Genomic DNA, 144,179 nt, shown 5'->3' with positions numbered 1-144,179 from the left:
CAGACCACGAGTACAATTTGTCTTTCTCCTGTTTGGTGTTGATGAGTTTCCTCTCATAGTTTGATTTGAAAGCTGCTAATTTGCAAAAGGCTCTTGAAAGGCTGAATAGTTTACAGCTGGATCCTCTTCATCAGGCTGAAAAGCATCAGCTGACAACAAACTGTCTTATCCTATTCTCAGCCGGTTTCATGCGTACGTGCATGCGCCTTTGGGGCTTCTGTTTTGTGCTTGTGCCAGCAACGTGGAATGAATGGAGATGTTAGCAGCTGATAATGCTTATCTCTACAGTTTGAAAAGTTTAGCCTGTTGATTCCTGTACAGCAAACAGCAGTTGAAAGGCAGGAGCTGTTTAGGCAGCTCCAGCGGCTGAAGTTAACTTGCGTGGAGTTCAGGCCTTGTGAATGATGGGTGTGTTGTGTTCTTAAGTATAAGCCAGACCCCCCCCCCCCCCCCCCGTTCCCTCTCTTACCTCTAGCAAACTCGTGGCAGGGCTGGTGCTCAGGAGTTCTGCCTGTGTGTAGCAGATTGTCAGCAGACAACAAAGGCCACTCTAGTTATAGGTATATGTGACTGTTCTACCAAGCTGGCTTTAAATTCATGACTCAAAAGTCCAAGAAAAGTATACATTCTTTTTTTAGGACACCTGAAATATTTGGCAGAATTCATTTATTTCCTGCTGTTCTTCCTTTCTCCTCCACTTGTGTAGCCTGTTCTCATGAAACCCCCTAGCTATGCTTGGAAATTAACAGTTGGCTTTGTTAAACACAGAACTGCCTCCTTGATTCTCGGAAAATATCACCCATGAGCAAATGTCCTTACTTTCCAATAATATTCTGTTCCAAGTAAAAGACATTGAGGCACAAAGAGGCTGGGATGGGCTAAAGCCCGCCGCAGTGTTTGTGGATTAATAAAAATAATCTGAGCAGTTATGCTTTCATAGGAAACACATCCACGTCTCAGAATTATGATTCTGTTTATTATTTATGGGGAAAGAGTCATAAGAATATAGACTGCATTGGTTTGAATTTTTGTTAGGGTCAGTACCTAAAAAGGAAGAGTTAATCTCCCTGTTAATGTTTACAAAACTAATACTAGTTTTGGTTTCCACATTGCAATGCTGAGTCATAATCTGTTTGTAGCCATGTCTATTAGATGTATTAGATGCTTTTCACATGGTATGGTTTTCAAACCATCTGCCACTCTAATGATATTTCTACAGTACTGTGCAGTAAAAAGGCCAAATGTGGTCTTTTTCTTTATATCTTAATAGCAGTTGTAAGAATCCATTCACAGACTGAAAAACATACAGTGCACACATTTTTCTGCAGATGTTATTTCTTCCGCTTGTTTACTTGAAGTGCCTTCACGTGATTCCCCATTAGTTTAACTACTGTTGAAAATTAGTCTAATTTTTTTCCACATCAGCCCTTGTTTCTTGTAGTGCTCTTGAAGGATGTCAAAAACAGCAGTTCCGAATGTTGCAAAATGCACACTTCCTGCTAAATTCATGATTACCATCTTGTTATCAACATATTATTTCTTCTTCATGTACTGTTCTGAATATGGAGGCTCATCAGAGCCAAAAGCCCTCCAGGTTCCCTGTCTCTTTCACCCCCAAATCTGATTTTTTCAACACTTTTCTCAATGTATTTAACCACAGTTGAGCAAGGAATATGCATTTCTCTTTACTTTTATAACATTTTTATTCCTGTTAAGGTTTCATCACTAGTCCTGAAACCAAGTGTAACTTATTCCAGAATCAGAAGGAAACATGGTATATGATAAACTGCATCAAGAGCATATAAAAATTTGGTAAAAATCAGGCAGGCCATTATTTTCTGTCTCCAGTTGCCTTCTTCAAACCACTGTTTATACTTTCATGAAAAACGGGAATTCGAATAGCAAAGAATTCCACCTTCCTCCCATCTTTATTTAGACGTGTCTTCTTCATTAAAGAGGATGCAACATTTTAAGTTGAAAGGACTTTACGAGAAGTAAAGTTTGATTAGGAGACTCTCCAATAAATATTTATTAGAACTATACCCCAAAATTCTACTTACTTCAGTTTTGTTCTAGTTCACAAAAGTGAAAGAAAACAAGCATATTGAGATGAAACATTTATTATTGCCTCTCAGATCTAGCCCAAGAATGATGTAAAACAATCCAGCCAAAATTCAGTTCTTATTTGCACACACCATATAGACAGAATCTTGCCAGACTAAATCTATACTACTTTAATCTTATAGTTATACCCAGAAAATTCTAGACAGTGGCTGCCCTCAATCTCTTCCCATGATCCAGCTCCAGACTACGCCATCTCTTGTTTCACCCTCCTCCTTGGAATAGGCTTCCTCTTTCCTGGGAACCAGATGTTTTATTGAAATCCATCACATCCCCTCCCGCTTTGTAGGCACTTTCCATAATATTGACCCATTTTTTTATCAGCTCTTCTTAAAATTCATCATGGAACATTCTTCACAGAAAAATGATCTGCGCATGCAATTATGTAGTCAATTGTCATTCTAAGACGAAATTAAGACGGAATGTATAAATTCTTGAACAAATTAATCCATAATTCTCACTTGAGGCATCAGGATTGAATTACCCTACTTCAGACGCATCGTGGAAAGATCTCGCTCTCTAGAAAAGGGTCCAGTGCTGGCAAAGGTGAAAGAAAGCAAAGATAACCAGCAATAAAAGTGGGTGAAGTCAGTTGCAAGGACGGTGGGTACATTGATGGAAGGACCCTGAAGGGTCTAGAGATAAATTATCATATGGAGAAAATCTATGTGGTCGCTAGGAGTCAACTCTGACTTAATGGCACAACCCGTGTAGGCCTTACCATCCACCTGTGGACACATCTGGCCAGCCCACAGCTGTTAGATGTCAAGATCCTCTTCAAACACGATGGACAAGCATCAATGGCACATAATCAGCAGTCAAAGTAAGCTCTTACGCTGTTCCAAGGACACTTAAATGTTTTATTTTTAAAGAGCAAATTAAACTTTAAGTAATTCTGCTCACAACCAAGAAATTATTGGGATTTGTTTTTCTTCTGAGACACAACATTGACAATATTTGCTTTTGTATATTCCCATCTTAGATGCTCTTGGACTGATGACGTATGAGTGTCAACCTCGATTGCATCGTATGACATATTGTGATGGATCACGGTGCAGTTTGCCTTTGCGGAGCCCTGCTCCGGCCTGCGGGCTGCCAGTTTGATCCCCCTGATCATGGGGGAATCACTTGTAATTTTCTGGCCAGCAGTAAGGAAGTGGCCTATCATTAACTTTTTCCAATATGTGTTTCTGACTTCTCTTTTCCAGCCTGAGATTTTTCTAATAGTGTCCCATTAAAATGCTAAGGATCAAGCCAGTTTAGCTTTTTCAATCAACCACAGTTGTATAGATGCTGCCATCTGCTTAAACATTTACAAATTTGACCAAAAGGAATCTTCCAAAGCCAGATGACTATTGCAACTGTTCCATTGTTTGTTTAATGTAATTATTAATAAATGTATAAGGAAAACTTGGAAAGGAATATTGGTTGATGATATAAAGGTACATATATTTTTATGGAGTTGATTGTTATTGTTTGAAAGCCTAATAAGTTATAGCTGAGTGTTGGAGAGACAATACTAGGCAATGAAAATTAATACACTAGGGACCAAAATAATTGTGTTACATAGAGGGAAAAAACCAAGTTAATCATTCCAAATTATACATAAATGTTAAAAAAAGAACAAGTAGACAAGTTTTCATACCTCTGTAGAGCTGCGGAAAGGATAAAGACATTTTAAGATGATATAATATTAGAAAATTACATATAATAAGTGATGTGTATAAAAGGATGGTTCTGCTAACTTTATTCTTCAGAAGTAAGAAATGGCTATGTTAAGGGAAGGCGAACTTAGGTTAAATGTAGCAAGAACTGGGTATTTAAGCACTGGGGGTGAGATAAAGCCAAAATGAAGGGGTACAGAATGGAGAGAATGCAAAGGGACCGTCCAGCAGGAAAGAAAGCGGATTGAAGCGGTTTGACCAGAGAGAACAAAGGAGAATCAAATTGCAAAAATAAATAGATGAAAGAAACATAAAGGAGTCAATAGGAAGAGGAAATTCAAAAAAGTTGTGGTTGGGCAAAAGACAATACATGAAAGGGGACAGGATAAAAACAAGATAGATTTCAAAAATAGAAAGGTACAAAGAATGATAGTGAGAAGAGATGAGGTCAACTAGATTGAGATATATTTCCTTTTAAACCTTAGGCCTTTAAATTCTTTGGCTTATAATTTCATTTACTACACCTTTTCCGGTGGTTGTGTTGCTTACAGCACAAAGAATGAGTATCCTTGTATCGTTGTTGCAGGGTGTAATAACTCCTTTAAAAAGTGGGTGAAATGCAGTGGTGGGTTCCTAACCTCTTTACTACCAGTGTGCTGAGTGCTGCGCGCGCATGCGCAATGAAACGAAAATTAGTCAGAAAAAAGGGATCAGCTTTTTTGCCCCGGATCAGCTGGGCTTCGGAAGCTGGAATAAAGATAAGCATAACCCAGGGGTGGGTGGGCAGGTAGGTCCAAAAACAGAGAACCGGTTCACTCTCTGTCTGAAGGCAGCACTACTGGTTCGGGAGAACCAGGCTGAACTGGTAGGAACCCACCTCTGATGCAATGGAATTGGATACAGTCCAGATCTGAATCATAAATGTTATCATTTTTTAGAATGCCATTTTAATAAGGCGGCTCTTTAATCTGTTGGAAGAAACGTCCTTCTGGGTTCGGCTCCAAGTGGGGAAAAAGACACTGGAGCCACGGAGGCTGCTTAGAAAGATGGTTTTAATGGTGGACAGGACCTCATGGCTTGAGGTCCTGGGGAAAAAGGTGATCACCAGATGCTTCCAGGTGCTGGGTGAAGAAGAAGAAGAAGGGTCGAGGGAGGGGCTTGCAGGGCTTTTTATAATCCGTCAGCCCCACATCTCTGTTTCCTGCTCCTGTGCAAGAAATGTATTCTGATTGGTTGCCAGGCTCCCATGGAGTTGCCATGCAGGGGCAACTCTCTAGGCTGCGTTTTGAATCCAGGTTTGGTTGAGTTCTCAGATGCCATGTGGTGAGTTGGGTGAAGGGCCAATATTATCATGCCTTAATCCCATCGCCCTGGAGCTGAAGGGGAGAACTCTTTATTATGTAAAGGGACTAGCTCAGGCTTTAATGGCTCATGGACAAAGTGGGTGCGGGAAAGCCCTTTTCTGTTGTTTTTTTTACTGTTTGGTGGGTGTAACTACAGGTGACTCTCCATAACAGGACTCCATTGGATTCAATTAAGCTGGAGGCCTCCTGGCAGCCTGGTTTCTGATCTGCATCACTTTCTTGTTGATTGTTTAGCCCTTAATTCTTTTCCTTTCCATTTCCCCCAACCATCCGCTCTCAATATGCTCTCGAAATCATCTCAGCCTCTTCCTCCACCCTCACGGCTCTGCTAAGACAGAAAACCAAAAACCAGACTTCCTCTTGGGGACAAAGAAACAACAGCTCCATTCCTCTGCAAGGGGCAATTTGATTATTAATTGAAAAAAACTTGCTTTCCTGCAATCTATTGAAGTTTCCTGGAGGCTCATCATAAAAAACGCCCAGCAATGTGTAAATTAATCAATATATTTCTGGCCACAGCACGGCCTTAATTAAGCCTTTGGGGAAACCTTTCTGGGTGGTGGGAAAGGAAATCTCTGCACTCCACCAGCTGACAGATTTAGGACAGCAATGCCAAACGCAATATCTCTAACCCCATCATCACCGGCAGAAAGAATGGCTCTAAAGTATGACAGTAGGATGGGAATTGTAGTCCAGCCACGAACAGGCCGTGTCTCTGATCTCTGGCTGGAAGAGGAGGCGATTGGTTTGGGCAAAGCTGTTTTATAAGCTCTTCATTTCAACAGCCTTTTATTCTAGTTGCCAGACTTGGCCGGGAGGGCTGAGCACAGAGACTCAGCAGGCACCTTGCAGGGATTAAGGAGGCTGGAGGAAAAAGGGCTCTGAGCAACCTCATTAGCCTGTTACAGAGTCTTAGAACAGGGCAGGCTGGGGGAACAGAGGGAATGTTGAAATGATTTGCAAAACGCTCCGAATGAATTTTTAAAAATCCACGGTTTAATCATCCAACTTCTTTTTTGGTAACGTTACAAACTCCCTGGGGTCAGGACAACCTTGAAATGGGCTGTGGAAACAGTGCAGGAGAGCCAGATGAAGAAGAGGAGACGGTTTCCCTCCACCCCTACCGGGCCAGCAATTTTTCCAAAGATATTTCCCTCACGGTAACCATTTCGGTTCGCAGTCCTGGCAAACTAACTCTGGAACTACACCTAGTGGCCTCCTCTGCATATTGCCATGCCAAAAAAAAAAGACGGCATGATTTTAGGGTCTAATTCCAATGGAATCACCCTCGATCGAGGTCTGGGAATTGATTGTCTGGAGGGTTTCTTCTCCATGTGTGCCATGCCAACTTAGCCCTTACAATATTCATAGGATTGTAGAAGTTTTAGAAAGAAAACTGAAAGTGCCTACAGCACTCAGAACGCTTATATTTGCATTTGCCTACTTGGTGAAGCTACACTGGTATATTTATGATCTGAGCTTTTTTTTTCCCTTTCCTTTTTATGACGCCCTTGAGTCACGTGGACTTCTGGTCATTGCAAGGACTAGTCTCTGGAATTTTATTTGCAAGATTTTGACATTTGCCTGCTTCCTAGAGCTGAAAGCCATCCCAAGGTCACCCAGCTGGCTTTGTACCTCAGGCAGGACTAGAACCCATGATCTAGCTAGCCTGACAGAGATCACTTTCCAGTCTTACCTTAACCACTATTTCCAACTGGCTCTCTTTTGTGAGCTGACCCCCTCTCCCCCCCACTAGATATTTGCAACTCCATCCAGCACAACAGAAGGCAAAAAGGATCCATGTGGGACTTACACACATCGCACAATTTCACAATTCTCTGAATTAAAATATGCCTGATGCTGATCCCAGGATTCCTTAGCTGTCTTACTTCTCCACCAAAAGTGGAAAAGGCCCCTTCAGATAGTTAACATTTTCAACATATTTCGACATACTCTATTTTTATAACTAATTAACTGATAACCTGTCTGGGTATTTATTTATAGGGGGAAAATGTCCGGACCAAACGTAATTTCTAATGATGGATTTTTCCCCCTTACCAGAGGGAGCCCCCTTGTGGAGTACTGTGAAGCCATTACCATGGCAACTCCACTGCGCTGTACAACAGTAGAAGCCATTTGAAGGCACAACAGGCTGTATTGTAACAGAACACACACCCTGAGGGGTGTTAGGGGCAGTGGTGGGATTCAAATAATTTAACAAATGGTTCTCTGCCCTAATGATTTCTTCCAACAATCAGTTCACCAAACTGGTGAGAAAGTTAACAACTAGTTTTCCTGAAGTGGTGCAAACTGGCTGAATCACACACACACACACACACACACACACACACACAGCCTTTTTTATATGTATAGATTCAAGATGGCAAATATATTTCATATTCCCTCCTTCTCCTATTTTCCCTAAAACAACAACCCTGTAAAGTGAGATGTTCATTGTCAGAGAGGACAATGACTTTCCTCAATTCTACAGGCTTCAAGTCAAGAATGAATGATGGTAGAATCACCTTAGTTTCCTTGATAGCTTTTCCCTACACATGTTTAAACTCCAAAGAAAGTCTCAAAGGTGCCAAAGCCGACTAATTACTTTGTCCAGAAAGATGTGTACATTTTAGAGATATTTTCCCTAAATCCCTTTTATTTGGTATTGTTATTTTTTTGGTCAGAATGGTCACATACAGCAAGACAAAAAACAATACAAGAACGAACCATTATAAGGAGAGTGTTTATTGCTAAAGAGGCTTCTGGTTTGCTTTCTCATTGAATGTTCCTTAACGTTCCCAAAACATTTCAAATTCAAATAATCCTCGGCTTACAATCCTTTGCTTAGCAACCAAAGTTACAACAGCACTGAAACGTGTGACTTACAACTCATCCTTGCATGAAGGACTGTTGAAGCAACCTCAGGATCAGATAATTTGGGCACTTGGCAGCAAGCATGTCTTTACGACGGACGTAGCACATCAAGGTCACATGATCACCTCCTAGTAGGAGCCGAGGTGGCGCAGTGGTTAAATGCAGCACTGCAGGCTACTTCAGCTGACTGCTAGTTCTGCAGTTCGGCTGTTCAAATCCCACCGGCTGAGGGTTGACTCAGCCTTCCATCCTTCCAAGGTGGGTGAAATGAGGACCCGGATTGTTGGGGGCGATATGCTGACTCTGTAAACCGCTTAGAGAGAGTTGAAAGCCCTATGCAGGCGGTATATAAGTCTAACTGCTATTGCTATCACCATTGGCAACTTCCAACAAGCAAAGTCAGTGGGGGAAATCTATGATTCAATTAACAATTGCAGTGACTCACTTTACAACAATGGCAAAAGAAGGTTATAAAATCAGGCTGGACCCAATTAACAGCTGCCTTTCTTAGCAACAGAAAATCTGGTTAAGTCAAGGACTACTGGCACCAGTTCTCTGCCAAGTGAAGTTAAAGGTAAAAGCGGGGCGGGGGGGGGGGGGGAGAGAACTATTAAGACTTTTCATTTGATCCAATGCAGCTCCTTGACTTTGAACCACATTTTAATTGTGAAGTCTACAGATGAATGGCTTAGATTGTACTAAGGAAAAGAGAGACAGAAATTCTCGGAAGATGCATGTGAGGAAGTGGAGGTTAACTCAACAGGGGTGGAAGAATTCATACGTTGTTTATTGCTTGTTCATCTTTGCATTGCACTCTGTCAATCAGCAGCTGCTTTTAGGGTAGTTTTGGCACCATCCTAAACAGAGACATCTGGAAATAAACCTCACTGAATTCCAAGGGAACTTCATAAGCATTTCACAAGCATCCGAGTTCTGAGGAAGGGACATAATGGCAGCAAAACAGGTTCCGAGTGAGCTGATTCTGACATTGGAGATAGGCAGGCAATAAGCCACCAATAAACTCATCCATACCTGACGTGTCTTTGATGGAATCATATGTAGAACATCCTAAGTCCCATCTCTTTCTCCATCAGCACCAGGTGACCTCAGAATTCTGCCAGCATAATGGTGACTGCTGTTTCTCCTGTTGCTGTTGAAGAGAATATAAAGCATGTTAATCTTTAACCACTTGACTGCAAAATGCTGCCTGTCTTGATGAGGATGATTGATTTGATGTGTAGCCTGACTTCCAGCTCAAAGGCCGCTCCGCATTGATCAATGACGTTTACATGCGAGCTAATGTTACAGATGAGAAAGTTTGAAAACAGATCATTACATTTCATCCCCTGAGTCATCAACATAAAAATATTTTATAAATGTAAAAGAGGAATTAGGGAAATCTGTGTCTTTTTCAAATACGGCAGATAATATTTTTTCCAGTTACTTTTTGCAGATTGTTTTCAAGTAGCTTCATAGTAGTGAATACCTCCTAACATTATCCAGACCACCAAGAGATGGGAAGCAATTCCTTCCAGGGTCATAAAATCCAGATAATAATCTTTCTTCCAACATTTGAAAGCTCCCCCCACCCTCCAATTTTAATAACTGGAATTCTCCATGACAAAAGTCCTCCACATTCTCCTGCCTAATGTCTGCCCACTTCAGCACGACAAAGGAGCCTGTTTATTTACCTTTCATTCCCAGAAGTTCTGAAGAGGGACTGCTAAATGCTCCTCCCCCACCCCAGGCCTTCATTTTCCTTAGCCCAGGTAAGGTTCATGCTTAAGATAATGATCGCACCTCCATTCATCAAAAAGTGGCTCTGTTGGGTCCAATAGATGGCAGTTATAAGATGCTGGATTTCCACCTCCCTTTTCTGTCTTTCATCCACTCAATCATCATGTAAACCTGAGACGATTGCTAGCAAATTAATGGCTCTGAGTCTAGGATAAGCGGTTGCCTATAATAAATCAGGGCTTCTCTTCTGCGTCTCCCAGCGTCTACCCAGAGTGCACTTCACCCATTCTGCAATACTTGTCATTTTACATCATGCACAAAAATGGCCTGTATTTGTCAATAAGAGCTGTTGTTGTAGCTTGGAGAGGAGGAGGAGGAGGAGGAGGAGGAGCAGCATACAGCCCAGATGTAGGAAATTAGCACCCACCCATCTCCTAGAAGAATGAAATATCCTAGGAAATTTTAAAAAGGCAGAATATTATATTTCTCTGGATGTCAAAATGGAGAAACATGTTTTTAAAGACAAAGTAGCTTCCTCCCTTTGTCAATAAGCCATTAAAGCCTGAGCTAATGTACTCTACATAACAAAGGTAGGATTAACCCTCTACAGAATCTCACCACAAGGCACCTGGGAAAATTACATTAGCAAGCAAGGCAACCAAACTTGGACTCAAAGCACAGCCTACAGAGTTGCCCCTGCATGGCTCCATGGGAGTCAGAATACAAACTCAAGACCAAAGGCCAGAGAGGGCATAAAACCAGGGACTTTCAGCATCTCAGCCTCTTTTCTTTTTTCTGTGATCCTTTTCATCGTTAAAGCGTCTTTCCAAAACAGCCTCCCTGTTTCCAGTGCCTTTCCCCCCACTTGGAACGGAACCCAGAAGGACGTTTCTTCCAACACAGAAAAATAGGAGAGTAGGTGGATTTAATTCTATGATCACAACCCTCATATCCTGAACAATACCCACTAAATTCAATTCAACACGCTCCTAAATAAATGTGCACAGCATTACGCTGCACATGGATGCAAGCAGGATTAAAACATAATGTCTCGTTTTAGGTTATCCAATTATGTGTGCAGAAATTATCTCTATACAAACTGCAGCTATTCAACTGGGTTGTTTATGGGAACATCAGTTGCGCTGGGCCACAGTCCCATCCATTCTCCTTGGTGCAGAACTCAACCTTATCTTTCACACTATGCACGCAACATCATATTACAATGTTGGCAACCATTACTGCTCTGTTTCTGTGGTCTAAACATTATTAGACGAGCCAGCGAAGAAAAAATTACCTTAATATATGAAGTCCCTCTATAAATGAATTGAATAGGCTGAGAGGGTTGTTTTTTAAGAATAATAATTGATTACAGTTTATTAAATTGTCTTTTTATATTCCCTAGCAACAAGTTCATGATGTTTTGAAATTTTTTAAAGCAAGTTTCAGAGGGCTTGCTAAATAATCAAACAATGAAAGGAGGTCTTGAACAGGTATGAAGGAAACCACGTGTTTAGATAAAACCTGGGTTAGGCATATCTGTTAATAAATGTTCAAAAAAAAAAAATCAGTATGAGGATGTAGGAAGTTTTCTCCCCTAGAAAAATGAAATATCCTGGGAAATATTGAAAAGGCAGATTATTATATTTCCCTGGATGTGAAAAGGGAGAAACCTGTTTTTAAAGACAAAGTAGCTCCCTGCAGCGTCCTGCCCCCTCCCTGTCAATGAGTCATTAAAGCCTGGGCTAGCCTACACTACATAACAAAGGTAGGATTAGCCTTCTACAGAAACTCACCACGTGGCATCTGGGAACTCAACCAAGCTTGGGATTCAAAAGACACACAACCTACAGGTTAGCTAAGACCCTCTGCCCCTGGGAGTCTGACAACCAATCAGAATACATTTCTTACATGGGAACAGGAAACAGAGAGGTGGGGCCGAAGAGAGAGTTTAAAAAACCCAGGAACTCTCAGCAAGCCCCCTTTACCCTCTTTTCTTCTTCACCCAACATTGGCAAGCACGTGATCCCCCTTTTCTGTTCAGGAACTCCTGTCCACCATTAAAACCATCTTTCCCAGCAGCCTCCATGTTTCCAGTGTCTTTTCCCCCACTTGGAGCTGAACCCAGAAGGACGTTTCTCCCAACAAGGACAATGATAACATTTCATGAACGGTATCACTTCGACTATTTTCGTTTTTAAAAATCCCATTGAAGTGCAAAATGAAATCAAAAGCTCATGTATCTTAACATACTGCATGGCTTCCTCTAGTTGCCCTGTCTCCAAGCTCAGTTCAAAGTTATTAGTACTCTGGATTCTATTTATATACCGCTTTCCCCTTCTTTTAAAAAAAAAACAGGTTTTTGTTTGTGTTGGGAGCAGCCTTTGCAGCCTTCTTACCTGATCAAATTCACCATATAAAACAGCAGAGACAAAGAAGTTGCTCCGTGGCCTGATAGGGTCACTTGAGGGACCCCCTGACTCCCATAATATCATCTGCCCAGCCAGTTTTATCAGGCAAAGTTGTGGCACTTGGAGCTCCATTAGCTAAAGCAACGTTTCTCAACCTCAGTAACTTTAAGACGTCACCTCTCAGAATTCCCCAGGCAGCCTGTTAAAGTTGGAAAACACTGAGCCACACAATTGTGACGTCTGCCTCATCTGGAGCACGGCTTTCCCTCTAGAATGAAGCCCCCCCCCCCAACAACTTGGTTAGAGCAAACCCCACCTTTTGAGTATCTGAGAGGGGCCTGAAGGAGCTGTGGCTCTTTGTCTGGGATTACGGAGACCCCCTTTCTTTCTCCCTTTCCTTTGTTCTAACAGGGGTTTCTTTTCTCTCTGTTCTTCCTTTTCTATTGCTTTGGGATTGCCCCCCCCCCCTTTTTTTTTAAACTGATCCTTGTTTTAAATGTTTTACTACTTGGTGAACTATGGCAAGTTGGGCAGCATAAGCATTTAAATTATGACGACTGTTTGTCCCACACTCAGCCAGAGGCTTAGACTTGATCTGGCATTTCTATCCACCTACCAAGACCTTTCCAAGCACTTGGGAGAGCCAGATGTTGTCGGCCAAGCTGACTTTTACAATTAACTGGTGCTGATTTTGTCAATGCCGATGGCTTTGTTCAAGTGGTGCTCCAGATGTTTTAGGATTGCACCCAAGGTGCCTATTACTGTTGGTGTTTGCTTTTTTTTGCCACACACTCATTCTGTTATTATGGTTGATTGCACAGTCAGCCAAATTTTTAGACTGGCTTTTATTATTGTTATTGGAAAGTAAGGTGCATATTTAGTTTCCTGCTTCTTTTCCCCTCTAGCAGACTCACAAAAGGGTCTTTTGAGCAGAGTTATCACTGGTAGGAAATAGGGTCACTGATACTTCTATTCAGGGGTGGGTTCCTGCCGGTTCTAAGCTCTTCTACAGAAAAAGGTTCCACAAATCAACCGTGCCGTTTAGAACCGGTTCCAGCTCCCTCCCCTCCGCCTCGTCCTCACATCATCAAGATGAAGAGCGAGAGGAGGAATTCTGGGAGTTGAAGTCCACAAGTCTTAAAGCTGTCAAGTTTGAACACCCCTGGGGTTTTTTTTTCTCTGAAGGGTTAGGGGTGGAAGGGTCTTGTAACTTGACAGCCTTAAGACTTGCGTGCTTCAAATGCCAGAGTTTCTGAGGCAACATTTTGGTTGCTAAGCAAGAGCGTTGTTAAGTGAGTTCCACTACATTTTACAAGTTAGCCACAGCCACCCGGTCACCCACTCCCACAAAGCAGGCCACATCTACAAAAGAGGTTCTAAAAATTTTTGAAACCCACCACTGTTTCCATGGAAGTACTTCTAAAATACTTTTAGAATAGTCACCCCGCCCAAAAAGTCATTTTCTGTGTCTCATGGGATCCAAAATATCACTTGAGAGCAATATTGACTTAAGTCCAACACTCAAGAAGGAATATAAATCCAGTATTAAGCTTCTGCTAATAAGTAATAACTCTGGTTAATAATTGCTGAAGTCTGTGAAAAGATTTTGATCACAAGCACAGGGAGGAGATGACTGCGATTTACCCTTCAGTAAAATTGGTGACTGAGGAGATGGAGTAGAACCAGGACCTTAGGAGGTGAAAAGAGGCAGATCACCAGAGCCATGGCCACCTTTCTGGAGCAACCGCCAGAGATTTCCCTGTCCCCTCTGTGGGGCATTTTTTCTGATGTTCACAGGTTCCATTGTAGTTCAGCCTATCGACATGTAAGTGGAGTAAATAGATAAATAAAAGGTTGAGGATGGGGGGGGGGCGGGGGATGACTGTATTCAGTCGCCTGTATCCAGAGGTAAAAGGGATGGCTTTCAAGGGGTTTTTTTTCTTCCTGAATATCTGCTATGGATGGATGTTCAGGGGAATCTTCTAGAAGTATAATAAGTGTAGGGAGAGGCACCAACTGGGAAAACAAAGCTGCATTGTGTTTTTCTCAGCAAAATTCTCCACTCGATCCACATCTTGGTCCTGTCTACAAACTGAGAAAGAAGCGAAGGAACTTTTGCAGAAGCCGTGAATCTAAACCATAAGCACCATTTGTTTATTGGGTTTCTATTGCATCTTTATTGCTTCATAAATAACTCAACATACCTAATTCTCTTTCCTTCTCCCTTTTGCCCCACAACAACAACCCTGTGAGGTGTGTTCAATTGAGAGCGTGTGACTGGCCCAAAGATACTCGGCCGGCTTTCATGCCTAAGGCAGAACTAGAAGTCCCAGCCACCTGGTTTCTAGGCCAGCACCTTCACCATGAGACCAAACTGGCTCCCTGTTATTCGTGGCAGCGGAAGATCTCCTTGGCTTCTCTCCTTCTTCAACTGATGAAAACTTTATTTGAAGTAAAATGCCCAGCGGTCCAATAACCTCCAGATTTTCTATCCAGGGCACCTGGCCAGAGCGCTGTATAAACTATGTTTTCTACCGGTGTTACTATTTTTAATTGCATGATGATGATTATTTTATCATCTGCATATGAGAGAGAGAGAGGGAGGGAGGACAATGGTAAAAAGACACTGAATGCTGGGCCTGAAATCAACCTGTCATGAGTTCATGTGCAAAGCATTTGTGGTATTTAGTGACATCTAGGGGCCAATGGGTGACACTGCATTCTGAAACAGCATTCTCAGAAGGGAAAGAAATTCAAGTTCCATCTTTGCCATAATGGGACTGGGGAAGGTCAAGATCAAAAATTGTTGGAACCTACTCTGTGGGTGTGGCCTCCTTTGTGGGAGTGGCTTTCCACCCATGTGACCGTATGGGAGTGGCTTGCCGCCCATGTGACCAGATACGAGATTATGAATTAGTACTTAGGTCGGTCCAAGTAGCTATTCAGAAACTCTGGCATTGAAGCATGCAAGTCTTAAAGCTGTCAAGTTACAAGATCCTTGCACCCCTCACCCTTTAGGTAAAAAACCCCAGGGGTCTTCAAACCTGACAGCTTTAAGACTTGTGGACTTCAACTCCCAGAATTCCTCCTCCAGTCCTGTTGCAGCGACCTCATCTGCGTGGATCTGCTCCATCTTCGGTTTTTTCACAGGGGGCAGGGCTGCCACTGAAGAGGCCGACGACACTTGTCAGAACCACCTTAAATTACCTCACACATAGCGCTTGACAGCTATTTAAACGGGCTGTCAAGCAGGGACAGCCAATGAGCGGGCCTACTGCAGCTAGCAACGAATGATGCTGCACCCTAGCCAATCAGGGTGCCTCTAGCAGCTAGCAACAGACGACGCTGTGCTCTAGCCAATCAGGGCGCTGCCTGGCCTGTTGCCAGCCACCAGGTCGTACGTCGAGGACTTTCTGAGTCCTCAACACCCCTTCCCCCCAAGCGAGAGCGCATGCTCAGCGTTGAAGCATGTGTAGTCTGCGAGATAGGCGGGGCGCTGCCTGACCCACCCGGAACGCCTCAATTCTACAGGAGTCGTCGGAGGGGTGAGTCCTGCTCATTGTAGCTCCTCCCCAAAGGGAGTGGAGCGCCGAGGGACACCATCTAGGGACAGCCCAGAAGGCGGGCGCAATTCAGCAGGTAGGCCGGGCCGTGGGGGTGCGGCAACTGGGGAGGAGTCACCGAGCCGGGAGGCGGCGACAAGTGATGTGCAATAGGATCGGCTTGAGGTGGAAGCGGGGACGTTGGCCAGCAGGAGGCATCTGGATAGGTGGGGCCTGCCTGGGAAAAGGCCTGTGTGCGGGAATCTGGGCAGAAAAACTCGGATTGAGGAATGGAATGGGCAGGTGGAAATCCTGCAACATTGGAGTAGGAGAGGCCTGCCTGGGGAAAGGCCTCAAACTGGAATCTTTGGACCGGCTGGCAGGCAGCTGCGTCATGGGCCCCTGGATCAGATGGGATGCCGGTCTCAGTGGGGAGATACTTCCTTAACTGATCCACGTGGTGTCTCCAATCGGATCCATCGGCTAGTCCGTCCCTGTAAGAACAGGGGCCGGTTATGGACAGAATAGAGGCAGCCACCCATTTAGCGTTCCCTGAGAAAGAACGGGCCCAAACCAAATCCCCCACTAGGAAGGAGCCGGGAGGTGGAAACCCCCAGGTTGCACGGCTGCTCCCCTGAATAGAGCAGATGAAGCCTATCCAGGGGGGTCCGCAAGCGCCGAACCAATCAACAGCTCCATGGGGCTTTTGTTGGTTGTTGGGCAGGGGGTGGAGTGTTGGCTTAGCAGGTAAGCCACCACCCTCATCGGCCAATCGCCCCGTTCCATCCGGCCAAGCGCCTCCTTGGCCAAGCGGACCGCACGCTCCACCCAGCCATTGCAGGCCGGATGGTACAGGGCGGTGGGCGTGTGCCAGATGCCCTGCAAGGCCAGGAATTCCTGAAAAGTGGTGGAAACGAATTGGGGCCCGTTGTCTGAGACACGTCCGGCAACCTGTGGGTTGCAAACAACCAGCGTAGGGCCCTGACAGTACTCTCGGCCGTGGTGGAGGTCATGAGGACAAGCTCCACCCAGCGAGAGTAGGCATCCACCACAATCAGGAATGTCTGCCCGAAGGGGCGGAGCCTGGATGCCATGATGAGACAATGCACGATCTCAAAGCTCTGAGATCGCACTTGACACTTTTATTGCTGGGGGGTACTAACGGACCTAAATCATCCCGAAGAGATGGTGAACAGGAAGATTACATCTTGCTGATCTCGGAGATATCGCAAAATCTCCGAGAAAAGCAGGGCTAAAGTCTTCTGCTGGCAGTAAAAATTCAGTCTATGAAGGCTGACAAAGTCAGGGCAATATGGAGAAGTGTTAAGCTGGTGAGAAACTTTTATTGTTTTAAAAAAAACGGACTGCCTATAAAATTTAAAAACTAACTTAAATCAAAGAATAGAAGAATTTAGCGGCGATTTTGATCTTTGTAATGGTTCTGGACAGTGATTATCTTACTTTCTAAATGTTATTTACATGGATTGCAGAGCCTTGAGATACAAAGTCAGTGAGATCAAAAGGAAAAGGGAAAGTGCAAGCCTCCAGCCTCCAAGTGGTAGTATTGCTTCCCCTGCAGAGGAGTGGCTGCAGAAAGCAACGGAGGAAATCACTCCCCTAAGGAACTGAACAATAATGGGATCCTGAAAGGAAAGCAGGCCGTTTTTTTGTAATAGTAAATCATATAAAAACAGAGGATTCAATGGACGTGCTACTTGTAGCTATTAAGAGCCTGACAGAGCCTCACTTCATACTGAGATGGGCAGCATATACATTTAATGAATAATTTTTAAAAATCTCATCACACACAAGGCAACATTGGATTGTCATTCCTAGCTAATGACTCAAGAGCCAGGTGTGGTTCATCTGTGATGTACAATGCTCCTCCTTCTATTTGTGTTCGGAACCCTCATCTGTACGGCTGGTTCTCCTTGATTCTGCAGAATCACCTTTTCCAGTGTGCATTTATATCTCTGGAAGAAGAAGAAGAACATCAGTTTCACCGATGCCTCTGCCTTTCAGCTCTTACCACTATCTATAACCATAGTTGATTGCATGTCCTAATGAGATCCACAAGTAGCCACTCTATCTTGGTGTGCACGCTCACATTTCTCTCCTGCTACAGTGACTTGAGGGAGTTTAGTTCACTGATTATAATATCAGGCCCGTATTACTTGGTTTGATTGTAATCAATACCTTCCAATACTAAATTGGAATGGGGTTCTTGCACTGACAACAAAACTATATTTCACAACCTCCTGCTCATCCAAATCTGTTGTGTAATTGAAAACTTCCAATATCACAGTGCCACTAAAAGTTAGATGTACTGTACAAGGCTAGAGAAACACTAATTCTTTAGAAGTGCAAACTGAGAAGACCTCCTGAATTGAAAATAAAATGACGACACTCAAGAAATTGATTTATCAGTAACAGTTAACCAAACTCACAACCTCTGAGTTCTTAGAAAAGTATTCAATCATTAACAAATGTAGCCATAAATCAAGTTCAAAAAATACCATCAACCTTTTCCATGGAAGAGCTGGGACCTCTTCCATGGAAAGCAGTAACTCCTTTTGATTATTGATGGCAGGCAAAGAGAACATTCTTTGACTGTAAACACAGTCTCTGATTGGTTCCATGATAAGTGCATAATCCTTAGCACTTGCTGTTGATTTTTGTAATCCCCGATAAGAAATATAGTCCAAGGCCTCGTGCTTCACTGAGGCAGGAGCCCACCACTCACATTTCAAAATATAGAATGCCATGCTCTACAGACCAGTTTCAGATACATTGCCTTGGCCATTATTTTCTGATAATTACTATAACTACCTGTTATGTAAATCTTGGAAGCTTTTTGCGAGGGTTTCTTATACGTATGTATCTCCAAACAACCCATCTTCCACACCTTCACCAGACTTGATTCATCTGTGAAAGGATCCTGGACAACGTATTGTTTCTGCTATCTATAGAGATTTTTTCTGAACTCTATTTTCTATTCACCTGATAGCATTGCAATGATAACAGCATACACTGGATGTGAACTGCCGCATTGCCCATTGGTCTTCCAAAAATTGTTTCCACCTCCTTGAAAACCATCTGTATCACTAAACCATCACAATTCTTCCACTTACGTTCTGATGGAAATTCTTTAGTACATAAACTACAGTCAAAAACTCAATTTCTATTTGAGCAGAATTTAGTCCTAATGCATTCAAGACCTTGGGAGCATAAGAAGCAAAGATGACCTCCTGCTTTCCCCACATTTTCTTTGCGGTGGGCGGTCACAAAGGGAGATGAGCTGCCTTGGCTACCAGCCAGGACTGTTGTGAAGAGAATGGAGACCTTGCGTCTAGGAGTGGAGACTAATTTTGTATCTAGGAACTGGAGACATTGGCCAAGCCAAGGAGAATATATAATATCAAGTGCTGGAGTTCCAAGGGAAACTCATCTCAGTTTCTGGGGGAAATGAAGCCAGTTTCATCCATAAAGGAAATATATGGGGATAGAGAGACATGTTGCAGCATCTGAGATCTGAGAAAGAATGTTAGAAGTTGGGAAGTTTGGACACTGGTGAAAACTGTGTCCCCCCCCCACCAGTTCACACAAAAGGAGATGGTTTCTATTTCGCTTCCATGACCATCACTTCAACTTTTTAGGCTCCCCCCCCCTTCAGTTTACTATTCTGAAGCTGAAACCACCTTGAGGCTTCAGTGCTACCACACCTAGAGCTGAGGGATAGGGAGGGAGGATTAGGGACAGCTGCACCTGTGTAGTCAAAATAAAATACTTCCTCTTGGGAACCAAGAACGTTCTCACACCTGGCCGGAGGAAGGAGGAACCACGTCACCAGACCAGCAAATGCTGCCTTGTTTGGGCCGTGGACTGATTGTTAGGGACTTTCACTTTTAATTAGGTGAAAACCGAGGGGCCCATCAGAGTCGGTGTTCACCAGATGTGTGCCTATATGATCTTTTCCAATAAAGCTACTCTTTGAGGAACCTACCTGCCTCGGAGCTTTGCTTGCAAGCGATCTGTTACTCGGAACCCTGACAGTAGTCCTCAATTTATGATCGCAATTGAGCCCCACATTTTTGTTTCTAAATGAGATAGTTGTTAAATGGAGTTTTGCTCCATTTTACAACCTTTCTTGCCACAGTTGTTAAGTGAATTCGTACAGTCACTAAATAAATTGTTGTAAGCCGAGAACCAGCTATATAACAGTTCTTTTCAGGAGAGAACTGTGAAGACAGCAAATCCAGACATCAAGAGCGTCCAGTGCTTCTGCATTTACACAGGATTGTAACTTAGGCAGTTTGTTAAAAGCATCTAGTAATCAAAGATACTTTGGCGAAAAAGATATATGAGTGTTTCAATTAAAACTCCAGTGTGCCAAACTATCACAATCAACAAAAAGAATCACAAAACATTTGCCTTTATGCCACTTCAGAAGTGAGGAGGTTTTAAACATAAACTATATTTATCTTTGTTTAACCAACTGCTATAATGTGTTTACAACTTGACGACTAGAGGTCTTTTCCTCTTAATCTTTCCACTCATAACTCAGAGATCTAGCATGCAGCTTGGTTTTTTTTTTATACTGTGTGCTTATATCTGAAAGCAAAGTCTGTTGATCTGTGTGAAGTTGCTTTTACAATTAATCATGTGTATGGAGGGGAGATGGGGAGAATGATACTTTCAGGAAGCAGGAAACAGAGATATGGAGAAGGCGAAAACCTCCTTTCCTTTGAAAGAGCTTCTTGTATTATGCATTGGTCTTCCCCAAAGTGGCCAATATTGACTCCCAAGGGTTAATGGGATTGATGCTGTGGTTGTTATTATGGTTGGTTGTACAGTCAGCCAGAAGTTTGAGCTGAATTTGGCATTTCTATCCACAGGTCAAATCCTTCCCAAGAAGCTTATGTGAAGTCACAGCTGTCAGTACTTTAGCTGGGGTTGACTTTCATATGCCTTGAGTTCTTCCCAAGAACCTAGGATACTGCAATCTATCAATAGAATAAAATAAAATAAGATAGGATAGGACACAATACAATACAATACAATACAGTACAATACAATACAACACAATGAAGGGAAGGGAAGAGAAGGGAAGGGATGGGATGGGATGGGATGGGAAGAGAAGAGAAGAGAAGAGATGAGATCTTGGAGGTGTTCTAGTCTAACCCCCATTGGTATCGGTATAGAATATGTTGCAGATCCAAGTGGCCCTTTTGCAATTGACAGATGGGAATTTTGTCAATACACAAATTTTCTAAGTTCTATCCAAATATTTTTGTTATGGCACCAAGTGTGTTGATAACCACTGAGCTCCCTCCCAATCAGTTTATTCCATTGTCTCTCCATTTCAATTTTCAGATCTTGATGCTTTGTGAACCCAATTCTACAACTTCAGTTCTACTGTCTCCTGGTACTACCACAATTATTCACACTTTCTTCTTTACAACCACAATTAAGTCTGGTGTTTTATGACACAGGTGTGTTTGTGTGTGTGTGTGTGTGTGTGTGTGTGTGCTAAAAAAACCCTGAAAGAATCATGAAAAAACATGAAAATTTCCAAATGAACAATGATATTGATGTTATTTGAAAACATCAAAACCTCTACATATGGGGAGATAAGATTTCATTAAAAAAAAACACCCCAGCTAGAAAACAGGGTGATATTCTCATACATCTCAGAATATAACTATTCTCTAATTTTTTTTCCAAGCTTCTCCATAAACAGAGATGGCAAGACACCATCTAAGGTTTAATTTGTTCTCCAGAAGCATTTGTGAAAAACAAGTGGCTTCCGAATCCAGATTTCTTCTTCCCCAAACTTCCTACTAATACCGCCATCCCATTCCTCTCATGATTTTCAACACTTTCTATTGCCTTTGCTTGCTGGTATAAAAGTATACACCATGGCAAAACCGTTGGCCCTACTTCTGTTCCCAGCAATATTTCTGCCAGTCAGCCTTGGACTTCTGACTGAGTTTCTGAACATTTTATTGTTAGTTGAGCTGTAGTCTTGGCACTTGACAGACATCTCCTGGAGCACATATTCTCTCTCCTTTCCCCCACCCCATAGATGAACGTGGGACCAGACCCAATATGGACTAAATACTTCCCTGAAGTTAGTATAGTATAAATCATCTATGGAGTCACCCTGTTATTTATTTGTTTATAACATTCTTCTTATGTTAACCTCCAAAAGTTAAGCCTATTTTTATCAGATCTAAGTTTCTCCTAACCTAAGAAATAGAAGGCCAAGTTTCTCCTTGGATGAAATCCACAGGGCAGAGAGGCGTTTTAGCTTTCAGAGGGTGAGTAGACACATTAACCTCAATAGCACAGGCTGCTATTGCAATGCAATCTATTGTAACCCTTGAGGAAAGAAAATTATTTAACACCGAGACACATGCAAACATAAGCCTCTTTTCCACAAACTCTCTTACCTGTTTTTTGAAGTCCAGTAAACCGTGGGTTTAACAAACTAATTGATGGGAAACGTGTCCTTTATTCTTTGAATCTGATTTTTGATGTCTCAGAGTTACCTTGGCTTCGTTGGACCCCATCAGTGGTAGGTTGCCAATTTTTTTACTACTGGTTCGGGCACACGAACCGGTTCAGGCACTCATGCGCAGAAGTGTCTGGGCAGATGGGCGGAGCCTCCCGCTGCCTCTCCTACCGCTTTGCCCGATCTGGGCTGACCCGGGAGCAACTCACCTCTGGACCCCACCCAGACTCTCTTTGGACCAGAGCGGGCAACACGTGTTGCAAAACAAAGTAAATGAAATTAAAAGGATATTATGGAAGGAATGATAGAAGAGAACATATGTAGCTTAAGTTGAACTGTGGAGTCCGTTGTGCTCTCTGAGCATGATTGCTTGCTTGTAGAATTTTCATTAACCGATAAGGTGACACCATCAGGGCTCGTGAAGGTTTGCTCCCCATTTAAATATAGTAGCTTGCCTAGCAATGCTTGTCAAGAAACCAAGGAAACCAACATTGATAGGGCAAGCTGCTATATAGAAGCAAGAGAGCAAACCTTACGCTCACTAACTGAGGACATTTCCTAGTCACTTAACGAAATACCTGCAAATAACCAGGCCTGCAGCCCCAAGGACTTTCTGTAGTAGTGGCACCGTTTACTCATGCACAAAATGGTAAACAACTTCCATCCATTGCATCTAAAGTCCAGTTAATTAAGAGTTTAAGGTATTCACTTTATATATAAAAGAAGCCAAGGACTCTAATGAGAATTGTTCCAATGTGTTCACGCACTCAGCTAGATGGCAGCACCTCATTGACTGTGGCTAATATCAAAAAGGCTAAACAGGATCCCAGCAAAAAAAGACTGAATTGTCGTCTTCTGCCCTTCACAGAATGTCTCACAATGGGAAAATGTTCCCATCATAAACTATCACTTATTGACATATCAATGTAGAGGTCGCATCACACGGAACCAGCAACATTTCACATGGCCGACTGCCAGCCAAGTAAGAACTGGAATTCACTTAATTCTAAAGGTCTTGCCCCTTGCTTGAGTAGAATTTCCTCTATGATCACACCAAAGACAAGTAGATTTATATTTAAAAGGACAGTAAGTTATACAATCAGTTCAAAGAATATGGAATAGGTTCAGACTATTTACAGGGGTTCAGGTTTCCTGAAAACTTCAGTAAGAGGGTGGGGGGAGAGATATAAAGAATACTAGAGAAACAAATAGCCATGTTATTTGACATCATGTGTCATGGTAATGTAGGCTGTATAAGTGCTCATAAAGTTTATTGGATTTATATAGGCCCAGCAAGAGCACTATAATTCACATTTTATTCTATAAATCGAGTATATTTAATGAGACCATGTGCTTTGACTGCAGAAAGTAAGTAATTCTATGGAAATTAGGTGGGGGGAAATCCAGTGCAGAAATTAGCGTTCCTGTTGAAAAACAGTTGGGTACCTGAGTTTACTTTAGGGGTGAGTGTAGAAATCACTTGTACTTTCTTCCTAAATTTAGATTTTGTAAAACGTTGTGGTTTTTTTTGAAGGACATGAAATTGAATTATCTTAACAATGCAGACTGTTGCTGCTGTATCTAATCTGCTCCTCCGAGCACCTCCCACCCCCCACCCCCATGGACTCCTGTCACTTGACCAGAAGTCAAGTGATTAGTCCAAAAATCTCTGGCCTCAGTGCTAATTTGAAACACAACCCATTTTCATCCAACACGCAATGTGAAATGCCAACATAGAGCATGCCTACTTGGTTCGGGCCCCCTATTTGGTTTCATTAGAACATGGTTGCTTATTATCCTATACTATATAAAGTTGTGCATCTCATCCAGTTTGATATCCAAAGTTTACTTGGAAATGTTTCTTTAAAAATTGGGTGGTATGAAGTCTTATTAAACTTTAGTTAGTCATGTGGGAGTCGAAAGGTGGTTGTGAATGTCCTGTCTTTCTCTGTGGAATCGCTTTAATAGTCTTTATACTTCCCAGAATCCTTGACTTCAGCTAAAAATCAGACGAAGAGTTATGAGCAAGGTGACCATATTTCCTTGGAAAACAAAATAAAGGACAAATGTGAAAAGGGGCACATCTGAGAGAGGTACTCAAGGAGAAACAAATTACATAAATAGTTGAGGTTAATAACTTTGCTTTACAAAGGACAATTCAAGAAGAAAACAGGAAAACTTTTACAAAACTGCATATTTTAATAAAAATATCTAAAGGCACATGAAGTTATAGAAAACAGCTGTTAAAAATGATTTCTGCAATCAAACTGCATTAAGCGGTACCATTTGTTTGGTAAAAGTTAAATGACCAAAAGAAAGGACAAAAGTGAATGTTTGAAAAATCCATAAATCTGAAGGAGAGCTTTCTGAAGTAAAGGCCTGTCCTTTATAATCAAAGACATATGTAATGGCAGTGTAATTATGAGGGAATTTCTCCCACTGGGCTTGATTGGAAAGCTAGCATCTGTAGCATGGCACACCAAAATGTATTTTAGTGTCTGAAGATCTGACTGAAGAAACAGGCTGAAGATCCCCAATTAATTATAAAGTTCAAAGGATTTTAGGTCGGTCAGTCTCTCTCAGCTTACTTCGCGTAGCTGTCAGGATAAAAGGAAAGGGATGTCCATGTTGTATTGTTGTAGGAGAAGAGAAGGAAGATCTGGAATGGAGTTAAGCACATCATCAGCTTCGACTCCTTATATTGCCACAAACATTCCAACCTTCTTGAATTTTATTGACTCTTATTTGGTGCCAATTTAGTATTGAACTTTAGTTGACCAGATTCTTTTGTATAGACTTGAGGAATAAACCTTCTGAACTGCAACGTAACAGATGATTCTGATCCTGACAATTATTATATCATAATAGTAAAACTGTAAGCAGTTGAAGAGCCATCGAAAAGTGTGTAACACAAAATAGCACTATCGGCAATAGCAGCTTCCACCAATAAGGTATCCACAATTTTGACATTTGAGACAGGTTTTCAAGCATCCAGAAAATCAGGAACCCCTTTGCAGGAAAGAACTGAGAAATGGCAGGGCATCGTTCAACACACCATGAATTTAGAATGGAATGGAAACAACACAAACTGAAGATGTGCCATTGAGAGTCAGGAAAACTGATTTACACCATTCACCTCCAAACAAGAAAACATCCTTTTTGTGAAAGAAAACTGTTGGGTGAATGTGCAAAATAGTTTACTCAAAGACAAATGGTTCTCGTTCTTCTTTCTGCAAATGTTTAGAAACATAAGCACCAAAGTGATAATTTTTTTAAAAAATGATTCTTTTAATTCAGGATTAGCACATCTATTGCTAACTCTTTTACATGGCACTGTGGAATTGGAAGCTTACTTTTATAGAGCAGTAAATCTACCTTCATTCTCAGGCCAGCATCAGTAGCAGAGTTTAGGGAGAAAGTTTTATCATTTGTATCATTCTTCTTGTAATGTTAATCCAGCTAAATAGTTGACATTTATTCACAATATCTGAATATACCTCTGTCATTTTTTAAAACTAGATAAATGCTACCTTAGGGCCTCCCTCTCCTAAATCTGCAGAACTTTCATGTGTAATATTATCCAAAGCAGAGTGATGCCAGATAACCTTGACAACAAGCAAGGATCTCCTCTTGTGCTCACTGGGGGTTATGCTGGAATAAATACAGTAATCACTTTATAGGAATCTGGATGGTATCCAAAACATTGTTGGTATTGGATTTTGTCACCACACGCTGTAAAATGTGTTTTCTTCCATTGAATCAGCAGCTTAGATGCGAAATACACAGAATCTCAAGAGAAGCAACTAATGATGTGACGAGAATGGGAATCTTCCACTGCAATTATTCTGGTTCTGGGTTTGCAATATCCAGCAGCTTCTTCCGAAATGTCCAATGTTTCAACGTGTAACTGATTAAATCAACCTTTTCTAACCTAGTATATTTTAGATAAATAAAGTTATGGGGACCAGAATTCTCTAAGATGAAGCCTAATGCATTTGGAGAAGACCAGGCTTGAGACGTTTGGCTTAAATGGATCCTTGGCATGTTTCTAATAATGCCAATATTGAACATTCATTTTGGAACAACTTATCTTTTACAGGAAGGGAACTAAATGGCATCTAAAAACTGCTAAGTTAATGCAGAAAAATTGTACATAGTCTCGTTTTGCTACCTGGCAGAATGCCACTACTGGGAATCAGTGGCCATTTTGCTTAGAGAGTGTGGGACTTGTAGCCCTAAAGCTTTATCACATCATCTGCAATGCAGATTGAATAGAAGGTAATTATATAGGCTAATTCAATCCAGATTGACAGATCAAATCCATCTGTATCTGTTAACAAGTAATCATCAGTTTAAATAAGCTTGAAAACCAAGGGCAATTTCCAGCTTTACCGAGTGACCTGAGGTGGACTTTAAAGACTCTGTTTTGGGAAGCTGTTTATTTATTTATTTTCTCTTTTTTTAGCACAGGGCACCTAAACGCCCAGGCAAAGGATGTCCCTATAAATAAAAAGGAATATATAAATTATTGTGCCTTCATAGAATTTAGTATTATTGCACCAAAGTTCTCTGCTATTTATTTCCCTTCTTATTTTCCCACAGTTATTATTTGAAAAAAAGAATATTTTTTCCATTCCCACGTTGTTTCTTTTTAATAAAATATATTTAATTATGAAAATAAAACAAGGCCATGAGGTTGCTTTGAGAATTATGGGTGTTTTGGACAGCTGGGGTTTGTAAGAACTGCCAATTCTCCTATTTTTTGTGGGAATGTAATAACACTGAGATATCTGGTGAAACTGATGCTTGATAAGGCACATGAGGGACTCCAGATTTTTCTAGTGGGTTTCTCCATTTGCATCTCCTAAATGAGGTGTGGTGAGTAGGAACAAAATTGCAAAATGCAGATGGAGAATACATACTTTGAGAAATGAAACATCTTCTACTTTCTTTAATTTCACTGAGAACCAGAGATGAGAACTTAATGAAACCTGATATATGCTGATACACTTTATAAAATGGATATGCTGAGCCTATGGTGAACTCTGGGCACTATAATGACTGCACTACCTAAAGCAGCGGTCACCACAGTGAATAAAAAGTACTTAATCCAGAACTGTTCCAAAGACGCTTTTCTAAAAGGCAACTGGGTTTTTCCTTGAAAACATCTCACTTCTCATCCAAGAAGCTTTGAAGAACTTCTGAACTAAAGAAGAAGCTTCTTGGATGAATAGCAAAACTTTTTCAAGGCAAAAAAGCCAAGAAAGTTCAGTTGCCTTTGGAAAAGCATCTTTGGGACAACCATAATCTAGATGATAGAGAATCTCCAGAGACAGTGATCTCAAAACAGTCAGATGCAACTAATACAGTATGATATAAGAGGAAAAGTATAGCTGGGGCTTTTTGTAAGACGAGTCATCATTTTCCCTGGGATCCGCAATCAGTTTCCAGTTAATATTCCCTTGCCAAGTGAAAGATATCCATCAGTGGGATGAAGGGACAATTACTCATCAGAACATCTCTGCAGTGAATATGAGAGGAAGCATAGCAAATGCATTTGAAATCCCCAATTCCAGGCTTTATATCCTCATTAGGGCCTCTTGAGCCAATTGAAAAAAGTCACTTGTTTTTATCCAAAAAAAATATATATATGAAAAAGCAAGCAAAGCAGTAATGGAGGAAGAGATCAGGTTTTAGTGCAGGGCAGTGAATCTGGGGCTTTTGTCAGGTATTGGAGGAGCAACTACAGTGTGTCATTCCGTCACTCTCATAGACTCTCTAGACGAGAGGAGAGGTGGGGAACTTTCATGACTTGTGGACTTCAACTCCCAGAATTCCTGACCCAGCCAGAAAAGTGATGGCTCATCTGAGAAAAAGCCTTAACTGTACCTTTCCCACTACTGCTATGGACAAAATTACACTTTAATTATAGTGTAAAGCAAAGCCACCAACATTTCCTGTTTTTTCACCGTATTCCTTATTTTTGTTAGGCTTCACGTAGGACAGGCATAATATTTCCTTGGACCTTCGAAGAGGCACAGCCATATGATGAAGCAAGACTTATAATGGCAGATGATGTTTTCACGTAGGACGTTTTGACAGCTTCTACGGTGGTTTTTGGGTTTTCTGCATTGGTCGTCCTCTTCTTGTCTCCCCCTCCTCCTATTTCTCTCGGTTTCTGTGCTAAGGTGGCCTCTATACCGCTTGCCTCCCCCTTTATGCTCTTGAGGGACAGGAAACAATGAAGATTTGGATACTCGGCTTTGCAAAAGGAATGTGCCACTGAATCTGTCCTGGGCTGGGCCAGTGTGCCTCAACCGCAGCCACTTCAGGATGGGTGGACTTCAATTCCCACAATTCCCTAGCCAACAATGCTTAAAGTTCTCTTAAAGTTGCTGAGATTGAGAACATTGGGCGAGGGGATGGGGGTCAAACTTGCAGTGTCACCTTGACATCACGTGATCTATCATGCTTCCCCCTTCATGGAGCTGGGGTGGCGTGGCCTGTCATGTGACGCATCCGGCCTATGGGTCACCAGTTTGACACCCCTGGGCTAGGTGCATGTTAGTATCTGATTTGTCGCATGTTTAACTGGTTTTAGGAGCATGTTGTTCTAAGCTGAGCATCTTGTATCTATGGCAAGTGCAGAAAGCTAAGAGTACAGCAGATTCTGAGGATGAAAGGCACGCAGACGTCTCACACTCGTTCTCATAGTCATTCTGCAATGAAACTCATATCTTCTTATTTAGGTGGAATGTTATGTGTGGCTTTACAGGTTCAGCATATGCTCCTATAATTTGTGGGATAAATTATTTGCTTAAATAAAAACGATTGCACAGAGCAGGGGATACTAATTAAATAGTAAACTTATTTATTGCCACCGAGTCAAAAAGCTGAATTCATACAAAAGGCTTGTTTGACTTTGGATTATCATGTGGTATTAACTGAGATATTGCAAAATGTGATCGATGATGTATCTGTTGCTGCCCATGTAACAAACAGCAGTTAAAGCAAATGATAAAACGGGTGGTAACGTAAGCAGGGCTTTTTCAACCAAGTGGCCATTCTTAACTACATTTTCACTGAAGGAATATTGCATTAGAGGGGGAAGACGCACAACCTACATATCTACGGAAGTCTTCCTACCTGCAAAGAAAAGCCTAGTGTTGAACATTGTGACAAATTGTGTTTGACAGCTCTGTTTATGTTGCAAGGAGTAATGAGTGCTGACAGTCGTGAGGACCACCCACCCGGTTATTTACTTTCAAAGTCAAACCGTGTTTAGATAGTGTTTCAGCTTTTGCATCTGGCCAGCCCACAGATGCTACTTAAATGCAGCATTTCAGTTACCACAATCCACCAGGAGTCTAATCAATAACAAGTGCATGTCAGGTTGTCAAAGCAAGCACTGTTAATATCACACTCTTGAGACTTGTATTAAATATTTTGTTCCCCTAGAGCCCAAGGCAGCTTGTTGGAGAGTTCTTCTTTTGCACACTAAAGGGGGTGGGGGAACCACACTTGTGGAATGGTTTATTAAGAAACAAATATAAGATAATGACGTGGTTGCAAAGAAAATGTTTTAAATGAAAAACAAACAAAACATTTCTTTACAAATATTTAAAATGCCCCGAGAAAAAGGAAACATTCAGATTTGATGCTACAAAGAGAACACAATCAGTAAAATTGTAAAGGATAGCCATTTGGGGTGCCACCACTGAAAAGGCCCTTTATATATATAAAAATGCATACATTAAAACAAAACAAAAAAAGAATTTTACAATACAGTAAAATAGAAAAGATGACAATTAAAATAAGGATGGGGAACTCTGGGGAATTCTGGGAGTTGAAGTCCCACACATCTTAAAGCTGTTAAGGCTGAGAAACATTGCTTTAGCCAGTCAAGTCTTTAAAATTCTAACCTACATCCTGAATTGGGTTAGTAGCAAATAGGTGTAGGAGATGATCAGGTGGATCCCAAAGGAAGCGGCCAAATGTATCATCAATTCGGAATCATTACGTTTCCACAGGAGACCTAAGTCGAGCTTCCCGTGAATCCCACCGACTCTTATCTTGTGCCAACTTGGCTTGACTGTTAGTAGATCCGATTCTTGTGTATAGGTAGCATGAAATAAACTTCTAGTGCTTTCAGCTCTATTTCTGTTTTCTTGTGCTTGACAAGAGGAAAACATTACTTAATATAATTACTTAAGCATTGGAATGAAATGTATCTATTAACAGGAACAAGAACTTAAAATACGTTTAATTGCATTCAAGCCATTTTATTATTGCAAATTGTCCAGAGTGGATCCCTGACGAGATGAGCAACAAATACATTTGACAAAAAAGCCAACCAACCAAATAAATAAATAAAAGTTAATAATAAAGAAGATGACCCAAAATTTTAGCTACCAAAGTTTGAAAAGATTAAAGTTTCCAAATTGTTTAAGGTAAAGTCCAAATTTTACAGCTGGCGCAGTTTGCAGGGTTTACTTCTTTCAGACCAATAATCAACAAAGGTTTTTCTTTTTACCAATTTCGATGAAAAATGTAATTAGTTTGGAAGATAAACCCTAAACTGTGTTTAATGTGATTTTGAAGAGAGATCTTCTCAACAGAAAAAAATGTTGAAAACTGTGTCTGCTCACTGATTTCATGCGGCACATGTACAGTACACTTTTGAATATAGCAGTATACTTTTGTTTTAGCCTCTGAACAGAAAGTGACATATAAATCTAATAAATAAAATATTGACAAATCAACCAATAGCTATGGTTTTTAAAGACTATTATTAGGTTTTTGTGACTTTAAGATCTAACTAAATAAATAACATTAATTAATGTTAATTATTTACATTATAATAAACATTTTATGTTTATTGGCAACCTGGATAATGTTTAAAAAAGATTAGCTCTTATGTTAGATGCATAAAATAGGTTAGGTGATACTTTGTTATGATAAAGGATCACCCTATTCTTTCCATGCTTTGCTTTAATATTCATATTTGCTCTTCAATATTGGAAATACTGGCACCCAGTTTGCAGTCCTGGATCATCAATATGTCTTTGCTTTCTGTTCTGAACTTCAATGGAAAACCTGATCAATACTGTTCTGTGTGGTTAAGGTTGAATGAAGTCTTGTGCTGAATGATTTTCTCTATATGTGTGATACGCACATACTTTTGTCTCTCTTTTCTGCATATTAAAGCAATAAAAATGCAATTTTTAAAGATAAACAGTGTATTAAGTTAATTATTTAATACATACAAATAAAAAGGTATTATAATTTGTCTGACATCTCTTTTTTAATCAACAATTTGGTTCTCAGCCTTATTAGAAAGGGCTGAAAGATGATATGAAATCCAGACTGAGCTAAAAACAATGTTGTTAAAATGGTGACCGAGCTTGAAAGTGAAAAAGATATCAGCTAAATACAAAACAAGCATTATTTCATAAAAACAATGTGCTGGGAATTAAAAAGCTAGATTGATGAACCAAAGTACAGCACGCTGGCAAAGATGAAATATTCAGAGCAGGAGGAACTTAGAAACATAATTAATGAAGGGTCAGTTGCACAACATACCTGACACAAGCTGTTTACTGCCAAAATGAATGGAAATGCCATTCATTACTTTTGAGATATGTGGGTATTTTTTTGTTGTTGTTAACTAATCCAAAGCCAAGAGAAACATCAGTAGATTCACTACATTCTGTTTACAACTCCACACAACGTGTCTAGTGATGCTATATGGACATATGCTGGCCCAAGAGTTGACGTTAATTGAAAGCCCATATACAAAGTGAGTGACCCAGAACACTTCAGCGACCCACAACGCATTTGTTGAATTCTTTTTTTTCATACGTATTTGTCAGAATATGATAGATGTCAAGCAACCAATTAAAACCAGGATGATGGTTTGGTTTATAACTCAGGGTAGGGGGGTAGTTTTAAAAATCTTGAAGGAAGGAAACAGATTAGGTGCTTTAATGCACAAAGAATCTGCCAAAGAGAGTAAGAAGCGATGTGAAACAAGACACCATTTTCAAAATGAACTGCATTTAGTTCTCTAAATAAACTGGTAGTGAAGAATGTGCACAGGGGATTGACATGGAAATCAGTCAATTAAGCAGCATCGGTTTTCAGTATTTGGGACGAAGCACTTCTTGATCCCAATCAGAAATTGTTAACTCCAGTCTTTAGCCATTACAAGAATGTTGCAAGGTTAACAGGCAATAGAAAAATTATACCTATTCCTCCCTCCTGTTTTGAGCCTGAAGGAATATTATGTACAAATGAGCACGCACACAGGTACACAATTACATACACACAAGCTGAACCTTTACACTCATATACTACATTTCCCCCTGCACATTGCTTAAATTCACTCATTGTTTGCAATTTTGAACTTCTCTGCTGGAAGGACATGACAAGCCATGAGACTTGCATTCTCTGCTTCCATGCCCCAGTACCCAGAACTGCAAAGGTTAAATGAGTTGGGCTTCTCAGGGCTCCGTCTTATCTCCAATGTGGCTTATATAGCTATAGAACGACGGTTAAGAGGCATTGGTACGAATTTTTGTTTAGTACCCTAATGACACAAAGAGAGAGAGGAAGCTAGTGATTCTGGTAAAACATGGCCCAGTAAAAATTGAAGCTGAAGCCTGACAAATTAGAGCTACTCCTGAAATCAAGAAGATTGGCTCCATTGAGTGGAACTGTGGTTTTTTTCCCTATGTTTACAGAGTTAATGCTACTAGTGGAGTATTGTAGGCTACTTCTGCTGACTGCTGGCTGACTTCAATTTGGCAGTTCGAATTTCACCAGGCTCAGGGTTGACTCAGCCTTCCATCCTTCCAAGGTGGGTAAAATGAAGACCCCAATTGTTGGGAGCAATAGGCTGACTCTGTAAACCGCTTAGAGAGAGCTGTAAAGCTGTATATAAGTCTAAGTGCTATTGCTATTGCTAGCGAAGGTACAAGGAATGCTTTTTCAAAGGAAATGCTTTTCTCCAATCTCTAGCCATCCTTGTAGAGGCAGCCCACAGTGACCCTGGTAGGCTTGGACTCTTGCAACAAGGTTTATATGTTAGTTGCAGTTCATGCATTAAAGGAGATACAATCCTGACCGCATGCAGTCAAAAAGCTGCACTGGGTGCCAGAATATTAGTGCTTGAACTAAGAAATTTTCCATGTCTTAGGACCTGGATGCTGATGGATCACCTTCTCTCTTGTATAATGGGCCATGGATTCCTACATCTCTAGAGAAAATGCCATCTTGAGGGAGTCAGGCAAGTAGGGAGTGGATCGAAAGCTTTCTCAGTGCTTTGGTCATGACTGCTGAAATGCCTTCCTCCATTTCCCTTCCCAGATCTTACAAGTTGTACAGAAGACTTCTTATTCACGCGTGGCTTCAGCTGAATCTATTGTTGTGTTCCTCTTGCCTGCTATGGATTTGCTGCTATCTTGTCTTTATGGCTTTGAATTAGAATACATAATTTTCCATGCTCTTAGTCAGTTTTGCATTCTTGCTTTGTATGTTAATTAAAAACAGACAACACATTTTACATAAACCAAATAATGAAGCTTGGCCTAAACATCATGAGGAACAACTAAAAGATGCGTCTTGGAGCTTAGCAGAGAAACTGTAATTTCTTACGGGAAATGCTCAGAGAAAGGCTCGGGAATCAAGATCGGATTCAAATGTTTGTCACTACATAGAACAATATAACATAGTTTGATTCTTCTTTTACTCACCGTGATTTATTAGCTTAAATATAAGAAATACAAACAGCAATTTAAACCAATTCAAACCAAATCCAAAGGAATAACATTTACATGCTTAAACACAGTACATAAGATGGAAACGTTCTTTTGTTCAGAAGGAATACAGGAGACCCTTGGGAAAAATAATTTAAGGTTGTATTTTGAATTAGTAATGAGACCATATTAAACATACAATATATTAAATGCAGCACCGGTCATGCAGTTCATTCCAATTAGATCTATGCTTTACTCATTATAGAAAGACATTAAAATTTATGAAAAATATTATTTTTGAATTTATTTTCTAAAAAAGCTTGAAAAATATGGTAGAGTGATCCCGTTAAACAAACATGATCCGTATAAATAGCCCTTATGGATCCCAGTAGGGGCCTCATTTCCTCTGCCAACAGCAGCATGAAACAGAATAGGGGAATTCCATCAACATTTTCTCCATATCCCTCTTCAACTTAAAAAGAGCCGAGGTGGCACAGTGGTTAAATGCAGCACTGCAGGCTACTTCAGCTGACTGCAGTTCTGCAGTTCGGCTGTTCAAATCTCACCGGCTCAAGGTTGACTCAGCCTTCCATCCTTCCGAGGTGGGTGAAATGAGGACCCGGATTGTTGTTGGGGGAAATATGCTGAGTCTGTAAACTGCTTAGAGGGAGCCGAAAGCCCCATGAAGCGGTATATAAGTCTAACTATTGCTATTGCTATTGCTATAATATCTAGCTTTCAAATGGAAGGCTGAATATAGGAGACATACAGTATATGTGCCTTTTCTGACTTTTCTCTTCAATCTCCTTTCTGTAAAATACAGGGCTGCAGTGGAAGACGATGAAAAGAGTCTTCTAATGGATTTTTCCTTCAGGAGCCCACATTCAACTGATTCAGAAAAGTATAAAATGACCAGTCTTATGTTTACTTAAGAAAAGGATACCAATCAAAAGTATAAGGCCATTTTAAAGTAAATACTTTAGTTCAGTGTTACATAATTAGCAGGAAAAATGCCAGTCCTGCCGTGTAAACTTCCTTCCCACCAATCAAATTGGGAATCAGTTTTTGTTGTGACCTTGATTTTGTCTCCAGGGTTAAAAGTCAAATCTCCTGGCTGCTGTCCTTGAAAGGGATATATGGCCGTCACAATTGTAGGATTGAACTTGGAGTTTTCTGGGGGGGAAAAGAAAGAAAGTTAGCTTTGTACAAATTTAGCTGTGTCAAATTTTACCAGGAACAGCTAATTTCACAATCCAGAAACCTAAGACGCCTATGTAAACATCTAAGGAACTGCCTAGAACAGCAAGAAATACAGAAATTCTTAGTCAATGTATCACATTAGTCTTCCTTAACTTTACTTTCTTAAAAGCCCAAATGCTTTTGAAACGGTGCAAAACAGCTAAATTGGCCAAGTTAACCTTTTTGTTGTTGTTGTTTTTCATTCTAACACAGAATTGTTACTTATTTCAGCTGGATTAACTTTAAGAAAGTGATTGACTGGATTGGAAAAGGCCTAAATCTTGAGAAAAAGATGTTCTCAACTCAACTAAAAACACATTTTGAAAATATACTGGTTACTTGCTTCTGCATAAGTAGGCAAGATCATGCAGTACAAGCTTGCTTAATCATTATGTGCATTAAGTTCTTTCAATTGTAACTTTTACGTATAAAGCATTCACAAGATGGTGCTACAGTGCTACCTTAAAAAAATAGATCTAAGTGACCGAGTCATGCTGATCCATTAATCTGTAACTTCTGAATCAAATAGGTTGACTTTATGAGTTATGCTGTTAGTATTTCTACATTAGAATAGGAAACAATAGTACAGAAACAGGTATACACGTCAGCTGAAAGAAGGCACCTCTGGTCAATTCCTCAATGCAAACTTGAAATTTGTTAAAGATCATTTTATGTGTACAGCTTTGATTACTGAACCTGATTCAGATGTGTTGTTGCTCTCGTCTCAGTGATTTCAGAGGAAAGAAGATCAAAATCAACCTATCCCAGAGAGACCTCATTAATCTAGACAGAACTTCCACCTTATTAAAGTTTTTGAATTCCATATAGCACCCTTTACTGGCTCAGATTCGTAAATGAGACATGCCTATATTTTAGAAAAAGAAATAGAATAACAGAGTTGGAAGGGACCTTGGAGGTCTCCTAGTCCAACCCCCTGCCTAGGCAGGAAACCCTACACCATTCCAGACAAATTGCTATCCAACATCTTGTCAGAAAGTTCCAATTTTGGAGCAGTCACCACTTCTGGAGGCAAGTTGTTCCACCGACTAATTTACTATCTACATATTTTGCAAAATAATCAGAAAACACTTGTTATTTATCATTGATCATGATAGCCAATGTTGGTGTGTTGTCAGATTTTGGCAGCAATATTTGCTCTCCTTTTTATGTGTTAGGCAGTGTTTCTCAACCTCCGTGACTTTAAGATACATGGACATCAGTTCCCAGAATCCCCCCCAGCCAGCTAGTTGTAGTCCATACATTTTAAAGATACTGACGTTGAGAAACATTATATTACATCATCCAGGCCAGGTCCAATATCTCCTGTGCAACCGCCACAGAACCTTGAGCCTGGCGTGTCATCTGGCAGATTCTCTCATATGGTTTTTAAGCCCTCTTCTACTAAGAGGTGACCTATAATAAACCAAGTATATTGACAAAGTCTAAGGCCTCTCTTCTCTTCTCGACGTTCTCATGAAGCAGATGTTGGGAAAGTTTAAATATTTAAGCTATTTAAATGGCTATCCAGAATGACCTGACATATCTATGACTATTAATTTGATTTAAATAAAAAAGCTGGTTTTTTTGCTGTCGGTACTGGAAAATACTTGCAGCTTTTGCAATAATATATCTACCATAATCTTCAATCATACTTTTGTCGGAGTTTAATCTTAGTAGAATTCTTGGATCATCTCTCAACGGATAATTACATTGCAAAAGGAAACTGTAGATTGAATGTTTCCCAGATTTCCAAATTCATTTCTGAAAAGTTAATATCTACCTGCTAAAATTGGCATAAAAGTCATTTTGTGGCAATGAAAGAGTAATTGATTATGAAATAAACTTTAACAATGAAGACAAAAAACACTTAGTAGTAATGTTTTTAAAAGCCAAACTATCATCTAATATTCTCAATGAGCACATATGCATATATATATTTCTACAGCAATTTGCAGATATTACTTTGATCCTTTATACTGCTCTGTCCTGGAGAGACCCATGTAGAGCAAGCAATACCCACTTATCTAGTTTTTATTATTAAAACATATATTAATAATAATTGCTGCAGTGCATTGTTTTCACAGTGTCTAAGCTGGACATCATTAAATACAATGAACAAGAGACTCCATGCTACGTTTTGTAAAATATGCAAGATGCTTGTATTCTAGGGGTGTCAAACTCAAGGCTCGGGCTTGGGTTTGGCCCGCGCGGCCGCCCTGGAAACAGCAAAGGGCTGGCCCGGGGTGCCTCTGCCAGCAAAAACAGAGCACGGGAGGGCCGCGTTTTTGCTGGCAGAGGGTTGCAGGAGGCCGTCGCAGCTGAAAATGCAGCTTGGGAGCCTGTTTTCTCTGGCACAGTGCTTAGGCCACCACAGGCGCCCCAACAAGAGGGATGGTGAGCTGGCCACGCCCACCCTGGCCACACCCACTCCAGCTCCCTCAGGTCAAGCACAACCCTCATGCGGCTGTCAATGAAATCGAGTTTGACACCCCTGTTGTATTCGGACAAGATTCCTGAAATGACATAAGGCAAAATAGAAGCAATAGTAATAAATTTGTTTATATAGTAATTGCACTTGTTTATAAATGAATGAGACATATTCATACTCAAAGAGTGAAATTTTAAGAGGAGATACACAAGTCATATGTTTAATTCCCATCCAAATTATCTTTAAAAATCCTTTATTTCAAGTATTTCCACTCTAGGGTCCCAAGTGGTTCCCTTGGTGACTTTGTGTAAGGCTGGGAAAGATTCCCACCTGGAATTCTGGAAAAACATTGTTGGTCAATAGAGACAAGGTTGAACCAACCAGTTTTAACCAGGTATAATACAGCAACTTACTTCCAATATTAGAGCCGAAATAGAAATAAATAAGGCAGATACATAAACAACAGATGAGGCTCCTCCAACAACTACGGACTGTGTGAACTTTAGTAACATTTAAGCTAGTTTTCCAAACTAATGGCTTCAGTTGTGTTACATTACTATGGCCACCACCTTCAACCAGGTAGAGAGAAGGTGATCTTAAAGACTTGCATATCAGCCTTTGGGTACAAAAAATTCAATGGATCCATATTGCCCCTGGAACTGGTATTTACACAAATATAATTTTTTCTATATCTCTGCACTGTTTTAAGTATTGTAACCTTTACTACTTGCCTCAAAACTCTAGCACTGCTAGATGGAGAAGCGTTTTAAAGTTTTAGTGATAATTTCAACGATCTGAATGGCTGAAAAGACCATTGCACGCCGTAAGAATCTATTTCTTTGGCAAAAACAGCAGAAGTACCAAGTTAAGAATGCTAGAAAAATACATGCTTCTAGTGCCTGCCTATTATTCAGTAAGTTTAACATAATGGCATTGGCCCAAAACACACATAAAACAAAGACCTCGGTTTTCTAGTCCTAGCATGCGCTGACCTCAGTTGCTATCTGCCTTTGCAATCAGCTGGCTCGGCAGGAGAATGGATTTTTCAGGGTTTCTTTTTAATCCTTGTTACACTGCAACCTTTTTTGTGTCACTTCAAGAAAGTACACGTCAAAAAAGAGGCTTCCTTCAAAACGATTGTAGAATTGATCACAGCGATGTTTATTGTAGCTGAGTTGTTATAAAATAATCTTAGCAAGATTCCTGTGATTCAGTGGTGGGTTACGGACGGTACGCCCTGGTACGGGCATAGCGGTGCCTCCTGGGAGCACCAGCTACCGTTCTGGTACAGTGCTCTGGAGGGATCGCCCGCCCGCCCGCCCTCCTTACCTGTATTTGACCCAACCGGGCCATTTGCGCACACGCACGGAGCATACAGCACTGCGCAATGCTCCCACGAGCAGCTGGAGCATCACGGGCGGTGGGTGCGCATGTGTGTGCAGCACACGTGCATGTGGTGGACGCCCGGCCCCGTCGCAGCGAACCGGTTGCGACGGGATCCTGAACCCACCACTGCTGTGATTTCCTGCTTCAGGAACAGCATTAAGGAAATTCAGCTTAGTTATAACAGCAAGAGAGATACTATTAAATGCATGCTTATTTTTCTTTAAAATCAGCGGTTAAGTTCCACCAGAGAATCACAAAAATAGACTATGCTCTCATAAATCTCCTTAAAAGGGGAGAGGATTCAGCGTTGCATGTCATGTTTTATAAACCTATATAGATGATACTTTTGCTTATGGATCTTCAGATATACATATCTATCAGTCACCTTGATCTGGCTTGCTACCCTTATAGTTTATAACTAACTATAGGCTATTCCCTTAACATTATTACAAATATATTGGAACCCAGATTATGAGCCTCAGTTCTGATTATCCCAAAGCAGTTCAACACAGTGGCCCCCAACCTTTTGGCCCCCAGGGAACAGTTCCGTGGAGAGAGGTTTCTCTGTGGACTGGAGGAGGTTTTGCATCCTGCCTTCGCCCAACGGATGGGGCTTCACTTGTTTGCATGGCCCGGTGTCGGTCCATGGACCGGGGGTTGGGGTCCCCCAGTTTAACAGAAATATTTTACCTTGCCTCAAAGAGCCATATGCAGTCTGTTCTTATGAGAGGCAAACATTATTATTTAGGTACTTTTTCAATGATATTATGAAAGCTGTTACTCAAGGGTGCAGTTAAATGCAGCTATTAAGGCAAAGCCTGCTAGATGAGCCAGATGTGTTCATCCTGACTAAGTCTGCAACCCAACTCTTTCTGTTTCTATATTACAACTGTAGTGTGGGAGTCACCTTCCTATAAGCCTATTCTGTACAAACTGTGTCTACACTTAGAAACTACAACTACGCTTAGCTATTTGTTATTTGGTCTGAAAAGGGCAAAATATTACTATTTCTATGAAGTAATATAAGGATATTATGCACAACAGTCTGTGAGTATATTACTGTATCATTTAAAACAAGTTGATTTAAATCATGATTTAAATCACTACTAAAAAGGCTTGATTTAAATCAACTCAATTGAAATCATAATTTTTAAAGAGCCGCTGTCATCTCTGTCCTAGAACGGCTCCTCCTCTGACCCGCTACTGACTCACTGACCGTCTCGTTTGCTTTAGTGGGACGGCTGGTGATGCGGCAGTGACACAACAAGGTGAGGGACGCGGCAGGCAGCAGGTGAGTGGATGCCTGCTGACAGGGGCTGCCATGATGGATCTGAAGTGACAGGCGCTCTTTAATGTTACATTTATAAGCTGCTTAGAAGGCTTCAGTCTCTCTCTCTCTCCCTCCCTCTCTCTCTCTCACACACACACACAGACACCTAACTGTTACTTTAAGCTTCTTTTAGCCAGGCACCACATTCCAAGAATCAAATTCTTCTGGATCAGAGAAAGAAAATAATAGCAGTAATGAGAAAAAGAGGTTTTTTGTTTGTACGTATGTTCCAGGATTGGAGAACTTTGGCCAAAAAAGTTTACCAAGCAAGTTTTCTAGAATCAGGATGAATAAGAATATGTAAAATAAGAATGTGTTCCTTCCTATTTACTTTTGAGAAGGAGAATGGAGGACTGATAGGCAAAAAGTGGAAAGGGAATATAAACTGTAGATTTTGCTCTATTTATTTATGCTGGTCCATGACCACAATATAGATTGGATTTGGTCTCTGCATTCTGAAAACAGCCCTGAGCATAGTAGAAAACATACCATCATGTTTTACTTACACTGAAACATTCACTTTCTGATTTTTCCAACGTATTTTCCACTGATCCAATAAGAACCCCCCCCCACCCCCCACCTCCACATTTATAGGTCATGCCTGTGCAGAATGTTGTGAGCCATAGTCCGTATTCAAAGGCTCCCGAAAGAGGAATATGCTTGCATCAAACATCAACCAATCAGAGTAGAGCTGGAAGGAACCTTGGCAGTCTTCTAGTCCCCCCGCCCCCCCCTGCTCAAGCAGGAGACCCTCTACCATTTCAGACTGTCTCCTCTTAAAAACCTCCAGGGATGGAGCACCCACGACTTCTGAAGGCAACTTCTGTTCCACTGGTGAATTGTCCTCACTCTTAGGAAGTTCCTCCTTGGTTCCAGGCTGCTCCTCTCCTTGGTTAGGAGATCCGTTGCTTCTTCTTGTCCTGCCTTCTTTGGTGCTTTGGAAAATAAATTGACTCCTTCTTCTTTGTGGCCGTCCATCAAACACTGGAATGCTGCTATCATATCGTCCTTCTTTTCTCTAGACTAGCCAAACCCAAATCCTTCAACCGTTCTTCATATGTTTTAGTCGTCTTAGCTGCTCTTCTTTGCAATTTTTCCAAAGTCTCCACATCTTTTTTGTAATGTGGTGACCAGAACTGGATGCAGGATTCCAGGTGTGGCTTTACAAAGGCTTTATAAAGCGGTACTAATATTTTATCAGTTTACACAGCTTTCTTTTTCAAGAATACTAGGCTGACTTGCCAGTTCGGGCCAAAGGTTTTGGCTGTTTGGGTCATATGAGCATAAGAAAACCGAAAGTTTGAAGAACTCTGGATTATTGGTATCTCATTTTCTTTCAAAGTAACACCAAAAAGTAACATTCTATAAACCAGTGTTTCTCAACCTTGGTGACTTTTAAGATGTGTGAACTTCACCTTCCGGAATTCCCCAGACAGCGATGTTGACTGGTGAATTCTGGGAGTTGGAAGTCCACACATCTTAAAAGTGGCCAAGAAAATACTGCTATAGACAGTAATTATTTGTTCTACTTGTTCTGTTCTGGTAGACCAAAACTGCTGAAATTCTAAATAACTGTAACCAATCTATGTGTCTATGTGTTGCCCCTTACCAAAAGCCGTATGTTTTTAACAGCTTAATCTTCTCCAATCATATAAATCATATTTAAATTGTAGGCTAGAATAAATTTCTAAATGGGCATCTGTAGGTGGAACAAGCAAGAACAAATGACAAAACAGGCATCGCAACATTGCAACGGGAACGGCATCTCTTATGTATCAGTGTTGTAAGATTCTGTGGCCCTTTCTGAGTTCTATGTGGAGAAGTGGACCAATATCTCAGAAACCTCCATTTACTTCTATTCAAACAACTTCCTGAGTTCTAGAACTCTCTGTGTTGACCATGAAGACTTACAACACTATAAATACTCACCTACTGCAGTGCAGTTCTTGGGAATCTCAGGATAAAGTCTGTTTGATGTTCTTGGAGCTATAGAAGAATTCAGAACATTACTATGTTAGTTAACACATTCTATATGATGGTAACTTCCTGCCCTATTATAAAGCTAAAACTACTGGCCCAAGCCAGTCAGGAACCACAGTATTAAGAAAATAAAGAGAGGAGACTAAATACTAACTTACCACAAGAAGGAATTCATAAAGCAACAGAAGAGAAAGCCCAGTCTTAATAGGTGTTGGTGATTATTTGATGCAGCACATTGTGTCTTCACAAAGCAGAAATTTAAGAAGATTATGGGGAAAATTGAATTTTTCTTTGAAAATATGTAATATAAATAATGGAAAATTGATGAGGGTGAAGTTGGAACATTTAATGTACCAAGAAGAAAATAATCTCCACTATTCTCAACCAAATCAGTGTAAGAAAAATAAAGATTTTCAAATTTAATTCAGTGTATTATAGTATTATAATTTCAACTTGTGAGTTATACTGTATTTACAATGAACTTAATTACATACTCTTAATATTTATTCCTAGTTTTGTAAATCATGTAGTTTATAATTCATAAGTAATTAATGATATATGTAGAACACTATAATCCTCATAACAGTACAGCTCCTTTATTCATTTGTATGTTACTATTTATATTTTATTCTTTTTACACGTTTTCTCTGTTTATACTCTTCCTCTAAAGTCTTTAATCACAAAGTAGAAAACAAAGATAATAATGAAGAAGAAGAATTAGAGCGTTTGTTAAAACATGCTTTAACACGCTTAACTCCTGATGCAAAGACATTACTAAAATAAGCTTAGATTAAAATGAAAAAAAATGCAATGAATGTTCTACTGACTGATTCAAAAGTCCTCTGTTATTCTATTGTACGAATGAGGAAAATCAGTCAGTACTTAAAGATTGTTTTAAACTGTTTTAAACAACCCTTGTGTTAAAGAGGTGAATTTAATTTGTCTTTGTCTGACCACAGGACAAGGAAGAACACTGTCAAATTTTGGAGTTGCTTCCTTTATAACATCATTTCCAGGCTCACTGCCCTGTTTTTTTTTTTAAATGGCTGTTCTTTATCAGGAATTTTTTTATTTTTTTTTAACGGTGCTATGTGTATTTGCATTTTTCTTTCAAAAGGTCTACTGGAAGTTGACTCAACAACAGAATATAATACAACACAATGTCACTTTGAACCAAGGAAAAAGAAGTGAAAACATGACTATGTTCTTAAAGAATGGCAGATCAACCATGAAATGCTGTCATGAAGCATCCTTTTTGTGGCAACATATGATGTGTTCCCATAAAGCTGCAGTTTACACCCCTATCGCTTGGCAAAAGGAATCCCGGTCCCAATTGCCATCATAGCCTGAGGACGACTTGTGCACCAAACTGGCTCTAGATTCCATTTACTGTCTCTTTTATCTCCTGAACCTCCTTGGCCAACTTTTATCTTTGCCATTTTGTCTAAAAGTAGCCCTAGTCACAATACACATATCACTGTTTCAGACATTCACTCTGCATCCATGCATGTGAGAGCAGGGCTTTTCACCGCATATGGAGCAGAGGAGGGTTACCAATTTTCTTACCATTGGTTTGGGCGCACTCCCATGCGCACTTGCGCAGAAGCTTCTGTGCATGCACAGAAGTGTCCAGAGGTGGGCAGAGCCTCCCACCACTGCTACTACCGGTTCGGCCAATCTGGGCCGATACGGCAGCAACCCACCTCTAATACGGAGTCAGATTACTCCAACCCCCCCCCCCCTCAATGTCCAAAAGGATTGATCATTTAAAAAAGAACAGCCAAGGGTCAGAAAGAAGACTGAGAAAGGAAGAGCACTATAATTATTTCCCCTCAGCTTCTGATTAAAGTTTCCTCAGGAAAATGGAAGAACAGGTAACTGGAGCAGGAAAAAAATATATATATTTCTCCTGACTCTTCTGTTTTTGAAGGAATTGTTAAGATGTTTAGGAAGGATGTTGCACTGTAAGATTTGATTTCTGTTTTCTATGTGGCCCCCTCTGCGAAAGCTGGGAACCACAAATATCTTCAGCCGCTATCTATCATTCAGGGTGGCTTCAAACATAGCATGCTTTTCTTACAATCTATTTGTGATTTGTAATAATATGAGAACAGACAGACCAGTACTATCTAGAGCAGTGGTCCCCAACCCCCGGTCCGCGGACCGGTGCCGGGCCGTGGAGTACCTGGCACCGGGCCGCGCAGCGACCGGGGGCCATGATCACTGTTCCCTCTAAGGTGCGCGCCTGCGCGGCCGCGCACATCGCAAAAAAAGCCCGCGCAGCAGATTCTATCTGCCGCGCAGAGTTTTCTGTAAAGCAAACGTGGGGAAGTCCTTTGCAGGTGGCTAGAACTGGCCGCCTGCAAAGGACCTCCCCAGACTTGTTTTGATGAGCCGCCAGTCCTCTTGCTTCTTCTCCTTCACCGGCAAAGCTCCCGCTGGCGCCCTGCCCATGGCAGTGGCAGTGCCTCTCCCTCCAAGCGGAGCACCTGAGCTGGCTCCCGCGTTATCCCTCCCCCTTCCTCCTCTGCCATGCTTTTGAGGCCGCGGGAGCTAGTAGGAAAGCGGCGGAGGTGGAGGCAGGGATAACCCAGAGCCCAGCTGAGGTGCTCCGAGCGGAGGGGGAGGCACCACCGCTGCTGCCATGGGCGGAGCCGCCAGCGGGAGCTTTGCCGGTGAAGGAGAAGAAGCAAGAGGACTGGCGGCTTTGAAATGCAACCCCCTGGTCCCGCCGGCCGCGGATTTGATTCGGCATAAGTGGGGGCCGAACGCATGCTGAGCCGACTTTGCGCAGTGAGGCGGAGTAATTCAACCCCCCCAAAGAACGTGTGTGTGTGTGTGTGTGTGTGTGTGAGAGAGAGAGAGAGAGAGAGAGAATTGGATCAAAATCGGTGGCCAAAGGAATGGAGGGAGGGAAGGAAGGAAGGAAGGGAGGGAGGGAGGAAGGAAGCCCTGCCCCCTGTGAAAAAAACTGAAGATGGAGCAGTGAATGAATAAACCATAAAAGCAACAAACAGTTAATGCATAAGTAAGCTGAGGAGCAAGTTCTCAACTAAGGAAGCAATATAAGAAAGAAATATAAAAAGCTCAATATGCCAAAACACTTATTTTAGTCTTCATTTAATTACTTGTATTGTAGTCTGATGTAACATCTTTTTAAAGTTAACGTTAGTTAGAAAAGATAGGGTACAAAACTTAAATAATAAAAAAATTGTACATTCATTTTGAAAAATAAATGCAATACTTGATTAATTTCATATCTTTATTTAAAATAGTTTTGGCATGGCATATGATTTTACTGACTCAGTTGGAAATGATGTGGATGTTGTATCTGATTCTGAGGTATATATATTCTTAAGTAACATAACATATAGCATATTGGCTCCAGGGAAGTTTAATCAAAACAATCTGATATATAAACAATCAATGTGTCGTCGCGAACAACGCCCCCCACCCCTGCGCGCGCTCAGCGGGCCACGGTAAAATTATCAAAGGCTGACTGGTCCGCGGCGATAAAAAGGTTGGGGACCACTGATCTAGAGGACTAGATTTCTTAATTAAATTGACAGTTATGTGATTTGGATGGCTCTGTAGCAGAACCTCTCCATAAATGAATGTCCACATTTTAATTTCTAGAGTTAAAAGTTAATTTTAATGTTTTATATTTTTCTTTGGGAAAAAAAAGAGTTCGATTTTGTTCATCTCTGAGGTAATTAATCCTCTACCCAAAAGGCAAGAAAGGGCTGGACCTTACACAAAGTAGCACTATTGGGGGCAGAAAAAGCATTTTTCAAGCAATATTTCAAATTGCACATTACCTTCTCTTGGAATGTTCTGTGGTGTCCTACTTGGCTGTTGCTTTACATGATTCTGTCAGGAAACAGCCAAAAGCTTCATCAATATACATTATAAACAGTTTCCTGATACCTTATAAACATACTGGGTTACAAGTGTCACAATTTCCTAGCCAATATGGTTGTTGGCTAAGTATGTGGGAAAAGGAAGATACGGAATAATTCTTAGAATATGCACACACTTTCTATGAGTAATTATTTTAGTTTGTGATTAGCTAATTCTGCACAAGCCTGACTCCGGCCTGAAAAAGTATACTGTCAAGAGTTTATGGATATTATATTGTTAAATTTGGCTCTTTCTCTGCGGGCCTGGATATCAAGAGCAGCTCTCCATCACTTAATCCTCACATGTCACCTACAATTCCTCAACTGAGATAGCTTACACTTCATTATCCATGCACCAGTAACAAGTCTTTGAGTCCACTGCAACACATCATAGCGATGGGCTGCCTTGTTATTGAAAAACAGAGCAATCGTAGCTACCAGCCGGAATTCAAGTGAGCCTTGGAGTATCTTTATGGTTTTCATGTACTAAGAGTCCCTGCCTCCTATTTTCACATGTTTATCTTCTTTGGGAGATTAAATAGAACAGACCAGGATGTCCCAAAGGTGCTTTTTCTTTTCTTTTTTTAAAAGCTGGCTTATAACATAAAGTAGGAAAATACAAAAGCAAATAGTAGGGAACAAAGGGGACAGAGAAAAAGGGAGGAGAAAGAAGGCATGTGCTTGGGGGGGGGGGGAGTGAAAGGTGTTGGCTTCCCTTGAGGCAGTAGAATAAGACAGCAACATCAAACCTCAACTTTTTAAACTTTTCCATAATAGCATAAACTAGCCATTTCTATAACAACGAATCTATATAATCAGTAAAACCCAAAATCAAACTTTGATTTTTTTAACACTTCAAACACAAAGTCCAGAAGCAGTTTCCAAGTAGAAACCAAAGATGTTCTTTTCTTTCATCAAAGCAGCCAATTCAGCCATCTCTGCCAGCTCCAGCAACGTTTGCAGACATTCGTCCGTTGTGGCAGCCAAAATGTCCTGCCATTTTTGCACCTAAAATAGTCTTGCTGCCGTCAACATATATAACATCAAAGTTCCAAATTGTTTTTCCAAATCTTTTTCCATTAAGCCCAAAAGAAAAGTTTCTGGTTTCATCTTTATATTCACTTTAGGAATTCTTCTGCCTTTTTCAGGGGGCAACTGGACTTTCTTTGTTTTTCCTTGAAGACTTTTTGCTTCTCACCCAAGAACTGAACACCTTCGATGAAAAAGCAAGAAAAAAAGCCCCTTTGGGACCACCGTGACCTGGATGGTTGAGAATCTCCATAGACAACAGAGAAGGATCCGCTTCAGATTGCATGTCGGACAATTTAAAATCTCTGCTAGTTAAGAATGGGGGGGGGGGGGGGGGAGAATGGCAGTTAATTTAAGAAAGCCCTTTCCTTCTTTTATACTTGCAGGTATAAATATGTAAATCTCTTTTCAGGGCTTTTGTCAGGATGCTACTGGCAGGAGGCAGATTTCCTTGCCCTCATTCAACTGAAACAATAAATGGTGAGAGAAAAACATGCACCATAGGAAGGAACTAAGCAGGCGTGAAGCAGGTTAACACAGACCTTTCTTGATTCTTTGGCCACGGGTGGACCACTGCAGCTTCTCCCTTCCTCAACTTCATATTGAAGAGAAAAAGATTCAAGGATATCATAAAGATCTTGTGCCTGCAGAGGAGGAGAAATATCACCAAACAAAATGGCGCTGGCACGAATATCTCGGCCATAGAACCTAAAAACAAACAAAAATCCTTTATGTTAGTCCACAAAGAAAATTTATACGGCTGCCCAACTCACTCTCCGGGACTCCAGGCAGGTTACAAAGTTATGGGCGGGGGGGGGGGGGAACAGGACGGGGCACTACATGTTCCTAATAAACTGAAGTAAACACTTCATGTTCCTAGTAAACTTTCATTGCATGCTAACTAAATATGAAACCTGCATGTTGCAATATGTGGGATCTGGGCTGTGGCACTGAGTGTTCAGGTTTGCGCCATGGCAGCTTTCAGGATGTTCCAATATCTGTGCATTCATGATCTACATTAGTTGGAGTTCCTCACATAAATATACAAAGTCTTGGAAGAATGTACATAAATAAAATCTTCAAACATTTATATGTGTGCCAGAAGCGTACATAAAACAAGATTTTCACGATTAAGTAACCAGGCTTTCTACAAACTATAATCCTTTAGTGATTTCTCCCAGCTAAAGCATTTGATGCTGCATTTTGATTACAAAATGGTTTTATATGTAATAAATATCTCAAAACTGATCATCATTGTCATTTTATCTTGTCATAAATGCAAAGCTACTTTGAATCTATTCCAGTTCTAATCCAATTTAAAGATGCTGATGGCTGAATTTAACATTTCTTCCTGTTATTTCATATAAACCACATGCAGCATTTTCAAGAGATAATTTTTAAAAACAAACACTTTTGTGTATCTATATATATATATATATTACACCAGAGGATGCAAACGTTGAACTAAGCACATTGGGCTGTTCATTTAAACCTACTTGCTGTTGGTTTCTTTTCTTTCAATTAAGCAAGTTCCTTCCAAAGAGACTCCGGCAAATAGTCCTCGAGATTTGCAATAGGTATACACAGCAGCAGAGCTCCGCAGTGCCACATCCCCTTCTAGATTTCTAAGAAAGGTGGAAAACATTTTGAATAGAACAGAACAGAATAAAATAAAATAGATTTTATTGTCACTTTGAATGTAGACTAATCGGCATACATTAAAATGAAATTTTGTTGCATACAGCTCCCAAAGGGTCACCACCTCCACCACTATATATACACTATACAAACATGACAAAATAAATACTAAATTAAATGAATATAGCCTCACATATTAAAGACACAGAGAAACAATACAGTTTAGTTCAGATGGTGTACTTGTACATGGTGAGCAAAATGAATCCTGGAAGTTTACCAGACGGACTGCATAGGGAAGAAAGCTGTTACAGAATCTGCTAATCCTGCTAGAAATTCTTCATATTCCTAGTCAAATTCATATATATTTTCTATACTTGGGGACCAGAGCTTAAACTTCCTTTCACGTTTCCCCACCTGAACTAGATTGCTGGAAAATGACACCAATAGCAATAAATTACTCCCTTGGGAGATGACAGCATCTCGTCAAAGTTGACTCTCTGATCAGCAAGTGGCTGGGACACCAAAAGGCTAGATGAGAAAGTTTAAAAAAAACTTCTAAAAGAAGGCGAGGCAAAACCACTCTCCTACTGCCATTGTGAAATCTGCAGGATGATGGCAATGCATTTATCTGGAACTGAACTCAACTCAAGGAAGGCTTGTTTTTCTAGTAAACTGTTAACTGAATCTTATAATTAGATATAATGGAAGTAGTTAATTGGAAAATCCCTAATTAAAAGCTATCATGGCACTAAACTGCTGAGTCAATAATCCTCTGCTCCTCCAGCAAATGTTAAAAGCTGAACTGTTTCAGAGAAGCTTGACTTAAATTTACATCTGCTTTCTTGCCGTTTTCTGTGTTTTTCTATGGGTTTTGACATGATTATTTATTGTTGCTATCATTATTCAGATTGGACTGAAGCTAATGGTGGCTATTTTAAAATCTCAATGGGTCACTGAGAAACTGCAACAGAGCAGATGTATGATTAATAAATAAAATAAACATTCTCCTCACTAATGTGAACATATTCATTAAACCGTACTGAACTTTTAATTTCACTGTTGCTCAGCTTTGACTTATGTGCCAATTATGCCCTTTCCTGGTCAGAGAGACTCTCCGCTAGGCCTCGTGCTGGGGCCATCTGCGGTCTGGAGCACTGTAATGTGCTCTACGTGGTGGGGCTACCCTTGGAAAGTATCCAGAAGCCTCGGCCGTGTGGGCAATTTTAAGCACCCAAAGGATGACACATGTAAAATCTCTGTCAAACTTGTCATTGCTTCAAGAAAGGTGGTACGTGAGGCAAACATGCGAGTGTTTTGCAGAATTCTTAGTCCTGGAAGATTTGCCTTCAGTGAAATTCTATCCAAGTCATGTTATCATTCCAAAATAAACCTTGCTACATCTCTTACTTCCTTTTAGGCTCCTTCTTAAAATATTTTGCGGTTTCAAGACATATCACAGTCGTCTATTAAAAGAAATACTTCCAAAGATCTGAAAAAAACCAACAACCTTGAACTACTGTTTGATAACCAAGTCCAGAACTTGTAGAAAGTAAGCAAAAAGAAGTTAACCTACATTTTTTATTCATTAGACTTTTATCCCTCCTTTATTATTTTATAAGTAACTCAAGGGAAATAACATAGGTAATATTCCTCCCTCCTCCTATTTTCCTCAGAACAACAGGATTGTTGAGGGCTGAGAGCGACTGGATCAAACCAGTCAGCTTCCACGTTTAGGGCAAGAGTAGAACATGCAGTCAGCTAGTTTCTAGCCTGGTGCCTCAACCACCACCCCAAATTGACTCTTTTCATGCTTTCTTTTCAAAAAGTAAAGAAAAAAAGAAAAAAGAAGGGGAAGAGGAGAGAAATATTAGTAACATGTACTTGATGGGCCTTCGGGTAGTCATTAGTGTGTGGTTTGAGTCCAGAGCCCGAAAGGTTGTAACTGCCTTATTCTGCACCCTTTGGCACGCAAATGTTCTGACAGGGAGAAACATTAATTCAGGTGAATTCCCTCAGGCGCCGGGAATTGGAGCAGGAGCCAGGGAAGTGGTATTACATGTTTTGCCCGAATGACTCTCCAAGCATAAGATGAACAGTACAATTTTCAATTTTCAAGAAAGAATTAAATAAGGAGCACAGAAAGAGTTTCAGGCTCTCTGACTTTGCAGGATGATACTTACCTCCCTAAAGGTCCAATTGCCACTGTGAAATTTCCTCCCAGAGTAAGATTTCCACCTTTTGCAAAAGCTTCAACTGCTCTTTCATGGTTCAATATTACTACAAGATCTGATACCTGATGGCAGCAGTTTAGGGGGTGGAATAGGAGAGAGAAAAGGAATTTAATGTTATTCTTCTTCCAGAACCAAACTATGGGTTGTTGAAAAAAAATCTTGGCTTAGGGCAAAGGTAGACTATAAAATGCCTGTCGTTGTTTGTCAAGATACATTACAGGCACACATAAGACTACTGTAGCTATTTTTTTTTATAACGTTAAAAATAGAAGCATTGATGAGATTTCAGCAATCTTGAATTAAATTATTGTGATTTTGTAGTGAAATCTCCTGCAACTTTGGCAGCTGTGACTGATATTCTCTGTTGTCAATCACAACTGGGGCAATAGATGAGGAATCTAGGTCAGACTGATCACCTCCAACTTGGTATAATGTAATAACAAAATCACTGTGTGTGAGAGACAGAGTGGGAGCGATTTCTTGAATTCTTTCTCAGTGTGGTTTGATAATTCCCTAGAATCAATGAAGTAACTTAAGTGGCTATCATCTCAAGGTAAATTAAAGGAAGGCAAACTCTTTATCAGGAACTGAAATATAAACATTCATTCTGAACTTGTCTTCACTTGCCTTGACACAACCAGAATGGAATTAAATGCTATTCCCAAACACTGCTGCAAAAAAGCAGCATTTCTTTGAGTGAAAGGGAGCAATTCGGTTGACTTTGAAAAGAGCAGAAAAAATCTTGGAGGGGGAACAAAAAGGAAGAATGATTAGGCTGAGAAGTATTCTTGAAAATACCTGCTGAAACCATCATTATTTATCAAACCAGAGAAATCATACACCCCATAATGAACTATGTAGGATTTGCCACGTGACTAGTTAGTTGTTGTGAAACTATTACTATAAACTACATGAATGCTTGAAAAGGCCACACACATCATTTCTAGTGGAATACAGCTGAGGGCTCATGTGTCAAAGGCTATTTCCCACCAAGTCAGCCTGGCTAATCTGACAATAGTAATAACTGTGAGAGGGATCTTGGAGTCCTAGTGGACAGTCACTTAAACTATGAGCAAGCATAGTTGTGCTGCAGTTGCCAAAAGAGCCAATGCAATCCTAGGCTGCATTAACAGAGGGATAGAATCAAGATCACGTGAAGTGTTAATACCACTTTATAATGCCTTGGTAAGGCCACACTTGGAAAATTGCATTCAGTTTTGGTCACCACAACATAAAAAAAGATGTTGAGACTCTAGAAAGAGTGCAGAGAAGAGCAATAAAGATGATAAGGGGGATGGAAGCTAAAACATATGAAGAATGGTTGCAGGAATTGAAAAGGACTAGGGGTAAACCGATAGCCGTGTTCCAATATTTGAGGGGCTGCTACAAAGAAGAAGGGTGGGTGTGTATCAACCATATCTCCAAAGCACCAAAGCAGGACAAGAAGCAAGGGATAGAAATTAATCAAGGGGAGAACCAACCAAGAACTAAGGAGAAATTTCCTGACAGAACAATTAATCAGTGGAATGACTTACCTCCAGTTGTGGGTATTCCAACACTACATGTTTTTAAGAAGAGATTGGACAACAATTTGTCTAAAATTGTACAGGTTTTCCTGATTCAGCAGGGGGTTAGACTAGAAGGTCCACTCTCCCTTCCTATTCTGTCATTTTATTAGCGACCTTGGCATCGGTCTTCAACTCAGAAAAACTTCTGACCAAGAAGCTTCACTTTCTAATGTTCTAATTTTAAAATTCACAGAGCTTTTATTTCCTTCCAGAAAACAGTAATAGTGGGATACTGGATGGATAAAGCTAGAGGAATAGTTGTGTCATCCCCACCAATTTACTTCAGTTCACTGCTTGGCTTTGATAATTGACAACTGAAAGACAAATGTGGGCAATACAACTGTTTTGAACCAAAACCCCAGGATCCTGAAGCCAAATCAATTAATCATCATATAGAGGTACCCTGCTCCTCTTTTAATCCACAAACTTTGATACTTTATTTTCTTATTTTCATCTTAGAATATAATTCTTAAATAAAGCAGAATACATCTGCATAACAGGATAAATGAGTTTGGCAAACTACTGGCTACGAAGCTGCTATCCACTGTAAATATTCGTTCTTCCAGGGCATAATGTATATCAGTGCAGAGTAAACTCTGATGGAATTGTTTTGAAAATATAAATAAATATGGAAAGAAAATGAGTGTAAAAGCAAAAATACTGTACTTTTGGCTAAGATCTTATTAACACCGAGAGCTAGTAACTTAAATCACCTCGGCAAAAAAGAAAAAAAAATGGGATTCCAGAAAATATCTCTTAGCATTATTGGATCATATTAAATCTAGTAAATCTAGTTAAATCTAAATTTAGATAAAATCCTCTCCGAAAACAACTGCTCCCTTTGATCATAAAGGACGACTCTCACTTGGCTTACTGTTGGCGTTTTACATATTGCATGACTTTTAAAACATTACCAAATATTTCAGACTGTTGTCTAATTCACTGGACTCACCTTTTTAGTCATTTCTAGAACCATTCAATGTAACATCACAACTCAATACTCACCTCGATACCAATTTCAAATCCACCACCAAGGCCAGCAATTCCTATGGCAGAAGGAGCAGACCAGCCTATAAAGGCAATTTGGAGAAAAACCTTGTGACTATGCGGACTACTTAATTTTGATAACAGTAAAAATTGAAAGATGGTAGAAGCGGTTTTCAAGAAGGATGCAGCAGTGAGGTTCTTGTTCTCTTGAGAACAAGAGAAGAAAGAAACCTTACCTACGTATGAAAAACAGTAGAAAGCAAAGTCACCTCCCCAAAGTCCAAAACTTTGTCCCCTCTGCCCCCTCTGTCTGGTAAACCCACAAGATTTCTTTCACTCGCCATGTACATGTAACCATCCGAACTGGACTGTGTTGTTTCTCTATGTCACATATGGGAGCATATACATAATAATTCTGTATCTATTTAGTCACGTTTATGTAGAGTACATTGGAGGTGGTGACTCTTTGAGAGCTGCATGCAATGAAATTTCATTTTGACGTATGCCAACTAGTGTACATTCAAAGTGTCAATAAAGTTATTCTAAGTCTAACTCCATACCTACAGCAGAAAGAGACTGTTGTGCCAGGAGTATTTCTGATAACGACACAGGAAAGTGTGAAAGTATCAAAAGCAACCAGTTGTGTCCAACAAGGGACATAAAGGTATTAACGTGGCATACTGTGAGAGTAAACGGACACATGGGGATGCAAAGATGTGACCATCCTATTAATGTTCTTAAGAGGAAGGACAAGAGAGGGCAGGTAGTTAAGGTTTGTCTGGCGCACTCAATTAGAAAAGGAAAAAAATTACCTCCATTAGGCAGGCGAGCTAGAACTACCCCACTGCCTCCTCGAGCTGTTACCAAGAATCCTGCTTTGATAACAGACAAGATTGCAAGGCCTTTTGCTTTGGCAATGACGTGGGCTGCAAACAACAATACAAGATTGCATTAGAGGCACTTTTATGGTAAGTTTACATTAACAGAATCTTGCCAAGTCTGAAACTATTTTCCTCCTCCTTTATTTTCCCCTTTACCCCCCAAAACAGGGAGGGTCTCTTCTGAGCCTCTAGCCCTACCCACATTCCTGCTGCTAAAAGGCTTAGCTGCCTTTTATTAGACAGTTGAGCTGGCTGTGTTTCAGCGCCCTGTGTCCCAGTGTCATTCCCACACAGACCATTACAATATGCTGCTACTATGCTAACAACCAGTTGCAGACTTCCTGTTAGCAGTGAAGAGTCCAACCTCTTTGGTTTTTTCATTAGGAAATTGTTAGAGTTAGTCTCCACACCAAGTTGAATTGATTCTAAATTGAAAATAATTTGATTCTAGTAATAGTCTTAATTCCATTCAATCTATCTCAACAACCCTTATTAAACAGAACTCTGAGAGTGCTGGAAGCATGGAGGGATTTTACTTTAAACAGCTACCAAAGTGCCTGAAAAAAGCTATTTTTCTCCCAGGGTCAATGGGGCTGGGAAACCTGTCTTTCTTCTCAACAGTTGCAGGTACAGCCAAGTCTCTTGCCCCGGTCTTCTCTGGAAGGCCACTCTGCCTTCGCATCTAAGGCACTAACACAGCTCTAATAATTACAGCATTCTTGAGAAAGACCCGTCAGCTCAATTGAATGATTCCTTGTCATTTTACACTGATTTGGGTTTTCAGTTTATGTGGAGCTGTCTTGATTATTGTAGCTCTTTAGAAACTAGAGAGACTTGGTTCTGATTTAATTGAAAATATAAGTTTTGGATTCAGATTGATTTATTAGAGTATGCCATTAAATTAGTCATTTATTTGTTTATTTTATATGGCCTAAATCCAATTTAACTCTAAATTTAACTCTAAATTCCCATCCTAAGATGTTGTTACCAAAGTGGAAATTACTACTGTATCAGAATCAAAACTGAAAAGAGAAGATCTCACAACTGTCATGCTTGAAGTCGGTCTTTAAAAGAAATATATTTTCCCCAAGAGACAAAAAAAGTAGTTTTTTATTACCAAAAAATCAAGCAGAAAAGGCAAACTCTAAAGTCCATTTATTTGTAAGTTTTAGTTGATGGTATAAAAATATTACAATACTGCTGATGTGTAAAATTTTCTCTTCTAGATATTTTGAGACAACATTTTGCTTCTTGAACAAGAAGCAATGAGGTACATTATCATTAATATTCTGAATGTCATCTGAATAATGAAGGACAGCCAGGGAAGCAGTTATCTTTTAAACTAGACCTCTAGAACACATTATTTCTAAGGGCAAATGGAATAGGAAAGGAAATATGCCATAAAAATATTATTTCACAATATTATTTCAAAATATTGTTTCAAATATTATTATTATAATTCATCTGAAAGAAAGCACTGTGTGATTACAAAAACATTTCAAAAACCCATCTTGATCTAGTGCTACTGCCATTGGCTACTAACTGCTATCTTAGGTTTTACAGAAAGCAGGCCCCTTAAAATATAACAACATATGCTTTTTACAGGCTCATAACCCATTTCCCAACGTAAATACAGAATCCATGCCTTTACAGAATAATTTTTCAAATAAACGCAGCAGTCAAAGACAAGGCTTTAGAGCAGTGATGTGTGGTGAGGTTTACGGCTGGTGAGGCACTGACACAGTGGCGGGTTTCAAATTTTTTTTAGACTTGTGGACTTCAACTCCCAGAATTCCACAGCCGAGCATGCTCAGTTCAGATTTAAAGTGACAGCATTTGTTTTTCTCCTTTGCGAAAAAGTTTCCTTTATTCTTTTCTTCTCCCTCCTCCTCCTTCCTCCCTCCCTCCCTCCCCCCTCTCTCAAACAGACACACGCACACAGAGAAGTTGGATTGGATTATCTCTCCTACCCCCTTCCCTCTCTCACTCACTCTCTCAAACAAACACAAAAACAGAAGTTGGAGCCGATCCGAGCCTTAGATTGCAGGCGGAGCCACGTTGCCTTTTCAAACTTGTAGTCAGTGAAGCTGGGCTTATAAAGTTTTATCCAGGTGTGTGTGTGTGTGTGTGTGTGTGTTTGAAAAGGCAATGTGGCTCTGCCTGCAATCAAACTACATTTGGGGAGGGATCTACACTTGAGGATGAAATTTGAATTCCTCCCCCTCCCTCTGACCCACACGTACCTTTTCCAGCTGTTTCAGAGAGGATTTCAACTCTGCTCTTGCTTGTCATCATGAAAAGAAAAGGAAATGTAAAAGGAAAAAGGCAAGAGCTGCTGAGGTCAGGCTGAGCTAGTTCCTGCCAGAGTCACCGTGGATGACTCTGCTTAGTGCTTAACTGTTTAAAAAAGCCTTTTAAAAAGCGCCCTCTACAGGAGGAGTCAGGAGAACAACGTGCCTCACCTACGTTAGGAATTTTTAGGTTTTTAACCCTTGCTTAACTCTACTCAAGTGATCATAAAATGCCTAAATTCAGACTAGATGAGGCACGTGGTTCTCCTGCCTCCTCCTGTAGAGGGCGCTTTTTAAAAGGCTTTTTTAAACAGTTAAGCACTAAGCAGCGTCATCCACGGTGACTCTGGCAGCAACTAGCTCAGCCTGACCTCAGCAGCTCTTGCCTTTTTCCTTTTACATTTCCTTTTCTTTTCATGATGACAGTGGTGAGGCTCTGCCTCCCCTGACTGCACGTCCCTGCTTTAGAGGTACTTTGAAAAAGAGAAAGGAAAGCATAACTCAAGGCAAAACAAGGCTTCCATAACATATAGAAATGAAAATCTCTCTCTTTACCAGGTATGAGCTTGTCAGGACCATTCCTGGAGGTTATTTCAGTAAATTCTCTTAAAATTTTAGCTGCCTTTTTGGCTTCCGATTTCAAATTGGAAGGTATGGGATTGTTCACTAGAAGACAAAAAAAATAAATATAAAAGGACATTATAATAGTATAACGTTGACAAGAGAAGCCGAGACCATCTTTCATTTTTTCCAATGGTTTGTAAGACTTGATTGGACCATAACTCTCAACTTAGTCATATTCCGTGATGCTGTTACAATTCCCTTCGATACCTGCATAATAATGGCAGAACTCAGGTGAACCTTGGCCTTTCACGGAATGAGGAACCGGGGGACAATTTCTTTCCAATCACATCCACCGGTCCTTCAGCTCACCTGGGACGGGGATGTTTTGCAACCTGTCAGCTGGGGAATGTTGTCTGGCTGGAAAGAAACGCTCTTTATGCCACGGCTCCCTCCCTTTGGAGCATCATTCCTCAACGGTCAGATCAGCTTCAACTTCCAGGCCTTTGAAGTAGTCCAGAGAGGGAGGCACTAACCATGAACATTGACAGCATGTTTATTGTAAAGTTACAGTAGCAGCATCTTGGGGGGCTGAAAGTTCATCTCCCTCCTCCACCCACCTTTACAGGCCAAGAAGTTAGGGAGGACTCTTTTTTAGGCCTCCGCCACATTGCTTCCGAAAACCCAGGTGCCGTTGCTCTGATTGCTGCCAAGGTCCTTCTCCTCCCGTCTCTCACGGAGATTTTCACAGACCATAAGGCTGACCTTGCTGGCTCCCCACAAGCCCTTGAAATGTGGTTTCACCTTGGAAGTGTGGTAAAGAGAAGCAGTGCGGTCTAGTAGTGAAGGCACCAGGCTAGAAACCAGGAGATGATGAGTTCTAGTCTCGTCTTAGGCACGAGATCGGAGAAGTTGAGCCAGCCACTGCCTCTCTCTCCACCCAGCCCACCTCCTCATAAGGCTGTTGTGGTGAGGAAAATAGGGGGAGGAAGGAGAGTTAGGTACTTCTACTGCCTTAAGCATAAAAAAAAAATAGTAAAGGCGAGATAAAAATTAAATAAATAAATACATACACCCATACATACCACGTACATACATATACCCAGTGCAGTAATTGTACAATTGTTGATGGATATTGGAATACCTCAGCTATAGATTTCGTTATATGGCTTTTCTATTGTTTTTAATTGTTTTTAATCCTTGTTTTCTGTTATTTTTTAAAATGTGATGAGCTGCCCTGAGTCATATATTTGAGGTTGGTAACTATATAGATAGTTATAGATTGAAATAAATAAAGTAAAATCTTAACACAGGAATATTTATTGATATTGAAGTGACGCGTTAGGGATAAATGATAATCTTTTCCCACTACATACCCTCTGAAGTTTATTTTAAAATCAATAAGTGATTGGTCTAATTTAATTCTACCAACTATCAAGAGAAAAATGTAGCAGGAAATAGAAAAGCAGTTGTTCCGTTTCAGCAAGGAAATTTACTATCTGATGATTTTAAAATGCTTACTTCCCAGCTATTAATTTGAGAAAGATGATCATGAACAGGAAACCTTAATGCGGCAAAAGATTTAAAACTTTAAAGAAAACTCAGTTTATAGTTAACAATATAACTAATCACTCACTGTGTTTATTCTGAAAATGCTCTTTTTCTCATAAAACTAACCCTAGTAAAATAAATGAAGTTATGTTGTAAATTGTAATGATCCCATTAAATTCTACAAATATTTAAGGATCTGTTATGATATTTTCAAGAACTTGTACTAATGAATAGACTACTGCAACTTAAGAGAGAAATAACCATTTGAATTGCAATGTATATTTACTTATAAAAGCTACAATTAAATACTGAGTTGTCCCCCCCCTCTGAGAGAGAGAGAGAGAGAGAGAGAGGGAGGGAGGGAGAGAGAGAGAGAGAGAGAGAGAAAGAGAGAGAGAGAGAGAGAGAGAGAGAGAGAGAGAGAGAGAGAGAGAGATTGATTTACATATATGTATATATTATATGTTTTTTCAATTAAACACTGTCAAAATTGTATGACTCCTGGGGGTTTCTAATCGAAAAACAAAATGAAATTTAAATACAACTTGTTCAATTTTTATATTAAACAGATTTAACATCGAAGCATTAAAATAAACATTTGGGTTGTTCACATCAGGCAATATCAATTTCAAAAGCTCCAGTATCTATCATAGCTGTAAGGACTATTTCATAACAAAAGCTTGCAGCCGCCTCATGTGTCAATATTTGATCAGAGGGCAAATATTATTGTGTACTACTCAGTTGCTTTCGGTGACATGAGCTGCCACACAAGTTGGATTAATAAATAAATTATAAAAAATGGAAATAGGGTAGGAGGTGGAAATATTTCAGGAACATTTTCTTATATTATTATCCTTTTACTACAAAAGGCCAGTTTTTGTCTTAATGGGTTTACAATTAGTGTTTGATCCAGAGAGAGGGCTCACATGGGATTAGTCACATTTTCACATACTTAATTCTGATTTACAGTACAGAATGAATACACTGCTTTGGAAAGTATGAGATTTGAGAAACTCTTAAGAAAGAGATGAGAGAGATAAAGGAAGGAGGGAGGGAAAGAGAGAAAGAGATGTCATCTCACAAGAATTTTTGCCTTGCATTATAATTAAACAAATACATGGTGCAAGACATGATTAGAAAAAAGCAATATACCGACAGTATTAAAAATACAAATAAAACTGCTCCTACAAATCGGCATCAAATAAGTTAAATTTACTTCAATAATATATAGAAGATTCAAACTTCTGAATGATGTGGTGGCCTAGTGGGAGCGATGAGGTGGCCTAATGGCAAAGACTTTTGCCTCCTCCTTGGAAGATTGAGAGTTCAATTATAGGCAGTGCCAGATATTTCTCTCCCAGGGGCCAAAGAAAAAAATAGGTGCTGTGATATTGCAAGGTGTCAGGAAGGGTATCCAGCTAGTAAATGTTTAGCTCCGTCCACTTTCTCCGATTCTACGCTGAATTAAGGGATTACAGGGTTGTAAAGCGGGAGCTCAGACCCAACACCCGAGGCACCCCGTGAAATACTGCAATTCACAATGTACTGTCATACATCAAATACAATAGATCCAGGAAATTACAGTGTATAACTATTATATCATTTTCCCCATTGACCATTTGCAATACCTCCACCCAAAATAGACAATCCATGAACCATAAATTGGGAACCATCGTAGTATAAAGTAGTCCTCAAGTTACAACCATTCATTCAGCAATCAGAGTTACACTGACACCGAACAAGTGGAACTTACAACCAACAATTGAGGTTGTGACTCTTGCAGAGTTCCAGCAGTCTTATGATTGCAATTCAGGCTCTTGGCTGACATTCATAAGGGTTGCAGTGTCCCATGGTCACGTGATCACCAGGCGTAACCTTCCATGCCAGTTTATCATAAGCAAAGTCGAAGAGAAACTTCAAAGCAGAAGCTGGTAGCAGGTTTTAAGTTACTCACAATCCTGCTGCTTTTCCTCCTGAGGAGCCCCGTGGGGATCTTACCCACCCATACCCTGTGGTGCCCACACTTTTGGCAGCTACCAATTTGCACCTTGTAGCACCCACAGGCCTGCATGTCTGGGATGAGCTTTCCCAGACTGCATTCATACGAGGTCCTTGCTTAATAACCTGTGGGATCCTTGCTAATGACAATAAGAACCTCCAGGATTGCCATCACTAGTCATGTGGCAGTTCTCTTGCTGTTGTTAATAACATTAATCTCCCTTTTGCAGACGTTTTCAAAAAGACGATGAAACACCAGAAATAACAATAAACACCCCAAAGCTCACATACCCTTTGCATATCTTTCTTTAACGAACAATATCCGTTAACTATTTGTTGATTTAAATGTATAGCCAAAGCAGCACAGCCCTTCTGCACTGTGCAATTCTCTCTACCCACATTCTATTGATAATCCTGTTCCCATTGGTTATAGAAAGAAAATTTGAGAATAGTCTCAGAAACACTCATTCTATTAGCGTATGCTTCTACGGCTTGCTTTCTCTGTGGTCAAAAGACCATGTCCATTTTTTAAAAATTGCAATTCATCCATATATTTACCAACAATGAGGGGGATGCTAGGTTATTTGAGATATTCATAAAGATTTCCTAATATCGAAGATGATTATTAGAATCTGAAAGTTTACTGAATGTATTAATACAATTTATCATCCAATCATAGCTAAATAATTCTGCTCTCAGAAACTAAAAGACTTGGTTTTGTTCATTTCATCTAACCCTGGGCATCTCTCTGGGCAATTGCTATGAAAGAATGAGCATCATCTGAAATAATTGGGATGTAGGATAAAAGGAATCTGCAGAAAATGGGGGGGGGGGGGGAATGACCTTATTCCAGGGCTACAATGCATCGACCAGTTCTTTGCAACAAGTGGTTAACTACTTCCTTATCCAATTCCGCCCCCCCCCCCCATGTTTCAATTTTTATTTTTACTGTGAATGTATTTACATTAATAGATTTGGTCCACATCTGTTGTAATATTCAAGCAGATCAAACAGTAGAGAAAAGGTGAAAACATTTGCACAATTATTGCACCTGTGTGTGAACTACACAAGGTAAAAGGAGCTAGCTGAATGTTTTTTCCTAAGGGGAAAAAATCAATACAACTTTAAAGGAAGATCTACCTTGAAACTTCTTTAACATGTGTGTATATGGGGGGGGGGGGGTATGTGTGTGTTGGGGAATTCCCAGTCAGCCTAAGTAGCTGAAGAAAATCAAAAGATATTACAAGCGCAAAGTATATTCAGGACTTTAATAGTTAAAAGTAGAACAATGATCTTAAACTTTTTGGTCCTAAAATTTAACTGGTAGTTAATGCGGTCGTGTGAAATTAAAAATGATATGCTACTCATAGATATATCCCCTGCTAAAATTATCCACAGAATTGCCACAAAGGTGCTTTTTTTCGAGAGGCAACTGGACTTTCTGCTTTTTCTTTGAAGACGCTTAGCTGAAGAAGCTTCTTGGATGAGAAGTGAAACGTCGTCTTCAAAGAAAAACCAGAAAGTCCAGTTGCCTCTCGAAAAAAAGCACCTTTGGGACAACCAGGACCTGGATGAGACTGAGAATCTCCACAGATATCCACAGAATCATAAAGAACCGAAGCTACCAGCAGCTTCCAAATTAGGAAAAAAAGTTACTTGAACAAAAATAAGTTTTAATAGCTTCCACTAACTCAGAAAGGCATGAGGAAATAGAATTCAAACCCATAAACTTAAAAAGAAGAGCTTTTGCTTCTATGTGTTACAACAGATAAATGTATTGCATACAGATGGCTTCCTGCTTGTCTGCTATAAATTAATGAAATCTTTCCATTGTAGTCATGAGTCTTCTGCTAAGAAGCCAATTCCTAAACAAAGGCTAGGTATCTGGAGAACAGAGTTTTACTCTGCCTAGGCTAAGGCTAATTATATATTAAAATTAAATTTAACTCTTCAACTATCTTCAAGATTAACCTCATGTAGTAATCTAAAAAGACTATAGTCAAAGCATTAAATGATGTAACAGTTTAGTTAAGTTTTGTGGAGTTGGACCCTTCTTCTAGTGTGTGGGTGAAGGGTTATCGCTCTCTCTTGTAATAAACAGTTGCAGCTTAAATTAATAAGATGCCTGGAGCCTATAAATAAGTAACCAACTTGGAAAACTTGGAAGTGTCTTAACATCAACTCCTTGGGTCATGTGACCAGGAAGAATGGAGGAATCTCCAGCAGAGTTTTGAGCCTCTTCTAAAAGGATACATTGGGAGATATCCCCCATCCCCCCCGCAGTACCCTTATCCAGATCCAACCAATTTTTAGATGTAGTTATTCTCTTCCTCTTCTTTTCTTTTCTGAAGCAAAAAAGCTGTACCTTGAATCCTTTATTCTTAATCTTTTTTTAAATATTCAACTACTGGGAAGACTAAAAAAGGGATATTAAGAGATCTTCCAGACCTGCTTTTTGGCAAGGATATATGAAATCCCACCATGCCAAGTTCACCTTAGTTTTGTCTATACAGCAACTTATAATGGAGAATAGTTTATTTAAAGAACTGCATGGCATTTAGAAAAAGCCTGTTCTTGTGGTTTCTATTAGTCTGCCCTCCATTCACTGCCTGAAACAAACACGGAAAGAAAAATTGGAGCAAGGGCTTACTGTCTATCTGGATTTTCAAGTGTCAAGAATACTTTATCCATTTACTAACCATAAGAATGTTTAGGGCTACTTGTAATTACTAGGTAATTAATGTGATGTTTCGTGGTCTCTTCTGAACAGTTTCTACTGCTGATGTGTTTGGGAATTGATAGTTAATATTATAAAGTGAGAAGTTTTCAGTTACTATTGAAAAGTAGTACTTTGGGTACTACTTGGATACTATTTGGGTAATGTTTCTGGCACTACTTTTGCCACAATTTCTGGCAAAAAAAAAAAAAACCCCTCCCATTAGCACAAAGAAGATACTGACCTAGATTACAGTTCAGTTGTAACATTTATTGTAGTAACTCTCGGGTGCTTCCAAAACTATATTTTGATTATAAAATTCCATTCATGGTTCTTCTTTTTAGGTATTCAGGAGAGCAGCGTTAGTTTCCAATATCCCAAAATTAGAGATCTATTAGTATCTTTCCAGACTGCAGACGCTTTCTCCTTTTACATCTGCCTGCCCATAAAACTATTTCCCAACATTTAAAGGAAAAAATCACATAAATCACCAGGGGGAGAAATCGGTCTGCCTGTGCGCCCTTCCGCTGGTCACAACAAGAGTAAACCAAACGTAATTTGGCCTCCGCAGGTGGGCAGCACAGGGTTTGCACTGCCTGGGTTACTCATAGCTCAAGCACGGTTGGGCGCGATTGGTATCTGGATGGGAGAGTATCGGGAAGAACACGGGCTACACAGGCTAAACTAGGAAGTCAGGCAACAAAAACAAAGTCACATCCCCATCCTGAAAAAAAAGCCACATGAAATGACCACATGTGTGTCAAGAGTCATGCTGGCCTCTGTCCTTGAAATATACGTTTGTTGGGTTTTTATCCCTTTATCGTCATTCGAATAAAGAAGCCACGTCTTTAATCTCAAAGGTTATGAAGGAGATGCGTTTCGTTTTAGCTGGCGCAGGTCTACCTTCCCCACACGTTGGTTGCAAGCTCAATGCATCTGTACTGTATAAAAAGCCCATTCATTACAGTCAAATAAGGACGGATTTCTGACCCCCGAGGCGTTCCCCGGAGGGGTCTCTGCAACGCAAGGGAGAAACGCAGGCAGAGCCTCCCGCACTTAACCCCGCAGCCTTTCCCGGAATCCCAGCGGATGAGAAACCCTTCGCAGATCAGCATCCGCATCTACTCACTTCTGCCGGGCGCCCCTGGTTGGAAAAGCTCCCCTCGGCTCAAAGGCTCAGCCGCGCGAGAGGAGCGGCGCGCTCGCATCCCCACCGAAGAAGGAGCCCTTCGGCTGGGCGAGGCGGAGGCGACCGCGGAGGAGGCTCACCTGGAGCAGGTGCATTTGGGAGGGCGGGGGGGGGGGAAATAGCTGTCTTCCCGAGTGCCTGATTTTTAGAGGGGGGGGGGGAAAAGGAGGGAAGGAAACCGGGCGGGCTGACGGGCATTTTGCTAATATCTCGGGGGCTCCTGTTCTGAAATTCTACGCATCCCCTATCCGAAGAGGCCACCAGATGCCTCCGGTTCTGACATCTTAAATTAACATCCAGGCAATGGGCGAAGACGGACCCGGCCGTTGCCGTAAAGCGGCGGGAAGAGGCTTTGCGTCAGTTCGAGAGGAGCGCCGTCGGCTTCCGCTCCGCTCGTGGCCTCGGGGGGGGGGGGGCTTTGGGCGGCCATGGCGGCGGGGCAGGCGGAGTCCGTTTTATTCGTCTGCCTGGGTGAGTGGCTGGGCCGCTTTCCTCGGGGGGGGAAGGGCGGTTGGGGGGGGGGGGGGAAGCGCCTCGGCTGGCAGGGAAAAGAAGGTGTGGGGGGGGGGGCGGCCACTAGCTATCGGCCTTTCCCTTCGTTTTTATCTGTGCCCCCGCGGTGGCCGCCATGAAGCGTCCCTGAGGGGCTCCTGGGTGAACGCATCTCGCCTCTTCATGGCCCCCGAGGGCATCTGCGCCAGAGACCGAGTCCCTCGTGCGCACACAGCCACACTCGGGCCAGGAAAGGACGTTCTATTTAACCCGGGGAATAAACAGGAGAAAGGAAAGAAATTGAAATTGGAAGGATTCTAACTTGCTTCTTCCCCCCTTCCCCCCCACCCCGGCTGCTCCCCAAGGACCGTTGTTTTCCCTTGCCCGCATTCCCTCGTCCCTCGTCTCTTCGCCGCTCCTCCCTCGCGTTCCCCCCCCCCCGAGTTCCTCCATCGCCCCCTTTGCCCGTCGCCCAGCAGCGGAAGGGAGGGCTGCCCTTCCTCAGCCCCGAGGCTCCGTCTGCAGGCCCTGCGGCCCCCGAAGGGGGTGGGGGTGGGGGGAATAGCTGGGAGGGCGGGAGGGGGGGGGGCTCAGCTGTTTATTTTGGCCAGCAAAGTTTTGCACCGTCTCTGCGGAGGTGAGAGACTCTGCTTGTGACTGGAGTGTTTCCTTTGGATGGCTTCCCTACTGGTGAAATCAGACACGTTATTTAGTCCATTGGCTTCATAATTCTACCCACTTCCTATTTTTTAAATCTTACTTTCTCCCCCTTTTCCAGTTAATTTGGGACGCGGTGAATAACAAATAAGCAATATGAAATGACTCTGCTTGCATGCTACGTATACGCTTCTCTCCCCTTTTGCTATTCTTTTTTTTTTTTAAAAAAAAAGCTGGATGATTGATTCCTTAAGGCAGCTATGGCATGTACTGAAGGACACCAGTCATCCATTAATTGAAACAAGTGACTTGGATTTTTTTTTTAAAAAAAAACAGCAAATAGGATTTAATTCATACTATAAACAATTTCTATTTCTTGTTTGGGTTTGTACAAATGGGGCTCCTGTCATTCACAAATGAGGCAGTGAAACATGAGACAGCTGTAAACCGGAACTGTTAAAGAAGATACACCAATCAGTGTTTTAAAGAAAAATTTTAAAATGCCAAATACGTACTGCCTAAAAGCATGTTTACTTATGCCTATATATATGATTACTTTTATAACAAATATATAACTGCTACAAAAAGAAACCTTAATATGCACATAAGTTGACAGAATAAAGGTTCCTCAGTCGATATTTTAACTGATTCTTGGTAATACTAGCAATCATGGTAGATGTTAGTTTAATCATCTTTGCAAATGCCGCTTTGAACCCATTTTAAGTGTCTTAAAATATAACTTCATATACATGGGAAGGTGAAGCAGAGTGGTGAAGCAGAATGCAGAGACATCTGCATTCTGATAATTCTTTAATCCACAACTCAGAATAATGAGCATCTGAAGTGGGGGCATTGGAAACAAGTGATAAAGTGTGCATGATGATATCCTCCTTCAAATGTATATGCATATTTGAATCAGATGCTGGGACCAAAGTATCGCAGCATTTACATGGTGATCCTACCATATACAGTATGTGTCGGTATTTTGACATGATTATGATTTGCTATAGCTACCACTACTCAGAATTACTTTCTGGGGACTTTATTACTATAAATTTCTGATTGTTAGAGTGCAGTTCCGGGACTCAAAAGAATTCACTAGTGACCATTTCAGAAGCCATTGTGTTGCTTGAAATATTTACCTGTACTGTGAAGACTTTATTAAAATGTTTTCTATTCAATTTGTCTTGTTGGTGCACCATGGTTTTGGTGATCTGTTACCCTAATCTGCAGAAAATTAGATACAGATAATCTTATGCAAGATTGATCATGTTAAATTCAGTAGAATTTGCTATCAGAATAGTCTGTAGAGGTTAAGGCTCAAATTTCTGTTATCTCATCATGACAGGAGAGTCGTGACTCATTTAATTTCTGATAATTGCATTAAAGAACATGCAAGTAAGTTTCTATATAGTCACAACTCTATTTAACTTCCCTTTGAATATTTGCAGAACAGAGAATGAGGTAATGCAATGGTTTGGTTTATATTATGTGTAAACTTACTGAATAAGCCCCAGTGGGTTATATTTATATACCAAGTACCATAACATTTAGCAAGCCTAGTATGAGCTTGAATAATTTGTCATAAAACCAGCAAATAACCTATAGTTTAAGGTGCTGTGTGATTCCAGTAAGTGAATTAAATTTGATCAGCACTTTTTTAGTTGCACCTATTCTCTACTAAGTACAACCAGATCTACTAACTAATTTTAAAAGTACTGTCCTAGTAATTTTATAAACTTTTGAAACCAGATAATGTAGGACAGAATACCCTATAGGACACCCTTCCCTCAGTACTTTGTTGAAGCACCTTTGGCAGCAATTACAGCCTCGAATCTTTGGGTATGACGCGACAAGCCTTGCATACCTGGGATGGGGGATATTCTGCCATTCTTCCTTGAAATCCTTTCAAGCTCAGTCAGGTTAGGTGGCGACCTACAGAGATGGTCAATAGGGTTCAGGTCAGCCATTCACAGAGTTGTCCCTAAACTACTCCTGTCTTCTCTTGGCTCTGTGCTTAGGAATGTTGTCATGTTGGAAAGTGAACCTTCAGCCCATTATATAAATATATTTAATAAATAAATTTAATAAATAAATTCTGAGGTCCCGAGTGCTCTGGAACAGGTTTCCATTGAGGATATCCTTGTACTTTGCTCCATTCAGCTTTCTCTCAACCCTGACCAATCACCCAGTCCCTGCTGATGCAAAATACCCCCACAGCCTGATGCTGCCACTGCCACCATGCTTCATGTTGGGGTTATATTGGGCAGGTGATAAGTGGTGCCCGGTTTCTTCCCGACATAATGTTTAGAAATGAGGTCAAACAGTTCAATCTTGGTTTCAACGGACAAAGAATCTTGTTCTTCACAGTGTGAGAGTCCTTCAGGTCTTTTTTTAAAAAGACACCAAGCAGGTTTTCATGTGTCTTGTACTGAGGAGAGGCTCCTGGCTAGTCACTCTGCCACAAAGCCCAGATCAGTGGAGAGCTGCAGTGATCCAGCTGCAGAAGGTTGTCCTTCTGGAACTCTGCCCCATCTCCACACAGAATCTCTAGAGCTCAATCATTTCTCTTGCTAAGGCCCTTCTCCCCTGATTTCTCAATTTGACCGTGCGACCAGCTCTTAGAAGAGTTCTGGTTGCTCCAAATCTCTTCCATTTGAGAATTATGGAGGCCCCTGGGCTCCGAGGAACCTTCATTGCAGCAGAAATTTTATTGTAGCCTTACCCAGATCTGTGCCTTGCAATAATCCTGTCTCCGAGCTCTGCAGGCAGTTCCTTTGATCTCATGGCCGTTGCTGTCCTACAGTATGTCCCTTGTGAGGGCTGCTATAGAGAGGTGCATGCCTTGCCAAATCATGTCTAATCAATTTAATTTACCAAAGGTGGACGCTAATAAAAGTTTAGAAACATGTCAGCAACGATCAAGAGAAATGAGAAGCACCAGAGCTAAATTTCAAATGTTGTTACAAAGGGTATGAATATTTATGCCAGGGTGATATTTCAGCTTTTTAATTTTTAATAAATTTACAGACATTTCTAAAATTCTGTTTTCACTTTGTCATTATGGGATACTAAGGACAGATTATTGGAAAATAATGAATTTCAACAAATTTAGAATCGGGCTGCAGCATAACAAAATTGACAAAAGTGAAGGAGGTCTGAGTACTTTCTGAATGCACTGTATAAATTAATTAAATATTTCCTACATTAGAAAAGGAAGACATAATTGGAAAAGAAGGCCAGGAGAGATTAGATTTGCTTTTAGCCAAAGCCAAAAGGCTAAAAGCCTACATATGTCTCATGATTACTTATGTTTTTTTTAAAAAATATATGTAAAGTTGTATTTTAGAATCACTGGACTGAGTCTTTATTTCTACAGGGAATATTTGCCGGTCTCCCATAGCTGAAGCTGTTTTTAGAAAACTTGTAACTGAAGAAAACCTTGAAAACAAGGTAAACTTGATTTTAATTACTCCAAGCTTTTTTCTGCTAGCATTATTTAAATAAATTGCTTTGTTTTTCTGTAGTGGAGGATAGACAGTGCAGCAACCTCTACGTATGAAATAGGAAATCCTCCAGATTATCGAGGCCAGAATTGCATGAGAAAACATGGCATAAGTATGAATCATATTGCCAGGCAGGTACTGTACCCGTATTCTTTTTAAATGCGTGTCTATCTGTGTTCTTATTGTTTGCAGTGGATGATAGACAGTGGTGCTGTTTCTGACTGGAATGTGGGACACTATCCAGATCCAAGGGCTTTAAACTGTCTGAGAAATCATGAAATTGAAACAGCTCATAAAGCACGACAGGTAGAAAGATGTGTCTATGTGTGTGATTGAGTGCATGTGTTTGCAGAAAACACGGGCATACCTGTATGCCACAACCGTTTTGTGTTCTGTGGAAGGGTGGATAAAGCATTATATACTGAATAACCAGTGCAACATCTTTGTAAAAGTGAAACTATAGATACTGATAACACTGTAACCTGATTCACCTCTCAACATGGGGCTTTGATCCTTACTGGCAATGTCATTGGCCATTGGCCATCTCCTCAGCTTGGACACATCCATGCTTGAGTTTACACATGGTGAATAAGATGGCATACAGGCACAGATTAAAAGTTAATGATTTTAAAAAAATGAATTTCAAAAATTTTAATGGGATTTTTTTTATTAATCAGATTTTAAATTGTATACAATATGTAATCATGAAAACTGAATTATATTCTACTTTATACAAAGTACTTTATAAGGATAGTTCTCAACTTAGGATGGTGCTATATGAAAGGACAGCCACATGAACAAAATTTGGGCACAGGACCTTCAGTTACGATCACAGGAGCTCTGCAACTCCCCCATGATCTCCTCTGCATCTCAGCTGCCTACCTAGTCAACTATTGAGTGCAAACCTGCTACAGCCAGGGAGGCCATGGCTGGCTATGGGATCCACTCGCATGTACAAAGCATCACAACGAACCACTGTTTTTCTTCAGCTGCTGATGCATATGGCCAGCCTATGTGAGGCATAGCCTTCCTACTGAGGCTGCCTCGCGCCATTCTCCAAGCAGCATTAGTTAATACAGGCAGGTAGCCTGTCCTCATGGTTGCATGGCCCTCTGTGCTTCCCCCAAAGGCCACATAGCCAGGTTTTGACCCCTTTGTGGAAGGACAGGAGCATGGGGGTTGGCCCCTGTGAGCAAGGGGCGGGCGCAGTGGCAGAGAAGGCTTTCTTCGTAGACCCCACCGAGACTGCAGCATATCTCCCCTACCTGAGGAGCGGGACGGGCTAATGTAATGGAGCAAAGCTGGTTCTATAGCAAACATCGTGTCATCACACAGATGGCTTTATTTGCATATTGGAAATATATTCGACATGGAGTCCATTCTAACAAAGTCCACTGAATTGAGGTGTCACTGTACTTACCATTAAAGGAGGTTGTCAGATTCTTTTCATAAAGAGCTTGTGATTAGGAGCTGTATGCAGTTATTTGTTGTGGATGTTTGGAGGACGTTATGATATTCGCCAAAAGAACAATAGTTACCGGTTTTTATAAATTGTACTAGAATCTTTGGTTCTTTCTGGCTGGCATTCTTGAGCAAACACAAAACATGGCTTCTTTGTTAAAATAGCAATCAATTGCATTTTTAACTATTCATAAATAACCTTATTTTTTATTTACTTAAATGTTAAAAATATCTTTTGAATTTTAGATTACGAAAGATGATTTCCTGACATTTGATTATATTCTTTGCATGGATGAAAGCAACTTACAGTAAGTGGTAAAAGCTATGATTTTTGCTAATAACTGTTTGCATATCCTAGCATACTCCCTTCACATCACTTAAAGGGAAGCCTTGTGAAATTCAACATTCTTCCTTCTAAATAGACGCATGTAAGATTATTTAAAGTGTACAAACATATTAGAATGGAACAGGAAAGTGTGAAAAACGGGGCTCTTCCTTTACATCCAGAGCACTGAGACACAGTATCTCAGCAGCCCCTTTTCTCTGCGGTGTCTCTCATGTTACCTCCGTCTTGTTGGGAGAGCTTCAAGTGGTCCTCGGATTCCGGTTTTAAGTAGTAGCATTTTCCCCACGAAGCTGGTTGCATACTGGGACAGTTTTACAGTGGGTTCAGTTTCACTGGCAATTCTGCTGGAGTCACAGTCATGTGAAACCTAGCATCTATGAGTCACTTTAGCTGGCACAAGCACGCTCTGTCTCCCTCCCCCCCCCCCCCCCCCAATATTTGAGCAATGTCAGATGTTTTAATTTTGAACAGCAGGGAAGTCCAGTGTATTCACACAGGCTCTCCCCTTTCCCTACCAGTTCTCCAGGCAGAGAGGCCTTGATTAGTTCAAACGAAGTTGACCAATTCCCTCTCTACCACTTTATTATAGGGCGCTGCCCTTCGGCCATGCCTGTCAGCAGTAACTGGTTTGGCGCTCTCTGAGCTTTAAATCCACATCCAGTAGAAGAAAGTCTGTGAACAGACTTGTGCGATGCACAAAGTCAGAGTGGATTTTAACAGATCGCTAAATCCAGCAGCCTGGGCATCTGTTAGAGCTCACTTCCTCCTCGGTCCCCTCCCTCACGAAGGAGTAGTAAATGTTCTCCTCAGAGTTGGTGACGCTTGATGGATCAGGAAGGAAACAAAGCCGGGGGAATCTCCTTGTCCCTTTCCTTAACGTGTGTCGTGCACAGGGCAAAATGAGGTCATAGCCATTTGGTAGAATTACCCCTGTGGTAGGAGAGGTGCAGCCAATACACTAGTCAAAGGTCCTGGGGACAGTGCTTTAACTTGGCTGTGGGGAAAAGTCATCATGCAGCTCCATTGCTTCATCTCCAGAACTTTGATTGCCATTCTATATTTGACAGACAGACTGACATCCCTTAATTGCAACGTCCCTGTACAATTCATGCATTTCCCCTTGCTTTAGGATTCTCTCTCTTACATCAAGCCAAGGGCTGGATCATGAATTGATTAGGGCTTGCCTACTTTAAATGAGCCATTCTGACAATTATCCTTTTTGGATAGTTGCAAGAGGTTAGCCATTTCCTACTGGCAGGTACCCGAAGGAAGATGCAGCAGCGTTGTTCCATGTGATTTTTCATCCCATTTTAGTGGCTGAGAGTAAAACTAAGATATTTGTTGCTTTCCCCTCAATTTTTCTTTCAAAATGAATTACAAACACATTTCCATTTCTACTTTGCAAAATGCTTGAAAGCCATAGAAAGTTCCTCACTGTAGATCTCATTATGAATAGATGCCTTTGTTATTAGCCGAGTCAATTATACCGTTCCAAAAAGCAGATGTTTCTTTTATATACAGCAATACTGATTAAAAATATATGCTTTACTTAATAATAATGAAAAGTTAACTGATCTTTTTAGTGACTTGAGAAGAAAATCCAATCAAATTAAAAATTGCAAAGCTAAAATTGAACTCCTTGGTAGTTATGATCCAGAGAAACAGCTTATTATTGAAGATCCATATTATGTAAGTATTTTCTCATTTAATCTACTTAATTATTTTTATTTGTAAGGAAAAAAATTGTAATTTGGGATTCTATATTTTCTCTCTCTTTTCTTTCCTTTCCAACTCCAGGGAAACGATGAAGATTTTGAAACTGTTTATCAGCAATGTCTCAGATGCTGTAAAGAATTTTTGGAAAAACCTCATTGATGTGGTTATGTTTCTGAACGTAAATAATTCTATGACATTAGTGCAAAATCTCAACATTAAACTATGGTAGTGTGCCTCTAAAATAGATACATTTGTGCATTCTTAATTTTAATTTTTGTAATATACCAAATGGGTATACAGTACATTATTTGAGAATATATATTTTTTAAATTAAATTTGATCTTATCAATTATACGATGAATGAATATTGTGCTGGTATGTAAGGAAAAAAATCCTGTTGGTACTAAACTAAGTGGATAAACATGTCTTATTCCATATACAGATAGTCCTTGACTTGTGACCACAATTGAGCCTGGAAATTAAGTTGTTAATTAAGTTCTTATGTTGTGGTCATTAAGTGGATCACCACATGACCTGACTCAACTTTAGAACCATCATGGCTTTCCCAGGCATGGGTGTTAAGCGACCATGCAGGTTGTTAAGTACGGGATGCCTCAGGAGGTGGGGAGGTCTCTGGGGAGTGCCTGGCACAGGCCACACACAAGTTGTGGGGCTGCTGTGGCATGGCGCAGATGCACGGAGGCCAGGGAAAGAAGCTGTAGTTGGCCGTGCAGTGAAACAGTGCGACACTCAGAAAGAACAAAACATCTGGGAAGCTTCATGGTGAGGCATAAAGCAGCCCTCCCATCATCAACTCTGGATGCTTGGGAAGCTCCAACCCAGCTCCCGTCCCTGCCCTGCCCCGCCCCACCCAGCCCAGCCCATGCCAACTGACCTTCACTAGCCTGGCACTTTATGAAAAAATCAGAAAAATGCTAAAGGCAGCAGCTCAGTGAGAATACCTTAAAATGCCCCTTTCTCCATGCTCCTGGGCATGGCTGAAGCACTGGTGTGTGTATGGGGGGGGGGGGATTTGCCCCATCTTTGTGAACAGAGCACAATTTCCCAAGGCTGTGCAAAGCATCCTCAATTCTAAAAGCAAAAGTTTTGGCAGCCTTTAGCATTTTCCCACCCCCTTTTCCCCCCTGCAAAGAGTCCGACTGGGCATGCCTCATAAATGTAATAATTTTAAGAAGTTTCGGGTTGACTTCTCCTGGATTAAAACCATCGAGCACGCGTTCCTAGAGGAGATCGTCTTCAGTGGAAATGGGTCCGTGGGGTGAGGGGGAGTCTCCTGGGCATTTGGAAGTTCTGATGGGGCAGCTGCTTTGTGTCGCATTGTGGAAGTTTCCAGGGTGTTCGGCGCTGGGGCAGCGGGCTGACTGCTTTGTCCTGCCCCATTCCCTGGCATTTGAAGTCATAGATGGAGGCAGGAGAGGGAGAGAGAGAGAGAGATGGGGAGGTGGAAGGAACTTGAATTTTGATCATGTGACTGCAGTGGCTCTAACTTGAGACACGGGTCATAAGTCGTTTAGCGACCATTTGAAGTTATGGCAGCACTGAAAAAAAGTGACGTATGACTGTTTTTCATACCTATGACCTTGAGCATCTTATGGTCAGGTGATTGGCAATTGCAGCGATTCATTTAACAACTTTGGCAAGAGGTTGTAAAATGGGCCAAAACTCACTTTGGGGCTCAATTGTGGTCATAAGTCGAGGACTGTATGTATTGAAGATACATAAAAAATCTTGGAGTGTAAATGTGTAAATATGGCACAGAGGTCTGTTTCCTGATGCTATTATTAACTAGTGTTTTTTTTTTTCTTTTCCCATGGAAACTTTATAAATTCTTCCCTGTACATTTTTATTTGTCAGTTGCTAGATGCCTGAAAACTACTATATTTTGATATTTTTTTCATCACTATATGTTATACAAAGTATAGATGTGAAGGTAAGCCAGAAGAAAAATAATAAGATAGGAAAGATTTTATGATATTTAACAGCCGTATAGAATGTTGTGATGCAAATATTTGCAGTTCTGCCTTAGCACTGACAAAACAATTCCCCTGGTGGTATAATCTTTTTCAAAAGAATACAAATTACAGTAAATAACTGCTTATTTATTTTTAAACTTAAAAAGAAAATAGCTTTAAAGGCTATTGACATAATGTTTGAAAAAAGTACGATAGCATTCTGAAATAAGATAATGAGAGATTATGTGTTTCAAGTTCTGATCAGTTCCTCTACAGCTCCAGCACTCATAGAAATAGAGAAGACCAGCCATGGAGGGCCTTTTTGGCAATGAGTGCCCAACCGCAGTGTGTGTGTGTGTGTGCGTGTGTCCGTGCGTGCATGCATGCGTGTGTCCGTGCATGCATGCAGATCTGGGCACATGCGTCGGAGCGCTGGAAACCCAAAGACCAGATGCGCGCACCAGCCAGCTTGTGTTTGGGTTTGTGGCGCTCTGACGCATGCACATGCACACCAGACACCTGGCCTTCAGGTATCTAGCATGTGCACATGTGCACCAGCCACCTGGTGTTTGGGTTTGCGGCGCTCTGGCGCACAGAAAGATCAGCTAGCCAGCGCGCATGTGCACATTGGAAACCAAAAGACCAGTTGGTGGCGGCGGATGTGCCCACAAAGCGGGCTCTGCGTGCCACCTCTGGTTCACCATTGCAGGATTAAACTGGTAATCTTCCTTCATTTCCATAATATGAAAAAATTAAAAAAAAATGTTGGGAAAGTATTACATTTTTGTTTGTTACACAAATGTAACCTTTTGGAGCCTGGTATATATTTGTGGAAGGCATAAAATGATTGAGGGAAACACCTGGAGAGTTTGTAGTTTTCCAGTGGAAATAAAACCCCTCCCCTCCCCTCGCATTTCTTCCCTCTTTTTACTGATCTTCCATATGACATCATTGGTTTCTTCCTTTTCTTCCCTCCCTCCTGCTTTTGAAACAACATTGTTTATGGATGCTTCAAGATGAAGCCAAAGAGAAGTTGTTAGACAGAAGCAGGCAGCAAAGTCCATAGTAAGCTGGCAAAGATCTGCTTATTTAAAAATCACATACTGAAGGATGTTGACAGAAACCAGTGATTCTATGTAAATACTGTATCAGTCATTCCTACTGATTATTGTCAGTACATGCAGAGTAATATTGTGTTGTTAATTGTTCAAAATATAACAGAGGATTGTATGCAATTGTTTGCCAAAACTTTCATCTTCTTCTACTCAGAGTATATTTTGTCTGCATTTTGCAATTATTCAGTGTTGCCATAATCCCTTTTTAGCCAAGAGTCCTTATAAACACTGCATGGGGAAGTAGAAGCCAGCACTATTTTCCCCACTTCTCTTTTAGAGTTAGTGTTTGTGTGTCTTCAAATCTTTCCAAAAGTGGGACCCTCATAGGCCTGTAGCGGACTTTGCTGCTTTTCGTGTTACTGGCTGGATTTGTCATTTTTAAGCCATAATTCCTATAAATAAGACACTTTGCTCAAGTTCTATTAAAAATACTCTAGGGACCTGTTCTGCTTTCATGAATATCAGGTTTTATTTCAAGGCCTGTGATTAGTATGTGCAAGTCCAAATAAAATAGTGAAAAAGCTCTCTTTCTATGATATCTGCTGATTTACCACTTAAAAATAAGATACTATTTTTATTCCACATATTAAGGATATTAAAAATGAGTGTTTCGTATATTATCCTTAACTGGAGTTTTTGATAGCAAAATATATTGTTAGCAAGGAACAATACATTTGAACAAGGTTTATCTTATTCTACATAAGTTAATTGAATACAAAGGGATTTTTCAGAAAATTTGACATTTGTGTTTCATAGCCAGCAAATTTAGCTTCACTTTTTAAAAAATTTAGAATGATTTGATCATAAACATTTTTTATTACAATTAATCATTGGGACATATTTTGATGTATTAATGATTTAAAGCAAATTCCACACTTTCGATATATTTAATCAAACATGAGACTATTCAAATATCCTTAAATATTAATGTTTCCTCTGAACAGATTTTAAAAGTTACATTTTCCCAGGTCTTTGGTATTTTTTAAACTGTCTCAATTTGTGGGTAATTGATGCCAGCACTGAGTGTTTGTACACATAGAAAACACTGTTACCTATTGATTTAAGTTTGAAAAAATAAGGCTATTTTAGAAAAGCTTTAATCAGTTATAATTTTACCTGAAACTTTTGTGTGTTTTTAAGGGCAGAAGATCTAAATAATTAGGAAATCAGTTAAAATGTTTATAGCTAATTAAAAATAAACTGATTCCAGTTGTGAAAAATATACAGAAGCTATGTTTGTAGTCTGATGTAGTCTTGTCCAAAATAAGACTGTTAAATTCTTTCTTTTAATCACGTAGTTTTCAAGGATGCTGTGGTAATGACATATTTTGAGCTCAGTAAAGCATTTGACCAAAAACCATTATGGATGGTAATACCTATGAATTGACTCCACAGTGGACCCATGGTGGGTTTAAATGAATTCTCATATAGTGATATCTCTTCAATTTGATGAGATATCTCATCAAATTGAAGGGAGATCTTGTTATTACATTTTTATTAGAATCTTGAGCACATACACATAAAATTCTGACTACTTCCATTCCAAAATAAATAACACCGCTTTCAAGCTACACAGTCTTGGAATTGAAGACGGTGTTTTGGCCAATGATTTCAAACTTGCTCAGTTCACATAAGATTGTGTCATGTGAACTGAATAAGAATTTGGAATCAGTGGCCAAAACACCATCTTCCAATTCCAAGATTCTGTGTAGCTTGAAAGCGGTGTTATCTATTTTGGAATGGAAGTAGGTGAAGCAAATTTGGAGTTAACTGGTCTTATTAACTGGTAGGATGAGAGGGACGAAAGCACGATTGAGCAGACAATAGCGTTTCACTTTGAAAGAGCTATTTGGCAAGTTTAGTGTTTGAAACATGACCTCAATTACACCTGTGGTAACTGACTGCCATCACTTTGCAGTGTCAAGTTACATTAAATTAATTCTTATTAGAACTATTTAAATCCATAGTCCTTATTACCAACCCTCAAGTATTGAGAAGTATTGCTAAAATTGTAGTATTGAGATCCAATAGTACCCTTCAGGTTTATTCAGTTGTAAGCTTTGAAATCCATCCAGAATATACACTGTATAAGTATTATGGGAAGAATAGTAATCCAACATCAGTGGAAGGCCTCAGGTTGCATATCTCTACTTCACAAACATAATTTATTCCAAACTTGAATGTGCAAGGAATAAACACAAAGAACCAGATTATATACAAAACATTTTATTACATATATTTGTGAATTTACAGTATGTACATATTGCACATTTAGCTGGAATGTATATTTCTATTACACAGGAAAGAAGTGACTCCAGAGTGGATACAGAATCTAACCTAAAAACATGTTCATCCCTTGCCTATGTCATGCAGTCTAGTAGACCAGCATTGTAACAGCTTTATGGAAAAGTTTGTAACGTAACATTTTCAGTTGCATAAGCGAGAAAGATGTTGAATAATGCTTCTTCCATAGGCAGGTTTCCTTGACAGTGTGGTGTAATGTCTCTTAACGGGAAACATGTCTATACTTGAAAAGATGGTACTTGTTACTTTTTTGGCAGTACAACACAACTGTTGTAGAGCAACTTTAAAGCATAAAACATGAACAATTAATTAGCCTTTGGGTAGTTTTTCACTAAAAAGAATGCATCTGTAAACAGTGATGATGGGATACAAAACACATTTTTAAAGTTTTATGAGAAGTAGTCCATCAATTTCCAAAAATAAATCTCTGATTCATAATGCCATATGTTACAAAAATGCTAAGTTCAATTTCCCTGTCAGTTTCCAAGGCACTTCTCTTGGTTCTTTTTATATATTTTTCCTTTGATAATAGTAGCATCTAAAGTAAAACAAAAACACAAAAGATTAAACACTACTTTTCCTATATTTCACGTTAATTTTCCATAAATCCTGTTAAATAATAATTCAGATTATTTCCAGTTCCTATTGGAATGTGGGAATTGAGACAAGTGAGAGAAACTTTCCATAGTATAAAAATCTGAATTTGTTAATCCATGTTAAAAGTAGAGTAGAATATTCCCAGGTTCAATTTGCCAATTTGCATCTCTGCTGTACACTTTCTTCTTTCCAAACTTATTAATAACATTCTTTTACACAAGGGTTATCCTGATTGGTATTCTGAAGCACAGCATAGGCAACTTGAACATTGTAAATAGAAGGAATTGTATTAAATTTCTTTTATATCAAATTATTGATTTAGAGAGAAAATAATCCAGTCATTCCCTTGGGGGCATCAATAGTTCCTGGTATTGCTGTGCAATATTGCTGTATTGCTTTACTGTATTGCTAAGCAAGTATAGTAATTCAAATACAAATTGCTACTGAATAAGCAAATAGATTTTAATGCTGTTTCATTCTATGTATAACAAAAGCAACATTTACATACTGAATTATATCATGAATGGTGTACACATATATAATATTAAAAATGTCTTCTTATATCAACAAAAAGGTATCCAGTATAAATAGAAAGGAATAGCAGTTGATTTAATTCCTGAAAAATTAGCTATGCCCAATACACTACTAACTGCACACTACTATGAATAATTCACAGTTGTTTCCTGAGAGTCTGTACTGTATTGCTTTCTAGTAGCGGGTATGTTTTTCTAATGGTAAATATTTTACCAAATGCTTTTGGAAACAAGCATATTTCAGTCCAAAAGATATTCTGCCAATGTTTATGAATTACTCACAGCGGCAGCATGCAATTGTTGCTCTCAATAATCTTACCTTATCCTTCTGTGCACATTGGACTTACTGCCAACCGAGTAAGGAGCCTGGCACATCTTTTATAATCTGTGGTGGGGGGGGGGAAAAGATAAATAGCAGTTTAGAAAGTTCTTATGGGGAGGGTCAGGTTATTATATTTTTCAAATGCAATTTGTATAAGGGAATATAAATGTAACTATTTCATTTTTTTTAAAGATTTTTTTTTAATTGTTTTAGTTAAACAGAAAGAAAAATAAGGGGAAAAAATCATCTTTCGTTACATCTTGTTGAAAGCGTATTGATTGGTTACAAATATATTCCGTGCATTTCTTTCAGTCTTTACATATACTTCATTCAAATCATGTTGTACATTTTAAATCAAGAAAGAAAAATTATATATTTTACTATCTCTGTACCATAATTCTCATTTGGTTACCATTGTTTAAACATGTTTTTATCTAGAATCATTTATATTAGAAGACACAACCACCTACTGGTGTTCATTTGCAATTTCAATAAATCTCCAATACCATTACACCTTTATGATGTGTTCGAAAATTAATTTGGTTAAGTAGGATATCTGAGCATTCCCCCCCCCCGCCTTAACACACCTGTATGTATCATTAAATATTGTCCATTAACATTTCATTGTTGTTATTGCAGTTAACTAAAGGTTATTTACTAATTATCTCACCTCTCCTCTCCAGGCCCACACAATATTATAACTTTATAACCGTCTTTAAACAATGATTTATTAATAAGATTTATAGGACTTTTCCCTCAATCCCAAATTAGTTAATTACGGGCTAAGAAAATAAACATTAGACATCTAAGACAATATAAGAAGTACTAACATTTCTATTTGACAATCACCCAGAATGTATACTAGTATTTCTATGGTCTGGTTATTTATCCTAACTGGGGTTATTATTTCTCTATTAGTATCATAGTAAGTTTATGTTAATGGATAAACATTCAGTGGTAATTTAAAACAGTCTAAAGCTGTTTAATCTCTACTTAATAATCAGTCATTAACTAGCTTTTTCCCATCAATTGGCATTATTAACCAGTATTTTTCCAGTAACAAAATAGCCTTTCATCTCTCGCCAGTTGTGCCAATTCTATGTCCAAAACCTTTCCAGGGTTTAAAACTTCTCTCCGCACATTGAAGCTTAAACGATCTCTCATGTAGTTTTGTTGCCCTTGAGTTGTTATTAATGTAAGCTTAACTTTAGTTGTCAGATTTGTTTCTGAATAGATTTGTCTTATTACCTCCATCTTTTTCACTCTTTCTTTTTCTCCTACTACTTGAAGTTTGGGGTGGAACACCAAATTATCAAAGTCATTTTTCCAGCTTCCCTTCTTTCCACTTTCACTCACGTTTACTCCATTTATAAGTTCATCTAAGTTCTTATCTTTGTTTTCTGTTTTTCCATTCACTTCCTTAATTTCTGGGGCTATAACCCCATCATCTTTTTCTGTAATATCCCATAGTCTGTCCCATTTCTTGTAGAATCTCTCAAATCCTTCTGAGATGTTTTGAAGTCCAGCCAGGATGTTTTGAATTAACAAGTTTTCTTCATCTGAGTATTGCTCCATTTTTTAAAATAAGGAATAATATATGGAAAGAACAAGGAGAGAAGAGGAATTTGGTACAATCTGCCACTCTAGCCTATTACAGATTTTGAAGAATATATCTATTGTTATTTTAGACGAATGTTCTTTTATGGTTTTCAAAGAAGAAGGGTTCTGAAGTTTTTCTTTCCTTTTCCAATTCTTGTCAAAGTGTTTTCCACACACCACTATTTGTTGTTGCGCAGTCGCAGACAATATAGTCAGGTAAGGGTGAACAAAGAAAACGTTACAGCAGCAAGAGAAAAAGAGCTTCAGATTTGGGCTTTCAAGTGGCAGATTCGTTTCATTTAAAATCTCTTTCCTTAAGTATCTCCAGTATAATATTGCAACAAGTAGAGGAAGAAATTTATTGAACTAGAAAGAGTTTTAATGTAAGCCAAAAAAGTTAAAGTAATAAGGGAAAATAAGGAAAAAAGAGATCCCTTCACTTCAAGTGGAAAAAACAGGAGTGTTGCAATCACTCAATCCACAAAAGGTTACAAGCAAGAGCAAAAAACTTTCTAAGACAGTCCGATGGGGATTAAGTACGCCGCTTTGTTCTTGCTTAATGGACTAATTAAGCTTAAGAAAAGAGTTTCTTAGGGCAATCTTCTAAAAGAAAAGAAAAAAGAACCTCACCAGTAGAAACACTTTAGTTTCATTCTCTCTTCCGTGGAGCCGTCTCCAACTATGTCAGCCGGGGGGGGGGGGGGTCTGCCTGTTTGCCACCGGTTGGAAGCTCTCCCCTTGGGCCGATCAGGGACTTTGCGATATCCCTGCGACCAGCAAGGTCCTGTCTTCCCAGCCACCGTCTCTTCAGGACGGTTTAGGTCCTGCTGGGCCGTCCAGGGGCAAAAGTGTCATCGGTGGATTCGGACAGCCAAATCCAACAATGTAGCGTTGCGACGTTGACTCCTCCTATCCTCATAACTATTTCACCTTGAAGCACTGTAGCACTACAGATTTGAATGTGTGTGCTTGAGCTAATTTTAAACATGCTTCTTAGATTTTTAAGAATGGTATATATGGTAAGTTTGCTATCCTATGAAGATTGACGTGGCACAGGGCAGTGTTGAATGAGTGGATATTTCATCATACTAAGATGATGAATATTTACTAATATCCATGAAAAGACTTTCCATTTGCATGTGAAAGAATGGTTTGTATGTTTTTATAGTGAACTATTTATATAACTAGCCATGTCTATAAAGAAAGTTTTTTAAAAATGAGGTTAATCATGGGGCAAGTTAATCAGCATCCACCTATCAATTTACCATGGAATAAGATAGCTGCTAACAGGGCAGTAGCAAGAAAGGAAAGGATGAGTCGGATGCTGAAAACATGTAGAAAAGGAAGAACAGTAAAGATGGTTTAGCATAGCAGCTCTCAATCTTCGGCCTCTTAAAACATATTATTACTTGGTCCATCAAAAACTCATGTCTCATAATAAGATCTACTATTTCAAACAAAGATTTATATATGTTTAGGCTTTCTGTTGCCATAAATATGAGAAGTTTTAAACATTTCAGTGAATTGCCCCGTATCCCATTAAACAACACATTTTATTTATTTATTCAGCATATTTAGGAAGTACTCATGTTCCTCATAGAGTGATTCTTAAATCTTAAATTATGCAACATTGCTTGCACAATGTCAACCTTTAAATGAAGTATATTTTGATGCTCATTAGTTAAATAGTTCCAGAGCACGTTAGTAAAAACACTGGGAGCTAAAACAAGTAATAGAAGCAGTAGCAAAGCATGTAAATTCATTTTCATCTCGTGAACTAATGGCATGTTTTTGTTAATGAGCAGTTTCTATTGTATGCTTGTACCCATGCAGATTTATGCAGAAATGTTGATGCAATAATAAGCGAGAAAAATAAATGTGTCTTACTAAACACTGTACAGTGTTTAGGCTGCCACTTAGTTCTGTAATTCAGTTCCTCGCGTATCCCGTAAATTTACTCTAGCAATCAGGATTGGTTTTAAATCCTGTAAAAAGTAATCCTTAGTGGAAAAATGTTGCTTTAGGGTAACATATGTTGCCCAGGATCTACGGTAGTTTTTCTATTATGTAATAATGTAATTAAATCCCAATTGCCAAGCTTATTTTAAAATATTGATTTATGTTCAGTTAAAATTGTTGGAAAATAAGAAACAGATATACTTTGTTGAATTGCTGACTTTATTTGAGAGGCCTTTAACTAGATTGGATTAAATAATAAATTTGATCATTATGGTGAGGTATAATATGGTTCCTTCATTTTGGCTTAGACTTGTTTAACAAACAAATGTTGGTTTTTTCAGCTACTCTAATAATAGGTATTAACAGACTTTGCACAATGTGTGAGAGGTTTTGTGGTCAATTTGTGAATAGAGGGATAAATTCATAAGCAAAAGTCAATCTACTTGTAGAAATACTACCTCCTGTTTATATCTTAGAAGAAAAAAATGGGCAATTTATGCAAGTTCAAAACCTCTGTACTAAATGACTTATACTTTTCTAGCAACAGTAGTACAAGGATTTTTCAGTGGTGTATTTGTGCTTTAAGCATAAAGCAGGTATAATTTGTAAATTTCTGTTATCTGATGTGATAAGAAATTCGGTTTCTGTACTGAAATCCTAAAACAAAAAGAGTTGGCATATAATGGAAGAGCAGATTGCCTGCCTGCACAAATATGTTTTAAATGATTGTTTATGAAATTATAAATTAGAACCATTAGATCTCCCTGAGGAATTGCAAGAAAGCACTCCTCTATTTCATGGCTTTAACTCTACAAACTCTTGTAATCATGTATACAGCTACATTTATTAGTAATTCTGGTCTTGGATGATAGAACTTACATGCAGGTATGGTACAATCTCTTGTATGGTGATAAAGTCTATGAAAGTGTTTAGTGCATTTTGGGCCAAAGTAAAGGTGACCTGGAAAAGAAGAAAATCAGCAGATTAATTGAATTGCTGCCATGATAAAAAGCATTATAATTAAGGCAATTATTCTGATGTGAAGTTTGGCTTACCTGTTAAATGGTTTAAAAATTTGTCTTTCATTCTTAGGTCTCTAGGAAATATTTCTGTTAAAGAGAATAAAGACACTTCTTTAGAACAGTCAGTATTTATATTCTAGTTCTGTAATTTCCTGGAATGTACAATTCAAGGCAAAATTAAAAATTTTCTGAAAGGACAATGATGTTTTAGAACAGGGCTGTCAAACTTGCGGCCCGCAAATGCATCATGCGCTGGCCACGCCCACGCATGCCGGTTTAGCAAAGGAAAAAAGTCGTCATACGTCACCTGATGCTGCCGTGATGCCGCGAGTTTGACACTCCTGTTTTAGAAGCAAATTATAATCTCTCTCTTTTTTCCATTTATACAGTTGGAACAAAAGTCTTATATAATTAAGATATTCCCATTTAATAAGAGCAGCAAGACTTTGAGTAAAGATGACTAGTATTTGGCTTCAAAGCTATAATCTTGCTAAAAATTCTTGGAAACCAGCAAATTGTAATTATTTTGCTTTATTTCCGTGCTTCATAAGAGACAATATTAGTGACTTAAATTGGTACAATTAAATAATAACTAGGACTGCCTCAGAGGGATTGAAACAGGGAGATACTGCCATGCCACGACCCTCTTCCCTAAAGGGTGTTTCTGGCACTAAGGATTCAGAGAAATACGGTCTCTGATTCTGAACAAGTATCCCGCCACTCTGAGATGATCTGCAATTTGAACATTGATGGGTCCGCTTAGGGCAGGGGTGTCAAACCTGCGACAACACGTCACGTGATGTATCGCAACTTTGTATCGATGTATCGCAACTTTTTTCCCCTTTGCTAAAATGGGAGGTGTGGCCAGTGCGTGACACATCCGTCCTGCTGCCCACGAGTTTCACACCCCTGGCTTAGTGGGACAAGTGGTTACGGTAGCAAAAGAAGGTTTTGCCCAGTCCCACCTTGTGACCTTTCCTGGATCAGAACCCCCTGCTCATCGATAATAGTTATCTAACAGCCCCTTCCAATGTGGACTGTTGCAATACGTCTTACGTGGGATGGCCTGAAGAGCATCAAGAAGCTGTAACTGCTGTGGCCTGAGCACTCATGGGTGTATTTATATGCATATAAAATGAAGTGGCTTGGGCAATCCTAGGCGTACTTTAATCTGTTCTGGTGAGCTCTCTGCTTTGGGATTACAAACTAAAGGGATTCCTCTGGTCCCTTCAACTTCCAGCTTCTCTCTCTGCATCTTTTGGCTTGATGCTGATTTGCTGGCAAAGGTGTCATGGACCTTCTAGTTGTTTTAGCTAAAGCTGCTCTGACGTGAGAGGGAGGAGAAAGGACTGTCGGCTTAAGTCCCGGCAGCTGTGGGCAATACCCTTAAAATGCAAGATCATTCATCTTAAATTATGCAACATTGTTTGCATAAATCACCTTTTAAATGAACTATATTGACATTAATTAGTTAAGTAGTTCCAGAGCGCATCAGTGAAAAACTGAAAGCTAAAGTGAGTAATAGAAGCAATAGTAAAACATATAAATTCATTTTCACCTTGGAACTAAGTATAGCATATTTTTCTTAAGGAGCAGTTTTATATCGTATACTTCTATCCGTGCAGATTTATGCAGAAATGTGGGTGAAAAATAAGGAGCGAGAAAAAGAAACGTGTCTTACTAAATACTGTATTTAGGCTGCCATTTCCTTCTGCGACTCAGTTCCTCAACATCCTTATCCAGGATGGGACAATATTGACACACATTGACAGAGAAATTGATACAATATTATATTTTGAAAGAAATGAAACCATGTTGTTGAACAAAATATGGAGGCAGTGGAAAATACATAAAACTATTTTGTTACTATTTGCTTTCTCATGGCTTATTCAATGGATGGAGATATAACTAGCTTATTGAAATCCTCTTTAGCTTCTTGTGGCCGTCTCTTGGATTTAGTGTCATATTTAATATTGTTATTTACAATTTTGTCATGTGGTCATTTATATTACCATAAATTAATACATAAATGACATTTCCCTTTGTGACTTTAAATCCAACTATATCTGGCAGACTGGGCAGTTAGCTATTTCTCAAAATTCAGCTTTTATTATTATCATTTATATATTTTTATTTTATTTTTATTTTATTATTTACCTATCATATTTTGATTTAATTCTGGCAAGCGCAGCACTAAATGCTTAGGTACATCTCTCAAAAGTTGGCAAGATGAAGGCAATTCTGAAAAGCAGTTCTGGCTAAGTTTCTTCAGAAAAATATTTCTGAAGTTGGCAAGTTTTCATTAGAACATATAGTCTGCCTCTATATAGGCCAATTAAATTCTGCAAATTACACACTGAATTTCAATCTGTTGCTTAAGCAAATTTTGCAGTTGTCTTAAAGTTGTATATTTAAAAAATTGTGAAATGTATGATAGAATATACATCTCAAACTTCTGGTGAATGCGTCTTTGTCATTTTATGGATAATATTGAAGTAGTTTGCATCTTTTGGATATGCTTTTTTTCCCACTTCTCTCTAGCCAACAGTGCTAAGGTTTCTAGCCAGAGTTGAGTTTAGCCAAGGTGAGCTAAATGTTCATCAAATGATGAACACATGAGTTCCATAAGCATTTTCATATAACCAATGTGAGCTCTAGGATAAACAAACCTCTATTAAAAGCACCAAGCATGTTTCATCCATGCATTTTTCTTTTTCCTATAGTGATTAAAACTGTAGCACTAAGCAATCTTAATTAATTGATCCCTGATAGAACTTCTTCCAAAGAAAGATACAAAGCATGTATTTCACTAGGATGAAAGTTACATTAAACAATAGCTAATATGATAGATACAACTGATTTTCCCATAGCAGGATTGTACTTTTTTGCTACATTGAAAGTTCCCTTTCCTCAACAAATTACTAATAAAAAATTAACTATTCTAAGAAAAATCTTTAAATTTGACGTTCTGATTTTTTTTCCAATGAAATGTGTTTGCAGTATTTTGGAGAAAACTTTTATAGTATTTTGCATATGTGGGGAAGCAAAAAGCTAAATCTATGTATCTAGTTTCTGGGGAGTCAAATATTTTTAAAGTATGTTCCATAGTCACTGTTTTCTTTAGACTTAAGACCAGACAATATTTTAACATGAAATTTAGTTCATCAGTTCTGTTGAAACTTTAAGAAGAAACACATTTGTTTCAAAGATTCCAAAGCACCGGCATGAAAGTAAAATAATTTATAAGCCTGCAGGTTTTAAACAAATGCAATCACTTTCAAATCTCATTGGTTTCAATGTGAGAGGTGGGAAAAGAATTATAATTGCTTACAATTGCTCTTTCTATCAACAGCCTTTTGTAAAAGCACAGTAGTCTAATATATGTCATCTGGTCCTTCCTGTAGAGGATCGGGTGAGTAGAGAAGACATTCATCTGATTTAGACATTGCACTGAACCATTTGAAATAGACTATAGCCGGGATGGCGAACCTATGGCACACGTGCCACAGGTGGCACATGGAGCCATTTGTCAGGGCACGCGAGGAGGTTTTTAAAGCCATTTTTTTGCCCTCCCCAGACTCCGGAGGCTTTATAGGAGCTGGGGAGGGCGAAAAGAGCCTCCCCCCACCCCGGAGGCCCTCCGGAGGCTTCATGAGCTTTCCTGAAGACTCCGGAATGCAAAAACCGGCCCTCTGGGCAAACCGGAAGTTCAGAGGGTCTTTTTTTGCCATCCGGAGGTCCCTGAAGCCTCCAGAGGGCCTCGGGGGGGGGGCATGGAGGCTTTTTTCACCCTCCCCAGGCTTCTATAAAGCCTCTGGAGCCTGGGGAGGGCGAAAAAAGGATGCAAAAAATGGAGGGTCACGCCTGTAGTGTGCACATGCGGACTGGGGGGGTCGTGCATTGCATTATGGGTGTGGCACGCCCACGCACGACCCCCCTGCGCTCCCCCCACTTACGGCACGTGAGCCAAAAAAGGTTCGCCATCGCTGGACTATAGCAATAGCACCCAGACTTATACGTAAAGCGGTGCATAAGTCTAAGTGCTATTGTTGTATGCTGCTCTGCCGTGTTCTACAGCCCTTTCTAAGCAGTTTCCAGAGTTGCCCCCACAATCTGAGTCTTCATGGGAGGCTGAGTCAACCTTCAGCCTCATGACATTCGAAGTGCCAAACTGCAGTCAGCCAGCAGTCAGCAGAAGCAGCTGCAATACTGCATTCTGACCACTGCACCACCACAGCTCAATTATCATTAGTTGGGCCGCACAGCATGCTAAGTCAAAAGCAAGCAATCCCGTGTTGGCTGAGGGCAGTAAGTTATTGTACATATATTAAAAGGAAACCTTATTTTGCTGTAACAGCAGAAACTCTGTGTCACTTACGAGATTCACTTTGAAGACATGTTAAAATTAATGAGGCTTTAAAATATTAAAGTATTGACCACTATGCTGTATCACCTTGAATGAATAAAAGGTATGTATCCCATTTTCTCAAAGCCCCAGTTGTAGAGGTGCTAGTTGATGGGCGATGACTTCCCATCTTTTTAATTTTTCCATTAATTTTCCATCAATACCAGTGAACTTAATATAGAATTAATAAACAATAGAGAAGAAGCAGAAAATCTCAGACTCAAATGTGACTCAATAATTTCACAGGATTGGATTCTTGGACAACTGTTTCTGATTCCAAGCAGACAGCAAGCAAAGCGCACTTAGAATATGCAGATGAAGAAATGGGGATTTTACCAGATTCCATGCATATAAGACGGCACCTGCATAGTAGGAATGAGAATCTGAATGATAAGAAATGAAATATTTTATAATGAGTCACGGTGGCGCACTGGTTAGAGTGCAGTACTGTAGGCTACTTCAGCAGTTTGGCAGATCAAATCTCACCAGACTCAAGGCTGACTCAGCCTTCTATCCTTCCCAGGTTGGTAAAGGAGGATCCAGAGTGTTGGGGGCCTGTATGCTGACTCTGTGAAGTGCCTAGAGAGGGCTGGAAAGCCCTGTGAAGAGGCATATAAGTCTAAGTGCTATTGCTGTAACCCCATACACCGTGAATATCCCTGTAAGCAGCTCTGGCAGTCATTGGAAAATTCCCATTACTGTCACTATCATAAGTAACCAACTGATAGCATATTAAACACAGACTGATAACTTTTTGGAATTTCTACATGCGGATCTGATTTTTTGCACCTGATGCCCAGTGAACTAGGGACTTTTAAACCTTTCGTGCATTATAATTTACACCAAAACAATAGTTGATGATATTTTATTTCTGTATCATTTTCCCTCCTAGATGAGCCCTGAGCACTTCCATAAGGAATAAACACAATTTTCAATAGAATAATAAAAATAAGAGAAAAATAATAGATGAAAATGGTTAAATGTCTAATTTTAAGAAAGGATGATAAAATATGATATACTGGGAGCAGTTATCTATTCATGCCTGGATGAAGAACTATTATCTTCAACAGTCATACAAAAAGATCTGAGGCTAGCTATACTTCCCATAATGATGAGTATTCAGAGAAGACTTCCTGGCCAAACCCAAAGGCACATAGAACCTCCTTTGCTGATGTTTGATGCAATATTGTAAGCCTTTGATTCTTAAACTGCTCAGAACTTTATAAGTTAATGGAAACACTTGTGTTGGCCCAAGAATTCGCAGTCTGTGCATCATTTTCAGGATCAATGTTATTTGATTTATCCATTCCACCTAGCAATTGAGCTGCTACATTCTAAATGTGACAGTGCGCAGTGGTAGCCCTTGATTGGGTACATTGTGCTTATCCCATCATGTGATTACTAGGGAATGGTTCACCGAGGCTAGACTAAGTTAATAGCAATAGCAGTTAGACTTATATACCGCTTCATAGGGCTTTCAGCCCTCTCTAAGCGGTTTACAGAGTCAGCATATTGCCCCCAACAACAATCCGGGTCCTCATTTCACCCACCTCAGAAGGATGGAAGGCTGAGTCAACCTTGAGCCGGTGAGATTTGAACAGCCAAACTGCAGAACTGCAGTCAGCTGAAGTAGCCTGCAGTGCTGCACTCTAACCACTGCACCACCTCGGATGCCTGAACAAACTTGGTCATAAGATTTCTTTGTTACTGAACTACCTGTCCCATTAGTTGACAGAATCAAAGAGAGACCCCCATTGTAGGCATCTTTGGGAGTGTTGGCTCATCTAGAACAGGACACTCAGCGCCCAGATCTGAAAATCACTCATCTACAACCATTATATTTGGTTCGGCTTATTGGACCTTCTCCAATTTATCACTGCCTCTAAGCCAAGAGAGTCTGGACTTCAAATGACCACTAGACCTCTATGTGGTCTAGTTCCTTGGCCAAGAACTGCACCATTAGTCTTTTCCATTTCCTAAAGATACCAAAATGTTTAGGAAATAGAAAATTAATAGTATCATGATAGGCCATTAAGTATAAATTTAAAGAAAAACTTTATTGAGGAACATTGATCATGTGGTCGCAATGGGTCGGGCAGGACTTCACAACAACAATAAAAATGCCAGTGACTTTACAACCACTTCACTTTAGCTATCTAGCTGGGAATTTTTTTACTTAAAATAAAAAAAATGTATATTGGATTCCCAGATTGATAACATAATCTAGAAAAGCCAATCTGCTAAAAGCTGTTACCCAAATTTTGCTTTTATTTTTCTGTCTTCCCTCTTTCCATTCTCTTTTGTTTCATGACTTCAAAGAGTCCTTCATTCCTGCCTTCCCTTAGCAGAGAGAGCTCGCTTCTCCACTGGCTTCCCAATTCTTTGCTCAGCAACGAAGCCCCCCCCCCCCGGTAGCAGGACTCCAGGCCCCCTCCCCCACCCAAAAAGACCTGGCTCCTTCCCCCTCATCTCCCTTGGGTAGCCACAGTCTCCCAATGCATCTTCCAAGGGCAAGCCTTATCCTCACTTATTCTGCACGCGCGCGCACACGCACAAACCCCTGGCGTCATCTCAAATAGCACCCTCTAATGAAGACGATACAATGGAACCTCTGGTCACGAATGCTTCTGACCACGACCAAATTGGGTCCTGACCCAAAAAATTAACAATTTTTTTTTCCTGCGGCCAATTTCCCCTTCTGTGCCATTTTTTTTTTTTTTTGTAAGCACCAAATTTCCAAAATTAGGTTCAGGTCACGACCAAATCAGTTTGCAACCAAAGTTATAGAACGAATTATGGTCGTGACCAGATGTTCTATTAGGAAAGAGATTCCAGAAGATGGTGCTACTCAATACGGGAGTTGTTGGGGCACCAAATGTATTGAGCAACCAAACAGACTCATTACTTTTGGAAGATACACTGTGGTGAGGAGACTTGCTGGGCCATTACTGCTGCCACACCACTCCTGGAGCATTCCCTATGGCCCAGGGTGCACATATCCATGGCATTCAGCATCCTAAGCACATCTTTCACTCCCAATGTAATATGGGCCACATAAAACAAATCGGAGCGCTGCATATGATTCATGCCCCTCCCACCCCAAGTATGTGATTCCTTCTCTAAGCAGCTTACTAGTATCAGTGTGATCTACGCTGATTAAGAATTCTCAACACATTCTCTATAAATATCTGCCTGGGCACCTCAGTAGTTGTTGAACAATCAAAAAGAAATAATAGCTTTAGCCCTACAAAGAAATATCTCTCAGCTACTCCGATGGTCACCCTACAAACAGGACTAGAACCCTTGACACAGCTGAGCTGAGCTACTCCAGCCATGCCCTGTGAGCACGGTGGTCGAAGGCCGCCAAGAGATCCAGAAGGAACAACATGGTATCATTTTCTTTCACTGCTGAAAGTAACCAGAGAAATCCATGCTTGAGTCAGCCAAATGATCTACATTTTCATCTTTTTTCAAGCACATTTGGTGACCACCGCCCTTTCTATAAACCTGCTAAAGAAAAGAGGACTTACAGCTGAGTCATAATTATTCTAAATCTTGAGGTTGAGAAAATTACTTCCTCTACAAAAAGTCATGCCTGGGTCCACCTTTTTTGCTAGATCTTTACGGTCAAAATGGACAGTGATGGAGGCTCCTCAAGTTACGTATTCACTTCCTTATCCAGCAATAATTAAAATCGCCCTTGAAATGGCAGCTCCCATATAAGTCAACGTGTTCTATCATGATTGTGGTATCGAACACGGAGTCCATACGAGGAATCTTTCTCTAAAATTGCTTCAAATCACCTATGAAACAGCTCACCTGTGTCGTACACTGAAGATGCAGTGCTGGTGGAGAAATAAAATGCACAGAAAGCACATCCTTGTAGTCTTTCCAAACAATCATATTCATCGTGAGAATTAAACTCACATATTTTCTTACTAGTTAAGAGTCAGGATTTCCTCCTTGCCTAGAGGTCTATACTTCATGGCTCCATATTGAGAGACCATACATGGTGATGATAGACAGAACACTCATTTCATCCCCAAATGACATAAGAAGGCCAGAGGTACAACAGAATTGTCAGATATTCATCTCTGAAGCTGGAGCATCTTAAATGAACCCATGGGAAGCATTTTCAAATTGGAGTTGTTGCGAGATGGGCCATTTTATAAATGAGATTGAGATCTAAGTAAGTTAAATAAACAATGCAGCCATCTCAGATATGGTTCGGGGGCAGCAAGGAAGGCTGTTCTGTCTCTGGATCCCAAGTCAAGTAGAAACTGACTTTGGCAAATGGAATATGTCATCGCCTCTCTATGTTGATGCTAAGCCAAATACCTAATTGGGCAGAACTTGGTCAGATCAGACTTGGTCCTCTCATTTCCTCTAGCTTCAGAGCAGCTGAACCCATTCCTCTATGCAAAAATCAGCCAGGTTATCTTTATAAAAACTTTATAGGATTCTTCAGGGACAACTGGCAGTGCGATGGCACATTTTTCTTTTTAGTAAAGTGGGAGTGGGAAGGATCATATTAAACTGTATTTAATACAATACAATAGACTTACCAACTTTCTGTTCCTCTGTGTAAGTTCCATAGTCCGGCATTTCCCTTTGGTCAAGAGGTGGATAGTCTTGCTTGTACTGCACTCCATTTTCTTCATCCTCTTCTAGGTGGTATTTTTTCAGTTCTTGAATGATCTCCATTATCAGATTTAAGAGGTTCTGTCTTTCCTTCAGCCCCACGCCAGTTTCTGGTTTTTCTTTGCAATGTCCTGCTGAAAGTATCAATGCTATCAGCCCAATCAGCACTGAAGGCCTTAGAAGTTTGCACATTGCACTTGCGGGGACAATCCAGGGAAAGAGAATGTGTCCCACTTACTCCCTGAAAGAGAGAAATTTAAAGGAAAAAATCAGAAAGACTTTGAATAGAATATTTTTCATTGTATGTATGGAACAAGCTACAGAGTTGTTGCTGCTTGCTTTTTATTTCAGTAAAATATTCTTTAGCTAGGAAGACAGTTGGACTTCTAGATGCCTTCGTGTGACCTCGTCCTTCATACTCAAAAGTATCAAGAAATATAATGAAATCGGTGAAGGAGAGAAGATGCCCTACAAAATCAGCTAGGCAAAGAAAAAATCAAAAACAAAATCTTAGAAAACAGCCAACTATAGCAAAGATAATTTTTTTTCATTTATTTGGCGGATCCTAAAAATCTGAATGAAATTTCTGTGTTACGCATCCTGCCTCTTAAGTTAAGAGCAGATAACAAGTTTCAACAAGGAATAACCAAAAATTTGGGGAAGGGGAGAGAAATCAATATTAGTATCTATATGGCTTCTAAGTCCCTGGGAAATTTTTCAGCCTACTCAGATTTGCTTGACTTGATCTTGTTAATTTATTAAAAACTTCATACAATTTTCTGCTGGTGATTACAGAGGCATTGCTCAAATGATAACTTAGCTAAGTATTTAAAAATCTATATGACAATCAGAACGGAATTACTACTTTTATTCTTGGTTTGGTAATGTTTTCACTATTTTCAGTCAATATATTGGGAACTATTTCTAATCTGTACACTGGCCTTCTGTTAAAATTCTCAAAGCAAAGTATCTTTGAATGATTTGCATCTGCCTCCAGTGGGGGTAGGATTCTACAAGGCTGCCAAAATGCTGTTACAGACCATCAATTTCCTAAGTGATTACACACATTGCGCCCCACGATATATGGTCCTACAGCGGAGCCACTTCGGGATGCTCCCAAACCTTCCAAGGAAATCTTCCACACCGTGCAGCTCCAGACCGAATCGGCCTGCCCGGATCCCATGCAACGCTTCCTATTCAAGGCATAAAATCTGAATTTAACGCCCCCATTTGTCTTATCTGCCCAGACATCCGCCGTGCGCCTATTTGGCGGACCTTACTCAGAGCTCGCTTCTTCCACACCGCTTGGGATGCTCAGAGCAGCTTCGCCGCCTTTGGATTCCCAAAGCTAAAAGGGTTGCAGAAAGGAAAGCGCCCAGCCCAGCATGGCGGGGCGCTCTGGGTTTTCACGGGACGGAAGTCCGATTCCATCTAGAGACACCGACGCTACTTAAAGTGACCCGATTCGGACTAGATCTCCCCCTCGGGTCCTGCTCCAGAGGGACCCGCCCTGCCAGCAGATCCCGCTCTCTCTCTCTGCCTTTGCTTCCTACGGAGCAGAATTCTCGACCGCGAAGCGACCCCCGGAGGGGCCTTTGCGTCTCCCTGCACTGACCCCAGCTCCGAAGCAGAACCGGCGCAAGGCAGAAGAGCCCGCTTGCAGCCTAGCAAGAAGGCGCCCCAAATCCGCCCGCGCCCGCACTCGCCCAGCGCCGCCGACCAGAGCGCCCCGAGGGCTGCCCAGGACTCCGCTCCAACTTGGCCGGGAGCGAGCGGCGCTTCCAACTGCAGCCGCCACTCCTGGCAGGCGAGCCGGAGGCGCTGGAGACCGAAGGCGCGTACCTGTCTCCGCTCACCTCGACGGTGCCCTGGGCCGAGCCTCTTCCCGCAGCGAACGCGGAGCCTTCGGCCGCCCTGCTCGGCTTCCCCCGTCTGCTCCCTGGCGCGCCCGCCGCCTCCTCTCCTCCGCCTAGTAGTCCATGGCCGCGCTTTATATCGGCTCCCAAGGAGTTCGCCGGGGGGACGCCGCCGCCGCCGCCGCCGCCGAGTCAGCCTGGCCTCGATGTGCGGGTGGGTGGACGGCCGGTCGCCGCCGCTCTTCCCCCGTTGCTGCCGCCACCGAAGCTCCCCCGGACTCCCCCGCTCTGCCGCCGCGGCTCTGCTCTTATGCTGCTCCCCCCCCTCCCCCCGCAGACGCCGGAGGACCCGTCCCGGAGGAAGGGGGGAGGGGGGCAGCCGCCAAGTTCCTTTCATCGCAGAGCCTCGCCGGTCATTTCCCGCACGCGCGCGCAGCCCCCCCACCCCCCCCTCCGCTTACACACACACACACACACACGCGCCCAGCCCCCGTTTGTGTGGGCCGCCCAATCTCCCCCGGGCTCCCCGTCTTGGGGCTGCATGTTGGGGCAACCGGCGGCTCTGCCCACTGAGCGCGACTTCCAGCAAGTTCTGTGACTGGAGGCGCTTGGAGAGCAAAGGCCGGCCGGGGCGGGGAAGGGCGGGAATGAGGACGGGCGGCGGCGGCGGTTTCATCTTCCCGAGCGAGAAGAAGCGGTGCCCGTCCCGCCGCCTTCCCGGTGAAGGGACGGGGCTGTCCGGAATTCCCTCCCGGCCACCCGGAGAAAGCTTCGGCCGGGCCTCCCCCCGGGATCGCCCCCTCAGCCCGGGACAAAAGTCTCGCCCTCCAATGGGTCTCGGCCAACGAGGAGCTCCGCTGGGGCCCGGGGTGGGAGGGGAGTGGGCCAAGGGCCCCCTCGGTCTCCCCCTATTGCAACCCCCCGAGGAGCTGTGCAGGGGGGGCGACTCTTTGCCAGGCTCTGCCTGAGGCTTTTCTACGCAGCTTCTGCCCCCCCCCGCCCCCCCGCCCCCCAGCACGCAACGCCCGAAGTTGCGGTGGAGAATTCTGCCTGGCGAATGAAGGGCTCCAAGTTGTGGGAAGAAGAAGCGCTCTTCATTTCCAAGCCCTGAATATCCTGCCAGGCTCATTAGACGGAGGAGCCTCTGAGAAGGTTCAGGGGAAACGTGTGGCTTTTTCTTTATTACTTTGTCTTTTCCTGCCTTTCCTACGAGCAGCTCAAGGGGGCCTCCGTGGCTTTCCTTCCTTCCATCCTCACCCCGACTCGGTGGCAGCCGGCACAATAGGTGCCTAAGGGAACCCAGCCAGCAACCCACAACTTTGCCCAGTCAGAGTCTTAGTGGACGAGTCTGACTGAGCAATCAGAGCTCATGTATGAACGGTACACTGAGTAGTAGCAGTCTAAACGATCTCTCACCATTCCTTAGTTTCTGGCATCTGTAACTGCAGCTGTTAAACTGGATATAGAGATTTAATTGCTTTAAATCTGTGGTTGGCCAAGTAAAAGTACATATCAAGAGGGCGCCTTGCTTTTTCTTTTCCCCCATTTATTTATTTGTTTATTACATCTCTAAGGAACCCATCTCACCTACATGACTTATCTAAGTGGTTAAATTTGAAATATATACACTTATAGTAAGGTCAGGACAAAACATTGGCATCAGAAAAAATACAATTAAATTCAACTGTATTAATTAAATAAGACAAGTAGGATTGCTACCCACCCACCCACCCACCCACCCACCCATCTATCTATCTATCTATCTATCTATCTATCTATCTATCTCTCTTATCTATCTATCTCTCTTATCTATCTATCTATCTATCTATCTATCTATCTCTCTTATCTATCTATCTCTCTTATCTATCTATCTATCTATCTATCTATCTATCTATCTATCTATCTATCTATCTATCTATCTATCTATCAAATTAAACATGACCAAATAATTAGAATTTAGTACATAGACTTTAATGATGCACTGTGAGACCATTCAGGCTGATTTATTTTCCTCATTCAAGTGGAATAGAAGTTCTTTCTCTGGCAAAAAATTGCTTTCTCAGGCAATTTTTTTTTGTGATACGGTGTTCCAATTCTCAGAGCAGTGAGAGGCATAACATTCCAAAAACAAAAGACATCTTTTGCTTGTGCTTGCTTGGAAAAATTGGCTTGGAAAGTGGGAAAGAAGAGAGGTGATTAAATTCAGGAATTCATAGATATATCCTCAAATTAGAGTGGGTATCTGGCAAAATCTAAGTAAAGAGGAAGAGGTAAAATTATGTTTGCTGTTAATTCTACACCCGATTATTTCTGAGATTCTCTCTAAGGCATTCCATGTAAACCTATCTTTTTCAAATTTTGTGTTTTTCAGTTTTTCTAATCAGTACAAAGGAAACCTAAGCAGAATATAACAAATTCGCAAAATAAGCACACATATAGTGGAGTCTCCTAACATACCAGCCATGATGACTGGGGAAAAGATTAGATCTTAACAGCCTTGTAGAAAGTCAGGGCTCTCTGAATCCTGGAGCAAGTTGTTCCATAGGACTTTCACTGCAACAGAGAAGCTGTGCCTCCTTGGTCCTGGAACTGGAGGGGACCTGCAGGTTGTTCTCTCCATCAGGTTTGGTGTAAATACCATATAATTTGAAAACTTGCAAATTATATATTTAGTGTAAATGATATTTAGTGTGCTTCATCCTCTCACGACTCCCATGAATTCTGTTTAAAATACTTTAGAAGCCATTAAGCGTACATGGTTTTTGCACATGAGATAATGCGGTCATAGGTCTCCGTATTTTCACAAATGAATCAGAAAGTTCACTGGTTTTCACAGACCCAAAAATTATTGGATGATAATTTCAGAGAGATTATAGTGGTGAGATTCCATTTTTTTTACTACGGGTTCTGTGGGCGTGGCATGGTGGGCGTGGCATGGCTTGGTGGGCGTGGCAGGGGAAGGTTACTGCAAAATCCCCATTTCCTCCCGATCAGCTGGGATTCGGGCGGCAGAGAATAGATGGGGATGGGGCCAGTCAGAGGTGGTATTTACCAATTCTCCGGACTACTCAAAATTTCCGCTACTGGTTCTCCAGAACTGGTCAGAACCTGCTGAATACCCACCTCTGGATTATACATCCAAAAATGTTTGGAGGCTACCACAATCTTAATAGGCATATCACTGGGTTTATGTCCCCATTGGTTTTCAGCTGAGAAGTAAGTTATATTGAAAAGTATTCTACTTTACAGGGAATACAATTATGAAATGTTGAATTAGGACCTGGCACACTTAGGTTCAAATCTAGCCCCAGTCACAGGAATTCAGTGGGCGATTGCAGATAAGTTTGAATCAGGGAGTGCTATCTATTCTGCTTTGAACTTCGGAGAAAAGGCCAGCTATAAGTCTCATAAAACTAATAAAAATAAGGTTCATTCATCATACATTGTATAATTTGCTACTATGCTAATTTAAGCAATCAAGACAGACAGTTTTCAAGGAGAACACCACATAAAGCATATAATAATAAACAATATAATAATAATAATTTTCACCAAGATAAATACTATAGAAATGAATGGATTAAAAACTGCTAAAAGGTTCTGTGTTTCTGATATATGCAAGTGATTAATCATAATAATAAAAAAATGATTATTTTTTAAAAAAATCAGATTTCTTAAATGAAGCACCTTCATTTCTTACAAAGAGCTATCATATCATTGCTAAGCAAGATAATACGGGACTAAACCCCTACTGAAACAGGATACAGCAGAACAATCTTATTTGCTCTAATGGTGTGTACATAAACCGATCCCTTTTCTGCTAATAAAGTAAATAGAAAGTTGGCGTGTTGTCATCATTTCTCAACCGGTATGAAATGGATAGAGGGAAGCACTAGAGGTAATTAAGATGAACTCTGATTGATGTAGATAATCATATTCCTTGTAACATAATTGTTTCAGAGGCAAAGAAAAAGCTGATCCGGTGGGCTGAACATTGTAACTAGGTACCATAGTAAAAGTAGTGACACATAATGGTGCTGATTGGTATTGCTCTGGGGAAACCTTTTAACCAAATAAGTGTAAGAAAGACACAAAAAGTGTTTAATTAAAAGTATTCCTCCAAGAGCATTGGTTCTATGAGTCCTTTGCTACATGCACATTTTAATTCATGCAAGCTATCTCCTGTTCATTACTAAAGTATCATTACATTTCTGTGGCTCAGAGCTATGGGTTTTACCAGTTTCATCCTTTGAGACTTTTACAAACACAGAGAAATGCATCCCATATTATTATTAAAAATGCTTTTGTGCCAGTTAGCAAAGTGAAAGTCCTCATACGTGCCTAGACATGACTGTTTATCTAACTTCATTTTAATCTCCATGATGAAATCAAATCCATTTCAGACAAGGCATGGCAGATATTATCCTAATAAACCGTGTATTATAAAATAATGGGTGTTTCTTGATGGATAGTTCCTAGGCTACCAATCAGAAGACTTAACATCTTTTTAATAACAAGGAAAAGACAAAGGAAGAGTGGGGCATATATGTGAGTTAGAAGCGAGAAGTATCATTGGTTCCTCCTGCCCCTCCCCTCCATCTCATTAAATTTTGAAGAGGAAATCAGGAAATGGCAAAGTAAAGTTTTCAGCTGGAAGACTCTATTTAACAGGGCTGTCAAACGGGCAGCCTGTGGGCCACATGTGTGTCATGCACAGGCCATGCCCACTCCGGCTCCAGAGGGAAAATGCCGAGAAATGTTACATGACGGCAATGTGACACGGTGAGTTTGACACCAGTGCTCTATTATTTTACTTTATTTTTTTATTTATTTGTATCCCGCCTTTATTATTTTTACAAATAAAACAGCAAACATATCCAACGTATCTTCCTCCTCCTATTTTCCCACAACAACCATCCTGTGAGGTAGATTGGCCCAAGGACACCCCAGCTGACCTCCACGGATAAAGCAGGGCTAGATTCTCAGCGTCTCCCAGTTTGTAGCCTGCTGCCTTAACATGGAACCAAACTAACTTAATTGGTACTAAAGCCAATAATATTTACCTACAGCTGTACCTCTACCCTGGGAAAACTTGCACTTAACAAACATAGATGTCTTTCTGTCCCCCACTAGAAATTAATTCCATCCCAGAGCCAAGACTGTTGAAGCAAATGGAGGGGGAAATGCCAATGCCATTCCATTTTATCACATGTGACTTATTACACTTTCAGAATTGCATTCCTTCCTGTCAGAATAAATGTCTTTTCCCCCAATCAAAGACTGTTTTTGAACTCCCACAGTGAAGCAGTTAGTTCCATGTATGGCTTTGCTCTCTGTTTTGTCAGAGGATTGTCTGCACATTTCAGTTGTACATAAAAATGGCATGTTTTCAGAACTACATGCTCAGTCTTCTTGGCCTTCGTGTGGGACAATTTTCAGCTTTCCAACTATGAGGAAATGCTTTACCTCTTTGATACCCCAGTCAATGAATTTGCAACTAAATTTTGCACGTAAGCAAATGTATTTTTCCAGCATGATTATCTGTACATACCTATATAGCATCATTATTGAAAGTTGCATCTCAATTTTTTTTTTAAAAAAATGGGGAAATTAGGTCCAAAGAAGCAGACATTTTTCATTATCCCAGCTAACTTTAAAATGGGATAATATCCAAGTTAATGTATGTGCATTTTTCTGTATGAATTCCCTAAAGCAGATCACAATATTCAAGATTAGTCAAAATCTTTTAATTCAATTAATATATTTCAAAATACATCCTATTGGTTCTGCAGTTATCAAAGGAGACTTGGACTTCTTTTGCTCTAATATAAAATGTCATAACAAATGGCAAAGAATAAGCATAATGCATATTATGAAAAATTGCGAGAGAGACGGGGAAGGGAGTGATATACTCTTCAGAGGAAGAAGGGGCAATGTGATCCTTTGAAAGAAGAATCTGATCCTTTGGATCCCAAGAACCTTTCTTTTCAGGACATTTACATTTTTAACAAAACCGAAACAAGAAGAAACACGGGTAGCAAAAAGTAATAGAAGCATTTCTTTTTCCAAAATACCACTTTAAAATTAAAAGAGATTTTAGACAGTTGGGGTCTGTAGCATTAAATATCTTATTGTAAACATTAATTGTCTTTCACAAAGTTATTCTCTCAAGAAGCTGAAAATATAACATAATCATCCCATACTGTGTACTGAACTCTAAGATCTTGGGAGATTACACGCTTATTTTCTATTTACCTAGCAGTGAGAATAGACACTCTCCTGGTGACTTTTAATTCCAGTCTGTTACACATTATATCTTGATCAAGGAAATTTAATTAGGTCGGCTTTCTGCATTTTTTGAAAAGCCCTCATGAAATCAACATTCATGTAGTTTGATTTCAATCTCTCCAACATATAATGTTATCTCAATTCCAATTTGTAAATCATAATATTTAGAACAATAAATTGTAACTTTAACATTTTAAGTAGAATAACTGACACAAGGAGAGAGTGACAACTCTCAAGCTAAGTTAAGAGATAATAAGGAAGATTCCAACTTACATGAAATAGTTTCTAGGATCAGATCAATTGCATCTAAAGAATTCGCTTATATCTACTGGCCCTCCTAATTATGGATTTTGAGAAATCAGAGAAGATGAGCATAGGTTTGCAAGCGAACTGAAAAAGTACAACATTGCTCTTCTTTAAAGAGATAGTGGTGGGAAAAGATGACCTAGATAAATACAGACCACCTCCACAAACTCCATAAATCTCTATAAACTCCATAAATCCTGCCTAATGCTTTGCTCCAGTTCTGGGCATTTTGAGATGATAAACTGGAGCGTGTCCAGAGGAGAGCAACCAAGGTGATCAGGAACAGGGACTTACAAAGAACACTTTGAAACATTGGATAGTCTGAAGAATTGTGAGAAGATATGCTTGTCTTTTGATATCTGAAGGACTCTCATTTAGAAAACAGACCAGAATTGTTGAGAGTTGATGACAGGTAAAAAAAAAAAAAAAAACCCCACACATCTAAATTGCCAGGAAGTGGACTTTGATAATGGTAAGAACCGTCCAACAGTAGAATAGAGTCTTTCTTAGGGGAAGATGGATGTGCTGGGGATAATACACTAGTGGATTTCTGTACTTATAAAACATTGAACTAGGTTACCTTCCCCTCACCCAAAAATCTTCTATGTAACATTCCATGATCTTATCATATTTTTTTAAAAATCAACACTGCATTGGTATTTTTTAAAATACTGGATTACAAAACACGAGGCACGAGCAAATTTCTTGCATTCCTGCCCGTATGCTCATCAGAAAAAAAGATATAGAGTGATGTTGATGAGTAAACAAAACTTGAGAAATCATCTCTTGCACAAGGAGAAACGTCTTTTCATCAGTGAAACGTGGAATATTATTGGATCCCAAGTACAATTCAGCACTTGATAAGAGTTGATAGTGAAAAAGCAGAATAGGTATTCAAAGAAACTAATAGATGGTATTAGCAAAGATATTGTTTCATTATTTATTAGCAGTATTTACATTAGTTAAATGTTCCTGAATTCAGAACTCAGGGCAGCAAACACCATGGTTTTTTTTTTTAAAAAATGTCATCATTATTATCATCGTTATCATGATCTATTTTCCCACTACCATGGGAGAATTTTCAAAAGGGGCTGTCATGCAGATTTTAACACCAACCGTGCTCATAACAGAAGATTCAGGGCCCTTGACAGTGAAATCTAAATTATTGAGGCTCTAAAGGTAAAAAAAAAAAAAGGCAACATTATACATAATGAACAATTGGAAAGTAGTGCAAATCTAGTGCAGATATCATATGATTCATGCACTCTGCATCATTTATCTACTAGCTGCCAGTTAATAGCTTTTACCATCAGTCAGAACTTAGATTTATGCGTTATTTTTTTAAATGAAGGATCAATTATTTCTTTACTAATTACATAAAAATTAACCAGTTAGACTTCATGGTCGGCTGATAAATTGTAGATTCAATTCTGGAATGAAATTATGAATACTAAAATAGGCATGTTACAACTAACTTGAGCCAATGTGGATTTGTCACAAACAAATCATGTTAAACTAATTTTATCTTATTCATTAGAATTATTATCTTAGTTGATCTGGAAAATGCTGTAGAGATCCTAGAACTTAGCAAAACATTCAACAATGAAATACTATGAAATATTAAAACAGGGGCTAGAAGATACTACTGTTAGATGAATTCACAATTGGCAAAATGATTGCATCCAAAGAATGTTTGTTAATGATTCCACTTTATCTTGGAAAGAAATATCAAGGGGATGCCACAGGGCTCTGTCCCAAGCTTTGTCTCTTCAATATTTTTATTACTGTCTTGGATGAGAGAATTGAATTATAAAATTAGCAGATAACACAAAGCTGGAAGAGTAGCCAGTATGTTGGAGACAAAGAGAGAATATACAAGATAATCTAAAGTGGTTTGAACAGTGGGCTAAAAAGAATAAGATGAAATTTAACAGGGAGAAAAATAAAGTTCAGCAACTCGGTAACAAAAAGTATAAGGCACAAGTATCAAATTGAGGAAACCTGGCTTGGTTGTAATACCCGAGACAGAGATCTAGGTCTCCTTGTTACCCCAAAATTGAACATTAACCGGGAATGTGATGCAACTTGCAAAATGACAACTGCTATCTTGAAGTGCATAAACTGTATCATAGTATCAAGGTCATAGGAAGCAATTGTTCTTCTGTACTTCCCTGATTCAGACCCCACGTGGAATGTTGTGTCAGTTCAAAATGCACGATGAAGAACTGGAATTAGCCAGAGGTGGGTTCCTACCAGTTCGCACCTATTTGGTAGAACCGGTTCGTCAAATCTACCGAACCGGTTAGAAGAGGTTCCACCAGTGGACACGGAAAGCAGGCCACACCTACAGAAGAGGCTCCAAAAAATTTTGAAACCCACCACTGGAATTAGCTATCAAGATGGTGAAGGGTCTAGAAAACAAATCCTTAAGGAAGCTTAAAGGATCTGGTATGTTTAGCCTACATTGGTAACAAAATTCAAATAACTATCACAAAACAGGGGCTAATCCTATTTGGTGTTTATCAGTCAGAAAGCACATAATGGCAATACAATACAGTACAATACAATACAATACAATACAATACAATACAATATAATATAATTCAGTACAGATACAGATACAGATAGATACAATACAGCTCTTCCTTGCTTTTCTTTCTATTTCAGTACATTATTCTTTCAACGAAAAGCTCAACTGCTTAGAGAAGTTTGGGTATTCTAGATTTCTTAATATATAGGAAGTTATACCTTGCAATTCCAAATTCATATGTCATTACCCAGTATACTACATTTCATTGCAGAAAATGCATCCGTGGTATGCATTATGATGGAATTATTTTCCATAAAAAGAAATATCCCATTGGTTTTACAAACAAACATTCTCCATCCTTTTTCAATGCCTATCAATTGGAAAACTTTGATTAAAAATATGCACTTATTTATTCCATTTTTTTCTAATCTGCCTAAATATAAAGATCTTAGCACCTCCCATTTCTCTCTTTCTTTCATTTTTTAAAATATAACTTTTAAAAATACAATGAAGAAATACCACTTTTGAACTGAAGAGAAAAAGAATAGGGGGAAACAATAAGAAAGTGAAGCAAAGGGGAGAAAAGAGAAAAAAGAGAAACTACTAAAGAAATGGCTTCTAAACAACAGTTATAAATATATTTATATTTGATCCCTTTTTATCATTTTTGTAGCTATCATTTGTCATATTTAATATCAAAATGTGAAACTATACAATCCTTAAGTAAATTAGAACAGTTTTATGTAGCTCCCAACAGATCTAATTTCAGAAGTGCATGGATTGTTAACAGATGTTCAATATTATACATCCAGTCCTAAATCTACGTGGAATCTTTCTCCTTCTACTGGATTCTGAGTGGGATATTTTTACTTGTCCCAGTTTCTGCCATCCTAGCAGTTCAAAAGCATGTAAAAATGCAAGTAGAAAAATAGGAACCATATTTGGTGGGAAGGTAACAGCGTTCCGTGGGCCTTCGGGCGTTGAGTCATGCCGGCCACATGATCACGGAGATGTCTTCGGACAGCGCTGGCTCTTCAGCTTTGAAACGGAGATGAGCACCGCCCCCTAGAGTCGGGAACGACTTAGCACATATGTGCGAGGGGAACCTTTACCTTCAGTTGGTCAGAAATAAATCCTTCCATTCCCCCCACCATCCAGTGAGAATTGATGAAGCTTCTTGGATGAGAAGTGAAGTGTTTTCTTTTTCCTCGGTTGCTTTTTCTAAAGCACCTTTGAGACAACTGGATGACCTGGATGATTGTGAATCTCCATAAACACCTGAAGGCAAATAGCAGAAGTCCTCCGGAGCTCCGATCCAGCTGGGGGACATTTATAACTTCAACAGTAGGGATTCTTACGTCAGTTCAATATATGATTTTCCCATCTGGCGCTCATGTTAGAAAGATTAAAATCCTCACTGACTGTTCTGCTCCGGGCAATGAGGTTCTGCTCGGGCAGCCAGTTAACTCCACGCTTAGGAATATCTTTCAGATCACGTTTATTATCAGGCATCCTTAATAGCAAAACTTACAGTTCAGTGTTAAGATTCTTCTGACTTTCCATGATCTGTCCCATCACGTAGTGTAAAAAGACATTAATTCCTCTAACCCATGCTGCTGGTGCAAAGCTGCTTCTGGTCGTGCCGATGGCGATTCAGTGAGTGCCCAGTAATAAATCAATTTCCCGGGCAGAGTACCCCACTGTCCAATCAGGGAGCACAGATGTGGTCACATGTTATGGGACTACATTTCCCATGAGGTAGTAACATTTCCCATGAGGTAGTTTCTTAAAGGAGACAGCTCTTAATTCCTAAATTAGCTATATACTGTTGGGACAGCACACTGGGACAGCACACTCCCCACCTGGAATTATAAATTCCACTATCAACTAGCCTTTAACTAAAGATAAACAAAAAACATGGCATAAAAATGCAAACTGCCTGCCTAACTAACTGAGTTACACAAAGACATAGCATGACTATCTAATCAACTAAGATAAACAAAGGCTTAACATCAAACATGTAATTAACTGACTAATTAACTGAGCATGCAACTCTACCTAACTGATTAACTGGGTTACATAAGTCATAGCATCAAACAGTGCAAACAATCATGTAAACACAAAGCATGCAAAGCTTGAGGTTCAATCTTCTAGTTCAGTCTTTCGTGGCAACAGTTCTGGGTCGCTGATTGGTCTGGGGTAGAGTTTCTTGATTGGAGTGGAAATCCTCTTCGCGACCTGAGCCTTCATCTGACGAACTAGTTCATCATTACTGGGTGGGGCTTGGTGCACAAGTCCCATAGGCCACGAGTTCCAGTGGACACAAGTCCCTTAGGCCACAAGTTCCAATACATGTCTTTGGGAATGAAGTTCCCTGCTGGTTCTGGCCAGCCACCTGTCTTCTGGCTCAGTAAGGTGGCTGGAGTAGGGGCAGTTGGTATTTCGGGATCCAAAAACTCTGGAACCAAGGCTTGATAGTTGATGATGGCTGCACCTTCTACCACGAGGGTGGTGAAGATGATTACTGCTAAGCCCAACATGAGAGGCTTCCGTCTGGAGAGTTGTTTGAAGCGAGGTGGTTCTTGGGACTGGTTGACAGGTAGTTGTGGTGCTAGTTTCATCTTTCCCAAGATGAGACTGTTCTGGACGTTGTTCTCCCCACCGTAGACGATGTGAACGTTGTTCTCCCCACCGTAGACGATGTGAACGTTGTTCTCCCCACCGTAGATCTTGAAGTATCCTACAGCTGTTACCGCCTTCATTGTGGCGATAGGCAAGGTGGGAACGTACTTGCGCTGGACAGGAATGCCTTGGAGACAACTCAGGGATTCTCGCCATATTGGCCGATCTTGCTTCTGTTGGTTGTGTTGTTCGTTGCTGGACCACATGAAACATAGATAACTTTGATGGTTTTCTCTGACGAGGAATAAGTAGAACATCTGCTGGATGTTGCCCATGATGGCTATGGCTTCATTTCTGGGGTGAATGAGCATGCTGAGTAGACTGTTGGTGAGGTTGGGACTTTTGAAGAGCACTTTATTCAGAGAGGGACCTTGGGATTGCACGCTGGTATCGAAAAGTGCTCGAATCTGGTCTGGCTCTTGTGGCTGGCACTTTCTAAAGGATGGTGAGTGCCAGTATTCTTCATCAATTTTGAAAGGTGGAGCAAGTTCTGTGTGTCTGTTCTGGACCATCTTGTTCGTGATTTGTCTCAGATTGAAAAGGTGAGAGAGGGGTTGCTCATAGTTTTTTGGCAACTGTTGCCTTGGTATGCAAAGCGGTATTGGAGCCATCCAAATCTTGGTGGCCTCCTGTAGGAATTCCTTGACCATGAACCTCAGAAATTCTTTGTTGGTCTGGAACACTGTTGCTCCTAAAACTGGCTCAATCGATGAGGTCATGAAATGTTCTTGGCATGGTTTCAAGTGGGATGTTCTCCCATTACTGAGAGCGGAAGTTGTGAAGATGTTTGTCTGGGTTGGGACCTGAGGTCGATCGACATACACCATCACAAAGATGCCCCTTCCAAGTTCTGTCTCGAGGGTGGATGGGGAGTCCTTTGGACCTTTGACCACTTGTTGAGGGGTGAAAGCTTTGGAGGAGTCTGTTCCAGGCAAGAGCAGGATTTCGGCTTTGGGATCCAGAACAGGAGAGTGATTACTCATGTGCTTCAGGTGAGGTGGGATGCTTGCTACCTCTGGTGTCGTAATCTGACTGTGATCATCTGGTGGGTTGTCCCATTCTAGTAATGGTGGCAGTGGGAGCTGAGCACTCCCATCTAACTCTTCTCTGCAGAATCCATTGACTTCCCTCCCCACCATGCACTGGGACCCGGTGCATGTTGATGGCATGACGTGCGTTTCTTCATTTTGGACATTGATGAGACTGTCGAGAATTGAGTCTCGTGATCCAGATCGAGATTTTCCACCTTGTTCCTGTTGTGGTGGGCTTGGGTCTTCCATGTAGGCCTTAACATGCTTGTGCTGGTTATCTTTTTCCAGCTTCCTAGGACTGTGGCTGAGGGAGGAACAGTTAGCCTTCATCTGTAGAACTTTGGCCCGTATTAGTCTTTCTTTTGCTTCCCGCTTGCGCCGGAGGTATTCCAATTGAGCCTGAGCTTTGGCTTCTGCAGCTGCCTCGTCTGCCTGAGCTTTGGCTATTGCAGCTGCCAACTCTTCCTTCAGCAGCTGCTCTTCTCTTGCTGTCTCTAGGTCTACCTCTGCCATCCCAGCTTCCATTAGTACCTCTCCAGCTGTAGATATCCGTGGCCTTTGGCTGTAATGGGAAGATTGCTGTGAGATGCTGCTACCTGCCTTTGATCGGGAAGATGAGGCCTTTCTGGAGGCATGGGAGGAAACTGCGTGTGACTGTTGAGATGTCGTATGTGAACGATGAGACTTCACTGATGCGGACTTTTCTCCCTGTGTAACTTTTGGACTGGATGCGGATGTCCTCTTAGAAACGTGAGAGGGGGCTGCATGTGACCCCTGAGATGGTGCTCGCGAACGATGAGACACTTCAGATCTGGCGTTTGTTTCTGATGTGTCTTTAGGGTGGGATGAGGACGCTTTATTGGAAGCATGAGAGTGAGCTACATATCACTGTCGAGATGTTTTATACTCAGACTTCTCATCTGGGGCTGTCTCCCTCTTCAGATTGGATTGTATAAGGTCTTTGCTCCGTCGGATCTGTTTTTTGTGCTCTTTGTTTAACATCTGAATGCGCAACATTTTCTTCTGGAGATCTTCATCATCATTTAGTTGTAATTGGATACCACTGTAAAAAGACATTAATTCCTCTAACCCATGCTGCTGGTGCAAAGCTGCTTCTGGTCGTGCCGATGGCGATTCAGTGAGTGCCCAGTAATAAATCAATTTCCCGGGCAGAGTACCCCACTGTCCAATCAGGGAGCACAGATGTGGTCACATGTTATGGGACTACATTTCCCATGAGGTAGTAACATTTCCCATGAGGTAGTTTCTTAAAGGAGACAGCTCTTAATTCCTAAATTAGCTATATACTGTTGGGACAGCACACTGGGACAGCACACTGACACTATTGGAACCAAAATCCAGAGAAGTTAGATAGACACCTGATACATTACAAAGGGCCATAACTGCATGTCAATATGGAATTCCAGTAAATGATTGTAAATCAGTTTTCCCCAAATCAATGTATCAGTTCAAGGATCAGAGACTCTCCTGAACATTTTCTATTTTACTTTTCTCTTTGCACATTTTTGCCTCTTGACAAAAAAAGTGAATTATTTTATCAAACCACAAACCGTCTGCATTTTCCTATATATTTCTGTGATGGAAGCTCAGATTTATGGACAGCGTTTTAGTATTTGCTATCTGCAAAGAAAACTTTATACAGGTTTATCAATCTATAAACATTTGTTTTAGGTAATGATTTTATAAATTTTCAGCACTTTCCTCATTAAATATTTCTCATTGAACAAGTTATATTTGGAGGACTCCTGCATGGCCCCATGGGAGCCTGACAACCAATCAGAATACATTTCTTACCCAGGAACAGGAAACAGAGAGGTGGGACTGAACAGGTTACAAAAAGCCTAGCAAGCCCCTCCCTCAGCCCTTCTCTTCTTCTCCACCAACACTGAAGCATGTGATCACCTTTTCCGTTCAGGGCTCAAGCCATGTGGCCCTGTCCAACAATAAACCATCTTTCCAAGCAGCCTCCGTGTCTCCAGTGTCTTTTCCCCCACTTGGAGCCGAACCCAGAAGGACGTTTCTTTCATCAACCCCCTTTCTTTAAAACAGGTACTCTATTTATATAATTATTTCTTAAACTGCTCCATCCATCCATTTATTTAATGCAATAAGCTTCCAGGGAGAGAGAGAAATGTATCAGAATCAATTCTGTATCATTCATTGTGACACCATGACAATTGGAGTTAACTTTCCAATTCCCTATTTGCATGTGCCTTTGTGGGTTTATTATTCTACTGTCACAATTTACAAGGCTGTCATTCTGGAGATCTTTAGTCCTATTTTATTTCTCATATATAATGGCATCTGACAGTTTTAACCACAGCAAAACAATACACAACACCCTACAAGTTGTTGGAATAAATAAATAGCAGCTAGTCCTGCTGGCCCACCTTATTTCAGAATTTTGTTACTCACGGGCTGCCAGCCTCTGGGCCACTCCCAAGCAAAAGATGGAGACACACCTTCATTTGCTGCAGCTATTCCTTGTTTAAGCAACAGTGTTAGCGTTTTGAGCCAAGGTGGCGCAGTGGTTAAATGCAGCACTGCAGGCTACTGCTAGATCAGCAGGTCAGCGGTTCAAATCTCACCGGCTCAGGGTTGACTCAGCCTTCCATCCTTCCGAGGTGGGTAAAATGAGGACCCAGATTGTTGGGGGCAATATGCTGACTCTCTGTAAACCGCTTAGAGAGGGCTGAAAGCCCTATGAAGCGGTATATAAGTCCACTGCTATTGCTATTGCTTCTCTGACAGTGTGAGAAGGGACTCTCGCAGCAGTTCTGCTAGGAATTTTGCCCACAGCCATGGTTGCAACTATTGGGCAAAGCTTCTAGGCTCAAAACTGATGACATGGCGTTAAACTACCTTCCCTGCGCCCAATGGGAATCCAAAAGCAGGAAAAAAGGGTGGCTTGGCAGCCAAGCAGCTGCACCTCATTATAAATGCTCAGGGTTTTTTTACTGCAAACAAATGGACAAATACAAAATGTATTAAAAACGTGGAAGGGGGCATCAGAAGTTTATTTGATCTGTTTCTTCATGTACAGTAGAGCAAAGGGAACATTTTGTATTTCAAAACTGATAATTATAATGGGTAAAATACTGAAAGTTACTTTTTTTTACATGCTCTTATAAGTCAGCATCCATTCGCTGGATGGAAACTACAGGCAATCCTCATGTCACTTATGACCACATCTGAGCCCAGAATTTATGTTGTTAAATGAGAAACTGGTTTAAGTGAGTTTTGCCTCATTTTACGACTTTTCTTGCCACATTTTGTTAAGTGAATCACTGCAGTTGTTAAATTAGTAACATGGTTGTTAAGTGAGTTTAGCTTCCCCACTGAATTTGTTTGTCAGAAGGTTGACATGACCCCAGGACACCACAACCATCATAATGTTTGTCCAAATGTACCGTATTTTTTGGAGTATAAGATGCACCTTTTCCCAAAAAAAAGAGGGTGAAAATCTGGGTGTGTCTTATACACTGAATACAGCACTTTTGACATACCGAAACCCCACCCCCTTTGCAAAAAAGCACGTGCAGAGGGTTTGGGAGGCTTGCAAAGTGCTCCTGGGGGATGGGGAGGGCAAAAACAAGCACAAAATGGGCCCTTTTTCCTTGTTTTTCCCCCCCCCCCCAGCCCCCAGGAGCACTCCAAGAGCCTCCCAAAGCTCTTCATGCCCTTTTCTTTTTGCAAATAAATAAATAAATAAATAGATATACAGAGGGTTTGGGAGACCCACAGAGTGCAAAAACTTTTTTATTTAATTTACCTCATCAAAATCATGGTGCATCTTATACTCTGATGCATCTTATAGTCCGAAAAGTACAGTAAATACATGACCATGGGGACGTTGCAACAGTCAAAAGTGTGAAAAATGGTCATCGGTCCCTTTTCGCAATGCTATTTTAACTTCAAATGGTCATTAAATGAACTGTTGTAAGTCAAGGACTACCTTTTGCTTTTTCAGCAAATTGGAGAAAAGACAGTTGGCAGGTCCATTTCAAATTAGTTTGGAGAATGACAGTGATGGCGCATGGTAGACAGTTAAATTAATTCATGATTGAGGCAACATAGGAAGTGAGGCTCTTTCCGTAAATTCTTAATTAGTTCAGAATATACACTTGAAAGACAGGATATTTGTAAAGTATTAGGCTAATTAACAGAAGAAAAGATATAGATCTGTACAATTGTATTGCTAGTATAATTTTAATGTTAATAATCATGATCATAAAAGAGGCCTGAACAAATGACCTTATAAATAATGTTCTTCTAAAGTGTTTATACAATACAATAGCAGAGTTGGAAGGGACCTTGGAGGTCTTCTAGTCCATCCCCCTGACTAGGCAGGAAACCTTAGACCGTTTCAGACTGTTTGACTGTTTCCTTGCCCTGACAAACAACAATACACTGCAAGAAATAATAGTGCCATACAAGGGGCAGCTCCCTTACCAGAAATTTCCTTTCCATTTCTTCTTTTCATTGAATATTGAATAAAGGGGGAGGAAATGTGCCAGTCTGTAGAGATGAAAGAAATGGATTATTAAAGACTTGTTATGGCTCACAGACTGAACATATATGAACTGTTCCTGTGCTACATATAGAGACATTTTTTTTAAAAAAAAGATTAATTAATTGATTAATGGTACCTTTCTTAACATTCACATTTAAATCATTCCTATGAAGCATTCCTAACCCCAGCTCCTGCCAACCTAGCAGTTCGAAAGCATGCAAATGAGAGTAGATAAATAGGTACCACTTGCTAGCCCCAGGAGCATGGAGATGTCTTCAGTCACTGCCGGCTCAGTGGCCTTGAGACGGAGAGGAGGAGCACGGCCTCCCTAAAGTCAGCAACTAGTGGAGTAAAATCCGCAGGGATTCCTTTACCTTTTTATGAAGTATTAACCTTGAGGGCATACAAATTTATTTATTTGTTATTTATTTATTTGGTTTGTCAAACATTTCAAGATAACAGGTCTAAGTATTAACATGGGCATGAACAGAGGAAATGAGTAGAAATAAATGGGGACAGTAGGACAGGGACGGTGGGCCTGCTGGTGCTCTTATGCATGCCCTCTTTAGGGACCCCTTAGGAATCGGGTGAGGTCCGCGGTAGATAGTTTAAGGTTGAAACTGTGGGGGTTTGAGGATGTAACAATGGTGTCAGGTAGAGCATTCCAGGCGTTTACCACTCTTTCGCTCTAGTCATATTGTTGGAAGAAACGTCCTTCTGGGTTCAGCTCCAAGTGGGGAAAAAGAAACTGGAGATACGGAGGCTGCTTGGAAAGATGGTTTATTGGTGGACAGGGCCACGTGGCTTGAGCCCTGGACAGAAAAGGGGATCACATGCTTCAATGTTGGTGGAGAAGAGAAGAGAGGAAGAGAAGCTGAGTCCCTGGTTTTATGCCCTCTCTGGCCTTTGATCTTGAGCTTGTATTCTGATTGGTTGTCCTGGGGCCATGCAGGGGCAGCCCTCTAGGCTGCGTTGTGAATCCAGGTTTGGTTGAGTTCTCAGATGCCATGTGGGGAGTTGGGTAAGGGGGCCAACGTTATTATCATGCCTTAATCCCATCACTCTGGAGCTAATGGCTCATTGACAAAGGGGGATGGGCAGGAAGCTGCAGGCAGCTATTCTGTCTTTTAAAACGTGTTTCTTTCTTTTCACATCCAGAGAAATATTCTGCCCTTTCAATATTTCCTAGGATATTTCATTTTTCTGAGAGAGGGCTGGGTGATAACTTCCTACAGCATTTTCTGCAATCGAGTTTGGAGCCGTTTACCTTGAGTTTGCATCTATTGTTTGCTCACATATTATTGAGGTTGAAGCCAAAGTAGTTGACAAGTAGGACGTTGTAGCAGACAATTTTGTGTACTACGCTTAGGTCAGACCGTAGGCGGCATAATTCCAGGTTGTCCAAGCCCAAAATTTAGAGCCTTGTGGCATAAGGGATTCTGTTGTGGGCAGAGGAGTGGAGGACTCTTCTCGTGAAATACCTCTGGACTCGTTCAATTGTATTTATGTCCAATGTACAGTGTGGATTCCAGGCAGGCGGGCTGTGTTTGAGGATTGGTCTGGAAAAAGGTTTCGTATGCTCTAGTTTGCAGTACAATGTTACTGAAGAAGAAGCTTCGCAAAATTAGGTTATAAAATTAGAGGATGTAACATCAATGTAACAAGACTGAAGCTCACACAGACGCAAACCCTTCACTCTCTCACGGGCGCTTGGTAAATAAGCCAGACCAGATATTAAGATTCCTTCGACCTCAATAATGGTATCAAATTCCTCTTCCTTATGAGGTAAATACCTTTCCGTCAATGTCATTTTGCTATTGTGCTGATTGCAAAGGCCAAATGAAAACATTTAAGAAGCCGATCAGCAGGTGGATTTGAACCTATGAGATTCAGTGCCTTCTTATTTCTATCACATGTTATGGCATCAGTGAAGACGTATTCCACCCTGAAAAACAAAAGAAAGGAAGGAAAAGTTTCAAATGCAAGAGTAAAGTAAAAAAGTAAATAATAAATCAATAAAGGAGGATATTTGTAGCTTAGGGATTAAGAGGGGTCCTTGGTGTTCTCTCAGCTGTTTTCTTGCTGAGGTTTCTTTACCCAAAGTAGCCCTGATGATGTTACCAAGTTTGGGTAATAAAACACCTGCAAGAAAACAATCTCAGAGAGCAACAAGGACCCCTCAAATATTAAATCTTCCACCAACACTGCTGATGTAAGGCAGATGAGGCATCATTTGTCACCAAATTTCATTAAATTGGAGCTTTCTTTAAAAAAAATTAGAAAATTTAGAAAATTAACCACATTCATTATTAAGCCAATGAAATATATTTATCATAGAAGCCACAGTGGCTATATTAACGCTTGCCATCCCATTCATGGCAGTAAAATTTGCTCCTCTTATTTCTTGCCTCCTCTTTCTACAGTGAACTCAACACACCAACTGCTAAAGTCACTCTTTCTCCCCCATCTACCATTAAGACATTCTTGGATCCTCCTCGATTCTTAATCGGTCACAATTTGCTTCTTGTTATTTCATATGTAGGTATGGTTGCCATGAGTCGGAGAATGTACAACTAATGTTCTTTTAGGGGGTTCAACTTGATTTGGATAAGATACCTGGCATTCCTATGTAATTTTTCATACAGTTTGTGACTATGGCTAACTTTATTTTATTTTTTTTAAACTATCAGCCTTCCCACTTCACAGGATGGGATACAATTGGCCTTGGCTTTCCTCATGAAAGCCAGATATGTTGTCTAAAGGGATAATGTGATCTCTTACATTATCCCCAGGAACTAAGATAATACTCTATTCTGTAATATATTAGATACTGTCAAAATAAACCGTAGACTTCCATTAAAGATTTTTTCTTTGCAGAAACGTCCCTAAGACAAAATAAAAAGAAGGCAGGACATATTTAAGCATGCAAATTAAGCTAAGCATGATTAATGGTGAATTAACATGATTAATGGGGGCCAAAAGCATTGACCAATATGATTATTATATTATCTTGTACCCAAACTCTGTTAGGATCGATTGATACTTCAGAATTTTTCCCCTACTTACTCATCCCAATCCCTTTTGAGTTATTTGTGCTTTAGAGTTCTGCCTTTTTAAAAGCTTCTGAAAAATTATCTAAGGCTAGTTGAACTTTTTACTATATTCCTATACCAATATATCTGGCTGTATTTAGGGGTGTCCATTTATTCCGAATGAAACAAATAAATAGGAAAATGCACCATGCAATATCTAATGAGCAAAAAAAAATATCACTTTGATGCCATCTAGCGTCATCTGGGTTTTTCTGGACCAACTGGGGTAGATTTGAGACAGTCATTTTCCTCCTATTAAGTAATTTATGTTCTGTAAGCCGCCTTGAGTCACCCTGGGCAAATAGGTGGCAATATAAATTTAATAAAAAATAAATTTACTTACCCTTTATTGAGTGTCGCTTTGTGAAAATGTTTTATGGAAAACTGGAACATGGCAGATGAATCAAATTGTTACATAGGGACATTTTATTTTGAAATATGGTGATCCACCAAAGTAAATATGATTGTGAGATGTGCAGTAGCACTATCAGAGTTCACAATAAAACCCATCAGTCTCAGCTCTAAAAGTTTTAAAATTAGTGATGGAAAATGACAAAAAAGTCAGTCTATTTCTACAAAATTAAACTACATCCCATTAACCCAAGAATAACTCTATAGGAGTTATGAGGTTTGCTGCTGCTACTACCAAAAACTTCCTGATTTGGAAATTCCTTTATTTTTCTCCTCTGTTTTTTTTTTTTTTTTTTTTGGCATATCTGAGCTAATGTGAGTGCTGCGGACGGAGCATGGGAAAATATGGAACAATAAGTCATACTGTTAACTTTTGAAGAAGGAAGCAAATGACTCGTTATTAAATATTTTATGATTGGTTGTAAATAGGTTCCCTAAATATGTCGATGTACTGTATTTATAAGGCTGTCAATCTTTGCCTTCTCTGGCACTAAATATACATTCATAAACCTCTCAGTGGGAGAGACGGATTTCTCTGAGAGCTATCCTTCCACCCACATCTCCCAAATCCCCTTCCCCTGCGTTCTTCCCTCCCTCTGGAATGTAGGCTGGGAAGAAGGGCCCTGAATTACATGCTTTGGGTGATGGATCTAATACCCAATTATCACAAACTTCTTTCTATCTTGACTGGTTTTATTTGGAAATATAGAAGTGTTTGGTTTTTTTTAAAGTTTTGGAACATTCTTTAATTGTGTAATTACGACTGGCTAGAATCCACCAATCAGAGAGGGCAGTGTTCTTGGATCTGGGTGGCTTAAGATCAATTGAATTTGGAATAAGAACACAATTCTGTTCACGTTTACTAAGGAAAAAATGCTGTGTTCAAAGGTTTTACTGCCAAACATGGCATAAGATGTTAGTCTTCGAATTAGGAATAACTCCATTTTTATACTCTGTGGAAGTTATTTCTACAGAGATATGTAGCAGTGTGCTGGAAATTCTTCAAAAATACCCTGAATTGGGCTCTACTGTGAGCAATAACATTAAATGAAAAAAACATGAAGTGCTGTATTGAAGTGTAAATATCTGTACAGGGCGGGGCATAACCTTTTCCTAGGGGGTCACAGCAACACTTGTAATAACAACACAAATAATTCATACACCATTCGAAAGCCCATCAAAAACTGAGTTTATTGACACGATTTAATAGTCAGTATGACCACCATTAGCCCTTCGAACAGCATTCAAACGAGGTGGATAAGAACACAACAAATCTTCAAACAGTTCCGTTCGATTTTCCAGATTTTTCAACACAGTTTCCAAATTCATTCTCAAAGTTTCAACCGAATATCGATTTTGACCTTGCTCCTGAATCATCAGAGCTTCCACTTCATCCTTAATTATGGCCCCAATGTTCTCTGCCGGATTGAGATCTGGCGAATTTCCCGGCCAGACGTCATTGCCCCAAAATTCGACATTGTTTTCCTTTAACAATTGCTGAGTCGCATTTGCACGCATGCAAGGAGCTTTGTCATGAAGAAAGACAGCCTCACCAACCACCAAGACATTGTCTGGATCACTGAGAAATGGAATGACATTCTCCAATAAAATTTTCTCACGGAAATAACTGCCATCCCAGGATTCCCCTTTATCCTTCAAAACCCAATGCAGTTTCTTGGCTGTGAAAATGACGAAAATCCCGATGCAAGTCGGATTGCGAACGATTTGTCGATATCGTTCATGTTTGGCGATGTCGTTGACGTCTTTAGCCCAAATTCGATCGTTCTGGAAATTCGGTTTTCGAATGGCATAAACGAAGAATTCGTCAGATGGCGCCAAATGAAGAAAATCTTCCTCGGTCCATTCAGACAACCAATCGCACAACCAAAGCCGATCTTGAACGTGTGTTTGAGTTTTCAATGGTTTGCAAATGACGTGGAATGGCTTCAAACCTTCTCGTTCTCGATATCGGCCGATTGTCCTTTGATCAACTCTTTTTCCACGAATTTGAAGGATTTCTTGGGCCACTTTTCGGTTTCCTTTTCGTTGTTTGCGACTGCCAGTTGCAATGATGGCTTTGCTTTCTTGGGACAGTTGCAGAGGACGCCCTTCTCCAAATTTTGTGAAACATTCTTGGGCTGTTTTGTTCCAATTATCAGTAACCCAATCCGGATGACGTTTCAATTTGTTTGCAATCCATTTTCGATTGATAAACGTCGCTCCAGCATCGCGAGCCTCTCGAAAGGCAATGCATTTTATTCTGTCAATGATCCTTTGTTCTTCCGAATCGAATTTTCCAGCCATTCTTAAAGCAAATTTAACATTTAATAGCTCATTCAATTCAGTTTTTTATGGGCTTTAAAATGAGGTGTCACGGAAGTTGTAAACTGCTGTCGATCTTGTTGTGACCCCCTAGGAAAAGGTTATGCCCCGCCCTGTACAGTGACTTCTAACACCGAGTATGCATCTGAAAGCTATTATCCCACTAGTAACGGAGAAAAAGGAAAGTTACAGTATATATTAATGCTAATCCAATTGTTCCATGCATATAATAACTTCTATTTGTATCAGAGAAAGCTAGTTACTATATGTAAAAAAAATGGCACAGTTGTTTCTATTCAGAACATACGTGCAAGTCAGCTGTCAGATATGCATTGCCATTATTAGGTATGAATAAAAGAAGGGGTTTGCAGTGAATATGTGTCATTATGCATCATAATTATTTATCCTTGTTTTTCAGCAACTAAACTACTCCCATTACTTTAGAGAAATCAAAACTGATCTATAAAAGTTATTTTATGGTTTGAGTAAAGATATAAGCTTCTCTTGTCATGCTGAACACTTATTATCATCTGGGAAAGAAATTCCAATAAAATAGAATATATATATATATATATTTAAAAAACCCACTGATGATGCTATCTACTCGAGTAATGAAACATCTGCAAGGAAACAAGTCAAACCAGGAATTCTCAATTCTAGTCCCACCTTAGGCCCGAAAGCAGACTGGGTGGCTTTGGGCCTGACTCTCTCTCTCAACCCAACCCACTTCCCAGGGTTGTTGTTGTTGTGAAGAAAATACTGTATTAGGAGGAAGAACCATTAGGTCACCACCTTGAGTTATTTTTAAAAATAATACAAGAGGATTTTTAAAAAAGCTTCAGAGAGACTCCCCAGGAAAGAATCTTCCAAGCTGACACTTCTGGTTAATAGAAGTTGGAGCCCAACATCTAGAAGATTATTGTTTGCTATCTTTGTTTTATACCTTTGAAATAACAACTTGCACGTGCAGTAAATAATGAAAATCACAATTGAGTAAGACAAAGATACTTTTGAAAAAGTTCAGCCCATATTGATCATCTGGATACTTCATTTGACTAGCAAAACAGGAATCTTTTCACCTTGTAATCTATACCCAAGACAAAATATATCCTTCATTTTCAACCAGCTAAGTTGTTAACAGCTGATCTCAGGAGGAGGAGAGAAAATTATTCTTACCATTCATATTATTTTGTCAAGTAGAATATATTACAATTAGTATCAGCATTTTTATGGCATTTGGCATTTTATGATCAACAAAAAGAATGATTCACTGAATTGCTTGGAGCAGGGGAATGGAAGGCTGATGCTCTATATTTCCATTGAAGAAAATAGTATGGATTTTCCAGTTTAAGCGACTGGGGGGGGGGGGGGGAGGGAAATCAGATCACTTTTCTTGAAATGAATCAAATTAATGTTAAACAAGTAAAGATCTAAAGAATTTTGTTGTGGAGTCTCATTTGAATATTATTCTGGTTTCAGTTGACATGACAATTTTAATGTATCCCCAAGTTATAATGAAAATGATTTTTTTCATTTGCTTTTTTAAGAAAATGAAAACAGATATGTGAAACTATAAAAACAAAAATTGTAATTTGACCTATCACTTAATTAAAACTTAATCATTTAAAATATGCTTAATTATACTCTTAAGTTCTATGATGTTCTTCGCTACCCACCTATCCCAAATATTCTTTTATATTAAACCAAAGTAACAGCTGCAGCTTTACTTGGCAGACTATTCATTCTGATACATAGTTTAGGGAGACACAGCAATAGCAAAAACACTTAGATTCATATATTGCTTCATAGTGTTTTACAGCATCCTCCGGGTGGGTTTACAACGTCAGCATGTTGCACCCAACAATCTGAGTCCTCATTGGCACAACTGTAAAACTGATATGTCAAACCTGAATTTAATCCCTTCACCTATTATAACTATATGATGATAATATGAATTCATTGTTATGAAATGCATTTCACAATAATTTCATAATTTCAAATCAGGGTTTACATTTCATAATTTTCATTTGATGCTCTCTATACTACTGCGCAACAATTAGAGAACAATTGCCTACCATTTTAAACACTGCATATCTAGTGAAAGAACGATGGATTTGTCTCTTCAACTTATTGCCTTGTTTTCAGTACAACTAAGAATACACAGTTTAAGAACTCAGACTGTGTAAAGAGAAAAATCTGAACTTCTTTTAGCAAAACACCATTAAAGTGCTGAAAACACGGCTTCTTTAACTTTGACAGCATTGTAAAATAGTTCAAATATTTTTAGCAGCTCATTTAGTAGATGGTTATGCTAGTAAATGTTTCCTTTCTGCTTTTCGCTGGCTTGGGCCCTTTTTCTTATGGCTTGGAGCTTACATAAAGAAAGGAGTTCCTGCTACTAACTACTCCGACTTGGACCGTAGAGTACTTGTCAACATGGTTCCTCCAGGATCATTCTGGAATTAGGAGCTTTAGGCATGTTGTAATCTGGTAGGGCTACCAGATTATTGACAGATAAACATCCTGATTATTTGACGATAATCTGGATGATCATGGATGAGCAGCAAAAATGTAAGAGCATTCCATTTAGTGGAAGTCATGCTACTTTCATCACATATCACTCTTATTACATTCAGCAACAACCTTCAATTTTATACCCACAGGGAAAAAAGACCTTGTTTATATGTTCTCTAAACAAACAACGTACAATAAACTTTGGCCTATTCATACTTTGCTCAATAGAAAAGCAAAAACCTGGACTACTTACCTTCGGCCCAGCTTAAAGTCTCAACCCACTTTCCAAAGTTTGCTTGTTGTCATATTTTCTACCCAACCAGAACTCCGTCCCATTTCTAAGCACACCTAACAAATGAATTGTCCATCCTTTTTTCATCCACTCTTACTATCTTTCCCTTTGTGTGGACATACAATACCATTCTTCCAATCAACAGATACAATTCAGTTTTCATGCATATTCTAAGAAAGATGCACAGCCACCCCATAATCAGATCACATCCATTATTTTAGATTTCTCCAGTTACGTCAATTCACACAACCAGCTTCAATATTTTATTAGCATTCTCACAGCATTGATCACTTTCTGTATATCCTTTTTTCTTTTATAGCCTTTCAGCACTAGTTTTAGTTCCACTCTTCAGTATATAATAGCCTTCCGATGCAGTCTCTGAAACATTCCCTTCCAGCACACACCTCCCTTAAAACAAGATCATTATGAGAACTGTAGCCATTTAATATGCTAGCTCTTTTCAGAATAGCTATCCGTATAGGAAAGGCTTCGTTGCTCCATTTCTTTTAAAATTGTCCTACTCTAAAATATGCCCTAGTTTGGATAACTGGCTTTTCCTTAAATCAATGTTTACATAATTTAATTAATGGTTTCCTGAAAGTTTATTCTACAATACACCATGTGCTGCATCTGTTTTTCTGCACCCATGACATATCCAGGGAAAGACCACAATCAGGGATGGTAGACTGGAGTTGCATCATTTCAGACTGCAGTTGTTATATATTTAATGGCTCTCTGTATGAAGCATTTTCTGCTCATAATAACGTCTGTGGGAGACAGTTCTTCCTGAATTTCTGTTAACAAAAAGCTTTTTACACTGACGGCTTTCAAAGACATGACAAGCTCACGTCTGCAATTCAAAGTTGAATTGGTACAAGTACTTCTCGACCTACAACCACAACTGAACCCAAAATCTATGTTGTTAATTGAAACATTTGTTAAATGGGTGAGTTGTGTCATAGGAAAATTCCAATAGGAAACAAAGGCAACAATACAAGTAGTAATTCGTACTTTAAGATCAGAGGTTTATAGTTTCAAATAATTTGGAACATAAGAAAGGAATAGATATAAAAGATATAATAGCAGTGGTTACACTTTTATCAACAATCCATTGCAATGGGGTCCAATGAATGATATGTAGCAGATCCTACATGGACTGCTATAAAGCAGAGGTGATCTCAAGCCTCAAATCTTTCATACTTCTAACCACATAGGCGCTTCACAACTTCACTGTCACTTTCCGTAAAACACCTGTGGACATTACTTTCAGTTCCTCATTTCCAACAGTTAATTCTTCCTGTTTTAAATGAATCCATACAAGTGCATATTTTGGAGAAAAACGTGTTTCACAATTAGCAAAGGCTCAGCAGGATTACAAATATTTCTGGAAAATTTTGAAACCACCCTAGCTGAAAACCTTGGTTCCTATCTCTTTCTTCTGGGCCTGCTGTCATCCACTTGCAATACAATAGACTTATTGAATCTAATAGATCAATAGGCCATGTTTCTTGGTTCTCACTGTTGATTATGTTAGTAATGAGGTTGTTAAGTAAATCTGGCTTCCTTGTCAGAAGTTCGCAAAAGCTGATCACATGACTCTGGAACACAGCAACTGTCATAAATATGATTGAATTGTGCAGTGTCTGGATTTTGATCACGTGGCCCTGTGGATGCCATCAGGGTGAAAAACAGTCATTAACAGTCACTTTTTTCAGTACCGTTGTAACTTTGAATGGTCGCTAAATGAACGGTTGTAAGTAGAAGATTACCTGTACTGAATCCTACCACGTCTTCTTTTTGCATCATATAATAATGGAATAATGTCTAAGGACCAACTAAATAATGCATTATTCATTAAAAACAAAACTGGCTGTTTCTAACCGTGAAGTAAAAAAAAAAAAAAGGCTGTGCACCATTTCATTCTAGATCTGTTTTGTGTTAAAACATCTTTTGGGAATCCTGGGTAGAAGAACGATTTCCAACAAGAAACCAGGGTGGAATTATAATCTGGCCTTGAACCATTGTTTTTCTTGCACAATAATATCTCAAAGTATGTATAAAACGCTGAATCATTTCTTTTGGTTATCATGAACACAGTCAGAATTAAATCCACCTCAGTTTTAAGGGTAGATGCCTGTCGTCCTCCAGATGTTGCTTCATTCCTATTCCTGTGTCGACATGCATAACTGAGGCAGATGCTAGGAGCTGCTGTCATTGAACGTAGGATCTACCCTCTCCTCCCTATCCCAAGGAGAAATACTGTGTCCGTCTGTGTCCGTACTGTGTCCTTGAAGGCTTCTTCAAGGACACCTTGCCTTCAGCTAGACAGGGCTTCATAAAGGTCTGTTGTGACAAAGTCGTTTTTTGTGTTTTGAGAGTCGGAATCCGCTTGCGCCGTTATGCCCAGAAGACGTTTCTGAGGCTGGCGGGATGTCTGGCGATGGGTCCATGGCCCTTGTTTCCTGGGGTATGTGGTTGTGGCTGGTTCACAGAGATTTCGTTGGTTTGTAGATTATGAAGGATTTTTTTAAAATAGAGATGGTATGGGGCAAGGGATACAAAATTGCGATGTCGCGTTGTTGTCATGTGACGTATCGTGACTCCCCCCCCCCCCCACCGCTGAACCAGGGGAGGAGGACAACCGGTCTGCGGGCTGTGAGTTTGACATCCCTGATATGGGGTATCAGTGGAATTTGGCTGGTGGTCTCGTGAGAGAAACGGCCAGCATCCCACAGCTGGTGAGTGACTTTCCTTGTGAGGCAGGAGCCATATTGTCCCTCTTGTGCTTCAGCAGGAATTGAAGAACGCAGGGAATAGATTTCTTCAGCTGTGCCTTTCAAAAAAGCAGATGGAGGAGAGGCACAGGTGATCCACACGGGGCAATTATGGGACTTATGTGGGCTTGGGATGCTGGGGTTATTATTGCTGCTTGCTCTCCCCCAACCCCGGCCCAAAGGGAGATAGAAAAGGGCTGCCTACCCACTGTACAGTCTGATTTATTTTTTAAAAAACCAACAACCCTGGTTGGTCTGATAACAGCAGTAACCAAGCAGGAGTAATCAAGGGTTATTGTGGAATGTGGATATGATTAGGTCATATCTGATGATCTGAGTTTGAACGTGAGGCAGAAGCATCCTTGAAATCTGGTCTGTCGGCTGATTAGTTGTGAAGGGACCCCCTTGATAGGGGGCTAGGATGGCAGAGGTTGAACCGGAAGTGGTATTCCGCAGGTTCTGACCAGTTCTGGAGAACCAGTAGTGGAAATTTTGAGTAGTTTGGAGAACAAGTAAATACCACCTCTGACTGGCCCCACCCCCATCTATTCTCTGCCTCCCGAATCCCAGCTGATCAGGTGGAAATGGGGATTTTGCAGTAACCTTCCCCTGCCACGCCCACCAAGCCACGCCCACTAAGCCATGCCACGCTCCCCAAGCCACGCCCGCGCATGTGAAGACTAGCTGGCTGGCATGCATGCGCACGCCAGAGCCTGGAAAAGCAGCGGGCAATGGCTCTCGTGCCCAGAGAGATGGCTCTGTTTGCCAAATCCGGCACACGTGCCATAGGTTTGCCATCACGGTCCTAGAAACTCACATGTCTCAGAAGGCATTCTGTGTAATCAGCAGCAAGAAAAAGAAGGAGGAGGAGGAGGAGGAGGAGGAGGAGGAGGAGGAGGTAGGGACGTTCCCCTCCTCCCCTGCTCCCAGTGGCATTAATCCAAAGTTCTGAAACTTTAGAACTGAACTGTGACCCGAGTTCTCCCAGGGAGAGGGCTCATAGAGGCACAAAGCCTCTCTCTTGGGAAAAAGAAGCAGCATTCTGGCCGTGCAGCAGGACCAGCGGGAGAGACTTTCCTCCCAGTTGCAGAGGAGTATAACAGCTAAAAGAAAACCGTGGAACTTTGTCACTCTTCTCACATGCCCTGGTTTTCTGGAAAAGACAGGAAGACAGTGTATGCTTCATTTCTTGCAGTTGTTTGTCAAACATGTACAAGTATAGATATGAACGTAAACATGGGGACAATAAGAGAGGAGTGGCCCCCTTATGGGCCTCTTAAGAATGGGGTAGACAGCTTGAGACTGAAGCTGTGGGGGGTTTGAGACTGAAACAACAGAGTCGGGTAGAGCATTCCAGGCGCTGACCGCTCTGTTGCTGAAGTCGTATTTTCTGCAATCGAGCTTGAAGCGGTTTACCTTGAGTTTGTATTGATTGTTTGCCAGTCTATTATTGTGGTTGGAGCTGAAGAAGTTAATAAGACAGATAAGACATTGTAGCAGACAATTTTGTGTGCTATGCTTAGATCGAACTGCAGGTGGCGCAGTTCCAAAGTGACCGAGCCCAGAATTTCAGGCCTGGTGACCTAAGGGATTCTATTGTGAGCAGAGGAGTGGAGGACCCTTCTCGTGAAATATCTCTGGACAGGCTCGGTCGTGTTAATGCCCAATGTACAGTGTGGGTTCCAGGCAGATGAGCTGCATTCAAGAATTGTCCTGGCAAAGGTTTGTTACCGAAGAAGAAGCTTCACGGCATTCGCATGTACCCTGCACGGGGGTTTGACGTGCTTGCTTATGTAAGAAGTAACTTGGGCAGGATGGGCAACCTTGGAGGCAACTTGAATTTCAAACAGGGAGTGAGATTTTTTTTTTAAAGGTTTTGAAAGCACAGAATTTAGCAGACTTGTGTCATGCATCATTTTAGAAGTCTGTCCAGGAATACTGCTGTGTTCCGGAAAAGTTCAAATTTCCCACACATACTTATAAGCCCAATTATTGAACATAACGATGTTTAACTTTTTGGATCTTTAAATAGCCATTCTAAACCCAATTATAGTTTTAAGCAAACAAATATGGCTTGAATTTCTCAATCAACCAACCTTTTGGGCTGTTGGCTCCTCTGGCTGGTTTTTGTACTTTCTCAAGAATTCTTCTTTCATGAGACAAAGAAATCCTTTCAGGGTTCACAATGTCAATAACAATACCAAGGCTTGTTTCTATTTTCATTCAGAATGTTTTTGTTCAAGGGAAAGAGATGCTTCCCCAAGTCAGAGGGGTGGCTGAAGGCGACCATGGGAATTGCTGGTTTCTGGTGGAATGAGCCTTTGCAATCTTGTGAAAACGTTTGCAGAGTAGCTCCGGATGAAGCCTTCCATGTATGGTATGGGAAAAATCTATGGCCTTCTTGATGCTTATGCTCCTGGGGAAAGTGGGGTGATGATGGTGGTGGTTATGAATATTTCTTTTTTTATTCCTGCTGCAGCTCCTGAACTGCCTCAGGGCAGCCCCCAATCTTGAAGGAAACGTTTCTGGCGGTGGGGCCGGGAGGGTTGATCAGGCCTTCCAGGTAAAGTGAGAATCAGAAATACACTGGGATACACTGGGAACAAACTGACAGGAATAAATAGGATCTACTAATATGTAAGCCCCATGTAGCTTTAAACTTACTCAAAGCACCCGTTTTGCCCACTTCATGACGTCCTTTTCTTTAAAGTGCAAATATGAAAATGTAACCTTGCATACGACAGCAGGTCCTCAGAACACTTGTGGGTCTGCTCCTAAAGTTTTGCTCTTACTACCAGATCCAGCAGCCTAAGCCTGTTTTGGATGCTTTCTCTTTTGCTAGACCAGGAGACATGACACCTCTGTCACCATACCTGCCCTCGTCTAGACGACTCACCCCAGAGACTCTGATGCTCTCGATCCTCTTCACCTTTCTTTCCGTAGTCCTAGAGTACCCAGGTGAGGGTTTCTCAATGTTGGCATCTTTAAGTCATTAAGGATTTCAAGTCCCAACTAACCTGAGTCTGGGGAATTATGCAGAGTTGGGCTACTGGGGGTTCGCAGGGGTTCGGGAGAACCTCTAGCTAAGATTCTGTGCAGTTTGGAGAACCCTCAGATCCCACTCCTGGCTGGCCCTGCCCACTTCACCCCACCCCTCCCAGGAGTCCCCACATGGAACATTTTGGATGCAGGTAAATGCAGGACGCGCCCAGAGGCTTGGGGCGGGCAAAAAACGGGCCTACCGGAAGTTCAGGAACGCTGGAAACGGGCCTGGTTCTGGCCTCTAGAGACTGAGGAGGTGATTTTCACCCTCCCGGAGCCTCGAGGAAAGCCTCTGGAGCCCGGGGAGGCCAAAAATGCCCCCCATGGTGCAGGAGGCCGACTAAGCCACACCCACCCAGCAACTGGACAGAGAACCCCTTGTTAAAATTTTTGAAGCCCACCCCTGGAATTATGTAAGTTGAAGTCTGCACCTCTTAAGGTTGCTGAAGTTGAAAAACGTTGTCGTAGCTCATGCCTTTGAAAAGTCAGGACTTTCCTCATTTTGGGCACAATAAGAAATAAACTAGATGTTTAAGGCCCCTGATATGTTCACTGCACTTATTTTAACCTTTTTATTAAATAACAATGTGCCCAAAATTCTCTCACCATCTGCTTAATGCTGATGTCACTTCATCAGAATGAATGACCTTTTATTACCAGACTAAATATTTTAACAAATATACCTCCCTCTAATCTAAGCCTTATCTAAGCCTACTTTTGAAACTGACCAGTTATATGGGCAGCCTGTAGGAGTTGCAATCAGCTGGTCAACAGGAAATCTCAGCTACTTTAATATTTAGGATAGCTTGTAAATATTATTTCTTTTGTATCTTTTTTGTATTTCAAGTTAAAAAAAGAATCCAATCTTTAAATTAGTTAGAAAAACACCAACAGAGGAAGAGGAAAACTTTAGTCCATAGATCACAAAGAACAATAAAAGAAAAAATAGAAGAAGAAAGCTTAGTCCATCCCTTTCAAAAAGCTTGCATAAATTCCATCCATGAAGATAACATTTAAAAAGTAAGATAACCACTGTCCAAATTTAATTCCTCCACTCAGTTCTTCTGTTCTCCAATTTGAATTAATTTTAAGTTTTTTTATAGGCAGTCTCTTTTTTAAATAGTAAAAGTTCCTCACCAGCTGGAAACACTTTCTCTTTGCATGATATGAATGCATTATTATTTTGTCAATACTTATTGTGGTGCTAATGAAAGCTTCCCATTGCAAAAATCGCAGCCCCATCTGAATACTGGGGTCAACGTTGTTTTTTTTTTTTTATACTAATTTTCTCATCTAAGTAGTGTCCTTAACCTGCCTTTTGTTTTGGTCCCGATTTTTGCTTAATTTGTATTTTGTCCAAACTAACCTAATACCCTCCATGTGGTTAATATGAACAATTCTCAAGGTATGTTAACATAAGCAGTACAGCAGTGTTCTCCTTTTCGTTTCTGGGAACAATGAGATCCTTTGTTTTCTGCCTTCTCCATTTCCTATTAGAGTGGAGCAATCAAAATGACATTGGCCGTGTCATAATTGACAATGCCCCAAAAGAGAGGATTTTGATCATTCCAGCCTTACCCTTTGAAAGTAGATAATGGCAGCAGAATAGAGATGGAAAGTAGAACATCAGGTGATCTATTATCTGTTTGCACCATGATCAACGGATCTATTATCTGTTTTGTTGGGTGGGAATAAGGTACCCAACAGCTTGCAAAGTCCCCTAGGGAAACCATCCGGACTCATAGTCGTCTGAGGAAAATAATGCTCTTTATTCCTGAGACAGGAATGCTACGGTATTATGTCCTTGGTGCACAATACAAGGGGTCACACTGCATTCTGCATTCAGAGTGTTATTTTTGCCTTATCTGCTTACTTATTTTTAAACATATGGCATCCTCTCAGAATCTCTCAAGAAAACATCGTTCTGGGCAGTAATGAAATCTAAAAGAATCACTGACAGCTTTGGGGATTTTTTTACTCCTTTCTTAAATTAGTAAAAGAAAATCAGTGTTTGGGGCAATTTAGCCTTCTTTATAAACGAAATGGTGACAGGTTTTCATACAAAGAAATGTGTTCTGAAGTCATTAGTCAACCAACTTCACAACATTTTCTTTTCCTGTCTTCACTGTACTGCTTAATTTACGCATTTTTTTTGCCCTATAAGGCGTCTTTGGCCGAGCCTCTGCATAGGCTCCTGGACTCAAAGACGCCCTGGCGTTGGGGTCCTAAGGAAGCCCATGCTTTTTGGGTGGTTAAGGATGTCCTCACATCCCAGTCATTTCTGGTTCAATGCAGCGATCACCTCCCCTTGGCTTTGGCAGCTGAGAGAAACCACAGTCAGCTAGATAAGGAGGCCCTAGCTGCTGTGGCAGGGCTAAAGCGTTTTCACAACTACGTTTATGGTCGTTTTTTTCAACCAGTTACCAACCACAAGCCACTCTTGGGTCTTCTGGCGGGAGACCACCAGACCCCTCAAATTTTGTCCCCTAGGATGTCCAGATGGACCGTTTTTCTGGCGGCATATAATTACAAGCTGCTGTATAGGCCAGGAAAAAACTTGGGGCGTGCGGATGTCCTCAGTCACTGCCCTCTGCCAGCGCCTGTCTTGGACCTGCCCCCGCAGCCTCGGTTCTCTCGATTGAGGAGTGAGCCATGCCAGTATCTGCCTGGGATATTGCCAGACTATCTGCAACAGACCCTGTCCTGACCAAAGTGCTGGACTGGGTGCGGAGGGGGTGGCCGCAAGGACCAGCAGGTCTGGAGTTTCAACCTTTCTACATACGGCAGCATGAGCTGTCTGTTCTCAATGGGTGCCTGCTGTGGGGCAACCGGGTAGTACCTCCCCACCAAGCTTAGGGTGCCAATTTTGAATTGCCTGCACACTGCTCACCCGGGCATCATGTGCATGAAGGCGTTGGGCTGGAGCTACATGTGGTGGCCCAAAATTGACCAAGAAATAGAACACTGGATAGCCGCCCGTCAATGGTGCTAGCAGTCAAGACTGGCTCCCCTGTCAGTGCCCGTCAGGGAGTGGGACATGCCCTGGGCCCCATGGGTGCGAGTCCATTTGGACTTCGCTGGCCCATTCTTAGGGCAGAACCTCTTAGTTATAGTTGATACCTACTCGAAGTGTGTGGAACTGGCACTCATGCCTTCCACCACTTCGGAGGCCATCATTAGAGTATTGGCGAGATTTTTCTCAACCCATGTTCTGCCTGATGTGGTGGTGATGGACAACGGGCCCCAGTTCACATTGGCACCCTTCCAGATGTTGTTAGGCCAACATGGCATATGACACACACCCACAGCTTCATTCCACCTGGCTGGAAACGGCCTGGCAGAACGAACCGTCCAGTTGGCTAAGAAGGCATTGGACCGCCTGGGGCCAGTAAATTGGCACAACAAACTGTCCCAACAGCTCCTGGCGCAGCATACAACCCCATGCCCGGTTACCAACCAAAGTTTCGCAGAACGACTTATGGGCCGCCGGCTCCGGACAACTCTGGACTGGCTGCACCCCGGCTATGCAGCAGAGAAAATCCCCAACACAAAAAGCGACACAACATAAGCCTTTAATGTGGGAGACCTCGCCTACGCCCAAAACTATGGGGCTAAACCAAGGTGGCTTTCCAGACAAATAACGGAAATAACTGGACCCTACTCTTATAGGGTCCAGCTCGACAATGGGCGAGAGTGGCTCCAGCACATCAATCAGCTCCATCGACCAGCCGCCAGTAGTACAGCAGACCAACAACCAGGACAGGCCCAATCCTGCCCTGGGGAACTAACACCATCAGAAGCCGCTCCAGCACCCTTCTCTGTCACATTCTCGTCGCCTGCCCTACCTGGTAGTCCGGTCAGTCATGCTTCCTGCCGACTCGGCCGCACAGTCTCCTGAAGTTCCACAGGACTCTCCAGCAGCGGCTCCTCCTTTGGCCACCGTCCCTGAACTAAGACGATCTGGGCGGAGCGGATGCCAACCGGCGTACTTGGCCGACTACGCATGTGCCAACTGGGAGGAGAGGGGTGTTAAGTCCTGGAGTCTACCACGCCATTGACTTACATTGCTGGCTTCTGATTGGCTGAGACGCGAGCAGCCAGCTAGCGGGAGAATCCAGCTATCCTATTGGTTAAGCGTCTGACAGCTCTAGTATAAAAGGGCTGTCAGCTGTCCTTTGCTTTGCTGTTTGTCGGTTCAAGGTTTGCGTTACATTGAGCTGTATGTCACTGTAAATGAAGGTTGTGTTAGCTTCAACCTGCCTTCCCTCGGTTCCTGTCTGCCTCGTTCTCCCTACAGAACCATTTATGTTAGTTATACTGAGTGCTGCGTAGACCCTTGATCTGATCTGGAGGTGGGGATTGACTGAGAGGGTGCTGGATGCCAACGAAACTGAAAATCGCCCACTGTAATTTCCAACCCAAGCAACTATCTTCCCCGCTATTTCTTCCCTGCAACCTATGCTCCCTGGCACATTATTCACGACCACAGAGACTCCATATCACCCCTGTGTGCACTTCAAAATCCACCCATGAGGCTTAAAAGGAGGACAGGGATACAACCACGTGTTGCCCTTACCTTCCACATCTCCGACTTCACCCTCCCTCTTAACCAGTTCCTTCCGGGGACTCTTCCTGGGCTTCCAGATTTGCCAAAACCTCATTCAGATTCTGGCTTTGGGTGTTGATAAGAGAGAATGAAGACTCTCTTCAGGGGGGAGCTTCACAAATCTCAAAAAGTTCTCTGCCAGGTTGCTGGACGGGCATGTCCATGGTGGGCGTGGCCTAGTTGAATGTTTTCGCCTTCCCCAGGCTCCGGAGGCTTTCCTCGACCCTCTGGGAGGGCAAAGACTGCCTCCCTGGGCTCCAGAGGCCAGAAACAGGGGAGTTTCCGGCCTTCCGGAACTTCCGGGAGGCCCATTTCCCCTTTCCCTGAGCCTCTGCTTGGGCCCTGCCCTTACCTCATATCCAAAACGAGACTCCTGGAAGGGGCGGGGCAGGGTGGGTGGGGCCAGCCAGGGGTGGGATTCGGAGGTTCTCTGAACCAGCCAGAGCGTTAGCTACAGGTTCGCCCGGGTTCGGGAGAAACCCGTAGCAGCCCACACTTGATAAAGAGGGGGACAAATGCCTGAATCCACGAGGTAGCCATTTTAACATTCTGTCCTATTCTACGTCTAATCCTTTATGGGAAATGTTAATGGCAATTCTCAGTTGATAAGACTTTGCTCTAAGAGGCCCTCTCCCCATCCTCCCATGGTCATCTGAATACTTTCAAAAGAAAAGTGGCCATCATTGTTTTAGATTTAGATTCTTTTATGGTGTTGTAAGCTGCCCAGGATCGTTTGACAGTCAGATGGGGCCAACCCTTCAAACATGCAACAAAATCACACTTTACAGTTTGTAAGTAAACTGTTTCACACAATTGCTAGTGCATTATCCTTCCTTTATTTAAATCCAAACATATCTGGTGGGCTGTGTTATGAGCTAAAGGTCTGCATTTATTTAATTATTCATTTTTTTACCTGTTTCTTTTCCCAGGGCTATTCTGTACTCGCAGGTTTACACAGAGTAAAATACACAACATTCAAAGAAAGAGGAGGGACAGAATAGAATAGGAAAAAGCGAAGAATTGCAAGCCCAGTTCGTTAAAGATACAGTTCTTTAAAACAATTTTGGGAGGGAGGGGCAGTTGAAAGAATCTCAAACCGTGTGTGTGTGAGGGGGGGAAGGAGAGAAGGAGGGAGGGAGGGAGAGAGAGAGACCCAGATTTTCCTAGTTTTCTTTGCTTTTTCAGAAACATACAGATCTAATCAAGATCAGTCAAGTATTTGTACATTGTATACTTAAAACTCTCCTCTCTAGCCACCCATCTCAGGTTGAAAATTCCCCCTCCTCTATTTCCATTCTTTAAACTTCGCTGTTGTTCATTTTGAAGCTGGAGAGGGGAGAAGATTTAACCCTATTCTGCCTGTTTATGCTGGTTCCCAGCCTTCCCAGAGTGCCAAAATGAAATTATCGCAGGGTCCTTGGTGCTCTCTGAGCTTGGTAGTTTTCTTGAGGGAAAGAGAGCACCAAGGACCCCACAGTTCAACCTTGAGCTACAAATATTATCTTGCATTGAAAATAATAATTTAAAAATCCCTATGGGAGCCACCAACAACATACATAAGAGAGTGTATAATTGCCCCCAGAAAATGGCTGTGGGAGGCATTTCTGAAATGTCACTGCTTTTCGCCTCATTCTGTTTTAGTCCTCTATATCACTTTTTAGGGTATCTTATTTTAAGATGGGAACCCTTTAGGATGGAAGTTTGTACATTTGTAAACTTTGTAAAGCCTGGTACATTTTCAGGATGCTAAATAAATAAATACATAAACTCTGAAACTCTGAGTGTAGCTACAATACAGCATGTACTTATTTTATCTAATGGATCGAACCCTTATTTACTATGGGTTGCTTCACTCAAGGGGCAGCATTTAGCCAATCTTGGCTAATCAAAAAAAAAAAAAAGTAAGCAAGAATCAAGAGGTTTGTTTCATGGATAATAAAAGATCATTACAAAATAACAAGAATATAAGAAGCTGGGGAAAAATGCTCAGACCAAAGCAGTGCAAATCATTACCCTATTGTTGCCAATAACATACCAGAAGCTTCTATGGAAGTGGAACCAGGAGTTTCGCCAGGAGTTAATGTCAGCTCAAGGGATGGTTTATTTTCATGTTGACATCATCCACCATAGGGGTCTCTAAATCTGTCAACTTTAAGTGGATTTCAACTTCCAGAATTTCCCAGCCAGCTCTGGAAGTTTGTCAAGTTTGGAAATCCATGATCTCCCATGAGTCCGAATGGTTTCGGGGGGAAATTCATACATTCAGCCAGGCGTGGCTGGAGCTTCACTCTGTGCACCTTAAAAGGTATTATAGTTTGAGAAAATGAATGAAAGTGAATCAATGAATGGAAGTGAATCAAACCAAGCAAGAGAATTTAAGAGAGTGGAGAAGAACAGATGGAGTCACCCCTGGGAGGTAGTAGAGCAGAGAAAATCATATGCAAATGGGTATAGAGATATAACTGCCTTAAAAAATAGGCGAATAGTCATTTAATACCTGTTGCTTAATTCCAGTGGCATCCAAAGAGATGGAAACCAGAAGACATCTTCCCTAGAGGCCCCTGGCTTCTGCTAACATCATGGCTGAGTGATTTTATGGACACTGGATGGTGATTTAATTCATCCTGTGGGCTCATATGATACACTGAACCATAAACTAGCCTAATGGGCTAAGTTCGCATAATACTTTGAGCCACGAGGAAATAAGGATACATTCATTCAAAGAATACTTTGTGTGTTGAGTGATTGTAATGGTATGTGGGAATGACCTTGGGAGGCAGGAGGAAAAGTCGCAGACTAGACCAAAGGTCTCCAAACTTGGCAATTTTAAGACTGGTGGATTTCAGCTCCCCGAATTCTCCAGCAAGCAGGAGATGTTGAAGTCCACAAGTCTTCAAGTTACCAAGTTTAGAGACCCGCGGACAAGAAGCAGCATCTGAATCCACAGGATGAATTGGGATGTGGTAAATCTTTCAGAAGTGACTCTTTTAATATCTTGATTAGGGGGGAAAGATGTACTTTTAGACTTGTGAGATTCTGTTAATGTAAACTTACAATAAATTTAGAGCTAGCACTGTACTTCGGGCATGCTTTTGCCTGGACTACTTTGCAAGGCTGGCAGTGATGCAGGCATTGTGTTAAACGTAGAGTGTGAAGACCACCAGTTAATTCCATAGTTAATCTTCAATTATTATTTTTTTACCTCTTCTTTCAATATTTCTCTTGCCACATAAAACTGGTAGAGATGGGGTGGAATGGGATAGATAGACAAGGCTTAACAAGCTTTACCAAAGCAGGAACAAGAGGCTTTTCAGAGTAATAGTGGGAGATATATTCCACAAAAGAATACTACAAAGAAAATTATTAAATTAAATTAACAAATTACCCTTTAAAAGCAATCTCTGTATTCTCCTTCTCTACACACATGTTATCATACACACCATTTCCACCCAGTCTAAAATTAAGCCCAATTAGACAGACAGACAGACAGACAGATAAGAGAGACAGACAGATGGATTGGGTAGGAGAGAAAGAGAGAGAGAGAGAGAGACAGACAGACAGACAGCACATTGTATTATACAAATTCACTCAGGTCAAGCAGTGTTTGCAGTTCGCATAAATACACCCTTCTAAGCACAGATTTCGTGTGTGCATTCGATCTAAGAATTACTCAAAACTTCTGCAAATAATTCAGGTTTACAGATGATCAGAGAACAGAAAAGATGACTTCTCTTTTCTTCCCATAGAACCAGGTCCTTTTTAAAAGAGATTTATGAGTCTTCACATATAAATACAACCCATAGGGTTCGATTCACTGGCATTGTATAAGGAATGAAGTGAAAAATGGGAAAGGAATGTGAGTTTTACATCTTCCACAAATGCTTGCTGGGATGTAATAGAAGGGGGTGGGGGGAGAGGACAAAAGACATGTCTAATCACTTTGCTTGCTGTCCCCAGGCCTGAACTAAGAACAGTTCCCTTACTCTTATTTTTATCCTATTACACGTTTATTTTTAAAATTCAGCAGTGGCTGGTTATGTATGCAAGAGAAATCCACTGATATTTGTGTGATTCCTCCTCTCCCCGTTTTGGTAAATAAATAGACACTCTGATTAATCCTAGAGGCAGAGATTGACATTTTAAGGCCTAGCTGTATTTTAAAATGTTCAAATGCTCAAGGGAAATTGGGGTTTTTTTTTGGTAACACACTAGAATGTGATGTTGCTTTGCTACTGCATGACTAGGTTAAACAAAAACAGCTACCTCAGCATTTTAGATGAAAGTCTTACTATGATGTAAATATAACCAGTAGTCTTATGCCTGGGACTGGGATATAATGGGAGCTTTATTCTGGCTAATACAGAACCTGCTTTAAGGGGCTTATGTAAGTTGACTGCATGACTAATAGTCATTAAAAATGCTTTTAATATATTTCTGAATTTCAGTGCGCATCATATGACATGGAGATAGTGCAACAGTGCTTGATACAAATTAGAATTATTCATCAGCCTTGGGCAAGAAATCTGGTGGGAAATGGAACTGCAGCAATTAACCCTGGATATTCTTATCTGATCGTATGTGGATGATACATGTAGGCCAAATCCTTTTAAATTGCACTTTTTAAATAAGAACACAGGATTATGTACAGGTAATCTACAACTAGGATCCCAATCTAAAACAGGTGGAAACTTGCATGCCTCTTGACTCTCAACAACTCTGAATAACAACCAAATAAAGAAATTGCAATAAAATCGATGAAACCTAAAAATAAACAAAAAAGATGACAAGTGTGATGAAGCAAGAGGTTTACCGTAGCCTGGATGATGAGCAAGGTCTTCATGACTCGTCTTAACAAGAGCAGAGGGGTTCCATCTGGATCTGGCGGAGAACTGCGTTCCAGAAATTGTATCAATTAAAGCTGTCCTTATTTACATTTCATAATTCCTTGCTACATAGTCTAGCAAATTAGGTTTTGGTTTGCTGTGATCTAGAAACCCCTTGTGTGGAGTTTCTGCCTCTGATGAAGCTTCAGAAATGCATGGAATTCTCTTGTCTCTAGAGATTCTCAGTCCTCCAGGAGGTCATGGCTGCCCCATGGCTGCTTTTTCAAGAGGCATCTGGACTTTCTGGTTTTTCTTTGAAGACGTTTTGCTTCTCATCCAAGAAGCTTCTTTGGGGCCGAAGAAGCTTCTTGAATGACAAGCAAAACCAGAAAGTCCAGTTGCCTCTTGAAAAAAGCACCTTTGGGACATGGAATTCTTTATTATTTTAAGGCTAAAAGGAAAATCTCCTATGTGCATATAATTAATAATGCTATGAAAATTCACTTTGCGTAGAATATCAGTTTCAACAATTTGTTATTTTTGTTTTCAGTTTTTACCATTTCCTCTCTGACATTCATCAATCTGGCTGTTGACATCTTCACAACTGTAGCACAGAAGGAGGAAGTTCCTTATTCTTTTAACCTATCCTGATTATTTGAAATACTACCATAATAAGTTCAGTCTGCAGGTATCTCAGGACATCTAATTTTATCAGAATTTCTGGAATTAGTAAACAAGGTACTGTATATTTTGAATACACACAAACACATACATACACACACATGTATGTGTGTATGTATGTAGGTAAAACGAAACAAGCAATGACAACAAATATGTATGTATATGTGTGTATATGTATGCATATTTTTCTCAACCAGTGTGATGTCTGGTGTGTTATGCGCCAGTATTTTGTCGGTTTGTATACGGAAATCCCACAAGATCTTGACCATCTGATTTTCGGTGACTTTTTCAGGCTGATGTTCCCACCAGTTTGTTGCTGTTTTAATATTATAATTTTTGCACAAATTCCAATGGATCATTTGTGCTACTGAATTGTGCCGCAATTTATAATCAGTCTGCCCGATTTTTTTACAGCAGCTGAGTATGTGATCAACAGTTTCATCAGCTTCTTTGCAAAGTCTGCATTTGGCATCATCAGAGGATTTTTCGATTTTGGCCTTAATGGCATTTGTGCGGATAGCTTGTTCTTGCGCAGCCAGGATTAGTGACTCTGTTTCTTTCTTTAATGTACCTGTTGTTAACCATAACCAAGTTTGTTCACTGTCCACTTTATCTTTTATTTTTTCCAGAAATTGGCCATGCAGTGCTTTGTTCTGCCAACTCTCCATTCTTGATTTTATCACATCTTTTCTGTATTCTTGTTTCGTCTGTTGGGCCTTCAGTAGATTTTTGTTCTTTACTTCGATTAATAGATGTTCTTGACTTTCTTTTAAATAATCAGCCAGTCCATGTTTTTCTTCTTCAACTGTTTGCTTCACTTGTAATAATCCTCTGCCACCTGATTTTCGGGGCAGATATAGTCTATCAGTATCACCACGTGGATGTAAACTGTAGTGCATTGTCATTAGTTTCCTGGTTTTTCGGTCCAAAAGGTCCAAATCAGCTTGTGTCCAGTTAACTATACCAGCTGTGTATCTTATAACTGGTATTGCCCAGGTATTTATGGCCTTCATTGTATTTCCACCATTCAATTTAGATTTCAAAATTTTCCTAACTCTGTTGGTGTACTCTCGCCTGACAATAGTTTTTACTTCTCCATGCTTGATGTTATCCAACTGCAGAATGCCTAAGTATTTGTAGGCTTCATTTTCATTGCATTTAATTAATTGGCCATTGGGGATCCCAATTCCCTCACATGCAGTGACCTTGCCTCTTTTTATGGATACAGTGGCGCATTTTTCCATGCCAAACTGCATTGAAATATCGGTGCTGAATACTCGGACTGTGTTTGTCAATGATTGGATTTCTATTTCTGACTTTCCATAGAGTTTTTTATTATTATTATTATTATTATTATTATTATTATTATTATTATTATGTTAATCTTTGGTGAGATTCACAGCCTTTAGGGCTGGTTGGTAGCTCAACGGCTCGAGTCCTAACCAAGGACCTAGGAACTGTTAAGGTTATTATGGAGTTGAGCATGATTTTGAAATTAAAATATTAAAGTATTACATTTAATATTGTTTTGACAGTATTTTCAACTGCATACGATATATTATCAAGCAGATGTTGAGGGTAAGTCATAGTCACAGTATAATTTCTCAAATCCCATTATAAATCAGTTGATTTAAGGTATTTATGCCTTCTTTGGCCACAGCACTAAGTAAAATATCTTCCCAACAATCTTCTAATTTAGATTTTTCTATAGTATCACAGCTTTTTCATGGGACTGAAGGTCAAAGCATAAACTCCTATGTGTGACAATTTTCTAGGCTGTTACATAAATTTTTGTTAAAACTTCTAAAAAGGAAAATTAAAAAGCTAATACAAACTAGAATAAAGTAAGGGGGAAAAAGAAAAAAAGAAATCAAAGAGAAGCTAAAAGTGCAAGAAAAAGAAAAAAGTTACAAAGAAGTAGCTTTTGATATTCTTCGTAGTAGTTTTAAATACAATTATATTTTAACCTCTTTCTCTAAAGTTACGTCATGATTTTCTTTCTGTAGCCCACCTATCTTTCCACGGTGGAGAACAAAGTCCTTTTATACATCTTGACTCTAAAATTTGCTAAGAATTCAAAGGGATCACATGCTTAATCACTAATTAAGCAATATTCATTATATTCCCATAGGAATATAAATGTTGAAATAAATGCCCAGTGATAAAGTTGATAAAGTGATAAAACTTGTCTTAAGTTTTTTTTCAATAACTTACCTGTTTGTGCTTTTTTTTTCTTTTAGTGAGAATTGAAATTTTTCTGAAAATATTGCATTTATTATATAATTTTCATTTTGGTTACTTTATTTTTGCATGAAAGATTCAATGGATAATTTAACAACCAATTTTTATCTATGCAATTCTTATCTAAAGATTTAAAGGTCTGGGCTGTTGCTTTGAACTCCAAGCTCCGAAATGACCCAGAAGTAGCCGAACAAACAACATCCATCCTAATTTGCATCACATAAAAAGGTATTTAAAGGCCAGTGTTCTGACAGATGAGCACAATTCAAAGTGCACTGATGATGTCTCCTCGAATGGTGATGAAACATTTGTCACCAAATTGCCAAGCTCAGAGCTCAAACCAACAGCCCAACTACCAACTTGTGCTACTAATATTCAAACACACTTCAATCAAATAGGTCTATTCATATTCTTAGGAACCCATGTCAGCTAGGACAAGCCTGTGATTGTCATGAAGGCTATGAATTTCTGAACCCTCTCCAAAGTTATGGAGACTGAAGTCCTCTGCACATAAAGTATCTCTTACTCTCTCCCAAAATGAGACCAAAGAATGTCTAGTCAACTAAACATACAGTAGAATCCCTAGCTTGATCCTCAGACCTAACTTAGATATGGATACTCATATCCAGTCATCTCTAGAGGAGGCCTTCTGGGAACAGCCACATTCTCATGAAGAAGGATCATAATTATAATGCTTCCTTGATAGCATGACTACTGAGATACCTGAAAATTTGGAGGACCGATCTCAGAAAGGGTAATGATCTCAACTTTGCCCCAAACCAGGCTACTGTGAGACATGTTAAGTCTGTTTGGCTTTCCATAGCTAATTCCTGGAAGATGACAGTCTTATTGAACATAGGCTTGGTGTTCAGCAAGCCGAGATCAAGATATCTGCAGAAATTGTGTCCAGAACCATAGGATGAGGTTATTTTGCCAATCTCCCTTTGAACGGCCTGCCCAGTGCCACCCATCTCTCAGCCAGACACTACAAAAATCCAGTTTCAGTCAGTTCCTATATCTTTTGATTTCTACTCCTATTGAAGAAGATGACTAGGCTTCACATAAAATCTTAATGCCTCAATATGCCGCCAGCGAATTTTATACTGTACTAATTATGATTCTCAAATTTCTTGATGTTGTTTCACAAGTAATGTTCCAATCATTTGTTTCCAGCTGTTGAAAAATCCTGATTTTTCCATACTGTTACAAGCCCTCAGTGAAGCTAATTATTCTTGGGCACATTTTTTGCCAGTCCTTTGGGGAAGGCTCTATAGCTCTTGTTTTTTTTAACACAATTTTAAAACTTCATTGTATTTTCACTGCTATTTTGTTTCCACAAAACTTCATTTATCAGTACACTAGAAATGACTATAACTCTGTCACACCCCTTCTGCACGAACAATACTTGTCCATTTCAATCTGACTACATGATACTTGTCAGGCCTTGCTGTCAGGGGTGGGTTTCAATTTACTTTACTATCGGTTCACTCATGCGACACTTCTGTGCATGCGCAGAAGCGTCCAGGCGGGTGGATGGAGCCTCCCGCCGATGCCACTACCGGTTCGCCTGATCCAGGGCAGAAACCCACCTCTGCTAGCTGTTTGGAGCAGCCATGTAACTTTTAAAGATATAAGAAATGCAGGAGTTTGCTTTTTGAGTTTCTCTTTAGCCCTTCTATTTATTTCTGCCTCAAGAAGGAACTCTGGCATTTCCGGTCATAGATCTCCCCCTCTGTTTTCATAGAAATCTAACACTTTATACAGTGACGGAAAGCAGGGACAGGCAAGATATGTGAAGTGATCTCTCTGCGTCTTCATGGATGACAGTCTGATCTTGCCACACCCTGATAATGTGGCAACCTTGGTCCTCCATATACTTCACTTTCTCTTCAGCCTCAGTCACAATTCACTGTTGCCAGCAGCTTATAAGAACTGAGGGTGGTTTAATAGCTGTTTGAGGATCTTAGGCTGCCCACTGCATTTTCCAGAATTGTTGGAGCCTTCAAAATAAAATAAAAAAGATCCATAGGAGAGATATTTCCATAATCCACGCAAATGTGTTATTTTCATGTGCTAAACCTTTGATTTTTTTAAAAAAATGGTTTGAGATTTTTTTTCTTTAGATATTCTTTGAAAGACAATCTGTTAATGATATATTGGTATAAATGAAAATGTCTCTTGCATTTTGGAGAGCAACTGCGAAATGGATTATCTTTGCAGCATGTAGAGCTATTATGAGATAATTTGCCTCCTGGAGATATTTCTGTTTATTTATTACATTTTTATGCCCTACAGGGTGACTCTGGGCAGCTTACAGGTTATAAAACAAGTTTAAAAAAAGTTAAAATGTTAAAACAGCACAGAATTAAAATATTATTAAGAACTATACTAAAACCGAAATAAGAGAAGGGATGAGACTTTTTACCCTATCCGCTCAGGGCCTCAGGCCAGCTGGCAAAGCCGGGTTTCACTGCCCTTCTGGAAGGCCCAAAGGCAGGGGGTGGGTTGCTATGGGTTCACCCAGGGTTGGAAGAACCTGTAGCTGAAGTTATGGCTAGTTCAGAGAACCACCAAATCCCACCTGCCCCCTCCTCCCCCCCACCCTCCCACCCCCCTCCCAGGAAGCTCCACGCGGCCTGTTTTGGAGGCAAGGCAGGTGCAGCCGGGCCCATGGGGGGGCCTGGGCAGGGGTGAAAACGGGCCTCCAACTGAAAGTCCCAGGAGGCCAGAAATGGGGCCCAGAAGGCCTCCGGAGCCCCCAGGGGAGGCAGCTCTCGATCTCCCGGAGGCCTCCAAAATGGTCCCCCCCCCGGCTGAGGTGCAGGAGGCCAACCAGGCCACGCCCACCATGGTCACGCCCACCCAGCAACTGGGGAGAGTTACCCATGGCTGAAACTTTTGAAGCTCATCCCTTCCAAAAGGTTTTTAGCGGTTTTAACTTTTCTCAAAGCCTGGCTTACTGGTGAGTTTTTAGACTTTGCCTAAGGGGCATATAGTGGCACCTTCTCTTTGAATCTGCACATGGTTCATAATACGGAAAGCCAGGCCTGCTGCAATGCATTAAGGAACCTACCTACTATGCATGAGAAGCCTTGGTGTCCTTGAAACCCTCTTCCTTCCTTTTAAAGAGAAAACGGTGGGATGACATTAAGAACTTCCCAGGCCTCAGCATGGTCTTCTGCCCCATGGAAAAGTGCTCCAAGAGGACATGGAACCCTGTGGGAGATGGGGTGTCTGTGTCTGTGTCTGTCTGTGTGTGTGTGTGTGTGTTGAACAGAGAAGGGAGATTGAATACCACCACCTACAAACGAATTCCAATTTCTTTCTTGAAACTAAAGACAACTTTTATTTGTGGAAAGGATATTCTGCACCCAACCTATAGTGATAATAAATGTGTTTGGTTTAGACAGAGAGTGGCTTATTTTAATGGTAAGCCACAAACTAAAAAGAAAAAAAAAATCCATATTCTTATTTGAAAGAAAGCAAAAGGGAGAATATTGTACAGGGAGTGGAGTCATTTCCTTGAAATTAAAAGCTTAGTGGAAAGTTATATACTGCTGTAATAAAGGAAAGACATTTCAGCTGCTATTTTTCATTTGCTGTAAAATATTGTTAGGAACTATTTTCCTCCTTATTGGTAGCAGAAAGAGGATTTTTTCCCCTTCCACATTCTCTCAAGAGAGTTTTTAACCTCAGGAAGTATAAATGTGAAAGGCAAAACAATAAAAACAAAGGAAAAGAAAAGAGGAAAACATCACTGTCTCTCTCCTCCTCACTCTCCCTATCTCTGTCATCTCCCCCTTCCTCTATCTTTCCCTCCACATCTCTAGATCTCTACTATCTCTATAATATCTATTATGCCATCTCTCCCTCTCTCATCTCTCTATCTATCTCTATCTCCCTCTATCTCCCTCTATCTCCCTCTACCATCTCTACTATCTCCATCGCTATCATCTCTATTATGCCATCTCTCCCTCTCTCATCTCTCTATCTATCTCTATCTCCCTCTATCTCCCTCTACCATCTCTACTATCTCTACTATCTCCATCGCTATCATCTCTATTTTGTCATCTCTCCCTCCCTCCCTCCCTCCCTCTCTCTCTCTCCCTCTCTCTATCTCCCTCTCTATCTCCATCTCTCTGTCTTGTAATTGGGACAGTCCTTGTGACAAGACTACCAGGATCAGGTAGAATAGGGGTCCTCCTTGTGAAAGTCATACATGATTGCCACTTCAATAGTTATATCCTTTGACTGGTGAGTGCTCTGATTACACTTTTGATGTTCATGAACACATAGAGACCTGGGGTATTTTGTGTGCAAATACTGTGTGCAATTTTTGTTGTAGGTCTCCATGTCACTGACCGTTTGGGAATGATGAAATGGTATTGGTGGAAAGGTGCCTAATCCAAGAAGAGTGAGAGAAAGAGGCTTGCAAATTGTCTCATCTCTGGCTGATAGTTCGGATCTCAGTAGCCCTATCATAGTACCCTCCAGCTTAATATGCCTATGGATACACCACCTGTCCTCAGAGGTGGGTTCCTACCGGTTCACCCCAGTTCGGTCGAACTGGTGGTGGTATGGCAACCTGGGTCACTGGAACCAGCAGAGACCCAGGCCTGCCACA

The 144,179-nt window shown here is 40.6% G+C and overlaps 3 protein-coding genes across 5 annotated transcripts; 1 reads left to right on the top strand and 2 right to left on the bottom strand.

The window, feature by feature from the left end:
- Positions 1-34,700: 34,700 nt before the first annotated feature.
- On the bottom strand, positions 34,701-65,165 carry SH3YL1 (SH3 and SYLF domain containing 1). The gene is made up of 10 exons (XM_032215914.1): positions 64,823-65,165; positions 57,423-57,533; positions 54,508-54,621; positions 53,714-53,778; positions 51,090-51,202; positions 48,768-48,896; positions 47,814-47,979; positions 46,162-46,213; positions 42,293-42,349; positions 34,701-35,153 (listed from the first exon to the last, which is right to left on the bottom strand). Exons 1-10 carry the CDS (start codon positions 64,899-64,901, stop codon positions 34,960-34,962), a joined length of 1,080 nt encoding a protein of 359 aa, XP_032071805.1. The 5' UTR covers positions 64,902-65,165; the 3' UTR covers positions 34,701-34,959.
- An 82-nt stretch (positions 65,166-65,247) lies between these two features.
- ACP1 (acid phosphatase 1) lies at positions 65,248-75,016 on the top strand. Of its 2 annotated transcripts, none has more exons than XM_032215916.1 (6): positions 65,248-65,353; positions 69,411-69,484; positions 69,730-69,843; positions 71,245-71,306; positions 72,928-73,033; positions 73,142-75,016. In XM_032215916.1, the coding sequence occupies exons 1-6, from the start codon at positions 65,311-65,313 to the stop codon at positions 73,217-73,219; spliced, it is 477 nt and encodes a 158-aa protein (XP_032071807.1). In that variant the 5' UTR covers positions 65,248-65,310; the 3' UTR covers positions 73,220-75,016. The 2 variants fall into 2 exon arrangements, with proteins under 2 accessions (XP_032071807.1, XP_032071806.1); XM_032215915.1 differs by lacking the exon at positions 69,730-69,843 and adding an exon at positions 69,559-69,672.
- A 989-nt stretch (positions 75,017-76,005) lies between these two features.
- Positions 76,006-95,657, bottom strand: ALKAL2 (ALK and LTK ligand 2). 2 transcript variants are annotated; one of them, XM_032215918.1, is made up of 6 exons: positions 95,387-95,657; positions 93,455-93,771; positions 84,518-84,571; positions 84,342-84,422; positions 79,902-79,967; positions 76,006-78,990 (listed from the first exon to the last, which is right to left on the bottom strand). In XM_032215918.1, exons 2-5 carry the CDS (start codon positions 93,720-93,722, stop codon positions 79,903-79,905), a joined length of 468 nt encoding a protein of 155 aa, XP_032071809.1. In that variant the 5' UTR covers positions 93,723-93,771; positions 95,387-95,657; the 3' UTR covers positions 76,006-78,990; position 79,902. The 2 variants fall into 2 exon arrangements, with proteins under 2 accessions (XP_032071809.1, XP_032071808.1); XM_032215917.1 differs by having other exon boundaries at positions 76,242-79,967.
- Positions 95,658-144,179: the final 48,522 nt, after the last annotated feature.

The sequence above is a fragment of the Thamnophis elegans genome, chromosome 4, assembly GCF_009769535.1.
Source record: "Thamnophis elegans isolate rThaEle1 chromosome 4, rThaEle1.pri, whole genome shotgun sequence".
NCBI lineage: Eukaryota > Metazoa > Chordata > Lepidosauria > Squamata > Colubridae > Thamnophis > Thamnophis elegans.
The sequence above is the reverse complement of the archived record's forward strand: the minus strand, read 5'-3'. Positions and strand labels throughout refer to the sequence as shown.

Excerpts from the sequence above, each read along its gene's own strand:
- SH3YL1 (XM_032215914.1), bottom strand. The coding sequence starts at position 64,901 with ATGCGAGCGCGCCGCTCCTCTCGCGCGGCTGAGCCTTTGAGCCGAGGG. Across the intron at positions 42,350-46,161 it reads ACAGAACATTCCAAGAGAAG|CTCCAAGAACATCAAACAGA; the intron begins GTAATGTGCAAT and ends ATTCTTCTATAG. Across the intron at positions 35,154-42,292 it reads CAAGAACTGCACTGCAGTAG|AAAACTCCAAGTTCAATCCT; the intron begins GTGAGTATTTAT and ends TTTCCCCCCCAG.
- ACP1 (XM_032215916.1), top strand. The coding sequence starts at position 65,311 with ATGGCGGCGGGGCAGGCGGAGTCCGTTTTATTCGTCTGCCTGG. Across the intron at positions 69,485-69,729 it reads AAGAAAACCTTGAAAACAAG|TGGATGATAGACAGTGGTGC; the intron begins GTAAACTTGATT and ends TATTGTTTGCAG. Across the intron at positions 71,307-72,927 it reads ATGGATGAAAGCAACTTACA|TGACTTGAGAAGAAAATCCA; the intron begins GTAAGTGGTAAA and ends TGATCTTTTTAG.
- ALKAL2 (XM_032215918.1), bottom strand. The coding sequence starts at position 93,722 with ATGTGCAAACTTCTAAGGCCTTCAGTGCTGATTGGGCTGATAGCATTG. Across the intron at positions 84,572-93,454 it reads CACAGAGGAACAGAAAGTTG|AAATATTTCCTAGAGACCTA; the intron begins GTAAGTCTATTG and ends TCTCTTTAACAG. Across the intron at positions 84,423-84,517 it reads ATTTTTAAACCATTTAACAG|GTCACCTTTACTTTGGCCCA; the intron begins GTAAGCCAAACT and ends CTTCTTTTCCAG.